This window comes from Thermobia domestica, chromosome 11, assembly GCF_964235325.1.
Source record: "Thermobia domestica chromosome 11, izTheDome1.hap1.1, whole genome shotgun sequence".
NCBI classification, from domain to species: Eukaryota; Metazoa; Arthropoda; class Insecta; order Zygentoma; family Lepismatidae; genus Thermobia; species Thermobia domestica.
Window position 1 is genome coordinate 201,331,471 of NC_137464.1, and position 144,179 is coordinate 201,475,649.

The following is a 144,179-nucleotide window of genomic DNA, read 5'->3' on the forward strand; positions in this document are numbered from 1 at the left end:
TTATAATAGTAGTGAGCTTATCAACATGGGGCAGGTCAGGAGTGGAATCTACAGATAAACTGAAATATTCTGTACTTTTTAATTCATCAAGAATTGATTCTCTTACTTCAACGCTATCATTTGGATTAATCCATTACATATTATTTTAGAAAGATAAGATGGGACACCTGATCCTTTATTTCCAATTTCGGTTCCAAACAGGTGGCCCATTAAAGCAGCACCGGGAAACAGGGTCCCCGTCACAAGCAGAGCTGAAAAATGGGTACCCCATTACAAGCAGGACTAGAAAATATGATCCCCTTATAAGCAGAACTGAGAAATAGGACCCTATTACAAATGAGTCCTCGTTATTTGCTTCATAAGAGCCTAATACATAAAGTACAAAATACCATTGTAGATAGTATATGAGTTTTATTTTTTATGTTCTTGCTCATTATTTGGAAATCACATTATAGCCAGTTTGTTTCTTTAAATTTTCGGGGGGATGGGCGGTGGGAAGAGAGTGGGGTCTTAAGCTATAGCTTATTTGGCTTATACGTAAATCCGACACTGAATGGACAAATTATTCAGATGGCAATAAAAGGGATTGCTTTTGTATAGGAACCTCCTTTGTTGTTCTTTGCAAAATTGTAGGCGTATGTATGTCAGCGAATAGCCTTTTTCCCAGGAAGCTGGCCACAGTGAAAGTAGATTTTTGGTGTAAGATTTTATATGTTTTCTAAATTTTTAATGTAAACAAATTGTTTTTGGTTATATATGGACGCATACACAGCAATGTACCGAATTAACAACAAAATGAGGTATCTCGAAGTGACGGCCTCTCGAAAATTAAAATACTCAATAACTTTTTAAACTACTGTCCGAGTTTTTTAAAACCAAAATTAGAAATCACTTTATTTTTTATCATATGACCCAAAATTAAGGGAATTATGAAGTTTTAAAATTTCCAAACGGTCTCCATTATGAAACAATATGCCGAATCGGATTCAATATTTGTAATATGAATGAAATGATCAAATTTGATTTTAATCTATTCGCTTTTAGGAAAGCTACTGTATCCATTATATACAAGAAATGGATTCTACTATTATAGAAATAGATGGATATCGTGGGATCTCTGCAATAGGTATATTAAAAATCCCATACAACTTAAAAATCCCAAACCAGAAATTAAAAGGGAGTCGGTGGCAAAAGAATGTGATAAAATGAGGGTCGTAATAGGAATTAGGTTTAGAACCACTGGTATAAAGTAATAATTAACAGATTTATCACTTTTGTTTTGTTAATAAGCACGATGTGAAAGTTTGTGAGTTTGCTTCATACATTTTCCAACGATTTCAAGTTCTAATCTAGGGCTATTATATTCCTAATTTCTTTGGTACTTGGTAGGTAAATAAAGTGAAAGGAATCAACTTGGATCGAATAAATTTGGCTACTCATTTATTGAGTATTTCAATCCTTTAAAATGAAAACAAGGTGTAATCATGAGTGAACTTCAGCACAAAAATTCTTGATTATATGACGGACGAATAATGACCTTACATTTTAATCTAAATACTGTAAATAATTAGGGTAGGGCTACTTAAAGCTGATAAAACAGCCATTTATCTTATAGGCTAACAAGAGGAAAAAAGGAGCAAGTTCTTCTTTTTACTATCCAATAGTTTTGGTAGATAATGACATTTTTTTTGGCAGAGGTTGAAGTTCCCAGATAACTTTCGAACCTCTTTGCTCCATCGAAAGGCATAAGAGATGACTTAAGAATTCCGCGCTTGCTCTCAGGAGAACCCGATAAGGAATTCTCTTCCCCTGCCTGCTTAGGGAATTGAATTATGGATGAGATTAGTAACCACCGTTTTGAGGATACCACTTGGTTAAGCAGTGGATCGGCGGGAGTTTCTTTATGGGAGCCCTTCCTCTATAGAGTCCGGTGTTGAGTGCCTGGCAGGGATTTTTGTTCCTCTGGATAAAGTGGTAAATCTCGTCGGCAGGTATACAGCAGCGAAATCCTATTTTCTTCTCTGCGTTAGATTGGAACTATTTTTTCTTCTATTTTCTCTATGTGGCTTTTGTAGTAACTCGACTACTTTCATTCTTCCTTCAGTAGATGATTTTCTTGCATAGGAACAAACTTTAACATAGTGTTTTCTTTTCTATAATACACTCCTAGAAGATTATTCTGAATATCATTATAGAGAACCAAAAAATTCCATAAACTGATTCCTCAGAAGTTACACAAGTTTTAAATAAGGGTGAAACAAAGAGTGATAGATATTTGAGAAACCTTCTCTCCTAAAATTAAAAAAAGACTCCCAAACACTATTTGTTTCTCAATGTTGTTTTATTTCATATTTCAGTATTATTATATCGATGATTTTAGCTTTAGACACATGCTTAGAACTAAAGCTGTGCATTGTACAGTACAACCAGGCAATATATTTCTCACTCTTTTACTTTTTTATTTTTTAATTTCACATTTACCTCATTTTACCATTAACTAATTTCAAATCAACTAATAGCACTAATTTTTAACCTTCTAAGGATACACAAATATTCCATGTATTAAAATGCTAGGTTTATGTGTTTGTGTAGATTGTCCAGTTCTAATTGAATATTTAAAAAATGTGGTCGTTATATTTTTTTTACACTTTTAGAGATACACTGCAAATGTTGAAATTTTTTAAACAAGCATCATATCCTATGTTTTATATATTACAACCCAACATAGATGTAGGTAGGGGTTACATATATTTCAGGGTTTTATTAAATGGTCAAATTATAATGAAACCAATGGATAACTATTTCTCCAGTCTATGATTAATCTTTATTGTTTGGAGTGTTTTGCTCAATGAACACCATACATCACTGACATTACGATTAATTGTGTGTGTAATGTATTTGTTTATTACATACTGCATGCAAGAAGAAAGAAAACACTGATCATACATGAATTAGGAACTCCAACCGGAAGTAGGCTCAAATCTTGCAAACGGTGCGAAATATTGAAAAAATAGTGGGAGAAATCTTCCATTTATGGTACCCTTCCCGATTTTTATCAAGATGTCCTTCACTCGTGTCTGTAAAGGGACATGTACAGATGTTGTGAGGAATGACAAGGAAATTCATCTCATATGTGAATGATGCGCTGTGTAGAGAGCGCAGGTTCAGCTAGTTTTTCATGAAAGTCATACTTTTACGTAAGTCACTAGGGTTTTGTTCGTTTGTTACAGTTTAGCGTGTTCCTTTTGAGCGTCACGTCTGTATGAGACGTCCACCGTAATATATCGTAATGTCACTCCATCTGGAATGAATACGGAACCACATGCACCAAAGGCTCGCGCGCTAACCAATAACCTGCAGAGAGGGAAGTTACTTTGAAACACAATGTTAAGTTATAACTTTGAATGATGGGTGCTCATTCAGAAGTATGAAACAATGCAAACTCAATAACTTATAGAAATCTCGCATATTTGAAACCAATTATCGTTAACAAGCTTTCTTACGATGGAACGAATTCACCCTTTTCCATCTGATTTCAACCCAAACACAAGAAATAAGTACAAAGAAACCACATAGTAGGGCCTACATGTAAAATTTTGATGATTGAAAAAGTAGCAAAACGCATTTTTTAAATCGGAGAAAAGTACATTCACTCTCTTCTCATTGATTCATTTGAACTCCAGGCAGTGGGATTGATTAGAAAGTTTAACATAAACCACATTCCACCAAAGTAACACATTTTTTATTTACAAAAGTTACTTTGAAACATATTTTATGATCATAGGAGACATGAAGTTGGGGCAAAATTAAGGTCTGATTGTTAACTGTTTTATACAGCCAAAAAGCAGTGTGGATTGTGGGAAAGAAAAATGAAACCTTTGAGTTTTACGTCCCACTTTTACGCCGCGAGGCTAAAGGACACGGTGATGATAAGAAATGAATGAAATAGTGGAATGAAGAAAGTGGGAGGAAACGGGAGAACCCCGAAGAACCCACGCACACGGTGTTTATAAACCACAAAGTTCACTTGGCGCGAGCTGGGATTGAAACAGGGACCTCATGCAGCAGAGGTGAACGCTCTACCACTGAGCCACCATGGCTCCACGATTATGGGAAAGACTCAGAGAACACACACACACACAGACGCATATTTATTTTCCTGATGCACAGAAGTGGTGTGATAATAAGCCCTATGATGTTGCGTAGAAGTGGTATGATAATAACCCCTATGATAATAAGAATTGGTGGGATTTTAGATGAAAGTCCGAAAGTTTATGTGACACTGAAATCAGGTTAAACGTATCAAGGGTTAATTAGATATAGGCTCCAAAGCAAATATGTGATTATTTTAGTTGCGGGTTTTCAATGTAAAATCCTAGTATGCTATTCAACTTTTTGAAATATTAATCTTTAACAACGTAAATTGGCCTATTTGCATAACTTTTTATCTGGAACAATATTGTGCCGTGAAGTGCCACTATGTGTCGCGGCGTGGGATCATCATTCCGTAGCTCAGAATAATCTCTAAATATTTATAAAATGAATGTAACAGTTGGGGAGGAAACTGATGCCCAACACGGTAATTTATTGTAATATATATGGTTGAATTTAAATAAAAATGATGTTGAAAATGATGTTATAAAGTGACTAGTTGAAGAAAAGGTGTGTGTGTGAGAGAGATTTAAATTGTAAAACAGGGAAAGAGTACTAGCCTGATAATTCCAATTAGGCTGGTGTCGTCCTAGTCATCTGGGTCGAGAAATTAATCTCCCTGGAGGAAACTGGATACACTGGAGTCAGCCAACAATTGGATCCCAATCCTCTTGAGCTGCTAGGGGCGACGAGTTCTCTTCTCACGATGTATCTTTAATGATGTTCTCCTTCATTTCCATTTCACTAGTCAGGTGTCTAATTCAAGGGGGATCTGTGCCGATGAACCTGCAGAATGGTATTACCAAGGCATGGAATTGGTAAATCTCCAATAGTGCGTTGTGCTTCTTGTGACGAACCTGCACCTATCCAAACTTCATGGCGAATGCCCCGAATGTGTGGTAATGACGAATGTGTGTAACCGTGACCTTTGATCTCTAACAGGTCACCTCTTACTTTTGGTGTAACAGCGCTCAATTTATCAAGTTCACGAAATAAATCAATTCATCCGGACAAAGTGAATTTTAACGCAGAGGCAAAGACTCTAACCAAGATTAGTCTAATCCTAAGGATTAGATCATCAATCCCAAGTGAGGTCAAAGGTCAAGAAGCATTTTTGCCGTATTTTAGATAATGAAAAATATCACATACTTGACTGATGAAGTAAAATTGATTATGTACGAGTATTGAACTAAAATTAACTCTTTCATGAGATTAACTGAAAATTATGACCCTTGATTTCTACAAGGTCACCTGTGACTTTGATTTGAATCATACTAAATTTAAGAGCTTGTCGCATAAAAATAATTTCTTCTTATAACAAGCAAATGCCGTATAAAAAGCAAATCACTTTTCACATCGATCTAAAAGATTTTTCTAAACCTGAAAACAAATCTGGAGTTGTAGTGTTTGGGAAATTACTATCGGCTGTAATACCTCCTTCATTGCTGCTAGAACTTTATTATTATTATTATTATTATTATTATTATTATTATTATTATTATTATTATTATTATTATTATTATTGAACTAGAGAAAATAAAAAAGTCTAAAGGTACCAAATTTGGTGAGAGAACATTTAAGTTCTTCGCATTTTTTTGTTAAACCTATAAATTCATATTATTTTGGTGATCAGAACGACTTTAGACAGCTTCCCACGGCGATCTCACTTTTTTTAAAAAAACTTAATAGTTCTCAATAGTATACTGCAATCACGTATCGTCCTCTGTTAGATTGTTAGAGAGTCTATCATAAAAGTGTCTTCAGAGTTTCATAAAACACAGGATATCACTTTACACCGAACAGTCTTAACTGAATATTTTGGGGGTGAAGATGAAGTAGGATTTCTACTTCTTTTAAAAATGTTTTGTCTCAGATTCAGCGTTGTGGATGTAAGTCATATCCTGAATTACGAATTTTACTCAAGGTGACCAGAATTTTCACTTGCGAAATCGGGACGCATACGAATAGGCTACGGGGGGGGGGGGAGATATCTGACTTCCAGATTGCATTTTGGTACTCAGCAGTGTTCTCAATTTACAAAATACACAAGTAAGAGTGATAACACACCGTTTCTAACTTTACGTGTACCACACAACAAATAATGGTTCCTGATTTCAAATTCTACCCAACAATTCTTTCAACTAGTTGAACATTCAGAATTCCCACTCAATTCCCACTTGAGCCACGAACACTCAATTCCCGTTTGAAAATTCAGAAGTTCTAGACACGGCTGAACCTTGGCAACGAGTATTGGTACAGAAGAGAGTAGAATTTCCATTGACGATTTATATTTTGAATAATAATTACGGGACATCTAGGTCATTTTACTTAAAAACGGGGCATTTAAGCGTCCCGTTCGAGAGCCAGAAAAAAACGGGACAACGGTTGGGAAAAGGGGACTGTCCCGGCTAAAACGGGACGTCTGGTCACCTTGATTTTACTAAAACGTGCTTAGTATCATCTTTATAAAGATAAATCGTCGCATGAGAACCAGAGGAACGTAACTCCAAAAATGCGGTTTTAGCTTTCTACATGTTTGGATATAATTTTGAAAGCCGCACTTGGTGTAAATGGAATGTTACGGCACCTGTTCTCCTTGTCGATCATCTGATGTATTGTAAAACAGATCTTTCTAAGAAAATAATATTTATGTCCTCTTGCCTGTAAACCTACAAAAATGGAGTTATGTTCCTCTAGTTCACATGCGACGAAATGATGTGCTGACAAACGAGTATTCGTTCACGTTTTCCTATAAAAAAAAGCCTGAGAGGAAAATCACAATGAAGTGGGACCATACTCGGACACTATTTGATATATCTTAGCTCTAGAGCAGAGCAATCCTTCACGTCCGAAGAGAGAGGTTAAGAAGTATGTCTTGAAAGTACACTGAACTCGCTATCGAATGTGATCAGCATTCATACATTTGGGAACTTGTACCGCAAATAGTTTTCTCATGCTTTGCCTTAAATTTGTGTGTTCAGGACTTCATCAGAAGGTGTTGTAACTTCTTATACGAAAAACCAATAGTTTCCGTACGGCAACATACCAAAGATATTCGATCCCGGAATACCATGTCATGGATAGCATCAATGTTTTCTGGGTTGAATTTGGATTTAAACGGCATCGGAAATGTGATAGTTCATCTCAGCGACACCAATAACTATGGATTAGACACTAATATCGGCCCTTTTTTGATCATTTTTATATATGTTTATCTATAGGAACCATCCCAGGCCCGAACCTGATCTGTATTGGAAATTTGATCGAGATTGGTCCGGTAGTTCAAGAGTTATTAAGTCACAAACAGACACTTTCAATTAAATCTTATAATACAGATTAAGTAAGTAAAAAGTAAACAAATTTGTAAAACCTGTAAAATATACATCGTTAGATAAAGAACGTGATGAAAATAAAAACGAATATACAAATGTATATAAAACAAAAGTGAGAAATAAATAAGAATGTGTAAATAATGTGGGAGAGATATACAGCTGACTTCAAATTACTTTTCAATGTTTTTTGCTCCTCGTCTCTCTTCTTATTCAAGTTCTTCTTCATCCTCTCTGCAGTGCTAGTATTACGATCCATAAGAAGGAAAACAAAAGAAGGGAGTCAAAATGAAATGAAATAAAAATAAAATAAAAGATGACAAGGGAAGGCAACAGCTAAAGCTACTTCCTTACTCAATACATTTTCTGTTGATATTTCCTTTCTTCATCGCAGCCTATCCTCCGGGTACACTCAACCGAAACTTGTTCATTCCAAAAGAAAACACAGTGAGGGGGAGGGAAAGAAAGAATCTTTTTCTTTATCTCAGAGACGAAGCTGATTTCACTGCTGCTACTATATATTCCAAACGCTGTAGGCCTGATGTCACAGCAACAAGCTTAAGGCTTTGGCATCGCCTATACTAAGCCGACATGGGCCATATCATTTCTTATTTCCGTTTCTTTATTCTCAGCAGAGGGAAGACGTAACACAAGGAACAGTTAAGCTTTAGATTACGAAAAGCTTCAGCCTTTGTTTTGTTTTAGTTTTGTATTTGTTTTTTTTATTTTCCCCCTTTTTCTTAAACAAATCTCCGTTTCCTCCAGAGAGGGTTTTAGATGTTTCTTTCATCTCTAAAAGATTGCTTAGTCTTTGCATTTTGTCACATTGTAATGTGCAGATTTCTCATAAAATGTGACTGTTAAAAATCAAGATTTCCTCTATCGGTTCTTTTCACACAATTGCATATCTAAGGCTTCCAAAACTCGACCAGAATATCCCCCATCGGTTCTATAATTTCAATAGTCTACTAAGATTTTCTTCAATTGGTTTTTCATATTATTTTATTTCTAAGATTTCCTCTTTATGTTTCCATACAATTGTACTCTTAAGATTTCTTCTGTTAGTTTTTCATATAATTGTGTTCCTAGGTGTTCAACACTCAATCAAGATTTTCTCCATTGATTATTCGCACTCTTATAGTAACGTTTTCTGGTTTCGAATACTCAACCAAGATTGACTACGCCAGTTTTACAGACTCATGCACCTCTACACTGCAGCAAATAAACCAGTATTTTGACACTTTTTTAACAAATAATTTTTAATCGTTGTTTAAATGTTGAATAATTTCCTGGAGAGTTACATCAGTGGATAAAAGTTATCTAGAATGCATCCTAGTAATAGTTAATAGGTACTTTGTTTTAAGAGTGCGCAAAACGTACCTTTAATATAAGCAGAGAAACGTCTTTCAAACAGTATTAGAACTCTTTACACATTGACATTAACATTTTTAGAAGGAGCTCCCTCAAGTCTAAGCGGTTAACGTACGTGCCTTTGGCGTGATATATCTGGGTTGGATTCCCGGCGGGAAATGATGTGATTCGGATTAAACGTTAATCAGTAGCTCCACGTCTCATATAGCCTCACTGCTGGAAGGGACGCTAAATTCAAAATCAAATAAAACTAAATCATTTTTAGAAGTCATTTCTACCCCTGTACTCATTGGACGTAATAAAAGTTCAGGTAGATTTTGAACATTCTTAAAGCTGTTCCTTGTACCCACTGTTGGCATTCTATACATATTCTGTTCTTCGATAGAGCACTTCATAACTTTTCTTTAACATACACTTTTGAATATAAATACAGGTGTATTACTTTGTATTTAATTCTATTCCTTGCATTAATTTGTTATGTAAATATATCTTTTCATGCAAAGTATTGAATTTTACCTCTAAATCTTACAAAATGTGGTGCGCCAAAAGTAAACCAGCACCCAACCCTTTTATTTTGATTTTGTAGTTCAATATAAAGTTTTTGTACTTTTCTTGTATTTCATATCATCAGATTACTTTCTATTTTATTCCAATTGCTTTATGTAAACAACTCTTTAATAGTTTAAAATTTGTTTAATAACTATGAACAACATTCTCGTCCAACGGTGGCAGTGAAAACTAAGCACTTTAAACTTCAACAAACAACAATACAGAGACACGAGGCGACCTAGTTCTGTCAAACAAAAGTACATTTGAATTGCCAGAAAAGAATAATTAAGACAATTAAAAACACATATTTAGACTTTAACCAAAAGTGTCGTATGCCTGAGCATATTGGGTAATTAAAAAACGTAACCTTCAGATATAATGTTCAAATTGTATTTTCAATTTTTCATTTCAAATACAAAGAAATCTATTACAAATTGTTCTCAAGACTTTTATATTTTTGAATAAACACATTTCTACTTCCAATACTTTTCTGTTTAATTAGTCTTTAAAATGCGGGGGATCATATTGGGTCACCTTGTACTTGATTAAGAATGAAACAGCATCGCATATATTGCTCAACGATTTCTAGACATTAAATAGTGCATAGGTGAAGCGCCACTATTGATGAATAATGCAAGAGCAGTAATTTCATGCGTAATAGCTATTTCTAATATTTTTATAGTATATGGTAAGCTTCAGTTTCTATTTGCTTACTATTATTTTGTTTGACAACATGCGTCTTGTACTTATCTGAAGAAATATGGCAAGCCTAGATAGGATTCCCAGGTTTTTAGACTAAAATACCGGGACAACGTATGAAAATTTACAATATACTTATGGTTGTGCATTTGGTTTTCTTCTTAAATATCATAATTACCGGAAATTAAATAATAGATCAACACTCACCAATAGTTACTGACATGGAGGGGACAAATTAAGCGTATAGCAATTGAGTATCAAAGACTAATAAAAGCGGATATTTTAACAATATTACCCGAATAATATTAACTTATGTTTTGGAGAAACCTCGTTACATTTGTAGGTTTGGAGACTATTTTCCGGGGATAGTATATAAATCTGGGACTGTTCGTCTGAGAGTGCTGTTACGGTCTGGTCCATTTACATCAGTTATTTTAAAACAGTACCGTACGTGTCTCACTTTGGTTTTAGGTTCTAAATCTAGTCGTTATATAAAAAATCTGGACTGTATTAGAAATGAGGTTGGGAACCGGTCAAAACCCCCACAGCCAAAACACCCACACTCAAGAAATGTCAAAACGCCCACACAAACGGTCATAACCCCCACACAAATCGACAAATCTCCCAAACACACGAACGGTCATAACCCCCACAGCCAAAACCCCCACACTCAAGAAATGTCAAAACGCCCACACGATCGGTCATAACCCCCACACAAATGGACAAATCTCCCAAATACACGAACGGTCATAACCCCCACAGCCAAAACCCTCACACTGGTAATCGGTCATAACCTCCAACATGGACAAAACAGCCACACATAGCAACCGTCACAATCCCCACATAAATGGACAAAACCCCCACACAAATGGACAAAACTCCCACACAATCGGTCAAATCTCCCACACTCTGAAATGATCCTGGTTGTATGTCTTGCCCTTGTACTTTTTAATAACATTTTTTATTCCACTTAAACCGATGTTGCAACTATTCTTCTTGCACTGTTTTGTAATGACAGAAACATTAAAGTGGGCGTCGTAAAGAGCCGCAACAAAGACGTGCAATCACGATATTTTCAGAGTGTGGGGGATTTGTCCGATTGTGTGGGGGTTTTGTCCATTTGTGTGGGGGTTTTGTCCATTTATGTGGAGATTGTGACCGTTGCTATGTGTGGAAGTTTTGACCGATCGTGTGGGCGTTTTGACATTTCTTGAGTGTGGGGGATTTGGCTGTGGGGGTTTTGACCGTACGTGCGTTTGGGGGATTTGTCCATTTGCGTGGGAGTTATGACCGATCGTGTGGGCGTTTTGACATTTCTTGAGTGTGGGGGTTTTGGCTGTGGGGGTTTTGACCTAGACCCATGAGGTTACACATTAGTTTCAATTTTACACAAAAGAATTCAGTGCCACCACAAGTCCGCAGTTGAGGCCTTGCACACCGCCATCGAACACACACACACACACACACACACACACACACACACACATAGGAATTAAAGTCAAGCATCTGGGAAAGTTGCTTATTGCTTTATCGGCTTTAGAAGTAGCATGTCAGCGCTCGGCGATTTTTACTCGTACTCTGGCCCCGGAAGGTCATTTTTGGCACTAGGCCCCGCGCGAAACTAACGCCGCCTCTGGTAAAAACGGTAACGGATCGCGAGAAACTGTTTTCTGCAATCGATTAAGCATTCCAAAAATATGTTTCACCTCACTCTAAGTTCCTTTACTGAACCTGAAAGAGTACAAAATCAACTACTTTCTGTGTAAATGTCGATAGCTATAGAGTAGAAGCAATAATCGATAGAGAGAAGCAATTTACAGCAATCGATTAAGCGTCTCAATAATACATTTCACTTGCAGCCTTAAGTCTCTACTATTAAAACCGAGAATGATACAAATCCACTAAACTTTCAGACTCAATAATGATTCACAATAGAGCAACAGCACTAGTATATAGACAGAAATAGTTTTAGGGAATCAATTTACAGCTATAAGCAAGGGTAAAAGTGAAGGGAACGCGAGGGTTTGCCGTCCCCTCACTTCCAAAAAATATTTACTGCGTCTCCCCAGTTCCTAAAAACTACAAGGTCAAAGATAGGCAGGGGGACGGCGTGAGGTCTTGAGGCAATCTACCATTCCCCTACCTTTTCAGATCTACTTTTACCCCTGGCTATAAGAGAATGGGTACCAGTAAATAGAAGTGCTAGAAATCAAAAGCTTCCGGTTTTAACGTTGATTATTATAGACTGAAAACGATAAGAGATTTTCTATAATCTATTAAGCGTCCTGAGAGTATATTCCATTTCCAGTCTAATATAGCTACTAAAATAAAGAACTGGAATTAAAATGTTACAATTTTTTTACGATGTAAATAATACTTGAGTAAATATAACATAATAACATCCAATCTCCTTCACGTGGTGTATATGGGACAGGATATATATAAAGTATTTATAATAAACGAAATAATCAAAAATTCTAGGTCATATTATTTTATATAAGAAGTTTGATTTTTCTAAGTGATGTCCTCAATTCCTCGCTCCTTCTCCTCCTCGCACCTTAATCAAAGAAATACGATAAAAAGACAAGTTTTGCTTTGATCTAGTCATGTAGTAAAAATATTCAAAATCGGTGCAGAGGTCTAGAAGGAATTGATTGAGAAAAATCGGAATTAATTTGTGTATATCTTTAAATAGAATATAAAAGATGTCTCCCTTAGAACGCCAGTTTTTAAGAACGCTGGTTTTACGGTTCCTATAATTTTAAAGAAGAATTTATATACCAAATTTCATTTCCTAATTTGAGACGATCATGAGATATTCAATTTTCACAAAAGAAAAATATTGACTCCTTCTCTCACTCCCCCTTAGAATACGCATATTTTAACACAGTAACAAGATAGAAATCTAGGTAATGACAAGGTTCTCTCATGCACCAGAAATCTTCAAAATCGATCCTATCGTTTAGGAGAAATTCGCGGATAAACTACTTTAATTCATTTTTCAATGGATATAAGATGCTCTTTGCCCTCCTTGAAACGGGAATTTTAAAAAAATGCTAGGATACGGGTTTACTTATTTTAAATGAAGAACTGATATGCCAACTTTTATCTGAGTTGAGAAAATTGTGACATACTCAATTTTTCGCATAAAGTTCGAACACCCGTTCTCATCTTATGGTACACATTTTAACAAAAGTAATCTGATAAAAAAAAAAAAACTAAGCTAGGCTAGGGTCATATCAGGTGCCAAACGAGAAAGCATAATCGTGGATAAAAAGCTTTAACTGTCCTCTCTTTCTCTCTCTCTCTCTCTCCCTCTCCATATATATATTGCAAGGATCCTCACATCACAACAGACGCACGTGTCAGCCCAACACGTGCTATTATTTAAAACAACATAGCAGACAGCAAGCCAACACGGAAGACCGAGGGACACTGAAAGCAGACGGACCTCGCGGAAGGACCCGAGGAGGACAAATAAAAGGAGGACCACCGAGGGACCCAGCATCAGCCGACCAACTGATCGCCTAACCTTTACCTTCCTATGTCGCTGTGGACTAGGAGCACCTCTTCCTTACCCTATGTCGCACTGGGCTAGGGATCCATCTGGAACTTATAATCCAAGCCTAACTTACAACCTGCCAAAGTGTTCTGGAAACTGCCATGAGTGGAAGGGGCACCCGGTAAAACATTTAGTATTCCTTCACTTGGTCATTGAGGAAGAGACATTGAATTACGGACACTTGCATTTATTATATTATATTTTGTAATAAAACTTGGTGAAGGGGAAAAGACACCCGGTCTATCATTTGACTCTACCAAACATTACATGGTGTAGGCACCGGAGTTTTGTACGGGGCGCTCTTTTTCTCAACTTTGTTATCTAAACATTGACGAGGTTAGTATCAGAATTCAACTAAATTTGACATAATCCCTCCCTCCCTCCCTCTCTTCTTACCTTTCCTTAGTGCGATTTATGCCGGAAATTAGGTCAGGTAAACGGTCAGGAGAGAATAATACAAATATGACAGAGGGTGCATCGAATTTATCCTTTAATATGCCACATTTAACGAAGTATGCGGGACACGTGCACGAGGACCCGGACAGATTTTTTATGCTATTCGACCATATGGCAGAAATGCAGGCATGGTTACCGGCTAAGAAAAAGGAAATTTTACCAATATATTTACAAGACACGCCACTAGATCTCGTATTACAGATTAAAAATCAAAATCAATTTGATACAATGACTTATGACAATCTAAAATCTAAGTTAGTAGCTTTATGTAGACCAAAAGTCCCATCGTGATATTTATGGTGAATTCTTTTTCTATTTTTTTTTTTTTTTTTTTTTGAAGGGAGCTGTAGCCCGATGAAATTCCCTGACCATGCAAGGAGCATTTGAATATTAATCCTGTGACATTTGTGAATAATCTGACGCTCACTGGCATTTCCGAAACAAAATTTGGAATTTTTATAAACATACATCACATACGAAACATTTGATGCTTCGCCCTTGTGCCCCCTAAGGCGATGGTTACCAAAATAAAATTCCAAATGTGAAAAACACATACCCTTTTGCTACAACGACGCCAAATATCACATTAACTGACAAAAAAATACCTACTTTTCTTATGTCCTTACTAACAAGGGACATCACCCAATTGTCCGGCTCCGATTTCAATGAAATTTTTATTGCTGACAGAGGACATGTATTTATTACTTGTGATGACAGAAATGTTTGCCATAGTGCATGTTTTCTATTTTTTAATAATTTTTAAAGGTTGTGATGTGATTAATAGAGATTACTGCAGAAGTCCCTTACTACCCTTTGTAAACGAAGTGTTAATGAAAGAACAACCATGTAGATACATATAAGGCTTAGGGGAAGTCGTATGGTACGTACGATTTTGACGGTAGCCATCTTGACATCCTCCATTTTGAATTAAGATCAAGGTTTTTAAATGGGAATAGGATAATATGATACATAATTTCGGGCTAGAATTTAATCAGAAAGACAATGGTGAAGTTAGTTTTAAGATACGCCCATTTGGGGAACAGTTACAGGCATATTAATTGTTTATACTTACTATTTGCGTAAGTTCCTTACCTCCGCTTCTAACCCGCGTATTATTGATAATAAGTCGATAAATGTTTCGGTAATACATATTATGCCTAGAGGGAACTGATACGATAAGGGTATCATTGACGGCAGCCATCTTGAAATCCGCCATTTTGAATTAAAGTTAAGTTTTGAAAAATGAAAACCATAACATGTGGCACCTAATTTTAATAGTAAATTTTCCCCAAAAGCCAATGGTATGCTTATTTTTGTTCTATAGTTAACCAGTATGAATTTAGGACTCTTCTAATGTGCACCAAACGTTCATTATTCGACCTTTCAAATTGGCAACACTCCTAATTTTCACCGCATGTTTTAAGATTCCAACTGGCACTTTGCAATTGTTGTCATGGCTCATGTTTTCTAAATTTATTACATTTTTTTAAGAGTTGCGATTTGTCAGTTCATGAATAGTGTTTGGACAAGCATCCAGCAATCTTTCTGAATTTTGAAGACTTGTCATGTAATTATTAATTTCCTAGGCAATGTAATTATTTATTTCCTATACCTGCCCTTCAAAAACTCGTTTACTGATATGAATCATCGCACAACAAAACAACTCCAACTTTGCATGCAGATAATACCGAACACGTAGCTTGTAATGCATATTAGATGAGACGAGAAATCCAATGAAAATTCACTTCAAAAAAGAAAACGAAATATGATTGTTGTGTGAATCAATGGTCTTTTGTTTTGGTTTATATTTATTTGTTTATTGTATATTTATTTATTTATTTATTTTCTATGGCAATATTTTAGCTAGTCAGACAAAAAAAGTCATTGGTTTTCTAGCGATTGTTGTCGATGGTTCATGTTTGTAAGATTTATAATCAGTATTGATCGGGAACTCGATTAAGTTACACCTCTTTATAAACAAGTTACCTGTTTTCATATTTTGTTCATGGTACAAACAGTGTGTTAGGAACAGTCATATCATGTCTCTTTGATATTTTCTATCATTGCTGCTGTTCCTTTAAAGCTGTAAAGTTGTATTTATTTTTTACAACAAATACTGTTTGTCGTTTGCGCAACATGTAGGCTATATTTCATGATAATTTTGTGTTCGTATAACACCAATTTGTTATAATTTCATTTGTATTTCTTTACGTCACATAGGTCCATAGGTTTCTCATGTACTCTAGATTAAAATAAATAATTACACTGCTTAGGAAATTAATAATTACATGGCAAGTTTTCAAAATTCAGAAAGATTGCTGGATGCTTATCCCAACACTATTCATGAACTGCCAAATCGCAACTCTTAAAAAATGTAATAAATTTAGAAAACATGAGTCATGACAACAATTGCAAAGTGCTAGTTGAAATCTTAAAACATGCGAAGTGTTGCCAATTTGAAAGGTCGAATAATGGACGTTTGGCGAACATTAGAAGTCCTAAATTCATACTGGTTAACTATAGAACAAAAATAAGCAACCATTGGCTTTTGGGGAAAATTTACTACTAAAATGAGGTGTCACATACTATGGTTTTCATTTTTCAAAACTTCACTTTAATTCAAAATGGCGGATTTCAAGATGGTTGCCGCCAAGGATATCCTTACCGTATCACTTACTCCTAGGCATAATATGTATTATCCACTTATTATTATTTATACGCGGGTTAGAAGCGGAGGTAAGGGACTTACGCAAATAGTAAGTATAAACAATTAATATGCCTGTAACTTTTCCCCAAATGGCCGTATCTTAAAACTAACTTCACCATTGTCTTTCTGATTAAATTCTAGCACGAAATTATGTATCATATTAGCCTATTCCTATTTAAAAAAAACTTGACCTTAATTCAAGATGGCGGATTTCAAGATGGCTGCCGTCATGGTCGTGAGTACCATACGACTTCCCCTAAGCCTTATATGTATCTAAATGGTTGTTCTTTCATTAACACTTCGTTTACAAAGGGTAGTAAGGGACTTCTGCAGTAATCTCTATTAACCACATCACAACTCTTAAAAATTATAGAAAATTAGAAAACATGCACCATGGCAAAAATTTCTGTTATCACAAGTAGTCTAATAAATACATGTCCTCTATCAGCAATAAACATTTCATTGAAATCGGAGCCGGACAATTGGGTGATGTCCCTTGTAAGGATATTTATGGTGACTTTTTTATTTGTGAAAGAGGACTATAGCCTCATGTAAGTCACTGGCACATGCAAGGAGCATTACAATATTAACTCTGTCACAGTTGTGAAAAATTTGACGCTCACTGGCATTTCCGGAACAAAATTTTGAATTTTTATAAAGATCCATCATCTAATGCTTCGCCCTCTGTGCCCCCCTAAGGCGATGGTTACCAAAATAACATTCCAGATTAGAAAAACACATACTCTTTTGCTACAATGACGCCAAATTTCACATTAAGAAAAAATACCTTCTTCTCGTATGTCCCTACTAAAGATATTAATGGTGATTTTCTTATTTTTGAAAGGGGGCTGTAGCCCCATATCTGTCACAGGTACATGCAAGGAGCATTAGAATATTAATTCTCTGACAGTTGTAAAAAATCTGATGGTCACTGGCATTTCAGGAACAAAATTTTTAATTTTTACAAAGATCCATCATCTCATGCTTCGCTCCCTGTGCTCCCAAGGCGGTGCGTTACCAAGATAACATTCCAGATTTGAAAAACGCATACTCTTTTGCTACAATGACGCCAAATTTCACATTAATTGACAAAAAATACCTTCTCGTATCTCCCTACTAATTATATTTATGTTGATTTTTTTAAAATTTTTGAAAGGGGGCTGTATCCCCATTATCAGTCACCCTTACATGTAAGGAGCATTGGAGAATTAATTCTGTGACATTTGAGATTAATCTGACGCTTACTGGCATTCCGAAAATAAATTTTGGGATATTGGTAACACATCCCCTTGCCCCCAAAAGAGGGACGTTCCTAAAATAATGTTTGATACGGCTTTACTAGCTTTATGACTGAGTGTTTTCGAATTTTGTAACAAATACAACTCATTTGCCCCAAAATCTTTACGAACAATTATTGGAGAAAACTGCTTCCAAAATTTAAGATTGAATCTCCCATAAGGAAAATGAACTTTCGTGTTTACTCCCCTAATAGGGGGTCTAGAAAGCAATTTTCTCTTATTTGCTTTAGAAATTCGAAAAATTCAGATATTTCTCAATAAGAGTGGCAAATTTTACATTAATAGTGTGAAAACTTAATCTTCTCCCAGTGCTGTAGAAAATTACACGAATTATTGAACAGTCTATACATATATATATATATATATATAGATAGATAGATAGATAGATAGATAGATAGATAGATAGATAGATAGATATAGATAGATAGATAGATACGGGTGTCCCGAAAGTAATGTTGAAAAATGAAAGCATAGACTCCTGGCAACAAGAGAAGAAAAAAGTTTATGTGACATATAATCGAGAAGTGGACAGCGGCGGAGCTAGAAAGCTTCGAATCTGGGGGGATAGAAACGTCACACTTAGGGAATGGAACTGACCGATTTACAAAACCGCATTGAAGATGCGTGTAAACACTTACGCAACACACCGGGAATAATGGAATGCATTCGAAACTCACGATTAGCACGTTGCATAGATGTGGGAGAACAGTACTTTCAACATCTTCTGTAGGTACGTTTATTGTTAGCACGTATGACCTAGTAGTTTGTAGTGCTACTCTGTGTTAGATACTATGTTACAAACAGAGTACGTCGTTGTTGATTCTGCCTGTTCTTTCATTAGATGGCACAACTAAAGTTTGTTTCGGGCAACCTGATAGGAAACTCCACTACCTCCTACCACTTTCTATTACAGAAGGGGAAAGCAGGTCGTCGACCTTCACAGGGAGGGAAGCGTTTCTAATAAACAGAATCGAGTAAACTAAATTCTTACCTCAATTCGCTCGCAGCTGACGTTGAGAAAGCACTGCTGTTCCTTTTAGCTATCAACCCCGAGTAACAAGCAATTCCTTTTTTTTAAATTTTTGTCTTGAAGAAAAGTATTGCATACTATTTATGTATTAAAGTTTACCCTATTGTTAAACATTTTGTTGTCTTAACAAATATCGAAAACATTAAAAACAATAAGAGCTCAATCCGCTCAGTTTTGTATGAATGTGGAAGTTGATCCCTGTCACGAATACAAGGACGGGAAATGCGGGGTTTCGAAAATAAAATGATAAAATATTTGCATAGAAAGAAGCAAATATTCAAGTGAATTAAAACGCTGTATAAACTTTCATTTCAGAACAACTACAGGTGACCGAGTATTATAGAAATAGTAAAATTAATACGTATAAGACAAGCATGACGCGTTGCTTGTATTCAAAATACGCACAAAGTCACTAAATCTTGTATAAAAAGCCTAGAAAAAAGCTAGTATTAGGTGGGCGAAAGAGAAGGCTTCCTGGCAATGTAAAGCAGTATCTTTGAGGGTTACTTGATAACAAAGACATTACATGGACTTTTCACAGGTGAAAATCTAATGGAAAAGTTTGTTTCTGCTGGGATGAACCTTTGTGCTCTTTAAGTCAAAATGTTCGTTATTTTTGTATAATTGAACTAACTCGTGCTTATCGTTTTTCTTTCTTTCTTATACAATAACTAACTCTTGTTACAACATTAGACTATCCTTCACGCCATAACCGTCACTCTTTCGCAACTTAATTATGCAAATGATTATTATTATTAATGGAGACAGATAATATTTCTAAGACAATAAAAAGTCATTTCCCCCCCCCCTTTTGCAAGAGAGGCTCAGCAAACAAACATTATTATTCTAACACTGTTATCAGTGTGTGTATATATAGTTCTTTTTCGTCTTGTTATTTTTAATGTAAGAATATTTATTTATAAAAGAGGAAACGATAAGTGTTTTTTTATCATTTTAGATTCTATTGTTATCATCTTAACGCTCTGATAATTTACCCATACATATTGTACATGGTTTTCGATTTTATATTATGAAATTATTGTATCAATAAGTAAAAATCCATTCAATTACCAACCCTGCAATCCCTTCGCATTCTAACTTTATGTCACAATCCCGATTGCAAAAAAAAAAAAAAAAAAAAGGAAAATAAACAATACAACTGTTCAATAAAATTTCCGTAATAGTAACATGTATGTTACTTACCTCACTAGTACAGATAAATTTAAATATTTCGAAATTCGTAGAAATTTGCAATTTATTATTTAGACATATTTAGATACACTCTATACGTCCGCGTGCGGGGCCTGATGATGGAAGATCAGAACACCGATATTCACCTGTACTTGGGAGTGGTGGTGGGTAAAACTTCTCTTTCCTATCAGGTTATATGAAACAGATTATAATTACACTTGTTTTTATTTCTACACCCTGTCTGCAAGTTTCCATCTGGTATACCACTTTCCATTCCCCCCTGATATTATGCAACCATGCTAAGTGATCTTTGCTTTGACTCCCATCGTAGATGTGCGTGCAAACGTGCCATAGATAATAACATTTTCTGTATGGTTTCCATGTTTACTGCAAAGTTTCATTATCCCTGCCGTACAGACATTCGGTGCACCCCTAAATGACATACCGGTATGGAGAATCTCTGGCGCAATTATGTAACATGCGTTTAACATGCCACATCAATATAGTTTTTATGTCTTTCTGAATCGCCTTCCTTGCTCCTATCATTATTCCGCTGTCAGGTGTGAAGTTCCTTTCCCCCCATATTCAAAGATGTCTAGCTCAACCCGTACCCATTTCCGGACTATATGTTATATAAACATTTTTTTCTTGTTTAGTGCCAGGAATCTGTGGTTTCATTTTTCGCTACTACTTTTGGGACGCCCTGTGTTTATATAATATTACGAAAGTATTTCTTCTTTTGGTATAAAGAACCAAAGACAATCAATGAAAGAAGAAAAGAAAGAAAAAGCTGCAGATTCTCCTGAATAAGGAATATCTTCGTTTTCCTCCTACGCATGAAAGAGAAAGGGATACTTATTTTTATTAAGGAATGTTTTTATAATTGAGACTTCATAACTTACAGTATTTATTTAAAATTTCATTTACTCTTTGCTTGGTTTTGGTGTTTAAAAATTTTGCTCCTTGTTTCATTTTACTGTATGCCACAACTATTATTTTGTATCATCTAAAATAGTGAATTCTTTAGAACTGCATAATCCATATCAAATATAGATACTCATCAATCTTAATTCGTATTTGTTGCTGCATACATAATGCTTTACACTATTAATTTTTATTCGCCAACTGATGCTGCGTAAACCAGAGATTTAAGAAGTAGCCAAAACTGTAGTATGTTAGACTGATATTTTTTCCTATCCTATTTTTCCTCCAGCTTTGTAACTAATTAGCTTCCGAAAGACAATGTTACGTAAACATTTTTGTTCGATGTGTGGGGAGATTAAACTTGTCTTATCTGATTAACAAATGTTTTATAAAAATGAACCGGGTAACTTTTGTTGATAAAGACGCGTTACTCCAACCGCAGTAAAATGTTCATATCTCCTCTTTTTTTTTTTTTTTTTTTTTTTTGTAAGAAAAAATATATATACCTGAAATACATCCCTGATTTTGTAAAATTGCAGGGGATTCTGCAGAGAAGTCGATTCGTTGAGGAAACATTTATGTTCGTTTCCCTTTTTTTCATGTTAAAATTTGTCACTGTCCTCTGAACGAGTTGTCACAATTTATCTGCTAATCTTTTTCAAACACTTTTTATACACATGTATAAATATACTCACACAAAAATGGCATGGATGTATAAGAGAAACTGATTTTTTTTATCTACGTATATACATATATAACATTGCCAATGTGAGAGTAAACTGATATTAATCCTACCCTGTTTGGAGTTGTCGCATTCTTTTCCCTCTTTCATTTTAATGTCACCCGACGTGAACGAAGTGATTTCGTTTGTCAATCTTAGGATTAGCATTGGAATCCTCTATACATCAATTCACCTCATGTTGATCTATTTTACTTCTCTCTTCTTTTTTTAAGTACCTTTCATCAGACTTTTTTGTATGTATTTTGTTTCGTTAACTAGTGGCAGCCATTGACTATTTAACAAAACGATCTTTTTTTAAAAAAACAACTTTTAAAGATATTTCTTTTTAAATTTTATAGTACTGTGTACAAGCTACTTTAACAGTTTAACGATTTTTTGAAAAAAAAATATTTAATTTAAATGTTATATTTAATAGTATAGTTAATTAATCTGTTTATTCTTTATTGAAAACAAGTTGTGTAAAATTATTAAATTTCATGTACTATCAGCAAACCGAACAAATTTCCGTACAATCTAGTATTTGAAAGACACTACATTGTTTGTCTCATCATAATCCAACAATGAAAGATATTATAGCAGATTATTTCCCCCCAAAAAATCGCATTTCTAGGATATGTATAGCGCTGGTATTAAACAATAAATAATGGGAATAGAGATATACGTGTAAGTTTGTGTTTAAAGTATTCTACTGCATAAATTCAGTCAGAAATAATAAAAAAAGTGATCAAATTTTAGGTCGACTGACAAATTTGCAGTATACGAAGAAGAGTTCATAATACATGTTTGTACATGACCAAAGTGACCAGACGTCCCGTTTTAGCCGGGATAGTCCCTTTTTTCCAACCGTTGTTCCGTGTTTTTCTGATTCTCGAACGGGACGCCTAAATGTCCCGTTTTTAAGTAAAAATGACCTAGGTGTCCCGTAATTATTATTCAAATTATAAATCGTCAATACAAATTCTACTCTCTTCCGTAGCAACACTCGTTGCCAAGGTTCAGCCGTGTCTAGAACTTCTGAATGTTCATATGTGAATTGAGTGTTCGTTGTCCAAGTGGGAATTGAGTGGGAATTCTGAGTGTTCAAGTAGTTAAAAGAATTGTTGGGTAGAACTTGCAATCGGGAACCATTATTTGTTGTGTGGTACACGTAAAGTTAGAAACAGTGTGTTATCACTCTTAGTTGTGTATTTTGTAAATTGAGAACACTGCTGAGTCTCAAAATGCAATGTGGAAGTCAGATATCCCCCCTCCCCCGTAGCCGATTCGTATGCGTCCCGTTTTCGCAAGTGAAAATTCTGGTCACCTTGCACATGATGTTTGTAGTCGTTTGTCAACTTTGGTTTATTGATTCTTTTAACACTCTATATATTAAAATGCTACGTTTATATGTTTGTCTCCGATCTTTTTGACAACGAGATCTCGAAAACCATAAGTTCTAGAAACGTACCGTTTTCACTGCTCGATTCAAAATTTTGTGTAAATCGTCCAGTTCTAATTGAATATTAAAAAAAAAAAAAAAAAAAACATGGCTGATATTTCTTTATTACATCTTTAGGTATACACTGGAATTGTTGATTTTTTTTTTAAAAAAAAAGTAGTATATTCTACGACTTACACATTCCAACACCACACTTTTGTATACAGGAATTGTATATTTCTCAGGCGTTTATTTCATGGCCAAATGATAATGAAAAACGAAGAATAAGCATTTCTCCAGCATTTGCTTATTACACACTGCATGAAAGAGGAAAGAAAACACTGATCATACATAAATTAGAAACTCCAACCGGAAGTAAGCTAAAATCTTGCAAACAGTATGAGATATTGAAACTATAATCTAAAAATCTTCCCTTTATGGTACCCCTTGCCGAATTTATCAAGACGTCCTTCATTTGTGTCTGTAAAGGAACATGTAGGGTCTACATGTATGTTGTGAGGAATGACAAAGAGATTTATGCACATAGGGAGTCTATGTGAATGATGCGCTGTGTAGAGAGCGCAGTTTCAGCTAGTCGATATTTAATTGTGAGTTGTAAGAAAATGAGTTCCGAGTTTACATCTCAATCAATTTTGAAACTATCATAGTTTGAAACAGATTGTGCTTCTTACAGTGTCTTCGAGGACCGCATGAAATCACGTGGTTTCAAGGACCTACGAAAACCATAGTCAGATTAAATAAATACAATATATGAAGGCGAGTAATTAATGGGTAAAGTTAAGGTGTTTATCAATAAGGTTCTTAAGTTTCTCTGGTTCAAAAGTTAGGAAAGCACTGCTAATTTGCTTTTCGAAGAATAATAGAGAATGACACCCAGGATTAAGTGATAAAACAGGAATATTTTTATTTTCGCTCGAAAGATAGTGTTGTCCCATTTACTAGTCACTACATTTTTGTTTACACCATCGAAACTATATAAAGAGTCATAATCAAACTAAGCAAGAAAAAAAAGAAAGAAAGAAAAGAAAAGAAAAAAAGACCCTGAATATCGTCACTATATCAGTGAAACATCATATAGGTCTAATTATCGCGATTTTAGAATACTTTCTTCAGTGAGAAACATATGAAAGTAATTTCGCAACCACTGAGACTGGCGTAAAATGTCCTCCAACGTCAAGTTTAACTAACATTTAATATTTAATATATGCTATCATTTTGATGATAAAAACGCTGCTGAAAATGCTGTAGGAAGTTATAAACAATTATGCAGTTTATATATTTGTATGCTTATCTATTTATATAATTTGGAGCCTGGAGCTGGAAACATATAAGATGTTTCGGTTAGGCGACCACAGCGTCAGTCTGTTTGAGGTGCTATGCAAGGGCAAACTCCGCATTACATGAAGATTTCTAGGACGACAATGTGCTATGAATGAGCAGCAGTTGATATTATAAAACGGGCAATTTGAACAAATTGCTGATGCATGGTTATGATGTGCGAGCAAGATGTAAGTGGCAAGTTTACTAGGCATGTATCGACTGATAATGTCTAAGATGACGATGACTCACACACCTCACGGCAAAACCACGAAGAAGGAAAGTGTCCTGGAGAGAACCTTCATAGACATCTCCTGCTGATCATTGAAGCAGATTTTCACTGAGAACTGTCATATAACTGGAGTGCAAGATAAAGAGCAACTCAAGCAGTATTTGTCACAGCTCATGTCAAGTCAGCTGCGAGTTACTTGCGCATGAGAATATGCGATTGTTTTGCACGGGAGAAGGAACCATCAAGCTTTAGAATGCCGTGAACATGCAACGTGCAAAACTGATGATCAGAAACGTGTGATATAACAAACGAATCGAAGTTCACCGTATTTCAAACCACGGAACTATTTATGTGTGGAGATTTAGAAAAATAAGTGAATGAGCGTCCATGTCTTCGCCCAACCATGAAACATGGCAGTGCCTCTCTGATGCTGTGGTCTGCAATACCCTGGTTTTCAGTGCTTCCGACTGTTACCGGTTTGGCCACTCCCTCTGATTATGTCGCCATCTTAGGAGTTCGTGTGCATCCTAAAGTCCACGCGGTCTTTTCGGGCAATGATAAATCATGCTCATTCTCACAGCTGGAGCTATTGCGGCGTGGTTTGAGGAACATCGGAATGAAGTCGATCAGCTACCTTGGCACGCCCAATCCTGAAACTTGAACATAATTGAATATCTGTGGTCAATTTTTGTAAACATGAACCGAACCCAAATTTCCGCCTCCATCCTCTCTCTCGGAACTGAATGATAAAGTGTGTAATATTCACCACCATTACATGACTTCTATAGCTTAATGACATATATAACTTAATTCTATGTCCCATCGCAGTTCTTCTGAGGGAGAGGTGGTTCAATGCATATTAATCTGGTAAGTTGCACTTTGTTTCAGGTTTCCATTAAATGTCTGACCAAACTACTAATTTTTCAATATTTACCAATGAAACGATATTGTGTCTATATACAAAACACTGTTTATTAGTATTGTTTTGTAAAATAAACAACGGTTGTACATATATGGACACGAAAATTCATTATCCTGTTTGCATTGAGATATTTTTCAAACGAAAACTGTTTGGATACACAAATAAACAACGAACAAACAATATACGTCACACTTTGTCTGATAAATTATTTCAACGACATCCGAAAGTGTTAGTACGAATTCTTATCAGTAGTTGTCTGCTTATTATCACGTTAAGATCTCTGTGTGTGCTATTCAGTCATGTCTTATATGGGTAATTGCGAATTGAGTGCGAATGTGTACCATGTGGTTGTTCCGCCTTCTCTCGCGTGAATTAGAAAATTTACGTAAAGGACGTAAAGGTACTATGAAATGCGAAAGAGAAAATACGAATGAAGTACTGAATCACCTTTCAAATGGTTATTTTGAGAAAAGAGAGTATTCTGTGCGTAAAACCTCTTATTCTTCTAACTCTTGAAAGACAGTCACAAATTGGTATAAGTATTGCTGGGAAACAAACCGGTCGTCCTGAAATAATAACTTCTCGTAAGAACTTGTTCATTATAACTGCAAGCAAACGGGAATAACGTTTAACTGCTCCGGGAGTAGCATCAAAAGAGTCGTTCTCAATCAATATTACATTTATGGTCTTGGGAGTGCGATTACAGTAACGAAAGCACTTTTTTAGTAGGAAACTTTACAAAAATGTATCCTTAGGCAAAACATCAAAACTGGACCAATGAACAATGGAAGAGAGTGCTCTGCACTGACGAATGTAAATTAGAACTTTTCGGTTCCCAAAGCCAGCTGTTTGTGTTTCGCCCTACCGAAAAGTGCTTTCATCTGGACTGATTAATACCCACCGTAAAGCACGGAAAATGTAGTGTCATTGTATGGAAATATTTTACAGCCGCTCAAGTTGGTGATCTAAATCAAATGAACAAAATAATTGACAAAAACTTACAAAACGATATTTAAGAGAAGCATGCAATTTCTTTAGGAACCGGGTGTTGGGCCGTAATTTTGTACTACAACAGGATAATAATACAAAACATTCAGGAGACACACATCACTTATTCCTTTAAATTAGTTGTAGGTCAAGGTCAAAATCAAGGTAAAAGTTACGTCGTAATTATCTGCAAAGCAAAGAACAGGCTCACACCATCACAAAAATGGAACAGCCACCTCAGTCTCACGATTTATTACTCATCGAGCTGTTGTGAGAATTTCACAAAATATTATGTGCAGACAAGCCAGCTAATGCTGAATATCTATGAAAAGCTCTTCAAAGCTGTTCAAAGTCGCCTAAGTTGAATAAATGTATCAAACAAATACTTCGTATTTGTAAAACTAAGGATCAGCGCTTCGATGAACGCAAACTACCTTAATAAATCTCTCTCAATGGAAACAGAACAGTGTATTTACGTTTCATTATAGTATTAACAATGATATTTAGTTTGCAAAATAATCCTATAAACAGAGTTTTTATGGATACAATGTCGTTTGACTTGAAAATTGTGAAAAGTCAGTAATGTGCTCTTTAAAATAAGGATGGATAAATCTGGTTCGGTTTCTCAATGAAATATTTTCACTTTTCCTCAGATTTTTTTCTGAAACCTGTGTGATTTTCGACGAAAACATATTCTTTCTTGTTCTTGTAATATTCATTTCCATACAAGTTAACGAAAAGTAAAAGAAGTAAGTTCTTGTGAGAAAACCGAGACGTGTTTGTTATAAAACCGAACCGGATTTGAAAAACCGTTTTTGAAAGCTTTCAAAATACGGAAACGTTATTTATTAAAAAATCGAGAAATAGTTTTGTTTCCGCTACTACTATAAATTAATGTATGTATCCTGATTTAACCTATCAAAAAGTAATCTAGTTATCCATAGTGACCGTGAAACCTGAGGTCTATACCAATCATATAGCTTCTTTCCCTCACGTGTAATACATCAGAAAAATTCGGTATGATTCTTAGATCTGCCTTCCGAACTCACCCCCCCCCCCCCAAAAAAATATACTAGCAACAGCAGTGCACAAAGAACGTTGCCAAACTTAAAGGACATGGTAAAAGATATACAAGAAACAACACTTAAAGAACTATAACACGAACAGTTGTAGTTATTCGGCTTAAAAGCCACAATTATAATAGCAAAAATATAAAACAACAACAATAACAAAACGAAGCGTAGCGGCAATCCGACAACACTGCAAACTCAGGAGATGTTCCCCGTATAGTGTGAAATATGACACTGGCAAAATTTCATGTGTAGAGGTTGACGACCGGGATATACTCTTTCGTTCTACTGGTTGGTGAAACTGATAAATCTAGGTTAAGCTTCACCAGTCCTCGCGATTACTATAACTTATATACGTTCTGTAAATAAAACTTACGTAGCCTGACGTAACTTAACCTAACGAAATTAAAACAGGCTACTTCCTTGGATACAAAATGAATTCTATTTGTTTATTATTTTGCCTTTACCTCTGAAACAAAAACAGGGACTGAAAGTACTGAAAAATAAACTTGCGAGAGAAACATTTTTTGACAGAAATAGTATATACGTAAAAGGGCAAGTGAAAAAGTTAAAGAATGTTTCGAACTTACTATATTAATATATAAATCGTATTATATCTAATTTTACTCGTTATCGCAGAAGATTTGGATGAAAATTGAGACATGTAAAATAGATGAAATAAGACAGTACGGGGAGTGCATGTAGTCTTTTTTGAAAGGGATTTCAAAAGACTTAAGATGGAGGTGAAACGATTATGAATATCATGCCATTAGTGAGAAAGATAAACAAAAAAGTGTGGCTAGATTGACTTGATACGGAATAGGTTCCAATCAGTAGGCTATTATTTTTGTGGCATTCCACATTTGGTTTCTTAAGTCGCATTGTAAGTTACAAAATGTAAGATATTTAATTACGTGTTACGTTACGTATTTCGAGCCAACTCATTTCAGCAATGAAATCTCGGGAACCACAAGCTCTTCAAACATACTAATTTCGCTCGTCTATTCCAACTTTTGTGTAGATTTGCGAGTTCTCATTTAAATTTTCAGAAAACGTGATGTTACTTTCCCATTCAACGTTTTAGGAGTCGTTTTGAGAACATATACTTATCATTGTCGAGAGGGCGTTGCTAATGTTGATACATTTGTGTCAGACAACCAGCATAAAAGCTCCGAATAGCTGGTTGACCGAATATCTTTACATCGGAAAACATTAGAATAAAACTCAAGTCAAAACCAACTGGAAAACATCAATATGAAATAAAAGTCTATAGTTGACAATTTTTGACTAGAGTATAAGTAAACAGCATAGAAAACCACCCTTAACACGTTCGCTGCGGCAGTGTAAAACTGAGTGATATACGTGTCATCGTGTGCCTCGTCCTGCTTTGGCATCATGTAGCTTCAGAATCTGTCTACAGATGGCTGAAGTGTGAATCGTCATCTGTGGAGAGAAGCTCAAAGTAAGATCGCACAAGCCACCGGTGATTCGTAACCCAGCGAACATGTTAAGGCACGAATTTAACATATTTATCATAAAAGAGAACAATAAACGACCATAATGCATATCTATATATATATCTATATCTATATATATATATATATATATATATATATATATATATATATATATAGGAAAAGATGGCGGAAAGTGTAGTGCCACATTTGGTTAAAGCTGGAGAAGATGTATCTAATAATGAAGAAATAATTTGTGGTAGGTGTAATGGAATATCAAGAAATGGAATTCAGTGTTCAATCTGTAAGAAACATTTTGATTTTGGTAAAAACATCGGTGTAAGTAATGAAAAACAGTCTCAAATTTGGAGTTGCGTTCTGTGTATAAATGAAACAAAAGACAATCAGCGTAACACAGGAATTGTTGATTCGATGTGTTTGGAAATTTCTAAGCTACATGAAGAAATTGAAACACTCCGTGAAATTGTGATGTTATTAAGGGAAGATATGTGTACACTAATGAACAAAGACCAGAAGTGCCTGAAATCAAGTGTGTGAAAAGCAACATCAAACTACTTGGAGTGACGTTGTCAGAAAGTGCACGAACACAAACAGTATTAAAAATAATCCTCCGCCGCTAATCAAATCATCGCCTCAAGATAATCAGGAAAGACAGAGTAAACCAGCTCATGTAGATAAACCGTCCAGGAACCAGAAGGTTAATCCAGTGTGCGACATAAGAAATATTTCTACGCAACAAGAATGTTGTACGGTAGTGCAAGGTTTAAACAATAAGTGGTCTACAGTCAGATCAAAAACCGCAACTAATAAATCTGTTAATACCTCTGAACAGAAAATTGCTTATCAACAGTATCAAGTAAGTACCCAAAACAGATTTAGTGTATTGAATTCTGATGAGTTGAATGCATCAGTTAAGCATTCGGATACTACATTAACCAAATCTCAGTGCAAGGTGCAGAGGAACAGTTTAGGTAGGTACAAGGGAACTCAAAAGAAGAACTTTAGGTTAAAATCCTGTACGCCTGGTAAAACTATTATTGTAGCTGACAGTCATGGTCGTGGTGTGGCTTCATATTTAAATGAAGAGTTAACCAATGTAACTGGGTTTGTGAAACCAAATGCCAAGCTGAATGAGGTAGCAGCCTCCTATATTAAAAGTAGCAAAGAAATGACGTACAAGGATACAATAGTAGTGATTGGTGGTACTAATGATGTGGCAAGAAATGAAGCGGAAGATGTAACTAGAACATTGCGTGAAATCCTCCCGATTTTATTACATACAAATGTTATTGTAGTCACAATACCCTTTCGCCATGATCTGAACAATCTGTCTTGTGTAAATTTAGCAGTACGCGATACTAAAGTAAGATATTTAACTTATGTAAACATTTCCATAATGTAAAAGTTTTGGATATTCAGAATATTCCTAGAAGTTATCATACAAAACATGGGCTACATTTAAATGGTACAGGGAAAGAGTATTTGTGTAGTAAGTTAAAGGAAATGATAACTGCAAATGTAGCTTATAGTATAAATTCCAATGCAATTCCGCTTTCATATAAAATAGATGATCTAACCAATGTGCAAAGTAATGTAGACAATGTAGTGTACAGAGGTGCCGAAGGTAATGTAAACCGTTATGATGAAAGACTCAACTATGTGGACAGAATTTGTTTAATACAGAAAGCAGATCATAAGGTAGATTACAAAGCTGAAGATTCTAATAATGACGTTTTAGTGCAAGGGCAGATTAGCAGTAATGTTAGTAATATGTATTATCCGGTAATAGAACTAACTGAAAAAACGAAGGTTGATACATATAAGAAACGTACTGTAAATAATAGCGAAATACCATGTCCAATACGACAATCAAACAGAATTAGAAATCCTCCTCCTAAACTCAGTAATGGTGATTTTTTATGTGCAACATTGCACAAATAGATGGTAAATATCAGAATCAAGGTACGAATTCGAACAAATTAAAACTTAACTTGAACACTAGAAATCAACAAAACACGTCAATATGTGAAAATATGGATCAACCTCCAAAGAAATACGATAATAAAATTCCTACTAATAAAAATAACCCACTTACACTCTTCCATCAAAATACACAAGGTTTTAATACAGATAAACAACTCCAATTAACAGTACAGTTACATGATTTGCACAGAGATGTTGATATTATATGTATAACAGAACATTGGCATAGAGATGATGAGATTGACTATATTGTAATTCCAAACTTTACCTGTGCAGCAAGATATTGTAGAACTAATTTATCAAGAGGTGGATCATGTATTTTTGTTAAGAATGAAATGAAAGTAAAAAAGTGTATTATGTTTGAAAAACTTAATGAAGAAAAACAGTTTGAATGTTGTATAATAGAGATACCTTTGCAAAAAATATGTATTATTTGTGTGTATAAGACGCCCGACAGTAACATTTAAATATTTATCAATAACATGGATAAAATTTTGGCGTATTTTCATGTTAAAAAATACTTTCCAATTATTGTAGGTGATTTGAATGTAAATTTTTTAAGTGAAAAACTCAATGAAAGCTTTGAATCTTTACTTCAAACATACAACTTAAATCCCACAATTAAATTACCTACAAGAATAACAAAAAAATCAGTATCTAACATTGACCAGATTTTAGTAAATCCATTAGTCATGAATTATGATTCAGAAGTTATAAATACAGGTTTTTCAGATCATGAAGCGCAAATTGTAAAAGTAAACATTTTAAAACAAACACCTGCAACTATAGAGAAATCCAATGAAACACCTATAGTAACGAGATGTTTTAGTTCAAATAATATTAGTTATTTTGTTTATTTGCTTAGATTAGAAACGTGGGATGATATTTGTGAACTAACTGACGTGAATGACGTATATGAGAAAATATATGATACTATAAAACATAGTTTTGAAGTAGCATTTCCAATAAAAAATAATTCTAGTAAAATAAAGAAGAAAAAAATAAAATTGATTACACCTGAAATCTTAAAAGCAAACATGGTAAACATACAACTAAATAAAACTAGGAAGCGTTATCCTACCAGGATGAATGAATTAATTTACAGACAACACAAAACTAGTTATAAAAAATTGTTGAAGATAGCGAAACAAAATTATAACAGTAGGAAAATTCTTCAATCACACAATAAAGCAAAGGCAATGTGGAACATAATTAAAGAAGAGCTCAACATGCAAATATGTAGTACCCATATAAATAGCATAATTTATGAGGGCGTGAACATGACAAATCCAAAGGACATAGCAACGTCTTTTAATAAATATTTCACAAATGTAGGGCAAAGTCTTATTAAAAACAAAGGAACTAGTAAAACTAACTTATCGGAACTTAAAATTAAAAAATGTGATAAATCTATATTCTTGAAACCAATAACAGAGAGTGAAATAATCATCATAATAAAACAAATGAAAAATTCGAATTCGGCTGGGTTGGACGATTTATCTAACAATTTAGTAAAAAGTTGTTACAAATATGTAGTTAAACCATTATGTTATCTCTCAAATATTTCAATCGCCACAGGAACCTTTCCTGATAAACTAAAGATTGCTAAAGTTAAACCTTTGCACAAAAAAGGTAAACTCAATGAACTAGAAAACTATAGACCGATATCATTGCTACCCATTATAGGTAAAATTCTGGAAAAAATAATGTTCAATCGGGTTATGGATTTCATTAATAAATATTCTATTATAACCAACACACAACATGATTTCTTGAAAGGTAAATCTACTGAGACAGCAATTTTTCATTTTCTAGAAAACTGCAGAAAGTTACTGGATGAGAAAAAATTATCTATAGGAATATTTTTAGATCTAACAAAAGCCTTCGATTTAGTAAATCATCATATATTGCTAGAAAAACTTAGATGCAATGGTATTAGAGGCTTAGCAAATAAATGGTTTGAATCATACCTTAAAGATCGGGAACAAGTAACTGAAATCACAGGAATAGTTAAAAATAAAATTCAAAAATGTGTGTCAAGTGAAGAAACTATTAATCGTGGAGTACCACAAGGATCAATTCTAGGACCACTTCTCTTTCTTCTTTATATAAATGATCTTTCTGAAAATATTAATAGTTCATGTGTGACTTTATATGCAGATGATACAAACATAATAGTTAGTGGGAAAGATGAATGCGAATTAGCTTCAAACTGCCAAACGGCAATGAACCAACTTTCAAGTTGGATGAATAAAAATGACCTAATCATTAATGTAAATAAAACATGTGCCTTAAATTTTAACTATGATAATAGTAATCAAGCCAATGCAATAATAAAAATAAATAATAAAACAATTAAATATGTAGAAACTGCTACCTTTCTCGGAGTTAAAATATCTAATAATTTCAACTGGGAACCACATATAGAACAGGTAAGAAGTAAGCTAAGCAAACTATGCTATGCAATTAGATGTGTAAGAGATAAGATTAATGTAAAAACAGCTAAGTGTATATATTACTCAAATTTTCATTCTACAATAAAATATGGCTTGATGTTCTGGGGAAATGCACCTAAAAGTATTGCTATCTTTAGGCTACAGAAGAAAGTAGTAAGAATACTTGCAGGAGTAAAATGGAACTCTTCTTGCAGAAATATTTTTAAGGAACTTGAAATAATGACTCTTCCCTCAATGTATTTGTTCGAAATATTAATGTATTTGAAAAAACATAGTAGTGAATTTATTGTTAACAAAGACATTCACAGTTATAACACAAGAAGTAAAGACGACATTCACTTGCATGCACATAGGACAAATATATACAATAAATCAGTTACGCACAAAGGTACTGTATTATACAATCTACTTCCATCATGTATAAAAAATCAGGTCTCTGTCAATAGCTTTAGATCCAAACTTAAAAGGTACTTGATAGGACATTGCTTTTACTCGGTTGAAGAATATGTAGAAAATAACTCGTATACGTAAATTTAAATGTATAGTAAGTAAATTAGTAAAACCATAAGAATCTATATGTAATAATAGTATGCATGTTTATGTATACTGGTTTATATATAAATGACATGTCCAATTTCGTTGTATGACGATGAACGGATGCAATAAATTATGATTATATATCTATATCTATCTATCTATCTATCTATCTATCTATCTATCTATCTATATAGATATATATATATATATATATATATATATATATATATATATATACGTATTTGAAAGATGAACCAGTATGGTCCTTCCAAAATTTACCAAAATCAATATACCAATATCATATGAAAGACAATTGACCATATAACCATATGTTGTAGTGAAGACTAAGAAGGTAAATTAGATCAATAACCGAGTGGTAGTATAAATATTTTGACAATTTTTTAATCTATAGAAGGGAATAAGCATTACCATAAAGTGATATATTCTAACCGTAGAGACAATTTACTGATTTTTTTTATCCTTTTGAAATTTAAAGGGTTGTCTCATATACCACCTCCCAAATTTTGAAAGAAAAATGTCGGGCCGCGGTGGCTCAGTGGTAGAGCGTTCACCTCTGGTGTTTGGGGTTCCTGGTTCGATCCCCGCCAAGTGAACTTTGTGGTGGACAAACACCGTGTGCGTGGGTTTTCTCAGGGTTGTCCCGTTTCCTCCCACTTTCTTCATTCCACCATTTCATTCATCACTCATCATCACCATCTCATTTAGCCTAACCGGCATAACCGTCGGACGTAAAACAAGGATTTTATTTCATTTCAAGAAAACTGTCATTGTATACATTTTTTTATGAAAGATAATTGATTTTGTACTCATTTATATAAGCGTATAATACGCTAATATCTTATCAAAAATGACAAAATAGCTCAAAAGCCTTCACTTTTTGATTCTTTTGGCATTTTTACCCATAGAAGGTTACAAGCTGGACAATAAGTGACATGAGATCTTTATGCTTTATCAGAAATCTCAGACTATTTGTTCCTTATACTCTTAAAAGTTGTTAAACTATAATGAGGTACTTCAGTCTGATACAAGAATTTCGCGGACCGTAGGTTTCCTCAGGACTTAGTATTGGGTTGCGAACCATACGCTGAAAATCGCCGCAAATATATATTAATTTGTGTAGGTGACCAGCGATTATTTGTTATCCTCAGAACAACTGTCTTCTCTGGATATTCTACAACATCGCTTGTTCATCAATCATTTTCAAGAACCACTTCATTTTCTAAATGAGTCGGCGACAGTCCCCGCTAATTCTTCACTACATCGTTCTGGACCCAAAACTTCTAATACACATACAGGATAGGGGACTTTGATTAGTTTCGGTACTCACCAGTCAACTAATTCACCCGCCATTTTTACCTTGATTTTGACCTTGACCTAATTTAAAGGAATAAGTGATGTGTGTCGCCTGGTCTTCCACATCCAACACTGACAACAAAATCACATTAGGTATAATTCATTTGTGCTAAAGTTGTTCCAATTTGTTACAGAACAACAGAATTTATACTGCTTTTCCTTCAAAGAAAATTGACAACTAAATTAACAATTGGAGAATATATAACGACGTCGGCTCGGTCCTTCCACAATTTTTAATCAGAGATAAATATGCGAAATAACTTAAACGTTTGTGCTTAATTTGTTCAATAGTATCAGAGCTTATCTAACTGTCTCAGAAAGAAAAAGAACCCAATTAATTGTGGGTGGACTGCAAAGACGTCGTTCTGGGGTTAAGTGCTGTGTCGCTGGACCCAATGTAGGGAATTTACCGGGAGAACTGTATTTTTTTTAAGTTTGTGAGAAAGAATGAGTGAAAGTCAAGTTAAGAGGAGAGTAAAAGTTTAGAAAGTGATTGTATTTGTTGGTTGTTTTTGATAATGTGGAGGCGGATGGACTATTTCGTGGAGAGAAAGGCCTACACTTATTTTACTATACGGATTCATAGATTGTAAAATGTACAGAAAAGAAAATGAGCAAGTCTTTAATTTACCCGTTTCATGTCGAGAACAGAACTCATACAACCCCTGCGGGGCTTCTAACCGGTTCCTACTGCTACTGCTACTACTACTACTTATACTATGGATCCATATGTAATACTGCACGGTTAATGTAACGTAATCTAACGTAACTTAATATAATCCAACCAAATATAACCGAATGCAGTACATTTCGTACTTTTTTCGATTTTCAAATTGGTCCGGTGATACAGCACTAGTGCCTCGTTCTACTCCCCTTTCCATACTCCCCTTTTTATAAACTTTTAATCACATATAAATTTATGAAGATAGATTGAATCATTTGTGCAGATTTATTTCTAATTTGTTCTTTAGCCATTTCACGAGAAAGACAATTAATTAAGGTGTTGCTCTTGCCAAATTTTCTAGATTTATAATATAAACGTATTGTCCATAGATGAGATCTTCGTATATATGGTCTTTTCTAAGAAGATGTACTAAAATAAAATCATGCATTTAAAATAAATTACAACAATCACACTTATAAATTTACTTCAGTTTAAGAAGTATCATTAAAATGTTCATATTGTGGTACAGTTTTAAACTAAAAACCGTAAATATGTAGCATTTGCATATATACTTAAAGGGTAATGATATTAAAAAGGATTGAAGATGTCTGACGATGATTTCAAAATATGTCAGCTCATATCGACCGATTCAGTTGACCTCTCTATTTAGTAAACTATTCGAAAGTTTCTAGTAAATCGACTTCATGCACATCTTAAGACATATGATCTATTACCAATACATCAAGCAGGTTTTCTCAGTGATCAACTACTTCGTTTAACTACAGCCATCACAAATCAGTACAATAAGGGTCTCTCATCCTGTCTAGCCCTTATTGACTTAGAAAAAGCATTCGATAAAGTGTGGCATTATGGCTTTCTACGTAAACTACAGTCACTCCGCCTGCCCACTTGTTACCTTCGACTCATATACTCCTTTAGAAGTAACCGTATCACGTATGTTTCAATAGGAGATGTACTATCGAGGTCCATTTTCCCACATACATGTGTACCACAAGGTTCCGCTCTTAGTCCATTATTATATATATTATATGCTTCCGACATCCCGAGCCCACCGCCCAATATGTACATCTTTCAATACGCAGACGATACTGCCTTTTAATCGCTTGGGAAAACAATTCTTCAGGTCAGCAGAAGCTTACAAATAACCTTAAACAACTTTCTTACTTGATGCAGTAAATGGAAATTAACTGTTAACACTGCGAAAACACAAGCCCTTGTTTTCCTCCCTTCAAAACAACGCAGTAAAGTACACAGAAATCCTGGAAATCTTCGTGTGTCAGTAGATGGTCATTTTCTTAGTCCAGCAGTTTTTGCAACATACTTACGAGTGATCTTTGATTTGAAACTCTCGTGAAAACCTCATTTCCAAAAACTTACGTTGCAAGCAAATCGCAGGTTAAATCTCCTTCGTCGTCTCACTGGCACAACTTGGGGGATAAATGGAAAGTTACTACTCAATACTTATAAATCATTCTTACGGCCTACATTAGCATTTGATCACATTGCTTGGTGTCATGCCTCACCTACGCTATACGAAAAGCTTGCAATTCTCGAACGCCATGTTATTCGCTTTGCATATCGTATTAAATTACCATATCCAAATAACCTCAAGTATGAACATATTGATTTTTCCAACATCATTGACCATCTCTCTACTCTTAGGGCACGATATATACGCTCTCGCATCACTACTTCTCATCCCTTATATCTCGATACATTATGAGTTGATGCCCTTGCAGACGCACCGTACAGATTTCTACACTCGCCACTCAACATTTTAAGAACGATATATATTCAAACATCGAATCTGGACGCAGCAGAAACAGATACCTTTGCCACTTACATGATTCACGAACATTTACCCCACATTCTACCATCTTAGCACTTGTTTTTCATTCATAATTAACATTGGGCTTCCATCCTGTCTACATTAGTCTCGAGTCGCCCCGAGACAGAAGACATGATCCTCATGTGTTTAAACTAACTTACCCATTGTGATTGAGGCATGAATGCACTTCATTTCATCTATTCATATCCACATTATATTTATTTACACTTTTAAATATGTATTATTTTTTATATCCAGCACCTTAGTACCTTGACTGTATTTCCTGCACTTATGTTTTCTCATTATTCTATTCTTCTTCTTCTTCTTATTATTATTATTATATATTTTCTCTCATCAAGATTAATGTATTTGTATTTTGTGTTAAATATTAATCTACTCATAGTCGCACGTAGACCATATAACGAAATACTTTAGTTTGTATAATATTTACCTGTACCGTGGGCAAAAAGTGCTCATAAATATGTAATATACTTAGTAGAATGTTCATTTTAAATTAACAGAAAAGAAGAATGTTTTTAATATATGTAAGAGATTATTATGGGATAGTTGTGGCTATGTACATGTTATGTGTTGACTTAGTCAAGTGAATTTATGTATTTCACGGTTTTAAAAAGGAATATTTAAGACATATCAAGCAATAAAGGTGAGGCTAATGATCTTTGAATATCTGAGTTGATTCTTGCATAAAGAAAAGTTATTATCGCTTCGTAACTTATATTTTACCAGACGGACCAGGTTGACGACACTTTTCTATAGAGTCGTTATAAAAATTTTGGTGCCGAAACCCGGGATCTTTTGAAAATTCAGTTCCCGAAGAAGGAAAGTAGGGCTGAATTTACTTGGATATTACCATTTATGAATACGAACTTAACCGTATTACGAAGTGGTAAGGTCATCAAAAGAAAAATGGATAGTGAAATAGTGCAACAGGAATCTAATACCAGTAATACAGGTGAAATTAGTGCAACACCAAGTTTGTCATCTGAGGATCGACTTTTGTTAGCTGTGCAGCGACAAATTATGCAAATGACGACTGAGATAAAACAAACCATGGAACAGAAGCTCAATGAATCTAACACAAACATGGAACAGAAGTTCTATGAAGCTAACCAGACCATGGAAGAGAAGATAGAATTGAAATTCAACGAAGCTAACAAGACCATGGAACAGAAGTTCTATGAAGCTAACCAGACCATGGAACAGAAGATAGAATTGAAATTCAACGAAGCTAACAAGACCATAGAACAGAAGTTCTATGAAGCTAACCAGACCATGGAACAGAAGATAGAATTGAAATTCAACGAAGCTAACAAGACCATGGAACAGAAGTTCTATGAAGCTAACCAGACCATGGAACAGAAGATAGAATTGAAATTCAACGAAGCTAACAAGACCATGGAACAGAAGTTCTATGAAGCTAACCAGACCATGGAACAGAAGATAGAACTGAAGTTCTATGAAGCTAACCAGACCATGGAAAAGAAGATAGAACTGAAATTTAATGAAGCTAGCAAGCAGTATGAAGAATTAAGTAAACGAATAGAACGGATAGAACTGAAATCTGACGATACGAAACAAACAATCGTCCAGGTGATGAACGACATATCCTCGCAGTTTGAAGAGAAGTTAAAAAGGTTAGCCGATGAGTGTCAAGAAAAGCACGATCATCAAAATCATGAAATCTGTGCTATAAAAAAGGATTTAACGTTAATAGAATCTTCCGTTAAACATCAAAAGATCCAGTTGGCTACTATGCAGGAAGAAATTAAAACGTTACAGGCTAGAGACACCATTCATCGCAATAATCTGGGCAGTGATCGCTTCGAGTTTCCCCAATCACCGGATATAAATACGCCTTCGCCGGAATCTGAGGAAGATATCATATTAGAGGAAAATTGTCCGAAGATCACTGATGAACGAAATATAAATGGTATCATGACACAGCACGCTACGGACCGGAACAATCACACCACAAGAACAAGGAGTGAGAAAAGAAAGGTAAAGCTAAGTGTCAAGATGAGCGAAATCAAAGCCATGAGTAAATTTAGTGGTAAGTGCAATGAAAATGCTAGTTCTTTCTTAGAGAAGTTCCAAGACGAATGCAGTATAATGTCTATCGACCGATCACAATACATGAAATTAATACCCCATGTATTACTCCCACCTTGTCCCTTATGGTTTAAGGCAATACGTGATCACATTAGTACATATGAGGAATTTAAAGCGGCATTGATCGCGAATTACGAAAATGACTTTTTGCTGGCAAACAGAGATGCCACTCTTAGAAATCAACATTTCAATCCTCGATTACACAAATCTATTGTAGAGTTTGTTATAAATGTCTATAATGAATTAAAGGTTGTTAATCCCTTGCAATCGGAATCAAGAATAATTGCATCGATTCGCAATTTGCTTCCATTTAAATTACAGCAGATCTTATTTTCCACACAGTGTATGAGTTTCAGTCATTTATTAATGCTTGTACAATGCTACGAAACTCAATACCATGCTATGAATCTAACACAATCAGGAATGGGTAAAAATAAGAATAATTCAGATCATTTGGTCCCTGTTCGGAATTTGAATATCCGAAGTGTGAATAATAATGAACCGAACCTAAGACGAGTATACTCTAGCAATCAAAATGAACAAAATAGACAAGGCTATGTAAGGAATCCGCCTAACCTAATCAACCGAAGTAGACACAAAAATAATAGAAATACATGTCGAAATCCTAGAGATGCTATCAATCCTATGTATAGACATAATCATTGTTCACGAGATGGTACTTCGTATCCAAATTCAAATCACGATGAAAGACAGGTACAACCTAATGTAGAACCTAACCCCGATTGTGCGGTACAATGCACTTTATTAGATTCATATGCCAGTGCGAATGTAACATGATTACTGTTAACGAAATTAGGTTAAACCCATGTTGGTTATAGATTCTTGTGAATTTTCGTTTTAAAGTTTGTGTTAATATTAATAATGAAAACGATGATCATAAATATTTGAGATGCATCTAGTTAAAGAGTTAGTAGCACCCAACATTCTTGATCAAATAAATAAGAATGAAAAATAACAATAATAATGAAAAATGTGTTTATTTAATAACAAAAAGGTGTCTTTTGTTTCTGTAAAATAAATTTATTTACTTCCATTTGATTATTCAAACGTAGGTTATGTTTAATTTTTATTCTTTCTTATTAATGTGAAGAATCATAATTCAATTTATAATTAGTTAAAGGCAAAAAAAAAAAAAAAATTACTTTATATCAGATTGATTTGTGTTTAATTGTCAAAGATTATGTTAAGAATAAGATCCATTCTATAAAATCCGTTATTCAATGACTACCTTGAATGAAATTCTTCTTTATTTATGACATCTTAGTACTACTATGTATACATTACAATTGCAACATCTAACTTATTTGTTATACAATGCGCCCGAAAAGAATAAATATTATTTGTCACATCATCGTTTGTAATAATGATCGAAACTAGTAATCTTGATAATTTGTGTTTCACCCTCGTTAATTATATTTCTAAGCGACGATGTTTTTAATGATAAAGAATAAATAATAATGTAATAAAAGAGAAATATTAATGAAATCAAAGATTTATTGTAAATGTATTTATGTGAATGATAATAACTAATATTTTATATATATATGAGGGTTAAACAAAAAAAAATAATGAAGATATATACGAGGTGTGATCAAAATATAAAGAACATATGTAATGTACGAACATTAATCTAATCAGACCAGTGGTTCTTGAATATAAAAGCCAAGCCTACTCATGACTTTTATATTCAGTCCCTTTGTCAGGCGACATTTTCTATAACGAAATACTTTAGTTTGTATAATATTTACCTGTACCGTGGGCAAAAAGTGCTCATAAATATGTAATATACTTAGTAGAATGTTCATTTTAAATTAACAAAAAAGAAGAATGTTTTTAATATATGTAAGAGATTATTATGGGATAGTTGTGGCTATGTACATGTTATGTGTTGACTTAGTCAAGTGAATTTATGTATTTCACGGTTTTAAAAAGGAATATTTAAGACATATCAAGCAATAAAGGTGAGGCTAATGATCTTTGAATATCTGAGTTGATTCTTGCATAAAGAAAAGTTATTATCGCTTCGTAACTTATATTTTACCAGACGGACCAGGTTGACGACACTTTTCTATAGAGTCGTTATAACCAACTACAATAGTTTAAATTCAATTAACTTGTCTTAACATCTGTGCCAAAGAGAGGGCGTAACCCTCTAGTGGATGGGAGTGAAACATTTCTTCCTTAAAATGGATGCTCTAAAAATGATGAATAAGATACCTATTTTATACCTAAAAAAAAAATCTGACCATGATATTGTCATTAATTTCTAACTATATTTTCCTGTGAATAATGTAACTTATATTTTCCTTTAATCATCTTCAAGTAAAGTGTCAGTTCTTCGCACGGGGAGAATAGGATTATGGGAAGTTGGGAGGATCGTGAAATACTAAAATTTTCGCATAATGTATGAATCTTGCTTCCCCTTTATGATACGCAATTTGATCAAAGTAACACCATGCAAACCTAAAATGGTTCACTCTGTACCATGGTTCACTCATGTGCGAAGATTGACCAAAATGGGTGCAGCAGTCTAAGAAGAGTATACTAGCTTTAATGTTCGTTTCTCGCACTTCGAGAATTAAAGTATTTGGGCACATTCCTCCCCTTAGAAAACACATAGGGGATAACTTTAAATTTAAAGGACTTCAGCAGTGTCATTATTCATCTCATTTATTTGATACTAATATCTGCCGTTTCTATATATTCCGAATTGTATCCTTGTTTGCACCTCACTCCATACTGATGGAGGCTGAACTTGGACTCGAACGGCGTCGAGATTGTTACTATTAATCTCAGCGACCCTGAAATCAATAAATTCAGCACTAATATCGGATGTTTTCAATTATGCTGTATTTAATGTAATTTCTTCTAGAGTATCAACATTCTTTTCTTAATACACTGTAAACAATTATGGTCGCATTTACTGACCGATTATCGTCAATTCTGGCTGCCAACCGATTACTCTAACATTTACAGTATTAATGTTAAAGTTATGGTTATAGGGCATCATAAATTCTACAGTAATGCCGTAAATTTTTAGAGTAACCAGTCGGCAGCCAGAATTGATGGTAATCGGACAGCTAATGTGATCGTAATTGTTTCCAGTGTAGTTTCAGAACAAACAATTAATCGTGTGGGACAAGAAAGATGTCATGTTGGCCCTCCCACAACCTTTAAACATTAGATATAATTGTACAGAGATAGCATGAATTGTTTGTGCTGAATTTGTCCTAATTTGTACTAGAGTTACTGAGATTTTTTCTTCAAGTGTTTCCAAGAAGAAGAAGAAAAAGGAACAATAATTAATTTTGGGATCAATAACAATGTTATCATGGCCCCCAACAACACAGAAATTGAATATAAATGTTGAACATGGTATATATTGTTTGTTGTAAATGTATTCTAAACTCTTGTAGCATATTAGAGATTTTCTTTCAATTATTTTATAAAGTATAGACAAATAACTGTAAACGCCTGTAACGTCATATTCGAGCCCCACACCCTTTAAATTATAAATAAACGTACAAAAGTAGCTCGAATTTATTGTGCTGTTTGTTGTAATTTGTTCTAGACTTCCAGAGTATTGTTTTTAACTATCTCAGAAAACAAAAATGAAAATCAATTGTGGGAGCGCTAGATATACGTACTATAACCTCTAAATTGCGAGATAAATGTACGAAAACAAATCAAGTAGTTTGTGCTGATTTATTTTTAATTTGTTCTGGAGTGTCAAAGTTTTTCCTTTAACTCGAGACAGGCAATTAAACGTCTTTTTGACCTCCTACAACTTTTAAAGTAGTGATAAGTCTACGAAAATAGCTCAAGTATTCGTGCTGAAGTTATCTTTATTTGTTCTAACATATTAAAGTTCCTTCTATAATTGTTTCAGAGAAAAATACACAATTAATTCTGGGGATTATAATCACGTTGTCCTCTCCGTCGCACAACCTTTTAAACCGGAAATGAATTTACGAAAGCAGCTCAGATCTTTTGCGCTGAATTTGTTCTAGAGTATCAGTTCTTTCCTCTAACCGCTTCAGAAAAACAAAAGACAAATAGACAATCAATGATGGGGTGTTAGAAGAACGTCACCCTGGCTCCCTTACAACCTTCAAATTAGAGACAAATGTACATATACAAAGGTAGTTCAAATCGTTTATGGTAAATTTGTTTTCATTTGTCCTAGAATTTGACATATTCATCTTGTACCGTTTTGTAAAACAGAAAATGTGAGAGGTATTACAATATTTGGCCATACTTAGATAACGTATGAATGTACGAAAGTAGCTAAAAATCTTTTGTGATAAATTTGTTTTCATTTGTTCTTGCATGTCAGAAATTTTTCTTTAACTGTTTTTGAAACCAGAGAATTAATCGTGGGAGCCATGATGACATCGATCTAGCCCCAATAATTAATTGTATTATGTTTCTGAAATGATTCAAGAATACATTTTTATGCTCTAGAAGCAATTTAAGCAATTTTCGTACTTTTATCTTTCATTTAAAGATTGTGGAGAGGAAAGGACCATCTCGTTTGCATCTGCCCCACTACAATTAGATGCCTATTTGAAACGGTTACGAAAGAAATTTCAATATGCTAGGAAATTTCAATATACATTCGTCGTTAAATTTCATTACCACTGATCTAACCTATTTTCGTATATTAATCCCTGAATATAGGTTGGTGCTAAGGAAACAGAAGGTCATCCTACCCCTTCAGCAATTAGTTGTCTGTTCTTCCTCGTATGATCAAAGAAGAACTAAGAATATATATATATATATATATATATATATATATATATATATATATATATATATATATATATATATATATATATATATGTGTGTGTGTGTGTGTGTGTGTGTGTCCCATTTAAAGGTCGTGGGGCAGGGCGACGTCGATCTAGCAGCCCGCAATTGATTGTCTGTTCTTCTAAATGATTAAAGAATTCTGACGAACAGAACAAATTCAACACAAATTTGAACATATTTGAGCTATTTTCGAACATTCATCACTAATATAAGAATTGGGGGGGGTCAGGAGGAAGTCGTGACAAATCCTCCACAAATAATTGTCTGTTTTTTTCGGAAGCAGTTAAAGAAATAGCTCAGATACTTTACAGCAAACAAGAATAAATCCTACATAATCCATTTGAGCTATATCCGTACATTTATCTCAGTTTTAAATGGTGTGGTACGTTGTACGATAAGTGCTCCCACAACAAAATTATTTGTTTTTCTCAAACGGTTGAAGGAAAAATTCGGAAAATTTAGAACAAATTCAGTACAAACAATTTGAGTTATTTTTGTACATTTATCTCTAATTTCAAAGTTGTGTAGGGGGCGGAAAGACGTCGTTTTAGACCTCCAAGATTAAATCAATTTCGGAAATTGTTTGTCATTTTCCGAAAGAGTTTAAGGAGAAGCTCTGATATTCTAGAACGAATTACCAGAAATTGAGAACAAACGACTTGAAATATTATTATACATTCGTCACTAATTTGAAAGTTGGGAGGGCCATAACGGCATTGTTTTAGACCCCCTCATAATTAATTATCTCTTTCCTGAAACAGTTGAAGGAAAAGGCCTGATACTCTATAACAGATTTGAACAAATCCAGCAGAAATTATTTGATTGATTTTTTTTTTTTTTTTTTTTTTTTTTTGCAGATTTATCTTTAATTTCGATACGTGGTTTTAGCGCTTGTAAAAATTATTGTTTTTTTTTTCTTTTTCTAAACGGTTAAAGGGAAAACTCTGAAAGTTTTCAACGAATAGGAAGAATTTAATCACAAACGTTATGAGTTATTGTTTTACACTTATCACTAATTTGAAGGTAAGGAGGGGGCCAAGACATGTCATACATTTAATTATATGTTTTTTTCCTTTGTGAAGTGGTTAAAGGAAAAACATCTTTAATATCTGAAGCAAAAGGAACAAGTTCTGCACAGGATGTGAGATATTTTCGTACATTTATCTCTAAGTGAAAGGTTGTGAGGCGTCCTTCTACCGCTCACTAAGTTAATTCTTTTTTCTGGCTTATGTTTAGGAGAAGGGGTCTAGCAATTGTTTCTAAAAATGTTAAAATTTCGGTAATTTCTGTTTACATTACATTAGTTTAGGTGAGTTTACGTTAGTTTAGGTTAGGTTAGATTATGTTAGTGTAGGGTCCAGCATGATTTTCCAAAAAGGTTATAGAATTTCACTTATTTCTACTAATATTAGGTTAGTTCAGGTTAGCTTAGATTAGGTTAGGTTAAACTTGGTTACGTTACATTCAGGGCCGGATTTAGTGGGATGCACTGGTGCACGTGCACTCCCCTTCGCTATCTAAAATGATAAGCTAGAAATGAAAATAGCAACATTTTCCGAAACTTTCTGTCATTACTTTTCCATTTGGGACTTAAGAGAAAGCAGAGTTTTGCAAAAGCAATAGTTTATGTAAATTTTCTTAACGTAGAAGGAAAAGGATTCACCAAGGAAAACAATTTATCATTTGTCAAATAGGGGAATAGAACAGAAGCCAGGAGGAGAGAAGAACACTTTTCCTGCATATCACTTGGGAAAATTTTTAAAATACTACCTCTTCTCCTCCCCCCCCCCAGTTCTATGTGTCAGCGTTGTCAGGGATAAATAATATCGTCGCATGTCACTTTGCACAGTTTCAGTGTGATTGATTATTTTAGTAGTTATTGGTACACCCCCCTCAGAAAATCATGGATCGGACCCTAGTTATATTAGGTCTATGTACTTGCATCATCCATATTTCCTGTAAAGTTTGCTTTCCATGTGCTTCTGGACACTTTCTGCTGAACATAACCCCTTTTTCTTCTGAAACACGTAAAGGGAAAACTCTCAAAATCTGTAACAAATTCAATGAATACTATTTGAGCTATCTCCGTGTAATTATCACTATTTAAATGTAATTTTGTGGGGCCACGACGATGTTCTTTTAGCTCTCCAAAATTATTCTTGGTTTCCTGAAATGCTTTTTAAAAAAGTAGAAAAGTAAAGAACAAATTCAACAAAATCGATTTCGGCTATTTTCGAACATTTATCATTAACCCATTTCGTCCCATAATTTTTCTACTGCATATATTTGATTTCGTGTTAGATATTTTCTTATACCTGAAACACATATTCGAAAAAAGAAAAGAGTTCGGTTGTATGTACCGGAGTACGTCCGCTATAGTATGTTTTATATAAAGGACATTGGCCGTTTAGGTTAATTAAAAAAAAATTACTCGTGATTTCGACCAACGGTCAGTTTTATTAAACTACTATTTTTGGAAAACTCCATATTGGTGCATTATGTTATAAAATCAATACACAGCATTTTTACATTAGCGAGATAATCATCAAAGCAAGTCACTGCGCAGAAAACAACATTACATTGATGGCACGATGTTATCAATTTTTTTCGGCCATACTTTGCATCTTCTATGCTTTCCTTTGTGATTTCGTATTAACGTATGTTCGCTTACTTTTCGCTTCTCTGGACACTTTCTACTGAGTCCCTGGCTGAATTCTTGATGTAGACGGTTAGAGTAATGCCATAGTAATATTTCTGTGAAGTTTCAGGAGATTCAAATTGTCTAAACTCAAAATCTGATAAAGTTTCCAACTGGCAAATACAGCAGTTTCAGTTACGTTCTTGATTTTATGCGGGCAAGATGGCTCAGTGGTAGAGCGCTTACCTCTGATGCGTGGGGTTGGTGCGATCCCTGGCCAAGTAAGTTTGTTGTGGATAACATCGTGTCTTGAGGTACTCCTTTTTCCTTCCACAATGTCATTCCACCAATAATTCCATCATAATTCACTTACCTTAGTCAGTTTTCTCTCTTAGCTAAAGGGCATAACCGTGGACTATTAAACTAAAATAGTTCGTTTTATTTTGATTGAATATAAGCTCATCAGTTTATCAAACAAATCTACGCAATTCTTGAATATGTTGTATGATTGAAAAACGAAATGAAATTTTTGTTTTACGTCCCACGTTTATGCCGGTTAGGCTAAAGGAGACGGTGATTATGAGAGATGAGTGAAATGGTGGAATGAAGAAAGTGGGAGGAAACGGGAGAACACCGAGAAAACCCACGAGCACGGTGTTTGTCCACCACAAATTCCACACAGCGTGTGCTGGGATCGAACCTGGGACCCCAAGCACCGGAGGTGAACGCTCTACCAGTGAGCCACCGCGCCCCCTGTTGTATGATTGAATGCACGATGGCACTTTGATGTTTTTTTTATGTCCTTTGTTTCTTTATCTTTTCTTTTTTGTTTGTTTTTGATTCGCTTTTATAAATCAATGCACTCAGTTTTTTATTGTAGTCTACTCGGAATTATATTTTACTGTTAACATTAAGGATTTTCCATAATTCGTTTATACATGCTGATGGCCCGCCTGTTTTTAATTCATGTTGTAAATTTATCCATACTCTGTTTTAGATTAAAAACAAATAAGTATTTTAAAATTATTGTATACATAAAGTTTACTCCCTAAACCTATATTTAGTTAGAATTGAAATATCTTACAAAACCGGCAGGTCAACAATGTCCAATATCCTGTACATAAGACATTAGAAAAGCAAGACCTTGATATCAAACTATTTTACTTTGTGGATTTAAACAATAATTCAATCTAAAAACTCTATGGCCTATGGAACCCGGAGGTTCAGTGCCGCGTTCACAAAAGCTCTCCACTGACTTCTATCCTTAGCTAATTGGATCCAGTTTCTACTTTGTATTCCTATCTCTGCGAGATCCATCTTAATATTATCCTCCCATCTGCGCCTAGGTCTTCCTAATGGTCGTTTTCCTATGGGTCTACCAGTCAAGACTTTGAAAGCGTTTCTACTTTCTTCCATTCTAGCTACATGACCTGCCCACCTAAGCCTCCTAGACTTGACGACCCTAACAATGTTGGGTAAACCGTATAAACTATGTAGTTCCTCGTTATGAAGCTTCCGCCATTCCCCATTCTCGTTCCTCTTGGGTCCGAATATTCTTCTCAGGATCAATAATTCAATCAAAAACAACAATATTTGAAGAGTATAAAATAAATGCTCAATTTAGATTTCTTTGTTCTTTCCATGTCTGAGACTTTGAAATTCGAGGAAGATATAAACTAACGCAACACTATTAACGTCTATTTACAACACTAATTCTACAATTATACATTTTTCTAGCTATTGCTTTCATCGTTTCTCTATGTGATGCTTTCTTACAGAATTTTTAGCTAAAATTCTAATTGGTCCAACGATCAAGTCATTCTTGTCGGGCTTTATAGGAAAATCAATCATTGATCAGTAGTAAAAATTAAAGCTATTTCAGGTTACAATAGTTCCCTTAAAATTGCATCAATTTTCTACAAACCACGCTGGAAGAAAGCATGTTCCTTTCTGATCTTGTGCGTGCAAACAGTAACAAATTTTAGTTGATTAATCAGTGTTGCATACTGACATATTTTGTCAGTGTCCTATATGTAGCACATTAGTGTTAAATGGGTTAAATGAAATGTTGTAGGTGACGCTAACTTTAGTTCTCCAAAATTAATCTTCTCTTTTTCTAAAACGGTTAAAGAAAATAAGTCTGAACGTCTATAAAAAATTAAAGCAAATTCACCATAAGCAATTTGAGACTTTTGCTTATATTTGTTTACAATTTAAACTTTGTGTGTCATCGTTTTTACGCTCCCACAGTTATTTTCCGTGATACAATTAAGAAGTCAACTCACTACAAATCAGTACAAGTTCTGTACGAACTCAGCTCTTTTCATGCAATTTTCGTTAATATAAAAGTGTAACTTTTATAAAACGGTTAAAGAAAATAAGTTTGAACGTCTATAAAAAATTAAAATAAATTCACCATAAGCAATTTGAGATTTTTGCTTATATTTGTTTACAACATAAACTTTGTGTTACATCTTTTTTACGCTTCCACAGTTATTTTCCGTGATATAATTAAGAAGTCAACTCACTACAAATCAGTACAAGTTCTGTACAAACTCAGCTCTTTTCATGCAATTTTGTTTAATATAAAAGTGTAACTTTTCTGAAATGGTTAAAGGAAAAACGTCATTATTCCGAACAAATTTAGCAGAAACAATTTGAGCTACTTCCATAGATTTGTCTCAGATTTAAAGGTTTACATACCAGAACATCGTCATTCTAGCCCATACATCTAATTATCTGTTTGTTTCTTTATTTGAAACAATGAAATATGATTCTCCGAAACTGTGAAACAAATTCATCACAAACAATTTATGCTACTTTCATATATTTATATTAAATTTATTGTTTGCCGTGGATGCTCAGGACAACGTCGTTCCACCCCTCTAGAATTAATCAATTGCTTTGTTCTCTTGAAACAATGGAAGATGAAAGTATAATTCCTCTAGTAGAGCAACCACCAAACAGTAGATTGAGGGGACATTTTCGGTAGATCGCGATAACGCTTAGGTTAGCTAACTTTGATTTCTCAAGTTTATAGGCAATAAACAAATTTAAGAGTTTTAAAAGAAAAAGTTGGTAGTTTTTTTGGTTGGTAGCTCAGCTCACAGTATTATTTAATACGGTACGTAGCTCAGAAGCTTCAAACGTTTGTCGATCACTGGTCTAGAATAGAACATACTCAGCACAAATGGTTTATGCTAGATTCATACATTTATTTCTAATTCAAGTGTTGTGGGTGGGACAGAACAATGTGGTTCTAGCCCCATACAATTCATTCTATTTCTGAACGTTTTGAAGGAAGAAGCGTGATGTTGTAGAACAATATTGAACAAATTCAGCATACTGGAAAAAGACCGATATTAGCGCTCAGCCCATTGTTTTCGAGGTCGCAAATAAAAATAAAAGTAATACTCCCGACGCCGCTCCGTTCAAGTTCAACTTCAGCTCCCATCGGTATAGGGTTGGGTGCGAGAAGGTCTGCATTGTCGAAGTATCCGAAAGTGGCCGATATTAGAGTTAAATCCATGAGATGACTAGCAGCGACGCAAATACGTTAGTTGCCACACTACTCATGCCGATTAGTGAAAATATATCCCTCATGCATAGTCTAAGGATGGACCGTGCCCCTTTTCTCCCGATGAAAAAACGGACATTTTAGTTTCTCTCTCCATTATATCTATATCTATATCTATATCTATATCTATATCTATATCTATATCTATCTATCTATCTATCTATCTATCTATCTATCTATCTATCTATCTATCTATCTATATATGTAATGTTTGTTAACGAAATCTTCCAAGACTGCTGAATTGACTTTGGTTAATTTTGCCGTATGAGTCAACTATTACCTAATTTAAACTTTTGATTTAAATTAGGTAATAGTTACATTGATGTTACATTGATTTAAAGACGTATCATATTGAGAAGAAAGGCTAATACGTAATGCAAAGAGGTGAGTATCTCACGATTCTTTCACGAGGAATGGACAGTTAATGAGTTTGTTTGAATGTAGAATGAAAAACACATTTTGTGCACAGTAGCCTTCAGTCTTCTTTTCAGGCCGCTATTCTTGGAGTGGATATGCGTATAGTTTATATTTATCCTTTCTAGTCTAAAAGTGCAGTACAATATGAACATTCCAATAATACCTCTTAAACTACAGTAAATTTGTAATTGTGTTTGTTGTATTTTATTCTAAATACGTGACTTTACTTTAGTACCTGTTCTTAGAAAAGACAATGCGGGAAATAGTTCCATCTAAGAACAATATGTTTACAGTATAAATCTAAAGGATTTTTTTTGGCAAAGGTATTACTACAATAAGTTGTCCTTTATCCTGAAAGGGGTCAAAAAGGAACAAACTATAAAACAAATTATAGAACAAATTAAGTACAAATGATTTAAAAGACTTTAGTACATTATCTCTGGTTTAAATGTTGTTTGAGGCCATAACGATGTCATTCTAACTGTAATTCTGTAACTCTGGAACAAGTTAGAACAACTTGAGCACAAACAAATTAATGCGGTATCATTGTTTGTCAGGGCCGTAACTTGTGGTGGGCAGAAGATAACTTCCCCCCAGGGAAGTTCACCACCGTTCGAGAGGGGCCTGTTTTAAGACAAAATTTCCTTACTCCATATACGATACGAACGTGAAATTATAAATGAAGCTTCAAATAGGTTCACTATATTATATCAACAAAACAGCACACAAAAGGTCAATAAAACAAAAGTGATTCGCGGACAGGGGGTTAAAGTGAGGGGAAACGCGGGGAGACGGCGTCTCCCCGCTTCCAGAAAATATGTGTGGCGTCCCCCACTTTCTAAATGTATTCAATGGGCAAAGATGGGCATGAGGGACGGCATTACGTCATGCATTCCCCTACCTTTTCAGATCCACTTTTACCTCTACTCGTGGATCAATTTCAGTTTAAAAAAGGTTACTATTAGGGGCTCTAGAAATAATAGTTATTCGTATGGTTTCGAGATTTGTCAACATTGTAACCTTAATTAATTTGCTATGTATGGAACAGGCCCAGGGACGAACTAACCGCCCCGTAGACCTTGCCGTGCAGGCGGGCCCATAAAGAGAAGAGAAAAATGGAAAGTGGGGTACAAGAATTAGAAGAACAACTTTCCCAGGGGACCCAAATACGCATATTAATGCTTGTTCCCCCAGAAAAAAAAATCTAAGTTACGGCGCTGATGTTTCTCCTGGATGTGTGGAATAAGCGCCTGACAAAGAAGTTCGTATAACAAATTCGTATAACTCATCTATTGCGTTAAGTTTGGAAAAGTTTTGTCTCTATTAATGGAACATATTGATATCTTATTTAGACTACCGTTAATTTGGACAACTAAGAGATGCAATTGGATTATTAAAGGTGATGATCAGTGAAAGGCTTATAGGAAAAGGGAAAAAGGTGTATGATTATATTTATAGATCTAGAAAAAAACTTTTTGTCGTATGAATATGAAACTGTTGTTGAGAGGTTTAAAGAAGGTTGGGTTTGAATGGAAAGATCGAAGACTTACAAGAAACTAGATACTTACATACGAAACTACAAGTAAGTGTTAGAATCGGGGAGAAAGTGACATGGAAGAGTGCAATTGGAAAGGGAGTTCGACAGCGGTGCTGTGTCTCCCCAACAACGGTGCTGTGTCTCGATCTATCTAGAAAAGATAGTGAAAATGTGCCTACATAATAGAGACAGCATTTCGGTAGGAGGTAGTATGATTACATGTATACGGTTTGTAGAAAATATAGTGCTTGTTACGGAATCCTGAAAGAAATTTAAAGAGATGTTAGAAAACTTCAGAGAGGGCTGTGAAGAATATGTAATGAAACTAAATGTTACAAAGAGAAAAGCCATGGTGATTGGAACGAAGCGGTCGTCAAGTATAGAAAGAAGAGGGGAGAAAATAAAACAGATGACTAGTTTTCGATCCCTGGGCAGTATTGTTAGTGATGATATGAAGTGGGAACGTGAAATAAAAGCAAGGATATGAGTGACGAAAGAAGTTCAGAATATTTCATTATGATATACGTATATCTACGTCTTTTCTCTGGAAAAGTTCAGAACGACTAGTTTATTCGTTAGAATGACATTTATTGAACGATTTTCTTCGTGTTTGAAAGATAAATGTTTCATTAATAGTCTGACAAAATAGGATCATATCTCGTTACTTTTGAACAAAACAACAAGGGATAGTTTACTTGTAGAGTCGGTTTCTTTTAGGAGTATTTTCATGAAAACGACTGGAGATTTTATTCGTATTTCTAAATTAAATATGCCATTAGTAAGCTGACAATGTAATTAAATATTTTTTTCTGAAACAATTCATATAGTTTATTTTTGGGGGGTGAAAATTTTCCGGATGATTTTCTCGAAAATATCAAATGTGAATTTGTTCGTATTTCATGAATAAATGTTTCATTAACAACCTGAATAATATGATAATATAACATTACGCATTTAATCTGGAAAATTCACAACATGGAGTTTACTCTTGGGGTGAGCACGTTTTCGAACATTCCTTTAACAGAACGACCAAGGTGAAGTTGTTAGTATTTCATAAAGTAACATTTCATTAATAACCGCAATGGCATAAGTCATTTTTTTAGGAAAAATATCTAAGTTTTCATATGAGGATGAGATGTCATCTGAGGAAGCTTCTCGAAATCGCCCTATAATTTTGTTCGTTTTTCGCCAATAAATATTTCAGTAATAACTGCAGCAACACATTATTTAGTTTTAAAACTCGAAGTTAGAAATTAGAACATTGGCGGTACGTATTCATTATTGGAATATACACTAGTACGATAATAATAATAATAATAATAATAATAATAATAATAATAATAATAATAATAATAATAATAATAATAATAATAATAATAATAATTAATAATAATAATCTGTTCATAGTTCCGTCCGTAATAGTTTGAATATTCAGAAACTAAAAATATCATTAACATGAATAGAATAATTATTGTCATTGCAGAAATTTATGTTTTCAAGGTAATTCAACCTAATTATATTTTTACGCGCAATAAATGAAACACTTTTCTTAATATTACCTTTTTGTATTCACACTAAAATGGTAAGCAGAAGACAATTTATGAAGCATTGTAAGAAAATTTTGTTTATTTTCAACGAACTTAAAATAAGTTCGTTACTGAATTCTCACTCTGTCCCTCTCCCTCCCTCCAACCCTCTCTCTCTCTCCCTCTCTCTCTGTGTGTGTGTCTTTTAATTATGAATTTTTTTTCAATTTTGAGCTCTCCATTCGGTAGATCAAAAACTGTCAGAGAAAGTGATGGAATTTTTATTGTCACTCTTACCGTTTTCGATATATCAGCCAAACTATTTCCGATTCCTGGGAAAAAATATCTCTGGAATCATAACTCATAGAGAGAACATATTAATGTTGTTCAATACCTAAGAGGAAAGTGAACAGTTTGGTACCAAATAATAACCGGTGGCCACTAGCCAACGGGCGACTGTTCCAAAGATATTGACCAAAAAGTTCTGGATTTTGGGGAGATGGATCACTAGGTGTTCTCGGTGCTATCCTAAACGCTACTTGAATAGTGCTGTATTACCAAGTAGTGTCGAGTGCTTACTGGTGCCAGATAATGAAAGAAATAATTATGGAATTCTGCTTGGATACTTACTGGAGAAATTGGTTTTCGACCCTTACCGCAATTCACAGCTAAGTTCCGCTTCTCGAACTGCAACACTGGAATCCAAGAATTAAAAGTACAAATTTGACAACAATGCATTATGGCGTTCTGTGTAAGTTTCCGCTCAAAATCTATTTCCTTGAATGCAAATTAATATTTAAGTAAAATGTGAAACATAACACGAAAAACGATCAAACGATATATCTATTTCGTAATAAGACCCTTATTTGAAAATACTTTACACAAACAGATAAATATTTCATAAAACTGAGCACTTCTAGTAAGATCTAACAGCAAGTGCCATCTTGTGTGCTCATTGCAAAACGAATAAAATATTTTATTTTATTTGCTCCCTTTTTCAATATCAAAATACACCACCAAATGAATCAGTATCTTGTGTTGTAGCTGAAACATAACTTTATATTATAATACAATATTTCTAATATGTAACGTTTCATTGCGCAGTAGTTAAGAGAATGAGCTAAAATATGTATTGACTTCCGGGTGGTGATCCACCTTAAGGAGTGATACCTCGGGAACCGTAAGTCGTAGAGAGATGATATTTTGAGAATTTTTCAATTTAGAGCCCTCCATTGTGAGTGTCTTCGTAAAATGACATATCATAGACGTTTTAACAGGTTCGTATAAACTAAACACTTTCTCATCATTCCCGATTGCATGGTTCCAGAAGTCTTGAAGCTTGATGATGTGCGTCCTTGCAAACCCTAAATGAGCATGCGTATGCATATGTTAGTTTTACATGCAAAGCAGAACAAATAATACGAGTACAGTTACGTGTCTCTGCACTGCATTCCATACTTAAAGTTGTTTTCAGGTTTGTTGCAGTAGCGAACGAGTTTGCTGCGTTAGCTTCAATAATCGAAACATTTTCGTCTTTCGTTGTCACTTGTGAAATGAAATGAAATTTTTGAGTTTTACGTCCCACGGTTATGCCGGTTAGGCTATAGGAGACGGTGACGATGAGAGATGAATGAAATGGTGGAATGAAGAAAGTGGGAGGAAACGGGAGAACCCCGAGAAAACCCACGCACACACCACAAGTTTCACTTGGCGGGAGCAGGGTTTGAACCCGGGACCCCAAGTACCAGAGGTGAACGCTCTACCACTGAGCCAGTTGTCACTTGGGTCTACTCAGTTTCGCTTTACTTTGTAATCTCCAGTGGCGTATTTAGGGGGTGGCTTCCGGGGTTAAGCCCCCCCGAAATCTTACTTGCAGAATTTTCATATTTCCAGGCAAAGCCCCCCCGAAAGTTAGCAAAGCCCCTCCCGAAACAAAACCGTAAATACGCCACTGGTAATCCCTGTTTCCCTTCTGCTTCGAATCGTTCAATTCAATATTTTACTGATTTAATATCCAGGCTTATGGCTCGAACAACTTGCTTATTAAATATTTCAGCTTCCCATATGCAGTTGTTCTTCCTCTTTTATAACGATTAAGTAGCCTATCATATTTTTTTAAAATATAAAAGCAATTTGGCGTAGACAAAAAACAGTATTTTTTAAAGTTAGTTCTATGGAAATTCTCTTGGAGCATTATGAACTGGTTTAACTATGTTTATCATTTTTATTGTTACTAACATTTTTCATCTTTGTTTATTAAATTTATCGTCCAACGAGAGGCCCTAGACACAGACCTAGTGTTAAGTCGATCTTGTATCCGATCTTGTATGCGATCTTAATCCGATCCCGTACAAAACTAGAAAATGTTTATTAAAGTAGAAAACTATGATTTTTCTGTATTCTGCGGGTACCAACAGAGGACACGCACGACTGTCGTATACAACTCAGATGCAGATAATGAAACGAGTAATAGTCTAGAAAAATTCTACAATATTTATTGTGTTTAAGGGAAGAACATTTTTTCCGTCGCATATACCTAGGTACATACACGACGGATAGAAAAATCGAACACATTTAGAACATTTTGATAACAGGTGCCTTCCTAGCTCTGCTCCTGTCGCGGACTGTAAGGACTGCAATATTAGAAACTCTGTGTTGTTGTTGCAGATTTGCTATACTGTGTAGTACCCGTACAAAACTAGAAAATGTTTATTAAAGTAGAAAACTATGATTTTTCTGTATTCTGCGGGTACCAACAGAGGACACGCATGATTGTCGTATAATCGCGGCTGTACAGATTGATGCTCGCTAAAGAAGAAACCAATACGTAGCTTGGGTACAGAATACCTTGAGCAAATCGCTTAAAATTTTGAATTTTATTATTTTTATAATCATTGTACTTCCTTCTCTCCTATCATGAAACTAACCATTCGAAGTGACTATACTATTTTTTAAATAAAAAAGCAAACATAAATTTGTAAAATGTGAAATATTCGAAATCGAAAATTAAAAAAAAAGTTCCTGAAGTTTGATGGAAAAAAAGAATGAAATATAGGTATGCATAATATTTTTTAAGTTTACTTGTTGATTTCTGTTGTGTTGTTGTTTTTTTATGTCCGGCGGCACGTGCCTTTTAAACCAGTGACGTCAAAATATTAAATCTAGCGGTACGTGTCAGCAGGAAACCCGAATTTGAATCCCAACGGGACGTTATTTGGTTTGGTTTCAACATTAAGCTGCAGGTCTACATCTCATAAAACTTCGCTGTTTGAACGGATGTTAAACTCTAAAGCAATCAACGATATCGTGCAAATGCCATGGTATTGGCTAAACCTGATACCAATAACTATAAAATAAAGTTTATTTTTCAGCTAGAATTATGGACTATGATAACCTAGTGGTAAATCCACATACCTTTGATACTAGGATTTCCTGGTTCGATCCCTGGTCATGTAGTAGACAATATTGGATGTTTGGTTTTTCTCTCCTGGTTCATACCCTATTCTCAATCTGAACAAATATTTTCATAATCATTCACTAGCATTAATCGTCTATCTGCTTTTGCCGAAAGGACATAAGAGTAGCACGTAAATCCGAGAGGTTTCACTTCAATCGACAACACCAATAGTAGCTAGAAAACAATTATTACAAAAGGAACACTAATTAACATCTTGTACCACATTGGAAGTTCGGGACGTAGGCCCTACATCAAAGCGGTAAGTAAAATAAAGCGAAAGACGAGCATGAGGTCAGAGATGTAAGCATTGGGTGGGTCTGAACTACCCAGGGAATTTCAAATTTTATGTAAATTTAGTCTATGTTTAAGAGTAATTTTACAAATGTTAATACAGGGTGGTTACAATTAAAGTGCCGCTATTCATGGAGGTCCAGCGTGGGCTGTAATCAACGTATTACATTGAAATTTGGTAAATATGCTAGTGAGACCATGCGGAAGCGAGGTATGCCAAAAAATATTAATTCTGCTTTCCTTCACCACGGGAAATTTGGCACTATTGTAATGAGTTACATTAATTTAGGACTCGGAAAAAGGAAACTTTTGTCAGCTGTATTTACTAGTGTATTTACTAGTGGCGCCTTAAGCGGCGACTGGTAGAATTATTTTGTACATATTAGAGACCTACACGGACCGAATTTTTCGGCCCGAGCCCAATCCAGCCCGAACGTACCTAGGGCCAGCCCAGCCCGGGCCCGAAAAGTTTTGGAGATTTTCGGTCCGAGCCCGGCCCGGCCCGATTAGTTTTTTAAAATTCTTGGCCCAAGCCTGGCCCGGGCCCGATAATTTTTTTAAAAAATTAGCTCGAGCCCCAATCTTTCTCAAAATTTAGTACTAAATTTCACCTAACCATCAGAAACATTTTCTAAACTCTGGTTCACAACCTGTTGTTTGCTTCCCGAGTGGTACCATTGCCCCCTAGAACTTTGTCTGTCATCGAGAGAACAAAAACTCCATTTCCTGTAACAAAAATCTAACTTAATTGATTTTTACTTTAAAGTGAAGATGATAATATTGTTTAGCGACAGGCAAAACTTTCCCACACCTTCTTGTCATATTTTGGGTTTACTGAAGATCAAGGTCAGACTTCAATTTACCGCACAATGCCTGCAATCCTCTATAGTGAAAGTGGAGCCGCTAAGCCACACAAACTGTAAATAGCTATTTTATTCTTTGTAACATTTTCACGGACACACTTCTTCAACGTTTGGCTTTATTCCAATTATCGTTTAACGAAAGTCAATAATTATTAAAGAATTGCAATTGATCGGCCCCAGCCCGGCCAGACCTGAAGAGAAATCAGTGTCGGCCAGCCCAAGCCCGGCCGGCCCAAAGAAATAGCGGAGTCGGCCCGCGGGCCGGGCCCGGCCAGTCCAGGTCTCTAGTCTATACATATAGCGCTTTACAAGGCTGAAGCGTCATAATCGTCTTGAAATCTACATTGGGGAAAAGTCAACTGGAAGCTACTGGAAAAGTTCTTCTAATACGTCAATTTATAAGTTACTTACTGAATGTACGTCGCTATAATTCCGATAGATACCAATGGTTTAGTCTGGAATATTAAAAATTAACGGAGGTTGGAAAAGATAAGTGTATTTTTCAAATAGTTTTGTTTTAAAAAGTGATGTGGTTTAATTATTCCAAGATATATAGTTAAAGTTTTTCTGAAAAGTCAAATTGATAGTGGCATATATATATATATATATATATATATATATATATATATATATATATGCTATCAACATATTTGTGTGATATATGTTGTTGTATCCTGCTATATTTGATGTCTATGGTAGGGAATATTCAAACTGGTGAGTTGGAATTAATTATTTGGTTCATTATTGGACTATTTGTTTATGATTAATGAATGTAGTCTAAAGCACTTAAGCCAGTTTGTATGGTCCAATGCAAATATTCAGGTGGTTAATAGTTTCTTGTTCATAATTTTGATGCAGATAAGATTTTTCATAAATTGTTATTTCATTATAACAATTGAGTTTCACTTTTGTAACTCCTATATTTTACGGAAAGATGAATGCGAAGGTAAGAGCCATCATATTTGCTTATTGTAGAAAATTTGAAAAAAAGAAATGAAATCCTTGAGTTTTACGTCCCACAGTTATGGCGGTTAGGCTAAAGGAGACGGTGATAATGAGTAATGAATAAAATGGTGGAATGAAGAAAGTGGGAAGAAACGGGAGAACCCCAAGAAAACCCACGCACACGGTGTTCGTCCACCACAAAGTTCACTTGGCGGGGGCTGGGATCGAACCCGGGGACCCAAGCACCAGAGGTGAACGCTCTACCACTGAGCCACCGCGGCCCCGGATAGAAAATTTGGTTCGATCCTATTATTAAGGTAATATCAGAATTTTAATGCGCTACTATTCCAATATACCTGCCTTTATTATTCTTAATAAAATGGAGGGAGATTTTTATAACCCCTCTCCCAGTGACGATACTGAAGGCTAAGTAGTTAGGTAGTAGGTACGTTACACTATGCAGGTAATAAGCACGTGGAAATTATCCTGAACTTATAGATAAGACGATTATGTAGGTCGAAGAGGTCAAAGATGTGAAATAAATGTAATGCAAACAAGGCGAAGGTCAGATGATTGTAATAAATGGTGCAAAGGGATAACTTTAGGGATAATGTGAGAGTAACAGCAGGTGAAACTTTATTTCCCTTTAATGGTAACAAACGGTGTAATGGGATTAACTTTTTTTTTTTTTTTTTTTTTTACATATGTGGTTACAGTAACCAATTTACATAACATACTCCATATGACCACCAAACGCATCGACGACATGTTCCATCTCCAAAATGGTGTGCAAAACAGTTTCTCGCAGCACCCAGTCCTTATACAGGGTGTTAATGAAATGTACCGACAAACTGTAAGAGGTGATTCCTCACATCAAAATAAGAGAAAAAGTTGATATGGACCTGTGGAGAAAAGTGCCTATTTACGGAGTTAGGGCTGTCCAAAATCGCGAAAAAAGAAACACATTTCCAGAGACCCTTTTTCGAATTTGAGAAACTGTGGATGGTGACCCTTACCAGCGTAAATGAAGTCACGCATACACAATCCAAATATGTAAATTTCCTTAATGTTCAATGGGTGTACAGAGTATTTCATCCAATGTGAAATCCCGGACATGTCATCAACCGAATTTTGAGATATGTGCTGATTTTATGATTGGTCCAAATTAGGCAAATGATAAGCCTTGATAGTTGTGGACATGAAATCTTTTGGTGCGATATCGGAAGTGTTATGGATCGTCAGCAACACGGGCTCTCGTACCCAAGAAAACGTATGCTACAATGTTTTCTTCACGTTTATAAGTGAAGAAAACGTGAAATACACCGTGACAAACTACACGTGAATCTACCCCCCTCAAAAAAAAAAAAAAAAAAAAAAAGCATGTAGCTGCAAGTTATCCGAGGCACTACATGACAATTTTTGTCAAGGATTGCCTCCTGCCTACTTTGAAACCTCCTTGAAATCAGGGTATATCTGAAAACTCCATTGACAGTATATGTGAGAATTACACCCTGTGGGGAATACCCTGTACACCTATTGAATATTTATGAAATATGCACTTTTGGATTCTGTATGCGTGGCTTTCTTCACGCTGACAAGGACCACTATCAACGGTTTCTGGAATTCGAAATAGGACCTATTGAAATTTAGGTTTTTCGTGATTTTGGACAACCCTAGCTCCGAAACTATGTACTTTTCGCTATAGATCCATATGAACTTTTTCTCTTATTTTGGTGTGAGGAATCGCCTCCTGCAAATTTGTCGGTATAGTTTATTAACACCCTGTAGTGACCTCGAAATCCGCCAGCGACTGGACATTTCCCTGGTAGACCCGAGCTTTCAAATATCCCTATAGCCAGAAATCACGCAATTCACCTTGTTTGCATTACGCTTATTTCGCATGTTTGACTTCTTCGATCTAGATAATTCTTATCCATACATTGAGGACGAAGGGCGCCGGCTTTGCAAACTTTGTGTGGTGCATATCAATGGCGGACGTATTATATGTTTTCAGGGAAGTCTCAATGTTTGATCGATATTTCATTTTTAGTTAAAATATTTTATGAACACTTTCATAAATTGTTGTGCTGTGATAAAGTAAAATATATCGGTACTATAATGATAATTTGGGGCTGCTGTAGCTTAGTTGATAACACGGCTGATTTAAACGCAAGAGAAACGGGTTCAATCCCGGATCCAAAATAAAAATCTTGTGGGTGCACCGCATGAGAACATCTGGTATTTTAAATGGACACCAGATGACGCTGTCAATAGAATACCTAAATTAGTGGTATCCCTTTTATCTCCTGAAATTAAAATAATCTAATAATTAAAAGTAAAGTCAGATTGGAAAGGGTTAAGATAAGTTGAATAATTATGGTAGTCAACAGATGAGGTGAGGTTAAATTTAAATAAATGTAAAGGATAATGTATTAGTCGTTGCGAGTGTTCAGATTTAGGAGTACTATTAAGATAACATATTAAAATAAAATGTTAAGTTAACCAGATGAAATAACCGGATTAGACCATATGAACTTGTTTCCAATGTTGTATTACTATTTATTTGTTATTATTTTAATCTACCTGATCAATAACTACTCGTCTCTCATTTCTGGCTTCACTGCTATCTGATAATCATAAATATTTATTTTCGTGCTTTCTTTCTCCACTAGATATATAGTCATGTGTATAGTATTACTGCACAAAATTAGTATTTTACAACTGTTAAATGTTGCATGCTACTGTCTACTCAGAAATAAAAAAATCCTTACCTTCTCACGTTTCCAACCAGCACTATAAACAACACCCTACTACAATATTCTGTAACAAAGTTTTCGAAGGGAGCTTGGGGCAGTTTTGAAGTCAGGTATGTTAAAGGTGGTCTGAGTCCTCCTAGAGTATATATGTGCCCCCCTGAAATATCTATACTCATGCATTGAAATATTTGCTTTTTTCTGTTTATTTTTTTTTTCAGAAAAGAGTCTTTAAAAGCAAATATTGTTTTTTTTAAAAAAAAGAAAATAAGCTTCTTTTGCCCAACCTAATTGCTCTAATTACCAAACCAACGTCTCGTATAAAGTCGAAGCTAAATAAAAGGTCGGAAATTAGATACAGACCCAAACAGACGCTTTACAATGTTAGTTAGGAAAAATGGCAATATGTTGGTTATTGCAACCGACTAGACAAAGACAATTCGCGAGCTTTTTTTATGCGATAGATTCCTGCTCCTCTATTGCAATCTAGAACAGAGTAGGTTAGCCAATCGCAGCAAATATTGGTTTAATACACAGTGACATATCTAACCCCCTGGAATACCCCTTCGTCTATCTCTCCAGGAAATTCTTTGGAAAAATTTGAGTTAGAATGGCCTTGCCGGACCAAATACTGAAGTGTTTTCTCAATGTACCCTTTAAATTTTTATTGCCTCCCTTGTACAAAAGTCTGAATTTAACACTGGCTTGGAGGCAAAGTTTCCTACTAAATACATATCTCTGAGACATCAAAAATTTCAAAACGCATACTTCTTTCCTGTACTGGGTTGCCACACAAAGGGGTACTTTTATTCATGAAATATCAAGTTCTCTTAGCAGAAGGTGTTTCTTAAGAGAGGATTTACATTAATAGGTTCCTAGGAAGTGACTTTAGAATTGACTTTAAGAAGATTGAGTATAAATACAGAGTGCGCAGATATGGCTTAAGAAGTGCAGTGCATGAGATACTGATTAGTTTAAAACACAAACCAACTTGTGCTAGGTAAGAACTAGAAAAGTACGAATGCCATGTAACGAAGTCAGGGAAGAAGCAGCAGGGAAATCTGAGGGTAGTGGAGAGGTGTGTACCTATAGAGCTCGCACTTCGGCGACGGTGGGTATACGCACAAACTAGGATAGTGGAAAACGATTTACACGGTATAAAACCTGTGTGTGTATGGGACAGCTTTGCGACATTTCTATGATCAATTTGTATGCTGCCATCAAATAACATTTCCTTTCATCCTTCTTTTTTATTGAGCACTTTGTTGTATAAAGCACACGTTCCATTTCGTATTTCTACCTTATTGTACATGTTAGAGATTTAGATCCCGATGAACAATTTGATTACTTGCACAATCCTATTGTAAAATCAAGTAACATATTTCTTCTGTGAATTTCACAAATTTATATCTCCATGAAACGCGATAGTACCCAAAATTGTGGCCCATTTCACCACATTAAGTTCAGATACAATAACCTTCTTATTATTTTCCACTCTACATTTCTGAATTTACCTCCATTACTGCAGCATACACGTCCTAACTTAGTGAACACTTTAAGCGCCAAGGGTCAAAATCAGAATTTTCCTCTTGGGACCAACTACATATTTTCTATTTTCCCTTATTTGGCCATGTGCATAAACTGTATGCACAAAAAGTTTTTACCTGTGAGCCATGTGCATATATTTTCTGCATGATTCAGTGTACTGATTATAGGCTTGTGTAGAGATTTTCTATACATTTATCGTTGAAACAGATGTACAAATATTTAGTACTGGCCCCTGGGAACAGCATATAGAGATAGGCCGTTAATTACTCAAAAGTTGGTACCACAGTAGGCAGTCAAAGTTCATTGTTAGAAGCTAAATTGTAGTGCATTTCAGTTAACATTACGCTGTTGTGAGAAGCATCTGTTCCGTGTAACAATTCTTTTTCACCTCAATATGGCAAACGAGGACGCAATAAGATATAATTTGCAAGGAATGGAAAGTGATATGAGTGACTTGAGTGAAGATTTATTTAGTAACATTACTATTGTGCTTCCAACATGTCTTGAGCCGTGGCAAAAATGCGAACTAAAGCTCACACCCTCCATACCCACGCGTTGAGCCAATAAGGGTTCAGCTGTTGCTAAGCGAGAGAAAGGGATTGGAATTCCTTCAGCCGATAGCAGCGCTTGCATCGGAAGATTAGGGATCAAGTCAATGTGGTATATCTTTAATTCTCATGATCCTCCTTTTTCACCACCCACGAATGTCAGTGATTCTTCTAGCAGTGAAGAATACGAAGATATCCTTAAGCAATGCCGGAAAAGAAGACGTAGATCAGAGAATGGTGAATCAATATTTAGTGGCCATCAAGTGAGTGATTCCGAAACGGACCCAAAGGAAACCGAATCTGGGACTAGTTCCACAAAAGAAAGAAAAGATGTGGTATCCAGTGTCTGGGAACTTGCACGAGTTCGAATGTGATTTCGATAGTGATGTGACGGGCGAGGTTATTGACATTTTGCAAGGTACAAAAGACGTTCTAAAATACTATGAGCTATTTGTTGATGACTCAGTATTGGACTTAATTGTAACTGAAACGAACAGATGTGCAGAGCAATGTATTATTTCTCATATTGAAAACGAAAATTCAACTGATCATGCACGATTGTCCATGTGGTATGATACAGATAAGAGTGAAATACTCCAGTTCCTAGATTTGATTTTATGGATGGGGTTGAAAAAAAAAAAAAAACAAATATCAGGAAATATTGGTCTAAAAGTCCACTATATGAAAACAATATTAGTACGTGTATGCCTCGAAACCGGTTTGAGCTAGTTCTTAGTATGTTTCATTTCTCTGATAACGAATCAGTGGAAAACACTTTTTCGGTCTCTGCATGATGTGTATTATTCTTTTCGTTTCCTTTGCATTAATTCCTATCTCTTTGATCTTAAAGTGAATGGATTTTCTGCAGATTTATCTCGTGGTTGTTTCTCTAAGTGATGCTCTCAGATAGTAATACTTTTTCCTCCAAATGGAGGAATATCCTGGCATGTTATGTTTTCGGGCACGTGTTTGCTGTCATGTTGGTTGTCCAACTATCAGACATCGAGTGAAACTATTCTGCTACTGGAAAAAGCTATCATTTCTTATGTATCCAACCTCCAGTTTCTACTGTCGCTGACTGTACCATAACTCTCTCATTCCAAGGGGTAAAAACGAGGAATTAATATTATGCCAAATTTGCGCCCAAGAACAATTGGGATGGCGAGTAACACATTTAGGGGGGGTATAGAGATAATTTGCATAATGAGTATACAATATCTTCACAGTCAGATCTTCAATAGCTGTGTGACTGATATGAGCATACGAAATGTCTAGAATGACGGTGCGCAGGTAATGGTAAGGTTGGGACCAGTTCAGAATAGAAACAGGTGAACTGAGAGTCACGTGCCGAAGGCAACGCATGATATGACACGCGGAGAAAGACTCAGAAAAGGCAGTTAACAGCTGACATGTGCGGTGAAGTAGTAGACAACGGCCTTGAAGAGCCACGTCTTTAATACCTAACCCTAATACTTGCTTGGTCGTACACACAGTTCGACGATGCGCAGTGTTGATTGATACCACAAAAAGGCAAACAGATGTTTGTTAAGTGTGTTGGCGTCTGAGACAGAAAGCGGAAAAATCTGCATTATATAGTACAATAGACTGAAGGCAAAAATATTTCAGAAGGTCGCTCGCTCATGTAATGTAAGATTGCGAGCTTTGTGTTTATAAAGCAAGTTAATGACCTTAGGAACAGCCACTCTATATGTTGCCTGAATAGATGCTTTGATATTGGTATGCCAAGTAATGCCGAGAATTTTATGAGTGTTAACAACAGGGAAGGGGAAGACAAAAGGGCAAGAAGATTTATCATTCAAAACAAGTAATTTGGTTTTCGTGGGATGTAATTCCGCACCAGACAGTTGACTAAATATCTGGAGATTAGTAAGGATAGTATCTAAATCGCGCTGGGAGCGAAAGAAAAAGCAAATATCATCTATGAAACTCTGAACTTTAATAGTAGCCGGAGGAACACACAATCCCGTCATTTCATTCCGGATCTTATTCAGAATCGGCATAACGTCAATGCTGTAAAGCATGAGGGACAAGGGACAGCCCTGAATTAGCCCCCGGTTAATTGGAAAGACCCGCGATAAGGCTCCGTTCAGTTTGATTTGGGCAGTACGCTTGGAGTATAGCGTCTTAAGCATATTTAAATATACTGGCCCGAAATGAAGTCTCTCAAGAACTGTGAATAAGTACTGATGGCTTAGTTTATCGAAGGCCTGAGAAAAATCAGTACTCAAAAGCGCTGCATTGAATTTCGGACGACTTTCAAAATAAGCAATCGTGTCCCTAATATTCGATAAAGCCAGATATGTAGGATGTTGCTGATCGTGACCAATTGTTCCGGTAACAGAATGGAACTTAAAGTATTACGTAATCGAGCTGCGAGAACTTTTGCGAGAAGTTTATAATCACAACATGCGAGACTGATAGGTCTAAATTGATTTGATGCGTGTACTCTTGGGCTGCTTATTAATGATCACTATAATACTGTGCGTAAATGTTTTGCCGACTTGTAAATTAGAACGAAAGGCATTAAAAAGTTCAGAAAAAAAAGGAACGAAAAGATCTGGGAATGTCTGGTAAAATTCGTAAGGTAGGGAGTCAATGCCACTAGATTTATTCTTTTTTGCCTGGTGGAGGGCATGCTGAATTTCTGCTTCAGTAAAGGGAGCATCAAGCTCTGCTTGGAGTACAACTGGGAGAGGGTTCAAGGTATCGAAAACACCGTCATTACTAGCTGGAACATCATGGTTGCGATATAAATCAGCAAAATAGCGCACAAAGGATGGAATAATATTAGTTCCTTCATATAAAACACCTTTATCATCCAGTATATTATGAATAATCTGTTGCTTGCCTCTGCGACGTTCAGCACTGATATGTACAAGAGTCGGAGGCTCAGTGGGTGACATTGATGAGATTTTGCTGCGAACAGTAATACCGTGGAGTCTTTTGCGGTGTAATGTTAACAAGAAAGCCTTTACCTGTTTAATTTGTGGAAGTACAGGTTCACCCTTAAGGAATGCCATATGATAGTCGCGTAGAAGCTGAGAGTAGTAATTATATTGTTCATGGAATTGCTGTGACCGATCTCTGCTGTATTCTTTACAGATTTGTTTCAAAGCTGATTTGCCCCGTTGTTCCCACCATTGGATAATATTGTTCCGTCGCAAAAGTTGCTGATTAATTTCTCTCCAGCGTTGGCGTAGCAACTGCTGGAATTCTGGCTCAGAAAGGATGTCGGTATTGAGGTGCCATAAGCTATTGTGGTTTAGAAGCTTTCGAAGCGGTAGCTGGATAGTCATAACTAGGGCCATGTGATCCGAAAAACAAACAGGAATCCTTTCCACAGATTGCACATGTGGAAGTAATGACCGTGAGATATAAAAAAAATCGAGGCGTGAAGATCCAGTGGCGTAGAAAAAAGTGTGTCCAGGATTGTGGGGATGAAAATGACGCCAGACATCACATAAATTAAATTGGTTAATCACCTGTAATAAAGTAGGGCAGAAGTTCGAAGTAGAAGTGGAATCTTGAGCGGAAACTATACTGTTATGATCTCCACCCCATATAATCAAACGAGAACTGTCATGTAAGGCGGAGGCTACCTCGGAATTAAAGAAATTATGACGTTCACGCCGTCTGTGTGAACCTGCAGGGGCATACGAGGTACAAAACCGGACATTGGCCACATTTCCAGTAATAATCCGACCGGTGGGATGTTTGTATAACTGTTCAAATTCTAAATCATTACGAAATATAAGTGCAGTACCCGTGCCGTTAACAGTTTCGTTAGAAAAAAAGTGTGCTGATAAAGGCCTTGAAGGTCGGTCAAGGTCACTTCCTGAGCAAACAGTATATCAAGAGAATAACATTTAATGAAATCCAAAACAGCACTTTGCTTGGTAGGAGATGTTAGACCATTAAAATTGACCGTTCCTATTTTAAAAGAGTACATTAAGAGCTGCAAGGAAAGGCTCGGTGTGGAGGAAAAGGCACACACACAAAAAAAAAACGGCAGGCCCAAGGAAAACAGCAAAAAGATGCAATATTAACAAAAACAAAAGTCCCAAACAGACCACTAGCATATTCTCACTGCGTAGCGGGTCTGTCCAAATCTCGGGGACACCCTCCCCATCATTACATGTAGTAGCATCTAATTGAGACATCTGTCGTAATCTAGTGCGGGTTAATCTACTGGTCGAATCATAGGTCTTCCCGGTCACTTTCAGAACTTTCCCAGTATTCACCTCGTGACTGGAACGTTTCTTCTTTTTCAGTTGTTCACTAATAGGGGGTTCAGGAATATCATCAACACTGGATGTAGGCGTAACTGGGGAACCATTACCAGTCGAGTCGAGCACATCGGAGAGAGGAGGCACCGTGTCAAGGGAATCACTAACAACAGGTTTCGACCGAGCAGTTGCTGAAGTATCGAAAGACATTGGCTGGGGTCCGGGACACTCAGTCTTATCAGATAAGTCACCTACCTTATTTGCGTCGGGGTTAACCCCAGGAAGAATTTGGCTGGCCATACCTTCGTCATGAACCGGGACCTGTGAGGATGTATCACTTGGGCGGGACACAGAAGCTGCCTCGCAGGGGACTGGCGGGGTAGAGTAATCCAGAGTGGTCTGCATGGTAGTAGTAGCGGGCCCGCTTTTTGTCGGCAAAACCGGAAACACACTATAGTTGTGAATAGCAGGCGCATCCTTCAGTTGTAGGATAGGTCGAGCAATTCGGCTACCCAAAGTAGAAATTCCAGAAGGATCACTGGACCGATGATCGAAACGGGCGCTAGATGTTCGGCGATCACACTGGGACACCAAATGCGTTTCACTGTCACACCTCGCACAAGTTTTTGTCTGTCCGGGATACGTCACCCAACAACGAAGAGAACTCAGAGTAATATAGGAAGGGATATTCTTTTTTAAAATCATTTTCACAACTTTGCGGCCAGTACGTACTTTATAATAATGACCATCAGTATAAAGTTCGTCACTAACGCTAAGAATTTCACCATAAACTTGAAGCACATGTTTCACTTGGTTATCAGAAATTTGCATAGGCACCGCGTGGATACGTACCAATTTAATTGTATGAGAACCACTGAGCCACTGCGGTCCTTAGTTAAAATTGCCCCTGGTGTTCCAGATATGTTGCAACATACACATACACATCTATATGTTCCTATATTGGTTGAGAGAATATAAGGAAAATTTAACTAGCCTTTACGAAGTCGTAAAACTACAGCAATAATAGTTCTGGTTCATTTCAAAATTTCAAGAAAATAATTTCCCATATAAATGAATGGGCTCAAGAAACAAAGATGGGTAAGTACACAACATCATTAAAAAAATATGAAAAATGTCGAGAAATAATACCTTAGCCTGATTGGGTTGTGTTTAGTTGAGTTGATTTTGAGTTTAACGTCCTTTTTAGCACCAAGACTATATGAGACCAGACCTACTGATTAACGTGGAATCCGAACCACATGAGCTCCCGCCGGGAATCGAATCCGGGTCTCCAACACCAAAAGCGCGTACAAGGTTGTGTTTATTTTAGGTTAACGTTCTTTTGTTACACGACATTATGTAAGAAGTAGACCTACAGCTTTATATATGTTTCAAAACAAACGAGTTCCCACTAAGAATCAAACTCGACCCACTCGCACTGAAGGCTCGATAACTAATCATTTAGCCCAAAGAGCCTGTCTTTAATTTTAATTCTAGCATTGCATTTTCTCTTATCTAAACACATAGAAAAAAGGATAAAAAAATAATAAAAAGGAATACTTCACTCTACTCCTAACGTAACTTCCTATCCTGCATTTTCTTAATCTATTTCATGAGAACCGTTTTGTGGCTTTCGCTTAGTACCCAGTCTTCTTTTAACAACCATCCGACTGAAGGCTTGCGTTTACGAAATGGTTCATAAACAACGCGCTGAGGTAGCAATTTCTTTCGACGCATATTTCTCCGTTTTTGCCTGAAGAGTTGAATTGGAAACGATGTACTTAACATAGATTGAAGCAAAGCTTCCAGATATTTCAATAAGAAGCAGCAGGAGTTTCAGTATGGGCGGAAATATAAAGAAAGAAAAAAGAGAAATTAATAATCGAGAGAAAAGAAAAGCTAGAAAGTTTAAAGATATTTTATTAAAATAATTTGTGGTCTCTTATTAAAGCAAGGAAAATTCGGTATAAAGTTGCATAATTGAAATAATACATCTCCGTAAAGTTAATTAGAAAATACGTTGTTCGTTATTAAAGGTTTTCTTTACTTTTATGCTGCACACACTATTTTCTTTAAGAGTATGTGAGAAGTATCGTAAAGCGGGGATAAGTCATTATTATAAATCAGACAAAAATATGTTTTTATTTTTATCTTTTTGAGATTAGTGGCTCTACCTGCTTGTTCAGTGATTTGCAATTGCCCTATTGGTTCAGATAGGCTCGGGCTCAATTCCCGAAAGGGAGAACACCAAAATTAATTTCACATTCATCATCCGTCTCCTGTTGTCTAAAGGGCATAAGCGTTAGACCTTAATTAAAAGAAAACCATCTTAATAAACTGTGATCTACACATTCATTTGCTGGAGTTTAACTTATCTATTCAACATTGACGTTCTGCGAGACTTGCACCTTCATATTTATTTTGAATGCGAATCACTAAGCTCGTATCTGGAATCGAACATATGTCTCCTTTTCCAAAGACATAAACTGTGAAATGATCAGGGGAAAGAACTCATACGTCACTTTTTTTTGTTTAAGTAGTTATTAAACATATTAAAGTAGTTATTAAACGTGGAAGTTCCTTTTCCTATCACACACCATGTGAGTTTTACGTGGAAAATTACCCTTTTGCGAGACTTTCGTCGGCTTTTCGTCCTTTGCTCTCATTATCATTATTCCATTTAAAAACTGTCATTAATTTCAACATTTAAGATATAATCCGTCAAATTAATTTTGGTTGTTTACTTTGCTTTACTTAATAATGAGTATGACGACTCCGAACTTCTTGTAGGTTCCTCAAGGGCGAACCTTTACAGCATACAATATCATACACTCCTTGAATCTGAAACTTCCACACTGAAGGCGAAAAACCAATCATATCTTTACAGTTCGGCAAAATGAGAAAGAGAGAGGGAGAGAGAGAGAGATAAACTTTCGAAAAATTTCAAACAAGATCCTAGTTTTGATGTCCTCAGCATATTCTGAAAAAAACAATCTAGTATTTGTTCTTTATGGAGGAAAGGGATGGAATTCTAGTTTCTTGGCAACTACGAGTAACTAAATAATATATTTTTTCGAAGAAAATATTTATACACGTATTTATTCTACACAAAAGGTCTTTAAACTCATTTTCAGTATTTTATTCCAGAGTGTCAGTATATGGCCACTTGTTTCCAAGAATGAGTTTAGAAACTGAGTTTGGTCTTCTTGAGCTGAGGAGTTTATGTATTTAGATCATTGGCGATGCTGTGGCTATTTACATCCCATTCATCCTCAACTTTTACCATTATATTATGAAGTTTTTCCGTGATTGGTCGCCTATTGCGAGAAGCACTTTGGATATAGAAATATCCAGAAATTTGTTTTCACATATCGTACGTTTCATCCAAGGCCATGAGAGTTTCTGACGGCACTAAGAGACAAAGAGAGAGAGAGAGAGAGAGAGATTAAAATATGGGAGCAGAGAAAAATATATTAAAGTTTACAAGCTTAGAATTGGAAAAAAACAAATGATCGGCATATTCTGAGGAAAATTGTTATTCTTTCAAGTATAATAAGAATGATAGATTCTCAGTCAAACCTGCGAGAATCACACTCACAGTTGTCGAGTGAATGTAGAGTACTTCTTTCAAGCACCAGATGCTTGCGCAAGGAGTTTTAAAACATTTGCAGAATGAGGAAAAATTTGTAATATTTGCAGATAGTTTTTGAACCTCTAACCTATGAATCCACAACTTTAACCACAAACCCATTTGGAATGCTACTTGACCAACAATGTTCTTCTCGCATACATCAAGAATTTCAATTCTTTCAAGGCATGAAAATCGTAAATACACACTATTCGGAACGGTTATTATTTCTATTAGGAACGGTTATTTATTACAAATACTTAAACAGACGTTACAATATACGTAAAAAACTGAATGGTAGGCGAGAAAGTTCATCGTCTGAAATACTGTAATGTTTCACGAATTAAGGTTGTCACCCACAATCGCAGATCTAGACATGATATACATACGAGTGTTTGTAAAGTACTAAGTTAGGTAAGTAAAAATACAAAATCTGATAAATGGGTATACGAGTTAGTAGGATCTAATGTAAGATTGTAATCTATGTAAAATCATTTTTGCACGTTACTCCCGATGCTCTACATACTCTTCTCGCTGGTCTAGTGATCAATGCCTGTGTCTTTGGTGCACGTGGCCCCGGGTACGGTTCCCGGTGGGAGAGTACGAAACTTTAATTTGATAATCATACACTTTTATTATTAACCATCTTTCCCCTCTAACATATAAAGAATAAACGTTGGAAGTAAAATTAAAAAACACTACTATAATTTATAAAAAGTTTTTGAAATCTTGTCAAGCTAAACATATTCATGATTCATAAATATACCATCGAAATAATTTTATATTACACAACAGTTTGGTCAGCTCGGCAAGGCTTCCAGAACTTTTTATAGAAAATATAATTATAAATTGTTTTCTGTTTTCAAACGTGTCATTAATATCTATTATTATCAATTGCTTTTTAGTGCTTTTATTATTTGTTGCTTGGTTAATATTTTTACACGCATATTGAAGTCGCTTAATACTTTTAGATAAGATTTTTAACTTCAGGATTTAGTGCGTTTTTGAAGTCGGTTGTTTTCTTTTATGTTTCTTTTTAGATATAACAATTTAGGTGTATTTCCCATGGATGTAGAAAATCCATTTTTTCAACTTTTATTATTTACTAATATTTTTCCTTAAAAGTCGGTGTTTTTACTATTTAAATTACTTTGAAAATTTGAATTCGTGGACTAAAGGAATAAATTAGACAAATTTGTATTATTTTAAAAGGAAAATTACCTTGAAACTCAAACAGTTTTCTGGGACGGATTACCTCGTTACACAACATATCTCTTTAATCATGAATAACTATTTTAAAGAAGTTTAGCTTCTCAAAATGGATGAGCCTAGAGGACTTGCAAATATTCTCTACTATTGGCTCCAATTTATTTATAACCTGAATTGTCCTTTTTATGAATCATTTTATTTAATGAATGTATATTTGATTGTCAGATGTCATATAATAGAAATTAATGAGAATTTAAAACAAATAAGAGAGGTGAAGTCAATTTGGAAATTCCCGGCCTCCTCATTCTGTAGGGTCGGAGTCTGTACTCTCAACAAAATGTGACTTCTTAATAGTAAATGATTTTATAAGGGGATTACACATTTGAGATCAACGTTTTATAACGGAACGAGCACACGTCTCTCACTCTCAACACGATGGGTAGAAACAAGAAGATGCCCACGAGGCACCCCTATTGTTTCTACAAACACATTCCTTTAACGGCTACGTCTCCAGATGCTCCTGTTCGTGTTCAATCACCTGACATGCTTACCTTGGCGATGCTTGACGAATTTACTCTGTTTCTTAAAAGCCTTCCAGAATCTAGATTTCAATATCAATGCCGTCTAAAGAAGAAACCGTTGTTTATTTATATTATCAAGGGCATAGCTCCGTCTATCAGTCTTCAAGATCTCGAGTAAGAACTCGACTCTCATCAAGTAAATTGATCAAATCTACTTCGTATTCAATCGGACAAGGGCTCCACTCGACCCATTAGGCTGTTCACTCGATTCCAATCAGTGCGTTCTGTACTCCAAATAGGGATCACCTACAAGAACAAGCACTATCCTGTGGAAGATTCTAAAGGTGCTCCCAGAACACCATCGTGCTGCCAATACGAAAATTTCGCCCATGCATATGAAGTGGATACAATATGCTACCGCTGTGAATTTTCATCAGAGGACCTGTGAACTGTCACTAGAAAAGAGCTTGTGTTGAACTTGTTTCAAAATGGGACATCAAACTGGGTCTAGCTAATATTTTTATGATCACTCCAACCCAAGAATCTCGCTTAAAATTTGCCTAACAACTAATTCATGCTCATTTTCACCTGTTACTTCTTATTGTTTTGACCCTTTCAAGTATGCGTTGCCAACACTACTTCCTCAACAGAACGCCAATTAAGTAACACATTTCAAGTTATGTATCAACTGTTTCCCAGCGAGTGAAGTACCAGCACCGTCGAACAACGTAACAGAAAGGCTGATCAACCTGCACATATCACAAGTGATGTGGCAACTCTTGAAGATCTCGCTAACGTAGAAGTACTCACCAAATTCAAGACACCACTCGAACACTTGCCTGGGTCACCTTGTCTCGCAACCTGGCTCCCAGCGTAGTGAATAATCTAAAATGTAAAAGCTGGGCATCCAGCCAGAACCCAAACTATGATTGGCATATCATGAGTTTACTACAAGCTTTCAAAAATATATAAATAAAAGTTTAATTTACTTTGTCATTCAAAAAACTTGGGGAACAAGGTGTCTCCGGCACCGGATCGTATTCGCCATTGTTCCACCGCCTCAAACAGGAACTTAGCATCACGGCTAAGAAGCTTCTCAAAACACAAATTTGCCTCTTCACCGATTCTTTCTGGATATATTTTCATCTCAGTAGCCCAACGTCTACCATCATTTGTAGCATCACCTGTTTCCTACACGTAAATCGCAATCTTTACATCGAGGTCCATTCTACACACCAACGAACATCACCTCTAGGATCATGTAGAGAACGAATTCCATTACTGCATATTAGGCCACTGACTTCGATTTGAAGTGAACAATGAACTTGCGCCTCGGTTTTACAACATATCAAAGGATCATACTAGTATTGAAATTTTGACTTCTTCGGAATTGATGCATTACTAACTTTCTATTGCCCGGACAAAATAGGCACAAAACTAGACATTTTACTTTGCCTCTGGAGAAAGAAATCGTATTTATTTCTTTCGTTTGCAAGATCAATCTAACTACCATGGAGGTTGTTTCCTACAGGAAGGTCTTTAGAATGTTATTCGATTTTTAGACCAACCAATCTAAATATTTAGATTAGTTAAGATAAACCAGGGAGATTGGCTACTATTTCCGTAAATGGAATTGTTCAGAGACCTCGTAAACCCAAGTAGGAATCAGGACAAATGAAAATATTTAAGACATGCGTATGGTATTTTGTTTTATGTAGCTATGTATTTGCTGGAATTCCTAAGTTTCCTTTCACTTATCACTGCGTGCAGGTTAGAATTTTTATACTCTTATGCATTTATATTTATGTACATTTTAGTAGTTTTAATTCTCTTTTATTTCTGTATTTTTGTGGAGTGCATGTGTGGTGAGATCTTCATAAATGACTATTTAGAATGCAACTTTTCAGTTAGCAATAGAATGCCTGAATATAGCTACCCTCTTCTGAGCTCAATAGAGTCATTTTCACTTATTGTGGAACAAACGAAATTTAATCTATTTTCGCTTTAATGTAACAGCCTCTTCAGAGACATATATTATGAAAAGGTAACTGCGTTTTCTGACAGAATACGTATATTACCTGCAAACCATACAGAATAATGAATATTATAATTTTAAACTACTATTAATCTTATCAAGTTACAATTCAAACTCTAAACACAATAACAATTACAACATATATTACAATAATTACTCAAAACAGTTTACAGGAGTGTGCTGTATTCTGTACGCTGCATGTTCAACAAACTGATTTTCTACACTTGTTGGTAGTCCCGAAGGTACAATTCTCTTACATTTTTGCAGCAGAGTAGTCAAACGCAGTGTCAAAATGTCCTCGGCTGAGCCCCATTTTGAAGAGCCCTTATTGGTTGAAATACATGTTGAGTAAGTGCAAATACATCGAAAAACAGATGTGAAGAGATAGAATAATGTACATTCTATCAGAAAAAAGTTTACGCTTACAAAACTGTTTCATAAAATATTACAGAAATATATAATATTTTGTTGGTTACTTGTTATACTGTGGATGTCAAATATGCCCCGGAAAATTTTGTTCATAGCATAAAATAAAAGCTAATTTTGATTCTCAATACCAGACACTTAGAGATTTTTGACATCCTTTAAAACAATGTGCACGCTACAAATTACAGTTTAGCTATGCCTATCTGAATCTGTTATGATTTTTTTTGAAAAGTCGCAAAATCTAGGGGATTCAACTTCCAAAATCTTCTTCTTTCTCACCTCAATTATGGGCTAGTGAGGAACATGAAAATTTTAAAACTTTTCTCTTCCTTGGAATAGCTGGTTTATATTTTGATAATAACTTTTCTTCATAACTGTACCTAGATATTCTATCCTTGGTCTTCCTCTTCTGGTTTTCATTCTGCCTTTCCCTCTATCAACACAGTGATCCAATCGGAGTTCCGAATAAGGTTGCCGAGAATGGTGTTTCTTTCTTTTTCCTATTATCTTCAAGACCTGCGTTCATTCATTAATTTCCCTTAGTACTTCTTCATTCCTTTTCCTTTCGGTCCATGATATGCGTAGCATTCTGCGCCAACCCACATTTCAAATGCGTCCAGCTCACGCTCAATACCAAAGTCTTGATATATCGTTTTCGAACATCCCACAACACACCTCTTGATGTTAGTAGTCCTCTTTCCTATTAAATGCTTGTTCAGCCTGCGCTATTCTTGAACTTACGTCTTCTTCGTTTCTTCCGTCCGAGGATATTAGACTTCCTAAATAGAGGAACGTCTTAACGTCTTCGATTTTTTCTCCCTCTAGCTTTACGTTTGCCTCTTTCTGTCCTGCTTCCAAAATAGTGACCGAAAATCATTTTCCCGATTGGCGACCATTTCGACGACTAGTAAGCTGTTGTAAGGAGTGCAAGTGAAGTGAAGTAGAAGCTAGTGTAATAATGTAGTAACGAGAAATGTGAAACTGTACTTATAATGGTGAGGTCTGCCACACTCCCACTTTCCCTTCCAAAAAATACTCCAATACTGCTTCAAAATGCGAACTAACATATAGAACTAATGGAGAATTAACCCCGAATTCAAAGATTAGTTGCGTTCTGTTCCGTCATATTGTGTGTAGTATTAGCAGAAATAGATTTTGACCACGTTGAAAACATGATAAGCCATATAAATTATATCTGAAAGTGGAAAACAGTGCATATGTGCAATGGATTTCAGGAATACTTTTTAGCGACTTTTCACCCCAAATTGGAGTCTTTTCATCTCTCGTTTAGCTACGATTTTGTATCAACGTTTTTGCAACACTGTATGCGACCCCTAAGATTTTGACGCAGCGGTTATACTTTTGTCAAGTTATTGTTCTCACTTGTCAGCAAATTAATGGTTTGGTTGATTACTAACGAATATTACAGCTAATACTCGTATTAGTATCAATTTTAATACCCCAGTGGCTTCTATTGAGTATACGGGGTACGGTGTTACACTATACGAACACCATAATGCAGTTTCTCCTTACGTCTTCTTGTATTATTTGTCTTAGATCTTTAGCGCCGCCGCGGTATTATTTTATCATTGCTTAACATCGTTTTTGTGTCAATCCGGTAACACTTGGTCTGTGTTGACCGCAGCATAGGACTTGGTGTTCAAATAACACACTGAAGTAGAAGTTATGCTGGGAGCACTGGTCTGTTTTAAAGGTGAGATGTATTAAAATCATAATTTTTGCTTTGTATATTACTGTAAAGCACGATATGTCAACTTAGAAACTGGTATCCCCTAATATTTCTATGGTCTGCTGCATCACTTCGTTTAACATAGTTTGATAAAAAAAAGGTTTTGTTATGAAAAACAGAAGAATGAGTTGTTGTTTGTTGGATCGGAAACTATCCCCACTGGAATTTCTTTGTGTTGATACTAAAGCTGAAACAAGGTTGTATTTACATTATGAAGGTACAGGCTTCCTTCTAAATGAAGAGTGTTCTTACCTTTGTTTCTCCCATAATATCAACGAAGCAACATAAACGTTTATATTCAAAAGTGAAAAACAGAAAACTGCTCAAATTATATTGTGAATTGGAGGTTAAATTCAAAAACAAAACAAAGCAAAATATTGGTTCTTCCAGGCTTAACAGGGTATTTGGTTTATCAGACTACGGTAAATGAGTCCTCCTAAAGAGGATTATATCTGATTAAGTTTCATATTCTCAATAAGTTTGATCCAGGAAGGAACTAAGGAAGATGTCACTTTCTCAAGTCCTTTCATGTCCAAACGCAGTGGCGAACAACAGCGATAGGTTAATCTCAAAAAACTGGTCCCTTTGGTAGCACAACTGGAAGAGGATGAGCAAAACAAAAGAAAAAGCAATTACACGATTTGTGGTACACATACAATAAATATATCTATGTGCATCTATCAATTTATCTATCTACCTACCTATATAGTATATCTGAGGAAAGCACTTCAATGCACAATTAATACATATATTTATGAGCATCATCACGGAGAACAATGGATATCTTGGCACAATGAGTGTGATGGACTCTTTACTCACATTAATCATTTCGCTTTTACTTGCTTTCCACCAAATATCTACATTTGGCTTTGGATTCAATATGGCAGCTCTGTGTAAGTCGGTGGGAGACAAGCTCGCTTTCGTCTGTAGCGAGAAGAATGGAAAATCGTCTCATTCCATCCATGAAGAATAAATGACAGAGAGAAGTTCCTGGAATTCTTTGAAATTTAAAACGTGTGTAAATGAACTATTTGAAATATATTAAAAAATAAATTCCACAATTACGTAAATTAATATAGAAATAAATGAATTGTTCCGTAGTTCAGAATGATCTAAGAAGTGTAAAGCTATAACCTGTTGCACAATTTGTTGCATATTACGTATTTTATAGTGAAACCAAGAAGCCAGGAGACATGTAGCTTTCCGAAACAGAAAATATAATTCAATTTTTATTTTGGTGGTGACAACGAAAAAAAAGTATGAAGTGACCGTAGTATCAACAGATGGCTCGAAGGTCCATAACAGTAGACACTTATTGATGACATGGCCTTGCCTTCTCTCTCACTATTTAGTTTTATGCGTGAGTAAATTACAACCATAAATGGGTTAGATTTTTTTCATTATTCTCTAGACTGAATTGGTTTTCAGCGCTAGCATTTAATATACCTGGTGGTTATCATGGTTAAATACATTCCATTTGAAATCATAAATTACTATTTGGAATAGCTTTGAGGTTAATAACTTAATTAGCAGTGCCTTTTATTTTATATCTATTGTCATCTTTATTGCACTGGTAGACTATAGCTCCGATTTGTAGCTACAGTATTCACTTTTTCATTTATTGCTTCTTATTAGAAATTTTGTGATGTTCTTAGGCAGAAAGAGTTACTTCCGTTTCCACATTTCATTTTCTTTCCAAGGTAACATCGTAGGAAATCTATGTATTATTGTACTTGTAAAGTACCGACAAATCTCACTCTATTACACATATCGTCTATCATAAAGTAATTCTTCTCTGAAATATTGTGGAAATATATCCCCTTCTTTATACTTGACATATCACCATGCACAGTGGATTAGTGATAGTGCTCAGATGGACAAAATTTATGCATTATTTGCATTTGCTTAAAGGGTTCACGTGCAGGCAACTGAATTAACGCTAACTTCAGGAACAACTTTGAACTTTATATAAAATACCCATCAACAATAGAACGATCAAATGTGTTTATATACTACCCAGTGGCGTATTTACGATTTTGTTTCGGGGGGCTTTTCCTGAAAATGTGAAAATTTTGCAAGATATTTCATTTACTTTACTATAGTAAGCAAGATTTCGGGGAGGATTAAGCCCGGAAGCCCCCGTAAATACGCCACTGATACTACCCATCTACAACGGAATGAACAATTGTGTTTATATGTAACGCCAATTGTGTTTATATATAAAAAGGTTTTTTGTTAGTGACGGTTACCAATCATTCTTCAATAACGAAGGAAAATAGGTATCCAACGGAACGATTGACTGTGTATTTATAAACGGCATATGTCTCATAAGGATTAATGGTAAATTTATGTTACTTGTACTATGTGCAATTGAAACTATATACGTATCACGAACAAAGTTTATTACATTCATCCCGTAGCTTCAATTTTGTACACAATATTCGAATATATGGAAGTGTATAAGGGCCGGTAATCTTCGGGTGATAATTGTGATTGTCTCTAACTTAATATATTTAGAATAAACTTCTTTATCACTAAAAAATGTACCAAGTGTTTTAGGAAAATTAAGTGAAAGTATTTTCAGAAATTATCAAATTAATTACATTAATACATATGTATTAGACACCTGCACTTTACATATAATTAATTGTGAATTAGTGGCGGGCACATTTTTGTGCATTATACAGCACACTCAATAACACTATACCAGTATTCCAAATTCCGCACAGTTTACTAGTTCTAGATGTTCAAATATACAAGTATCATCGAAGCATTGAAATTGGAAAAGTTATTTTTTATTCTTCTCCTGCATTCTCCAATTTGACTAAGATGATTTCGTACCCTCATGTATATATATTCAAAATAAGAAAGAAGCATATATATATATATATATATATATATATATATATATATATGCTTATTTCTTATTTTGAATGTATGGGAAGCTTTCTATATTTCTTTGTTAAGCAATCTCGATTTAGATATACTTGTAATTTGCATATTTAAATTCATTAAAGTTACAAACAGACCTGACAGCCTGTTTAGAAACTATTTTAAATTTACAAATACTGAGGTATGACTTTTTATTTTTGTAGCTTTTAGTTTTCCAGAACATGTTATTTTAAAACTACTATTACTATCATGTAAATTCCTTAGTACTGTAACAATGGAAACAAAAATAATTTACGAGAATAGTATATTTTCTTATTTGTTCAGTAACACCATTAAGTACATAAATATTTGTAGATATGATGTTAGTCTAGTGAGGTAATACGCTCGAATTTTGTAGTCAGGATTGTAAGCAGGAATTTATTTCGGAGAATCCGGATTCAATATGAGTATAAATTGTATTGACATTTGTAAAAATACACCTAAATGTCCTACATTTACAGAAAAGTTGCAATTTTGTGGATCCGTACCCTCAGGATCCACTATTTGCATACGTCCTTGTCTGTAATCGCCATTTATTTTAGTTAATCCAGCGATTAAGTTCCGAGGCGGTAAGGATACTAAAAGAAATGATGGAATGAAGAAAATGGGAAGAATTAAGAGAGCCCAGGAAAGGGCGCCGATTTCTCTATAAATTTGGGGAGGCCCATTCATAAAAAAATACATATAGCAATACATATAACAAGGGAAATACATATACAAATACATATTCATAAAAATACAGGGGGCCCACATAAGCTTTGGGGGGCCCGGGGCCCCGACCCCCAGGATCAGCGCCCTTGAGCCCAGGGAAACTTATGCACACAGTGTTTGTCCTCCACAAATCTCACGAGCTGTTTGGTTCAGGATTTTGTTCGGAAATATTGGTTTTCAGATGGCGATATTTTGAACCGTTTAATGCTTTTCATACACGTCTAATGATACTGTACTTCCATAGTACAATTCGTTTTCCGGACACGAGTCGTTGATGCATTGACATCTTGATCTGCCATATTTTGGTTCATGACGTCAATGTTGGCGAAATTTCATACCAATAGATGTGTAGTGTCCATACATATATCAATCTGCAAAACATTAAGTCAATTTGACCATGGAAAGTGGATGAGTGGTTACTTGCAAAAGTTACTTGATTGGCATGACCTTCCGGCGGCCATATTGGATTTATCCTTTGCTGTCGGCCCGGCATATTTCACCAGTATTCCTTCGTTGGCCTCCTCTATCTAAATATATGCGCAGTTTCCGGATCCCCGATTCTTGGGAGAGAATCTATACTTGTCAGTCTCTTGAAACCCTCGAAGGAAAACTTACCGTCAACTTTCTGCTTAGGTGGAAGAAACTCTTTATGCATAATTTCTCGAATGTCGAAAAAAAATATGTTCAGCATGTACTTGATGTTACTACAAACTTGTCGAGCTTTTTTGGCCTTAGAGAGGACGGCATCTTCAATTGTGATTATTGCTGCTTCGTTTCAGGTCATAACCATAGATCCAAGATTCATCACCTACAATGACTCTGGATACGAAGTGTGGACACTGTAGAAGCTCAGTGCAGGTCTGTATTTTGAGTTTTTTAGTCGATGGTGAGAAAGGGAGGGACAAACTTCCCCACAATTCGTCTCATGTTGAGTTCATCGGACAGAATTCCTTGATATGTACCGTACTGCAATTGAAGTCTGTTACAAACATCGTGAATTGTCTGCCTTCTGTTTTCGCGAATCACATGCCCCACATTTATGATCATTTCCGGTGTTGTGCATGTTAACGGTCAACCAGAATGTTTGTCATCTTCCACAGATTTTCTGCCTCTATTAAAACATTTGAACCACTGAAATGTTCTTGCTTGACTCAGTGCAATCTCGCCAAATGCCTCTTTCAGCGAGCTGTGGATTTCGGCTAAAGTTTTCTTCAACTTGACACAGAACGTGCTGATACAAATCCGATGCTCCTTAACGTCAGCCATTTGACAAATCACAGAAGCACTGAAACAGCCCTGACACGCACAACTGAATGCGCAGGACTGTTTCAATGCTTCAGTGATTTGTCAAATGGTTGACGTTAAGGAGAGCGGAGAGCGACGGCTGACGTACGTCGAGACATCTAGTGGCGGAATGTCGTGCTGTTACTGGTTTGCTCAGTACAAAAGCTGATTTTTGGATAGCACCCGTACTTGAATTTGCGACTGTGCTTGGGAATAATCCTCTGGGCATTCCTGAAAGAAGTAGTGGCGTTAATAATTAACTTTAAAGTAAACCGATAAGTTAGAGTGTACATTATGAAAAAAATGTCGAATAGATATCGGATTTCCATACCTTTAATGCTTGCATTCCGAATATAAATTGAAAGATTTGTGTCACTTGTAAGCAAGCAGAAATGCATTCTAATGAAACTATTGAAATATTATAATTCACCTGTAATTACAAGTTGCGTTTTTGTGCAGTCATTAGTTTACTTACCAAACATATAATGTTTTTCTCAGATTTTTCGTTAACATTTAAAAAATACAAATATTTTATTTAAATCGATGGTTACCATCTAGTAAACAAATGTGCAACTACAGAATAAAGTGAAAAAATAAATAATGCTTGATTTTGGTTTTGCGTCCCTTTCGGCCAGCCTATGTGAGGTACCGGTATGGACTAACAGCTTAACGAGAGATTCGAAACACATGAACTTCCGCCGGGAATTGAGAAAACTTAAATCTTCCGGTTTAACGTCCCACGATTATACTCTTTAGTCTAAAGGAGACGATGATGAAAGCAAGTAAATGATATTGGAATAATTGGTTGAATGAGAAAGTGGGAGGAAACGGGAGTACCCCGAGAAAACCCACGGACACAATGTTGTCCACCACCAACTTACTTTGCAGCGGATCGAAACAGGGACCCCACACATGAGAGATAAGCACTCTACGACTGCTCCGAATCTCTCACACCAAAGGCGAACACGCTTACTGCTTAGCCACAAGGGGACATTTCCATTAAAACACAAGTGACTTTCTATTGACAGTGTTAAACTACGATAGACGTCCATACTATGGGAATTCAATACTCAAACTTGAAGTAGATAGTGAATCTATCACTACTGGTTTCAATAGATCAATAACATCAAAGATTCTACTAATTCCTTGTACAGTTAATTCATATCAGAAAGCCATTTTTCGCTATGCTTTACTCTTCATTTTCTATGGCTATAAAATTCGAAACCGGAAATTGTTAATTTGAATCACTTCCGGCTGTGATAGATAAGGGATGAAAAATTACTTATTCTAGAAAAAACTCAATCGATTGTATAAAACTACTTCTCGATATCTCTGACCGGTTTTGAACTACGGGAATCACTATTGAAACCGAAGGAGTAGTGAACTACAACCAATTCTGGTTTTGGTAGGGGGTTTCAGGTTATAATGATACGCTCTTCCGACAGCTTGAATCGATTGCAAAAAACCGCTTCTTGCTATATATTACCATTTTTGTTCCATGGCGATAAATGTTGAAATTGGAAATACTTAATTTTAACCCCTTCTAAATTCAATAGGGGGAAAAGGGAAGATATAATCTGCACTTGATAAGGTGAATCGATTAGAGAAAGGGGCCGCGAGTAGTATTGGCGACACTCTGCCTAACTTTGGATTATTTTTAATGAGGGGCCCCAAGGCCCGGGGTCAATGACCTAGGGGTACCTAGGACCACCCCCTCTAAATTTTGGCAGGGGTACCTTGGCCCACCCCCTAAATTTTGGCAGGGGTACATAGGACCACCCCCCTTAAATTTCGGAAATTGCCAAATCTAAAAATTTGGTATGGTAGCCTAGGACCATAGTATGTACCTCTATCAGTATTGGGTGTCTATGTCGTTCCATTTCATGGGTAAAAAATTGCCAAAAATTCAAATTTCGGGGGTTTTTGACCTAATTTATCCCCTTTGATGAGGTGTTATTACCCTATATAGTTATATGGGCGTATACAGGGTTCCATTACCTTTTATAAGACATGGGTATATTAATGCACCCCTTTAAATTTTTGGGAGGGGTACCTTGGCCCACCCCTTAAATTTTTAAAATTGACCAATTTCAACATTGGGTATTATAGTACAGGACCCTAATATGTATTATGATAAATTTGGGTGGTCCACCTCATTCCCTTCTAGGGGTACAAAATTGCCAAAACTATAAACGTAAGCAATACGTTGTACCACGTGTTTGGTTTTCGACCTAATTTATCTCCTTGGATGAGGTCCTATTACCTTATATGATTATATGGTCATGTATAGGGGTCCATTACCTATTATAAGACATAGGTACATTTGTGCACCCCGGGAGGGTTACCTTGGCCCACCCCTTTAATTTTGGAAATTGCCCAATTTAAACATTTGGTATTATAGTATAGAACACTAATATAGATCACTATAAATTTGGGTGGTCCACCTCGTTCCCTTTTAGGGGTACAAATTTGCCAAAATTTTAGTACAACCACGTGTTTGGTATTTGGTACATTTTATCCCCCTTTGATGAGGTTCTATTACCTTATATGGTTATATGGTCATGTATAGGGGTTCATTATCTATCATAAGACATAGGTACATTGGTGCACCCCGGGAGGGGTACCTTGGCCCACCCCTTAAATTTTGGAAATTGCCCAATTTAAACATTTGGTATTATAGTACAGGTCCTCAATATGTATCATGATAAATTTGGATGGTCTACATCGTTCCCTTTTAGGGGTACAAAAATTGCCAAAATATAAACGTAAGTAATACGTTGTACCACGTGTTTGTTTTTTTGGTCCATTTTATCCCCTTTGATGAGATCCTATGATTACAAGGGGTCCATATCCTATCATAAGACATGGGTATATTGTTGCACCCTTCTTAAATTTTGGCAATGGGGGTCCACTGAAATTGTCCAATTTAAGCATAGTACAGGACCTCAATATGTTTCGGTGGTCCTATTTTCAAATTTTTAAGTACAACCACGTGTTCGGTTACTGACTCAATTTATCCTATTTGATAAAGTTATAAGGTATGGACAGTATCTCCTTTCAATTTGGTAGTACCCTTCGGGTGTAGTACGGTCACGTGATCAATGATTTGGTTTTGATGCGCGACGAGGTCCCTGGTCAATGTTCTCTAGGAAAGATTCTTGGCATTTAAAACTTTTTTTTCAACTTTTCAAACTAAAAAAATGAAAACAAAAATTGAAACGAAAAAATTTCGAAACAAAAATGTTCAAACAAAAAATTTTAAACAAAAAATTCGAACATTTTTTAAACTTAAATTTCAAACAAAAAGTTTTTTAGTTTGAAACAAAAAAAATTTAAACAAAAAAAATTGGAAACGAAAAATTTCAAATCAAAAATTTCGAACAAAAAAAATTTAAACAAAAAATTTTGCAACAAAAAAATTTGAAACGAAAACATTTGAAACAAAAATTTCAAAACAAAAATTTTCAACAAAAAAAATTGAAACGAAAAATTTTCAAACAAAAAATTTTGAAAGAATAAATTTACAAACAAAAAAATTTCAAACAAAAATTTGAAAAAAAATTGAAACAAAAAATTTTCAACAAAATTTTTGAAACAAAAATTTCAAAACAAATTTGAAACGAAAAATTTTCAAATAGAATTTATATCAAACAGTGATCAGCTTTCACGGTTAACCGTTAAACTTTATCCGGTTTTTAACTATTCGATTAACAAATAAACGGTTTTCAACTATTCGATTAACAAATAAACGGTTTTCAACTATTCGATTAACAAATAAACGGTTTTCAACTACTCGATAAACAGATGAACTGTTTCTTTCCTTTTCACACCAGTGAGTGCAAGGATTGTTGTACTCGCTTTAAATACGCATCATTTTTGAAACAAGGTGTTAGTGTTCATCATGGATACACAGTGGAAACATCCATTTACCTGTATTCTCGCAGGGCCTAGTGGGTGTGGAAAAACGTATTTTGTGAAGCGATTACTGTCACATCTCCCAACCATGATCAATGCAAAATTTCGTAAGATATACTGGTATTATGCAGAATGGCAAGACGTGTATGCAACAATGCCAGTTCCAGTAGAATTTCACGAAGGACTTCCACGAATGAAAGATTTTCAGCCTCAAGATGGACCACATTTGATTATTATTGATGACCATATGCGAGAAGTGAATAGTGATATTGTTGATATGTTCACAAAAGGATCACATCATCGAAATATTAGTGTGATTTTTATAACACAAAATGTATTTCTTCAAAGTAAAGCAAATAGAAATATGAGTTTAAATTGTTCGTATTTGGTGTTGTTTAAAAATCCACGTGACAAGTCACAAATCAAGCATATGAGTTATCAAATCATGCCTGAGCATCCACTGTTTCTACAAGAAAGTTATGCAGACGCAACAAGAAATCCACATGGTTATTTACTGATGGATCTTAAACAAGATACACCCGATGAAATGCGATTTCGTACAAATATTTTTCCCGACGATTTGCATCATTATGTTTACGTACCAACAAAACATGTTTAAATTATTGTGCATGTGAAAAGAATGACTTAGTCTGTCACGATGTCTCCTACAGTGAAACACGCTGATCTGCTACGTGCTCTGCACAAAGCTAAACCAAGATTGCGTAAAGCTATTATTGCCAATGCAGACGCTTCATTAATTCATAGTATTTGTGAATGTTGTTATAATGTCTTAAAAGGCAATGTTCCACTGACAAGTGCGCAGAAGTCAAGATTAAAGCGTTACAAGAACACGCTCCGCTATCTGGTGGACAATACAAAATCATTGGATAAAAAGAAGAAACATTTAGCCGTACAACAAGGAGGATTCTTACCTGCATTACTTGCACCTATTGTAGGAAGTGTGTTATCCAGTATTTTGTTTAAACAATAAACTTCATGGAACATAGCAAGAAGATGGTTTTAGTACCACCAGAAATGCTTCAACGAATGCATGCATCATCATCCCGTGTGAGTGAAAATCGAGAATCTAATCTCGATCGTGAAATGCAATCTATATTGAATACATCGTATCCAAGTGATGAAGAAAAATGGAATCAGTACAATAGAATATTACAGAAATATCTTTATGTGATACGTAAACAAGAAGAACCAATACCACTTACAATTACATCAATGAAACCTGATGGTGACGTCCCGAATGTTGACGATAGCACGAAACAAGAAATTTTAGCCGCAATACCACAAATGTATCGTAAGAAAGCCGAACTACTATTCCGTCGTTTAAAACAAGATGACGCAATTACGTGGGATCATAAAGGAACAGTGTACATCAACGATAATAAACTACATGGATCCAATATTGTAGATTTAATGTGCGATGTGACTCGACCGAGGAAACATTCTAATCCTCAAGGCTGGGAATTGTTTTGCAACTACCTTGCATCGTCAAACACACCTCAAGAATTGATTGGTAATCCACGGAGATTAAACTATATTGTCAAGCATAATAGTACAACAGCATCTGAAGGATCTGCACCACCAAAACCGGCACCTGAATTATTTTCTTCCGGAGAAGAAGAAGAAGAAGATGATGATGATGATGTTTTAGAAGTCCGACCAAAAAGAAAACGTGTCATTCCACAATGGTCAACGTACAAACCATGAACAAAAAGTTGAAATCCATTTATTACAATCCAGCACATCCTGCATCATTTTCTACTGCAAAGAAATTATGGCAAGCCACAGGAAAATCTATACCTCTAGCCAAAATAAAACTTTGGTTAAACAAACAACCTACCTACACGTTACATCGTCCTGTACGTCGTCGTTTCCGTAGAGATTTTTATCTTGTCAACAATATTGATGATCAATGGGAATGTGATTTAAATGATTTACAATCACTTCAAAACTATAATGACAATTACCGCTATATTCTTACAGTGATTGATGTGTTTAGTCGGTACGGGTGGGCTGTACCACTAAAATCAAAAAGTGCCGAGGATATAGTGAATGCATTTGAAATGATTTTCCAGGACGGGAAACCAATTGTACTACGTAGTGATCAAGGAACTGAATTTACCAACAAGACAGTACAAAAGTTTCTCAGGAAACACAACGTGCAACATGTTACAACAAAGGATCCAGATATTAAAGCCAGCATCGCAGAAAGATTTAATCAGACATTGAAACATCGTATGTGGAAATACTTTACCAAATATCAAACATACAATTACATCAAAGTATTGCCTTTACTTGTAAAAGCATACAATGAAAGCCGGCATTCCAGTATTAAAATGGCACCTGCAAACGTTTCTCAGGACAATTTACTGGAGGTGTGGCATAACTTATACGACAAAAAGCTACAACGTTCAAAACAAGATACGGATTTGTCTGTTGGTGATACTGTTCGTATAAGTAAAACAAAACGTATCTTTGACAAGGGTTACCTCGAGAACTGGACTTGGGAAATATTCAGAGTAAAAGCCATTGTACCAAGAAACCCACCAGTGTATCGACTAGAGGATTTAAATCATCAACTTATCGATGGTGTTTTCTACAGAGAAGAATTACAACCAGTGCCGCTCCCTTCGACGTTCCTCATCGATAAAATATTACGTACAAGAACAAAAGGTCGCAGAAAGGAGTATCTCGTCCACTGGAAAGGATATCCTTCCTCATTCAATTCGTGGATCCCTGCAACTTCATTGAAGAAGAAGAAGAATGGAACCTGATCAAGATTTTTACGTTACACTTCCCAGTAATAGTTCCATGGATTATTTTCCAGAAAATACATTGACTTCATATATTACGAAATTACAACGACGTGTAGAGTTTCCCCAGAAATGGGATGTGGCAATTGTAGAGATTCATTATCCACATTCTTTGCTGAACATTAACAGTGAAAACAATAAAATATATTACAAATCATCAAGTAGTAATGATCAAGAACCGTGGAAGGTTGTAACGATCCCTGTTCGCTATTATAACAATATACGGGATCTTATTCATGCAATTAATATACATCATAAAGAAACCAATTTATTTATATCTCATGACGCAACTAATAATATATGCCTCATAAGACATCCCAAAAAGGAAATCCATACTTCTGTACAAATTTCACCAAGTGTTAGTTTAATGCTTGGATTTGAACCGAAAAGTGATTTAAAAGATATGGAAAAGGGACAATATACACCGGATGTACGATTAGGCTTACCATCACAAATGTACGTCTATTGTGACATTATTGAATCTGTCATTGTTGGAGATACAATGGTACCCTTGCTACGAATTGTCAACATGGATCCTGTGAATCATACTTTTGGAAGTCATGCAGTACAAATCTTTAATCCTGCACATTATGTTCCGGTGGAAAAAATGAATTTTGAGCAAATACAAATCGATATAAGGGATAGCACAGGTCATCGGATGCCATTCACCTTTGGAACGGTGTGTACAAAACTACATTTCCGTCGTCGTCGTCATGACTGATCCGTATTTGCAATACTACCAAAAACAAGCGTTGTCCGGTATCGGCAACGTCTATGTGGGAAGTCCCTATCAAGCAGGACATGGCATTGGAAGTTTCCTTGGTGGCTTATTTCGTTCAGTGTTACCACTTGTGAAGCAAGGAGCTAAAACTGTGGGAAAAGAATTATTAAAATCAGGTGCCAATATGATTAATGATGTTGTGATCTCGAATCAACCGCTGGAAGAATCGTTTCATCAACGGATGCAAGAGGCAAAATCAAATTTACAAGAAAAAGCTAAAAATAAGTTGAAAACTATGCTGGGAAGTGGATATCATAAACGAAAATGGGATGACTGCTCTCAGTTTGAGGTTGACCTTCCAACGATCAACAACACCATCAATCCTACAAAGAGACGTAAATTTTCACATAAGAAGAAGAAGAAATCATTGGCATCGTCACCAGATATTTTTGATTAATTCAACGATGGCTTTCTTACATCATCAATCCTGTGAATGTGTAAAAAGTGAATTGGACATTTTCTCAACGTTACCTACGCAAACCAGTGTTCTGGACAATCGTATTAGAGGCTACAAACCAATTAGTTCAATAGCTGAAAATTCACCAATAGAATTTGTAGTGAGTGGTAGCAGTGATGAATATATTGATTTGCCACAAACCTTATTATACATCCAAGCACAAATTGTGAAACCAGATGGTTCCTCCTTCACCAATACGGATAAAGCAATTGCACCTGTCAATGATTTTCTAAATGCTATGTTTAGTGAAGTACAAATCTACTTGAACAATAAACTGATTTCATTTCCGTCACATAATCATCCATATCGTTCGTACATGGAAAAACTGCTCAATTATAGTGATGGAGCTAAAAATACACATTTACAAACAGCAACGTGGTTTCAAGATACGGCTGGTCATATGAACGCAACCACAAGTGAGAAAGGATTTCAACAACGCTATGAACTGACAAAACAAAGTATGAAATTCGATATGATTGGACATCTTCATTGTGACATTTTTAATCAAGATAAATTTTTAATTCATGGAGTGGAATTACGTGTGAAACTTATTCCTGCAAAACCAAACTTTTGTCTCATGGCCGGTGAAAGTGGTGTCAGTGCAAAAATCAATATTCTAGATGCATCGTTGCAGGTAAAAAAAGTCAGCATCAGCCCTAGTGTTAAATTGGCACACAATAAAATTTTACAATCTACACCGGCAAAGTATCCTCTGACAAGGGTTCAAATGAAATCATTTACCATCCCGATGGATATACAATCCAAAACTATTGATAACCTGTTTATGGGAACATTGCCAAATCGTATTATTGTAGGATTTACATCGAATGAAGCATCCAGTGGAACTATTACCACCAATCCATTTGAATTTCTACATCTAAACATTAATTTCTTTACACTGTACGTGGATGGAAAAGCTGTACCTTCAAAACCATTGCAACCCAACTTTGAAGAAAATCTCTACATTTCATCGTACCACACATTGTTCTCAGGCTCTGGCATACATTTTACCAATACTGGAAATACAATTTCAAGAGCCGACTACAAGAATGGATATACACTGTTTGTATTTGATCTAACTCCCGATTCTTCTGCTGGAGATTGTCACTATTGGAATTTACAACGACATGGAGCCATCCGATTGGAAGTTCATTTCCAAGAGAAATTAGCAGCACCTGCAAACTGTATTGTGTATGGGGAGTTTTCCTCACTCGTAGAGATCGACCACCAGCGCAACATTATCCTGGACTTTTAAATTACAAGGTACGTATACGTTATGTATCATTTCCATTCACGATGTTGAATACATTACAATTAGCTAGTGCTTTACACGGTAGTCCATTATTCAGAAATCATTTTACCGGGGTATTTGCAAGCGATGAGTTGCCCTCACGGATTTCTCTTCCTCTGGCAATGATTGTAAATACAGATCCATCCACAAAACTAGGAAGCCATTGGATTGCAATTTATATTGATCATCGCAGTGTTGGAGAATATTTTGACAGCTATGGCCTTCCTCCTTATGTACCACAACATGTTGCATTCTTAAAACTTCATTGTATGTACTATAAATATAATAATAGCCAAATGCAAAGTCTTGGTTCATCCGTATGTGGCTATTATGCTTATTTTTATTTGTGCTGTAAAGCCCAAGGAAAATCTCTGCGTGAAATTCAATACTTGTTCACAACAGTACCCACGGTTAATGATCGTAGACTGCTGCAATATACCTTCCAGGTAATTTTATCATATTTATCATTGTAAGTGTATTTGTTTATCATCATCTATTTCTATACTAATCATCTTTTTCCTCGTTCTTTTTTTTACAGAATTCACAATACGAAGCTTTGCAAACGGGTGCTATGCTGCAAAACATGGAAACAAATCATTACAATCAAGAAGAGGAGGCGGTCTAATGAAGAAACCCAGCTCAATATACAAACATTGTCAATAAGAAAGAAAAAGAAGAAACCAGAAAAATGAATAAAATACAATTTATGCTTATTTATGTGTTTTTATTGTCCATTCCATATACAACGTTATCAGATTCTCCTAAAGAACTGTGCGATATAAGACGAGAACCCTGGACAAAGTTTCCACCTAATTCCTAGAGAACATTGACCAGGGACCTCGTCGCGCATCAAAACCAAATCATCGATCACGTGACTGTACTACACCCGAAGGGTCCTACCAAATTGAAAGGGGATACCCGTCCATACCTTATCAAATAGGATAAATTGAGTCAATAAACGAACACGTGGTTGTACTTAAAAATTTGACAATAGGAACACCGAAACATATTGAGGTCCTGTCCTATGCTTAAATTGGACAATTTCAGTGGACCCCCATTGCCAAAATTTAAGAAGGGTGCAACAATATACCCATGTCTTATGATAGGATATGGACCCCTTGTAATCATAGGATCTCATCAAAGGGGATAAAATGGACCAAAAAAACAAACACGTGGTACAACGTATTACTTACGTTTATATTTGGCAATTTTTGTACCCCTAAAAGGGAACGATGTAGACCATCCAAATTTATCATGATACATATTGAGGACCTGTACTATAATACCAAATGTTTAAATTGGGCAATTTCCAAAATTTAAGGGGTGGGCCAAGGTACCCCTCCCGGGGTGCACCAATGTACCTATGTCTTATGATAGATAATGAACCCCTATACATGACCATATAACCATATAAGGTAATAGAACCTCATCAAAGGAGGATAAAATGTACCAAATACCAAACACGTGGTTGTACTAAAATTTTGGCAATTTTGTACCCCTAAAAGGGAACGATGTAGACCATCCAAATTTATCATGATACATATTGAGGACCTGTACTATAATACCAAATGTTTAAATTGGGCAATTTCCAAAATTTAAGGGGTGGGCCAAGGTACCCCTCCCGGGGTGCACCAATGTACCTATGTCTTATGATAGATAATGAACCCCTATACATGACCATATAACCATATAAGGTAATAGAACCTCATCAAAGGGGGATAAAATGTACCAAATACCAAACACGTGGTTGTACTAAAATTTTGGCAAATTTGTACCCCTAAAAGGGAACGAGGTGGACCACCCAAATTTATAGTGATCTATATTAGTGTTCTATACTATAATACCAAATGTTTAAATTGGGCAATTTCCAAAATTAAAGGGGTGGGCCAAGGTACCCCTCCCGGGGTGCACAAATGTACCTATGTCTTATAATAGGTAATGGACCCCTATACATGACCATATAATCATATAAGGTAATAGGACCTCATCCAAGGAGATAAATTAGGTCGAAAACCAAACACGTGGTACAACGTATTGCTTACGTTTATAGTTTTGGCAATTTTGTACCCCTAGAAAGGAATGAGGTGGACCACCCAAATTTATCATAATACATATTAGGGTCCTGTACTATAATACCCAATGTTGAAATTGGTCAATTTTAAAAATTTAAGGGGTGGGCCAAGGTACCCCTCCCAAAAATTTAAAGGGGTGCATTAATATACCCATGTCTTATAAAAGGTAATGGAAGCCTGTATACGCCCATATAACTATATAGGGTAATAACACCTCATCAAAGCGGATAAATTAGGTCAAAAACCCCCGAAATTTGAATTTTTGGCAATTTTTTACCCATGAAATGGAACGACATAGACACCCAATACTGATAGAGGTACATACTATGGTCCTAGGCTACCATACCAAATTTTTAGATTTGGCAATTTCCGAAATTTAAGGGGGGTGGTCCTATGTACCCCTGCCAAAATTTAGGGGGTGGGCCAAGGTACCCCTGCCAAAATTTAGAGGGGGTGGTCCTAGGTACCCCTAGGTCATTGACCCCGGGCCTTGGGGCCCCTCATTAAAAATAATCCAAAGTTAGGCAGAGTGTCGCCAATACTACTCCGCGGTGGCTCAGTGGTAGAGCGTTTTCCTCTGGTGCTTGCGGTCAAGGGTTCGATCCCAGCCCCCGCCAAGTGAACTTTGTGGTGGACAAACACCGTGTGCGTGGGTTTTCTCGGGGTTCTCCCCCCCGTTTCTTCCCACTTTCTTCATTTCATTCATTACTCCTCATCGCCGTCGGCTTTATCCTAACCGGCATATTCGTGGGACGTAAAACTCAAATATTTCGATTACAGACATCTGTGTCTCGATATTTCTTACAGTCTTTTCTCTTCAAAAAACAGTATTGAAACCAGAAGTAATACTAAATTACAACCACTTCCGGTTTTGGCAGTGTTTCGAATTATATTGGTATGTTATCTTGACACCCACAATCGATTGCAGAAAGCCACAATCGATTGCTGTATATTATCATTTTTGTTGAATTGTTTTTAAAGGTGAAAATACAAATTGTTAGCTTGTTCCACTTCGGGTTTTGAATAGATGGTTAATGAAGAATGTGGAAAATATAGTTTTCAAGATGAATCTATTGTAACAAACACGTCTCAATATTTCTTATCGTTTTAGCTCTATGTAAATCAGTGTTGAAACCGGAAAAAGTAGCAAATTTCAAACAATTCCTGCTCTGGTAGAGTGTTCAAGATAGCCATGATACTTTGCTTATTGACTTTAAATCACTTTAAAAAACTATTCTTACTATCTGTTTTCATTTTTGTTCTGTGGCAGTAGGTGTTGTAACCGGAAATGGCTAATTTCAACCACTTCCTGTTTTAACAGATGGTAAATGCAGAAGACGGACCCTATTCTTTGGACGCTGAATCGATTGCAGTAAATCACATCTCAATATATCTTGTCGTTTTCGCTTTCTGAAAATTGGTATTGAAACCCGAAGTAATATTAAATTTAACCATTTCCGGGTTCTGTAGAGTGCTCATAAGTGTCATGTATGCTTCTTTAATACGGTGAGTCGTTTGCGGAAAACAACTTCTTACTATCTCTTGCTGATTTCTTCTATGGCCATAAGGAGATTTAACGGAAGAAATCAAACGTAACCTTGGGACACTGAATCATTTGTACGAAACGCATCTCGACATCTCTTACGATTTTTGCTGATACCTGTCGACAGATGGACGGACGAACAAAGGCATTCTATAAAGGTAATCAAGAAACTTCTGTCACTTTTACACTCACCACATTAATATGTCACCTAAGATGTACCTCTAAGATAAAAAAGTCCCCATCAGCATCGACGGCCCTCCGATAACGTTCTTGAATGCCATGGGTTCAATCGCGGTAGAATTTGATGGGCCTTGAGGCGGAGAAGATTTCAAATGCATTTTGCACCTCTACTAGGAATTTTAACTGGTGTCCTCTAAGGTCATTGTAGAAGGAATGGAAAAGTTGATAATCGGATGGTGCAATGGCCGGGGAGTATAGCAGATGCAATAGTGTTTCCCATTCAAGGCGTAGAATGGTGTCGCGGGTCGTCCTAGCCACGTGGGGATCAATATTGTCCTGTAACAGGAGGAACCCTTTGCTATTCAAAAGTTCTGGCTACAGGGTTTTGAGATTTTCTTAAACACGGCTCGACTGCTGCCAGTACACAGTTGCATTGATGTTCTGACCAGCTGGTAGGACTTTCCCATGCACGATGCCGCGAGTAGTCCGCCAAACACACAGGAGGACCTTCTTCTGGTGCAGTGCTGGTTTCGGGATGCTAACCAATGACAACGGCGCCGTGGAGCTTCGTACAGGACCCACTTCTCATCACATGTCAACACCCTGTCCAGAAATAGCTTCTTCCTCAGACGAGAAAGCAAAGAAACACAGGTGTCTGCTCGCATTGCCTTCAGGCCCCGAGTCAAATCATCTGTTACCCTTTGACCCAATTTGTAGTTCTTTCAAAGTTGATGGAGGTGCTGCGGAATGGTTTCTCCACTCACGTTGAATTGTGGTCCCAATTCCTCACATATCTGGCCACTGTACGCATCAATTGCTGGCTGAAAATGTTCATTTCGTACTACATGTGTTGGACTTTCGTCTGGAGCGTTTTCGAATATTTTGTCATGTCCTTAAACTTGTTAAGCCACCGCTGGACTGTCCGCGTAGTCACCACACCCTCACCAAAGGCCTGGCACATCTTCCGCCCCGCTGCAATGGCGTTTGACCCCAGATTGAATTCATACAACATACAAGCCCTTATGACACTCTGTGGAGATCCGACGTTCACTCTGTCCTTACGAAAGTACATGGTGTAAATTAACTGCTACAACCAGGTACCGTAGTATGTTTTATATACCTACACAAACAATTGACCTTCGCCATATGTCCATTGGCATTCAACTTACGGTGTGAGGACCAATTGAACCTAGACCTCCACAAACAGCGACATTACTTACATGGTTTCTTTATATATGATTTCCGATACTTATGCGTAACATAGGTAAGCATTTGAGGAGATACTGTGAGGAGAATATATTAATAAAGATTGCATTGTTGCCTCCTAATACATATCAGTGTTTGAATTTCAAAACATGGCGTACAACAGCCTGGTTTTAAACATTAGAAAGTAACACAAAGGGGCATAATTTGGATAGAGAGGGGATAATGATGCCGATGCGGAAGTTGAAAAATACACACACTTAATAAATTGTACCACAACATGGAGGTGTCAAAGAGGAAAGGAGAAAGAAAGAAAGAACAAGTACTACAGTTAAAACTTTTCTTCATCGATGATTTTCATTCTTAATAAATGTAATCGTAACTCAGAAGACGATTACTTAGTGTAAAATGGGGGCCTTAGATATTAGAAGAGAACATATTGGTAGCAATCACTTATCTAGTGCGAGATTGACAAAAGTTACCAGTGTGTAGAATGTGTCGGTGATGAATACCTACAAAACTCACAGCAAAACAATATGGGCAAAGAGGAAAAGTGGTCGAAAGAAAAAAAATCAGCGAAAGATTCTGCCGAGCACGAAAGCCGATTGTCACTCAGAATCGCCGTAAATCAGAAACAATACAGGTTCTTATATGGTCCCATTTTTCTATTCTACCAATTATTACATATCATGAATTTAGACCCATCAAAGTAGTTAATCTGGAAAGCAGAATTAGGAACCTTGGAGGGCCTAGTCGTAGATTAATAAATTTCTAGATTAAAGGAATCTTTCATTTTTAAATGGAAGTATTGTATTCAATTACGTGAAATCGAAAATAGCTCTGTAAATGTTTCGATTTGTTGGAAGTTGGTCAAAAGCTTTAGCAAACCAAGTAGTTACAATAATGTCCTTATTCATACTGGAAGATATGGTCCAATGGATGTTTTTTAATTCATCGACTCTTATAATTCGTTACCCTTCTCAGTGGTGTAGTACCTACCATACGTACACTCATGTCCAAAATTATTGTCACATGTCTATAAATATGTTGTCCTAGTAACATAATTTGATATCGAATTCATCCTTAATTTCTTATAATGTTAGTACGTGTATAATCGACAAAAACATGTATGTGGAAAATTTCATGTCAAAAAAGCAGTTAATAAGAACGACAAAACAAAATAAAACTTTCTTGTCCATTTAGCAACATTGTTTGTTTACTCATTCTGGGTTTTGTATTTATAATTCTTTTGCTATGAAGTTTAATACATTTTCCGATTATACGCATAGTATCAATATTAAAAGTATCCGACAAAATCATTATCAAATTATATTCTTACAAGAAGACAGTTATAAATATGCGACAATCATTTTGGACATGAGTGTACCTTTGATGCACGAGCATCTGGGTTGAGTTCTTAGTGGGAGAACAGTGAACATACCAGTTGTACAAGTACTTAAAACAGTAAAATTTATCTTATATAGCCTAATCATTGTTTGCGAGGGATATAAATAAAAATAGATTCATTTATCAATGTCATTTCGTGCGCCCCCTAAGTCAGTTTCAACGTCTTAAACCCAGTCTCGAAAACAAGTCTCTTAACGGCTTGTATACGATGAATATCAGGGTTATGCCACGACGTATGAATGGTACTGTAATACAGTTTTCTCGGATATATTGGGACAAGGTTCCTTCGGTGCCAGACGATATTGCACGATTCTTCATATAGCCTTACGTTGCACCATATTGAAGATCAGTTGTACTTAGCCCGTCAACACCCAGTATCCCCTACAAGTGACACTACTTTAAAGGCGTCTTCTTCCTTGTACAGTACGTAGACTTCGAAACTTTTTTGTGTGGTGATGCAACATACATAGGTAAGTAGCTGGTGCTACTGTGGTTCACTGGGACAGTCTGGTGGATGATTGGTGAACAAGAGGACACCTTTAAAGTAGTGTCACCTACAGGTGACACTGGGCGTTGAATTCACATATATATGGAATGACCCATAGTTCAGAGCGGAATAGCTTCATATAACGAAGATTGGTTATCAAAAAATACATGAAGAAACGACTTGGGGTCAAACTGGTAAACATTTCTAAAGTAGGATTATAAAAGACGTTAGAATATAGTTCTATTGAGCAAACGAATTCCTATAACAAATCTTCTTTTAACAAAAGAGACACTGACCAAAGCTTAAAACTTTACTTTATTTTAAATTATAATTTGTAACTGTTTCGGATATCTAGCATATCCTTCTTCAGACACGATCGAAATTAATGAAAATACCGACATATATATAAATGTTGTTATAACAGAGTTTAAATTCTTTAACCGTCATATATATATTCATTGTTATAAAAAATTTTTAAATTCTTTATATTAATTTATATAGATATCCGAAACAGTTACAAATTATAATTTAAAATAAAGTTTTAAGCTTTGGTCAGTGTCTCTTTTGTTAAAACAATTAATCCAAAGCCATGAATAGTCTTACTAACAAATCTTCGATATACTTTATCTGTTTATATTTATAAATAGGTCTCTTATGCTATATCCCAAAGTTTATAGATGAAATACATAAACATCTTTCTCTTTTACGTCTCGCGGTTATGACGTGTAAGTTGAATGTGATGGTGATGATAATAAATAAAATGGCAGAATGAAGAAAATGGGAGAAAACGGAATTATGCACAAAAATCCAACATACACGTTGTTTGTCCACCACAATGACCACTTGGTGGGAACTGGTGTCAAACCAGTAACCCCACACAATAGAAGTGAATGCTTTACCAATGAGGAAACGCAGAACCAGATAAAATCAAAATATCATAAAATGCATTCAAATGAAAACAAATAGATTAATTTAATGTTTGCACACCTACAGATTTTTAAGGAGTAACACATTGACTTAATTGATATACATATTTTGGTGTACTAGGTTTTACGTTTCATATTATTTACCCGCAGTACGACTTGGGCCGCACATACGCCGTATGTTGAATTTGAAGCATGTCTTATGACAGGTACGAAATTTATAATCATAGCTAGTTGAATATAGAAGAAGAGGTTTGATTTTTTTCACACTTCAAGATCAGTTACATTGTCAACTATTTGCAGTTGTATACCATTATATGTACTGAAATTCCAAATAAATTGTCTTCCTTGTATATAACATAATATTTTAAGAATTATCTAAACTACGGAAATGAAGTTGAGTTTTCTGTAAGATTAGTTTTAAATACTCTCGATAGATGCTAGGAAAATCTGTATTGTAAAACATTAGGATCTTAAGAGATTTGTTACAAATTTATAAGGCAAAGAGGTAAACATTTTTATAAGCATTTTTACCATTAGTTAGATACTTCTTCTGCAATGAGCAGTGAATGTTCTAATACAGACATTAATGAATTAATCAAGTATCTTCGATGTAGAAAGAATCATTGTAACATTACATTCGAGGGACTACAAAATAGTATTACATTAGCAAATAATGAAAATTGTACAAATAATGTTATTCTAGCCGACAGTGGCGTATTTAAGAGGGACTTCCGGGCTAAAGCTTCCGAAATGTTATTTACGATATTAAAGTAAATGAAATATCTTGCAGAATTTTCACATTTCCAGGACTAAAGTTAGCAAAGCCCCCGGAAATAAAATATTAAGTACCCCTGACCACACCTGATGTTTAATCTACTAACTAAAACTAACGAAGAGGTATTAGTAGTTTCTGACAACGATCACTGCCTCTCCTACTTACAATCATTCCGTCTGACATTGATACAAAAGAACCACATGTTACTAGCGTGAAATATAATTTCACTAAAACTAACTGGAACCGCCTCTACTTCTCCGATCAGCTCCAATCTAATAACAGTACTAGCATATCCTTAAATGACATAGACAGTGTATCTACATCCTTAAGCAATATCGATGCAACTGAATATGCAGTTCCAAAAAAGACTTGCCCTCTACCTGGCCTAGTTTACCACCCTACGCCCTCGCATTTCTTCACTGCTTTCACTATTAGCATCTAAAAAAACTAAAGAAGGACACACAACAGAAATTTCCTAATGCTCATCATCAATTCTAATGCATAATGGAGCATTACATCATCGCACTAAAACGGTTGGATTGAAGAACCTTTTTGCAGCCAGTTAGACAATGAAACAAATTCAGTTACATACTTGAATGTATTCAAACTCCTTACTCACCAGAAGTGAGGCTCACATTATCAATTCATGTTGAAGAAACTGAACCTACGAGCGATATAGAGAAAGAAAGCTATCGCTAATCATTTTGAGTATGTCTTCACCCTTCATTCTACTCTGCTATTTACTCATCCATCTCAAAGACAAATTACGAAAATTCACAATCCTGAACGACCATTATTCACACTATCTACAGATCATCACCTTGATACGACGCAACCAATCACTACACAGCCATCAGTATTATAGGTAGCTAGCTTTAATGCGAGGCTGAGGAATTCAGAGTTGATTGGCAGGTTCCCCACCCCGTCGCCAAGAAACGGTCACTCGACGGTCGTGGGCAAGGTTGCCAGTGCGTTGTCAAAAAATTCAGCTAATACTCATTTAATTCAAAGAGTTTATGCAATTGTGCAATCCCTATCGAAGATCCCTGTATACGTGGACACGCGCAAAATAGGCTGTGATAACAAATGCTTCAGTTTTTTCTCTCTCGCTTCTTCGTCGCACTGCACTATGGCCTTCCTTATTACTTCTCTAGCTTCGCTGTGTATAGTTTGCCCTCTCTTATGCTGTGAAGCCATTGTCAAATGAATAATAAGCAACAAAACCGCAACCACAACAGCACCCAACAAATAACCAACTCACACTAACTCTTCAGAATGACATTCATGTGACAAATTTTTAACCCTGGCAACGCTGACATATAGAAGGAGGGTTTGGGAGTATTGCAAGAGTCAGGCAGAAAAAATGTTGGAATTTTTCCCCCTTTACCTCAGCCCCCGCTGGTAAACAAGCTAGCTCCCTATAATACTGGTATCGTTGAAACTCTCCGTAATAGCCGATATACAGCTCCTGGAGCTGATTCTACGAGGAAGGATCAATAAGGTATCGGCTTAGAGTACAAGGAAAAGAGATACAATCTTCATTTTTTTTATTTCTCAACGCTACTTCTTCTGATCTATGCACAATTCTTGGCACCTATGGAAAAGATAATTTTTTCATGTGCTGAAATATCGACCAATATTGATTGCACTGTATCATATGATACGATTGTGTCCTCTACAATTTTGTGTATAATCACTTCTCCATCAGTCATAGCGATATCGTGGATCTTGTTTATGATATCTTCTTTCGTCACGACGTAGGTGACCAGCAGGTGGTTCGTCTATACATGACTCTCTGCTAAGCTTGAATTCGTGACGCCGTCTCTTTATAGTTCAATATGATGGGAAGAATCATGGAACGTACTCACCAATTCTTAAATTCTTAATGGATTTGCTTTCTCTTTAGTTGTTTTTCCAATAGGAATTCTATCACTGTTCGGTACTCAGAAGGCTCAATTTCTAGGAAAAGGCAGAAAAAAGTTCCAGTCACTTACCAGTAATTAGAAAAGAAAATGAGTTAGATACTTGCAATTTTACGTGTAAGCCTACTAAAGACTACAACACAACATATTAAGCTTCCGAAGTTAAATCATATTTCTAAGGGCATCAAACCGAAGACTTATTGATCCATCCTCGTATTTGTTATAACCAACTTCGCCAGCCACCGACAGCTTTTCATGTTATACTTACTGTATTTTATACGGGTATACTCACTACCGGCTTTATTCCTGATTTCTGGAAACTTGCCAAAAGCGTCGTTTTCTTAAAACGCAGTAAAGATCCTACTAACATAGGCTCCTATCGGCTAATCAACCTTACCAATGTATTCTGCAGAACATTGGAACGAATTTTAGTAAAGGAACTCCATTCTTACCTCCTTGTTAACTTCATTGTACCTTCAACACAAGCATGCTTTAGACCGTTATTCAGCACTACTGACCAACTGTTAGAATTATCGAGCTATCTTGTTAACCATTTCAATAAACGGCTGTCATCTCTCCTTATTTTTTTCGATACTGAACACACATTTGACACAGTCTGGCTCCGAAGACATCTCTTCAAATTTCTCAGGATTCTACCATTATGATACGTTAGGCTTATAGTAAAATTTCTTCATAATCGCTCAGCTTTCATACAAATAAATCAGGCACAGACCCTTCAATTCATCTAAAGGTCCGAGTTCCTCAAGGTTCTGTTTTGTCACCAATTTTATGCATCTTATATGTTGCTGATTTGCAGATAACAGAACCACCAATTTATGCACTTCAGTTTGCTGATGATACGGCATATCTCGCTTTGTATTCTTTAGTTGACCGAATAAATGCAGGATTACAACTAGCAATTGATAAACTCATTGGTTAGTGTCTAAAATGAAAACTCAAATTCAATCCATTGAGAACTCAAGTGACATTATTTGGACATAACGAAACAAGTACTGCCTAACACGGAATACAGACAGTTTACATCTTACATTACTCAAGAGGTCTATCGTCACATCTATACCAACACGCTTACCACATCTGTACAGTCTTCGCTCTCGTTACATTCAAGGGAGCATAGTATACGCTCATCCGATTCTTCATCAACCTTTAGACAAAACTTCAGCTCTACCACGTTACGCATATTCACCGTTATATCACCTTATTCTTATTCATGAACATGATCAGGCCATCGCTAAATATAACCCTGTCATTGTATACATCATCGCTATCCATTCTTCCATTGCACTTAATTTCATAAATGCACTCCTTTGTTTTCAAACTAACAGGACCCTATATGTGTATACCAGCTCTAAATAGTCCCAGACCAGAAGATCAACACCGTCGTCGCAAATAATATTATACATCCATGTGTTCTGTTACCCGCACTTCATTTCATCATACTGTATTTTACATACCATGCTCAAGTTATCTTCTTCTTTATGCCCAACTAAATGAGTTGAGTTGAGTTTAGCGTCCCTTTCAGCAGCAAGGCTATATGAGACGTGGACCTACTGATTAACGTGGAATCCGAACCACATGAGCTCCCGCCGGGAATTGAACCCGGACCTCACACGCGAAAGGCGCGTACGCTAACCGCTTAGCCACGAGGGAGCTTGCACAACTAAATGAATATACGGATAACTAAATAAATCCTGATACCCATCTCTCGATACCGCTACCAATAAAAGAATAGTCAAGGTCTTAGAGAAGGCGTTACCTTCTGAGACCCGCTCAAATTCGGATGGGGATGAAGTTGCACTTAAAAAATACAAAAGTTAGTCATAGTCTATAGAACACTTTAATGTTTTCGGGAAATCCTTCATTCACAAAGTGGAACTTATTTTACTATAGAGTAGACAGCGCTTAAATTCTTCTTGAACTGATAACCGTTATTAATACCCCTAGTATTTCAATTATTCCAACAAATATCCAATCAACATAACCATAACTATCACAGAATCTCCTTAATATTCTGCAGCTAACGAGTAGATTATTTTTTCTAACTAACATATTCTAACTCTAATATATGTATGTAATTCTGCTCAGGGCCTCCAAAATGTTCGTGATGGCCACCAAACCCCTGCGTTAAGATAGCTCTAGGCTATGGACGTGGTGGAGATGAGAATGTTAAGATGGACGTGTGAAGAGGTAGGATAGAATAAGACATATTTATACTAAGAGTCTTGCATAACCTGAATCCTACAGTTATACACGAACGACAATCCGGAAGATCTTACATTAAATAAACAATTTGTTATCAACAAAGCGACTTCCACACTTGTTGATTGATTGGATTATTGGGTATGGTTTAATGGGAATAGCAGTAGCTAGAATATTAGTCCTTCTGATGATAGCCGACACATTGAAAATTCATTACTGAAGTTCTAACATAAATTTGATTCATTTAACTTCTATACATTAAGAGACCAAACAAACAACAAAAGCTTTAAAAATTAAAACTATGGTCGTGAAAGACTGAAAAAAAAACATATAAGAGGAAAATAACGGTGAATAGCAGTAATCCTAAGAGTAACTATGAACATAATACACAAAACCTTAGAGAAAGTTAATTATTCCAACCTCATAAATAAAGGTAAAAATGTGGCTAGTAAAGATTAAATTCTGCAGAAAATTTTACTTCGTATATATAGTTAATTAATCATTTCTATATGGTGAACGAGAGTGTAGGCAACGTTTATTATATCCGCGGATGACAAGCTAGGTGGAAAATAGAAATCGTCAATCTTAGATGACAAGGTTATTTCCTCTGATTGTGTAACATTTCTTCTACTCTTGTTCAATTTGCTGGCTGCATTTTTATTTATTTGTTTAAGGGCCAACGCGGTATTTTTCTTGGTGAAAGTATCTTCTTGAGATTTTTATGTAAATGTCACTATTAATTCCTTCAAATTGAGACTTGATTGTAACGGGTTTTGTTTTGTTCCTTGCATTATTAAATCGTTTTTTAGGTGAATTACAAATATTAATATTTTCAGTTAAGATTGTGTGGAAGTTCATGCCCAAAACCTGAACATAGAGAATTGTGAGGATATGAAACCCTGTCCATAAATTATGATGTGGGGGAGTATTCTTTCCTCTAACCCAGTTATTTTAATTTGAAGAATGTCAGTATTTATTCATACAGGGTAGAAAGAATCATGCCATGTAATAGCATACACTTTCTACACCATTCGAAAAATATTCTAATGTTATTTCGCTCTTCTTAATAATTTAGCACATAGCATTCTTCTGTAACATTTGAGAAGTGACACAAATGAAAAAGAAGGAAGACGTAAGATAAATCGTATTACATAAAATGTAGATGTTCCTTGTGGATGTGTGGATGCAATTACGGACAAAATGTTAATCTTTTTTAACAGCTAATAACATTGTATTTCCAGCGAATTATCTCTAAATGTAAGGTTATGTTGATAAATTGTATCGGAATAAGCCTGATATCTATCGAAGATGTAGGGTGTAAAAACCATTCAAAAATGCATAGCACCAGCACGGCACTAAACTTTGTTGCAGCCATTTGTTAAATGAAGTTGAGTCAAGTTGTAATTATTACCTTCTTACACTTTTATGTATGAAATGCGATTAAGTTGAAGAGGCATTTTCGGAAATCTTCAACCTCAAAATAAACTACTTCGTTTAGATTCTTTTTCAGGAGAAATGAATATACCACATTAAATGGATATAATGGTATATCAACAAAATTGTCCCTCGTAATATTGAGATAATTAATTTAATATATATTTATGCAGTGCAATAAAAACAACATCAGTCGTATGTGAAAAAAAACTTGCTCTCAGAACTGATCCCTAAAAACAATCTACTCGTGGATTTTTAAATAAAAATAACCTAACCGAGAGAGTAGTGCTCACTCCCAAGACTAAACTAACTCATATATTTTTTCAGGATATGTGGTTTACTTCATATGTTAAGGTTGATGAAAAAATAATCCTCTATTTGCAACAAAATCGCCAGAGCCCTTTTAGATTAAGTCATTCGGAGAGAACCAGTCATTATGAGCAAACTACCTTTTCTGGGTTTTTCCTTCAACAAATGACGTATACTAGAGTTTAGGGGTGGTAATGAAATATTGATTTATGAGGTGAGAATAAAGGTGTTAGAGGCCTATCCAGAGAAATTTCGATTTGCATTTAAATTAACTTTATTTTAAGGGTATGAAAAATTAGGAAAAACCGTCTTTAGCATCTCATTACAAAAGTCTTAAATTTACCGTTTGTCTGGATATATTGACTATTAACGTGTAACGGATATTTCTGATTCATATTTTATTTCACTTTTGCTTGCTTCCTACCAAATTAATGTGAAATAATTCAAGCATGGCTCCATTCCGAAGCCTGATGGCAGTCTAGGTCGCTGTAGTATGTGACGACACAAGCAGGGAGTTTCATGCTAATAACGAATAATTAACATTATGAATATGTTACGTGCTTTGAGTGATTAGTAAGTACATAATAGCAACGGAAAACTATGCAAAAATAAGAAGAAAGTTAAATCCTTTGAATGCTTTAGTCAAATCATGCCAGACAACCTGTTACTATTCTTGGCGCGAAGGATATCATGCACCGCACTTTTGGTATAAAATGGAATGTCGAACACGACAACATTGAGGTTTTGGCTCAGAAGATAAAGAAAGTAAAAACTTTTAAGAAGTGTAGAAAAAATCCAAATATAGTTATTTCAAGTTTACAGAAACATGGGGATGGTGTCAGGACTAATTACCATATAATTCAAAAATTTATTGAAATTTTCGAAAGTACTATTCAATCCAATGTATTTTCATATATCTCCCATATTAAGGACGTGAAAACACTTTTATGCAGTTGCATCATTCTAGAATGTTTTTACATCACAATCCAGGTCACAATTTTCTAATTATCCTTATGCCGTAAATAAATGCCCAAACTACTAAACATTTCTGATGGACTGTTCCATTGAGGAGGCCCGAAACCAGTCACTGAGGTTTGGGGGAAGTCATGAATATAATGGGGAAAGTAAATTACAAATTCTCTTAGGACATCTAAATTGTTTTTTTGTCAATTAATAAAAGCATTCTGTATTGACGTCTGAAGGGGCCACGAAGGATTTAAGGGCAGGCCTGCTTGCCCCGTGTGGTTATGGGCCTGCTATTGAGCATATGGAGGTTTTAGTACGCAGTAACTATTGTTTACGTCGATCATGGCAAACATTAGATTGTTTAGGAATATAACATGCAGTTTAGAATTGCCGTTAATATATATGAATATAATTATTATTTTCTGGAAAATGTTTTCACCTTTCTGAATTGACAATTAATTCTTCTCTTCTTCAGTGCAGTGGAGTTATTCAAATATCAGTTAAAAGCAAAATAATGTTTCATGCCAAACAGTGGAAATAATATACAATTAAGAGACAATACCAAGAAATCGTAGTACAGCCACTCGCAAAAGTATCTACCCCTAAAGCGCAATAATTTCATTACTTGGGGTCCAGATATTTGCCGTTGTGAGAACGCAACCCAACTTACAAGTAACTTTTCTCGGCACTGAGAGCAGTTGGTAGACCTGATCCAGGTGTTTATGCAGGTAAAATTGTAAAGTAGGTGATTAACGAAACAGTTCTCCATTCTAAGATGAATCTGTGTGGTTCGGATCGTGTTTTCAAAAAACACCATATATTAATCTCAATATTGCTGTGTATGTAATGTATTATTTCTTTATATACTTTATGTTTACAGAAATATAAATACTGACCATGCATTTATTGGGAAATGCTTGAAAGTAGCTGAAAATATCAAATCTAGAAAAACTGCTGGAAATAAGTTTGTAAATAATTGCCTTCATTGAGAGACCTTCTCCAATTCTCCTCATTCGAACATCATTTTCTTTCTGGAGAAGAGAAGATCGTTCTTGTCATACTGAGTATGTATTGAAATTGTAATTGAAACATTTAAAAAAGCATAAACCTGCCGGGAATTCAAACCCTGGGCCGCCAAACAGAAGTACAATACTCTAACTACTCACCTATCGCGCCACATGATCTTTTGTCTAAACTTTTGGTTAGTTAAAATCGTTGCATGGAAGGCTATACAAATACTAATTCTCGTATGAGAAGACGTTCCTTATGAGTGTCACAATGACCTAGTCAAAAACAAGTTATATAGACCTTCGTCAATGAGGAAAATATCACGAAACGTTCTTCAAGTTGAGACTACCTCATTGTTTTTAACTGCTCCCGATTTACATTACTACTATTCTTCCTCATCGTAACTTCTAATTTACAAAGAGGAAAAGTCTTCAGCATTTACGCCGATCCCAAGAGTTTCAGTATTCGAGCGCTATCCTAGCCAGATGTTTGAAGTTGGTCATGTAAAATGTACAGAAAAATTTGAGTAAGAGAACAACCTAACAAGCCCCCCCGGGGCTTCTAACCCGTTCCTACTACTACTACTATTATTATTATTATTATTATTATTATTATTATTATTATTATTATTATTATTATTATTATTATTACTTATACTATGGATCCGTATAGTAAAACTGCAAGCTTATGTTAATGAAAAAAGTGTTATGAAAATTTAAAAAATCCTTGGGCAGGTTTCGAACCCACGCCAAAAACTATTTCATTACTACAGTGTTGCCCTAGAACACGTGGCCACGAAGGCTGATAGCTGTTGGTCTTAATTTCCACTATATGTAGGTCATGAATGTTATGTCCTATCTGTATCGGCCATATAAGATCAGAGGGTATCTGAAATTCTTGGACTCCGCGAAAATGCAAGCCGGCAGATAGGCACGTAGCCAGGATTTCGTAATAACCAGGGTCCGTAACGAAATATTGAGGTTATCACACCAGGGGCTTGGTCATTCTAAACTATTTTACTGGTAAAATATTTTGGTTCGTTTAGCCAGGATTTTGTAATGAGGGGGCGTGATATGAAATATTATAGTTACCCATAAAAGGCTCGATCAATCTAAACTATTTTACTGACAATGTATCCATATTTGTTTCTTAGGACAATAACATGAGGATATCTTAGTAAATATTTTAATAATAATGAAGAAATCTTGAATAAAAGGATATACAAAAATTGAGAAAGATATAGTCTTCCGAGGTCTTTCGAACTCGGTTCTTGTATTTTCATCCTCTTTTTCTTCTCTTCTTTTAATGCCTTAAAGGATTAGTGATGAGCGCAAGAGTCTTGGTCTTGCAGTGTTTGCAAGAGTCTTGCATGCAAGACCAAGACCAAAACTAGGAATCTCGATGCAAGACCAATACCAAGACCATCCCTGCAAGACCAAGACCAAGACCAAGAGTCTTGCGCAAGAGTCTTGCACAAGTACCGGGTCTGTGGTAGAGCGTTCACCTGTTGTGCTGGGGTCCCTGGTTCGATCCCAGCTTGCACCACAGTCCACCATATTACCTTTTTTGGTGGATAGAGACCGTGCACCTAGGTTTTCTCGGGGTTTTCCCGTTTCCTCCTACTTTCTTCATACCACCATTTCCCTCATCATCACCATCTCCCTTTAGCGTCGGTGCATAATCGAGGCACGTTGAACTAGATATTACATCATTTCAAAACATATTAGTGGTATTCTTCTTCTAAAACTAAAGAGAAATGTAGTATTGAACATTGATAATTCCGTACACCATAGGTGCCAATTACATGGGTATGGCCTTGGCTCCAAGGATGATCCGTTAGAAATTTTTAATGTGTGCTCAAAAATTATTATCGAATTAACATTTTCATGACATTAACAACAACTTAGTGTATGTGACCGCAAGTTTGATCTCATGGACGGGGGCTTATACGTTGAATAATTGTTTATCAATATAACTTTTAGCCTCCTCAGGTGTATATAGGGTTGAAATAATTTTTAATCCAAAATACGGACAAGCCTAAAAATGACGACCCATCAAAGATAAGATGCCCGAACAAAGAATAAATATTTTCAAATTTCTTACATAAAATTCACCCTATTATATTATCACACAATTGTTTACTGTAATTCTTTGCTGTACCACTAATTGTTTACTATACCACTATGTTTTATATTTTTTTCATTAACACGAATATAATCAATCATGCCATTAGATTATGTAGGCCTATATCAAATCTAACCAAAAGAACCCTGGAATGGAAAAATGGGACACTTTTTAAAAACATAACCTACTTTATTAATAGCAACTAAAATATAAGTTATATGATGAAAACAATTATTTTTACCTGAGATTTTAGTGATTTCCGACTCGGAAAATTTCGGGCAGCACCAAAAGCTGTCAAATACGGGCATTTTCCTATGTCATGCTTTGTACTATACGGACAAGGACCCGGACCCATAAATACAAACATGCCGTGCAAAATACGGGGATTTGGCAACCCTAGGTATATGGCCGACGAGGATTGAGCGATTTAACAGTATACAACAATAAATAATCGATTTTCACAAGTGAGGGTGATTTAGTAGTTATTTCAAATAACTTGGAGTTTGATGCTGTGTTTTTGTATTTCTAATATAGGTTAAAAGTTTTTCTATAAATCGAGTCTATACAAAAGACATGGACAGTTGAGTCGTTTTCAGTTTTTACTCAAATTATACTAAAATATTAAGAGGTTTGGTTATAATCCTTATTATTTTAATTTTCCAATCTTTTTTGGCCAATGTTGCTAATACATCATCATAGCTAATCTGCCATTATTTACAGGTCACTTGTAGCAACTGAGAAACTTCAATATATGGTAGTCCTCAGCTAGTCTCTTCGTCTTGACGTAGCAATTTTCTGTTTTAATACCTTCCTCCAACTACAGTCTCCTTTGTCCCTTCCCTCCCTTTCCTTCCACTATATCCTCTAGCATGACCCTCATAATAAAGTTCCTTCTCAGCCAATATCCCAATCAGTTCCTTTTCGTCCTCTTAGTTACATGTAAAATTTTTTCTTTATCCCCTACTGCCACAATTCTAATAACTTTTCATTCGTTTTCCGTTCAACCCACCTAATTCTCTCCTTTTTACGAAAGCCTCCAACATTTTTTAAATCGGTTTTGCGTAATGTCAATGTTTCTGTCTCATAAAGTACATATTGGAATCAGTAAAATAAAATTCCTATATTTAATTGGAAGTTTGTTCGATACAAAGATTAGCCAATCATGGTTGAAAATAAAAAAAATATATATATCTGAAGCCTTTGGAGTGTAAAAATAATATAGCAATTCATGATATTTCAGTAATCTGTTCCGTCATTATTGTCTTTCATGCGTCTCCCCAATTTGGGAACCAGGGAGTCTTGAATCTGTTAAAAAATATTCTATAAAAAGATTACGAAACGGTCTAATTTATGTTATAAGTAGTGAATTGTGGGGACCCATTTAAAAAAAATAAAGGTTATCGCCTATGTTGTACACTATCATCATACTTACTCGAAGGTAAACTATATTACATTTAAGAACATACATTGTATTTCTGTTACTATTGGCGCATTGTAGAATTTATCCAGAGTAAAAATTTACCTATAAAAAGCATAAGATTTCTTAAAAGCAAGACTGGCAAGACCAAGACCAAGACCAAGACTAGATATGCAAGACCAAGACCAAGACCAAAGGTTCCAGTGCGAGACCAAGACCAAGACTGGTTGTGGAAGACTAAGACCACCCGGGTCTTGGTCTTGGTATTGCATTTGTTCATCACTATAAAGGATAGCAACGAGATTTATTTCGGCAGTAAAAACATCCTGCCGCGAAATTGAAAATTTCTTTAACAAGTGTCACTGGAATCTATATTGCCAGGCTCATATTATTGAGGATTATTGGCATTTCTTAACTTCGACCTCAGAGTCTATCTGATCGTCATTTGTAGTCCATAAGATTAGCATGGAGCTAGATGGAATTCAGGATGCTCCGTTACAATAATATCCATTTTTAACTTGACTGCCCGCTCTTTCCCCAATACATAGCTCCTCATAAGAAAGAGTAACCAAACGCTTGCTATAGCTTTATATTTTTAACGTTGGTTATTCTTTTTCTCGTCTTTTTGTTTAATCTTTCCTTTTTTTTCATTTCTGGTCACGAAGAGGGTGGGCGAGGACATTATTTTCGCATTCTTTGAAATGAATCAACACATGTAAAAGAAAAAAAAAAACAAAACAAAACAAGAAAGTTCTATTTTTATCTTCCGTAACTACTAGGCCTAGTTTATTGTTTTATCTTTGTATGAGAAACTTGTGGTAGATTGCCAAATTATCAAACTCGTATGACAGAGACACGGGTTCGAATCCCGTCGTGGCAGCACCTTAACTTAGAATTTTTCTGGGAGGGGGCAAGCATTAATACGTGTATTTGTTCCCCCCGTAGATAAAGATGTTTTCCTAATTCTTGGGCCCCCTCTTTCCACCCTTCTCTTAGTCTCTATGGGCCCTTGTAGCCAGTGGACTCTCCCCCTCGTAGCCATTAAGGTCTGCGGGATCGTTAGTTAGGCCTCTTGGACCCATTCCATACACAACAAATTAATTAAGGGGCAATATTGACCAATCTGACAATAATATACGAATATATATTAATTCTAGGGCCCCTAATAGTAGACATTTTTTACTGAAATGTGCCCACGACTCATTTTTGTTTTATTTACCTTTTGTGTGCTGTTCTGTTTATGTAATGTAGTGAACCTGTTTGATGCTTCACCTATAATTTCATGTTCGTACCGTATTGGAGTAAGATAATTTTGTCTTAAAATGCGAATCCCTCGAACGGCGGGGAGCGTCCCTGGGGGACAGTGACCCTCTGCCCTACAAGTTACGGCCCTGCGTAGGGGCAATAATTTTTTAAATTGCAAGGTATTATTATTATTATTATTATTATTATTATTATTATTATTATTATTATTATTATTATTATTATTATTATTATTATTATTATTATTGGAAACTCGAGACTTGGCTACATATTTTATATTTTATGAATTTCCTGATTGGATTTCAAGTCTTTTTGTTGAATAATCAACACACTTCACTTTAGGGGGTTTGGGGGAGGAAAATATTATCCTGTTGCTTTACATTTGTTTACTTACACTCAACACGAAGCCTGGATACTACATTTCACTTTTCTGTATCTACGGGAAGTACCCTAAAGGTTTTGATGATCATAAGAGAGTAAGTGAATAAGTGATGAGATCAATGAACTTTGCGTATTAGCAACATTTAAAATATCAGGTTGTCGGAAAAGTCATTACGTATTTCGGTAAAGTATGACACATTATGATTTGTGGATATACTAGAGTTATTCGGATCATTCAATAGTTTGTCCTGAATTGCTTGTCTTGAGCGTTTTGTGTATTATTGCTCTTTGTTTGGTTTCGTTTTACAGATTTGATCAGAGATGGTGTGGGTCAATGAAAATTTGACCCATGACCCACTATCTACTTTGACCCACTCTGACACATGATCCGCCACCCACCGTGAATCACTCTGACCCACTACCCACACCATGACCCACCACCCACCATGAACCACTGACCCACCAAACCACATCGTCATCAACTCTGACACATGATCCATGGCCTCTTGTCTACCGACTAAAAGTTTATACTTGTTATAAAACCAGGTTGTCAAATACTAACTAATCGGAGTTTGAATATCTACGGACAATCGCTCAAGAACCGCTCTGTTACAATAACGATGAATCTGACTTTTACGATGTAGAATGGTAAAGTGTTTGTCATGGGCAAAAGTACGATGAATTTCAATTAAGTTATAATAGTCTAATTATTTCCTTGTTGAATTATCGATACTTTTCAGTGGAAATACGAATGAGATTTGAAAGTCCCAAATCAAGGTAAGTAGACCAACATACAGAAGCCTACACGGAGAAAAATGCATAATCCAGTCGGCATGTAAATACTGTTTTTACCAGGTTACGCGCGTCACCACATTAAGTAATGTTGTTTCATCAGTAGCACGATCTACACCACTGTCCAGCGAAAATTTTGTATTGTGGGACCACCATTTCAAATCTAGAATTAACGCCATACCCATTCCGACGGTGGTAACTTAGGTATATAATGTTGTTACTACCTTCCTATGAGTGTCCCCTCTTGGTTCTTTCTAAATCTGTGACTCCCTACCTTACGAGAGTAATAGTTTTTAACACGAAATCAATCATGTGAATAAAATTATCCAATCACAGCGAGTCTAGTTCGACGCCGAACTCCAGACTTGGCATGGTGTTCCCACCTGCTGTACTTTTATACATGAAATTACATTACTTACGGAGCGCACACGCATAAATACGATGTATCCACACGGAAATCCTAGTCCTTTTCCTTCTCAGTGTAAATTACAAATTTTGTGTCCATTTTTCTCACAACTTTATAGGTTCATTGTCCTGTGCTCTAAGCGCTCCATATAATAAATAAGCTTCAGCAATTATTATAAAGGCCATGCTAAGCATATATGGATATATGATGCGACGCACTGTATTTTTTGTTGAGTTAACTTGATTTCGAGTTGAACGCCCCGTTTCAGCAGACAGGCTATATGAGATGTGACTTACCCCATGCCGTAAACGTCGCCAACATTTAGTGGACCACTTGCTGGTAAATATCGACCGTGAATATAGCGACGAGTCGAAGGATTGCCGCTAATGTCTCACTAGCGGCAGGGTTCCGTTGTTTTTTAGACTCACCTTAATATAAACAAATCACACATATAGGCGATTTAACATATTTTGGGGGCCTAATTTTGTGGTTCATTGGTGTTTTGTCGAGTCTCTGCCACTGGTGGTATAATTATCAAACCGGAAGAGGGACCACCGCTGATCGTCGCTGCCATTTTATCGAGATGTCGCTAGTTGCCCATTGTTGGTCCACCTACGCATACGGTACGGATTAATGTGAACCCAAAAAACATGAGCTCCCGCCGGGAATCGAACCCGGCTGTATTTCTTAATTTGTTCTCAAATAATATCGATCGTTTTCGATAATTTTTACAAAATAACCCAGTATCTATTTACCATATGTAGAAAGTGCACCCCTCACCATAAGGGAGAATGTTAAAAAAAATGCTAGGAGAGTTTTTGTTCATTTTCAATAAAGTGTAAATATTGTGAATTTCAGCTCCGTAAGATTAACGGCGTGTGGGATAGTCAACTTTTTCTCAAATATTCGGATCCCCACTATCCCTTAGGATATTATTATAGTACACGCAACATGATAAAATCACAGTGTGGATTAATGCCTAACTATATACCTAAAGCCATTTTATTTGAGTGCAATTTGGCCGTGATGATTAGGGGCACATAGTTACATTTAATTTTCTTAATATAATAAATTATATATTACAGTGATTCAAAAATGTATTGTTTCCAGTTGTTAGATCCTCAAAAACTCACAGGCTGTGTCTCAAAATCCAAGTAGTAGTATACGTCCTATTGCTTTTATTACAATTATCAATATCCAAAAATGCCTCAAGTACTTTTTTCACTTAGAAATAGTCAATTCAGGTAAGTAAACAGAAACAAATGAAAAAGGGAAATGGATGCCTTGAGAGTAAAACGTAGGCGAATTCACCAGTGTTGAGAAGCATATTTTTAAATCACGCTCGACAGTACTCATAGGAGCTAAATACGCGGTTCTGGTGAGTTGGAATTATCCATTTCTCGGCAAGTAGCAGAAATATAGGAAAAATGAAGTGTCTGTTACTGGCAGTCTTCGTGGCCTGGCGTACTAGCACAATGGGCTAGTAATTATAATTGCTTTTCTTGTGGGTTCAAACCCGGGCCAAGGAAAGTTTTCTATTTTTATATTTTATTTTTAAAATGTTCAAAATACTTTTATCATTAACATAAGATGAAAATAATACTCAAAAAATGATTACGTTACGTACGCAGTTTTGCTATACTAATCCACAGTATAAGTAGTAGTAGTAGTAGTAGGTAGAAGAGGAGGAGCGGGTTAGAAGCCCCGCAGGGCTCGTTTTATTCCACACTGACTGCCATGATGTAAATTTAAACTCAATTGCTTCTTCAATTTTCTTCTTCTTCAATTCCAACAAAGTGACGATGTTCTTTTATGACTACTATAATACACAAAACATACACCAGAAGGTTTGGACAATCGCAAGCTGCAACCAATCAGAAACGTGTTTTTAGTTTCTATGGCTAGCGTCGAGGATAAAAAAATATGCTGTTCAAAAGATGCTGTCTACAATGCAGTGAGCAGAGTGGGCCGGTGGGTCAGAGCGGGTAACGCTGGGTGTTGGCTCGCAGTGGGTCACTTGCTGTTGATTCACTACCTCTGACCCACTCAAAAAACTCAATCCATTTGACCCATTGACCCACTCCAACTCTGGATTTGACACTACATAGAAGATGGAAGCCCAAAAATTATCCTTATCAACTTCATTCGTAACTGTCTGGAAAGTAACCTGTTTGGACAAGCATTGATGAATACATAAGGGTTAAACACGTCCTTACTGGTGTAGCATGGGCCAAAAATAAGTTCCAAGGAATTGTTCCTAGCTTTGAACAACTTGCAAATAGTGATCGAACTTACAACGCTAGTCACGGGAATGATCCTATTTAAGATGTCACCTCACCTTTCTATCTAGAAGAAGGGCGAAACAAAATGCATTAGTGTTATAAACTAACAAATATTTCTATTCCGTTTCATGTTATAAAATGATAATTCTATCTGTAAATCCATAATTGTAATAATATTATTGCGTTCATGTCTAAACCTAAGAAATATCTGACATTCTGTATATCTTTTCTGTTCCCATGAATACCTTCAACTATGTTGCTTTTTCTTTCCTTCTGTGGTAATAATAATAATAATAATCCTTATTTTATTGCCGCGAACAGATTTGGCAAAAATACAGCACTTGGTATCAGAGTATGCGATGGAATAATAATACTACTAAAAATAAATAATAAGAAAGAAAACAATAAAAAGAAGGATACTAATATAAAACACAATGTAGATAAAAGTCATATAATAATAATAATAATAATAATAATAATAATAATAATAATAATAATAATAATAATAATAATAATAATAATAATAATAATAATAAAGAAATAACATTACAATACCAATTGCATAAACATTATCTTTCCATTAAAATTAAAAATTAAAAATTGCCACTTTAGAAAAATTAAAAATTGCCACGACGGGATTGGATTTCACTTAGCTGAAATGGGATTTTCCTGCTTTCACATTAAAAAAAAAAATCGCCCCAACCGGAGTATTGTTCACAACTGGCACTTCATTTGCTTTCGACGTATTCTACACACTACAGCTACACGAATACAGAAATACTGAGAACAGTTAAAATTCTGACATTGCTCTTCAGAGGAATTCGAAACCCTACTGGATTGAGCCTCATGATCAGAAGCGTAACGCCCGATATCACTCGGCTAGTGCCACCGGCTCAATTTGCCACAAACTCCTCAATGAATATGAGAAAATAAACTAGTAGTTATGGAACATAAACATAGAACTGTCTATTTCTACACGTGTTGATACAGTTCAAAAAATGTGAAAATAATTTCTGTCGTCTTTTCTTCTTTGGAAATTAGTAGTTATGGTAAAGACGAAATGTAATGTAAATCGGGAGCATCCCTGCAACCGATTACCAGCATTAATAAGCTTATTTGGGCACTCTAGAAAAAGTTGTTTTTTTAATCGTTGGGCCCCCTCTCTCCAACTTTCTGTTAATCTTTATGGACCCCCCGTAGCCTGTTAGTCCTCCCGCACGGCAAGGTCAGCGGTTCCGTTAGTTACTCCCTGGGCCCATTGCACACATGACAAAATTATTAAGGGGACAGTATTGATAAATCTCAAAGCCATACGAAGAAATATTACTCAAATGGGTCCACTACTAATTTTTGTTCTATTTACCTTTTGTGTGCTGTTTTGTTTATGTAATATAGCGACCGTATTTGATGCTTCATTTCTAATTTCATGTTCGTATCGTATATGGAGTAAGAAACTTTTGTCTCAAAATGGGCCCCCTTGCACGATGGGGAGTGTCTCTGGGCGGCAGTTGCCCTTCTGCCCCCCAAGTTACGGCTCTGCCGATGACGTATCCTCAAGTTGAAGAACTATAGAACTTGAAGGACTATATAACTTGTTTTTGAGTTAAACAAGGAAATCTCTAGTAAGTCATTAAGACACACACAGGTTGCTTATATTTTCTTGTTTATATTTTTATTTATATTTTGTTTATATTTTTTGTTTTTGTTATATTTGAATATCTTGTTTATATTTTCCCATGAAACGATTTTAACTAGATATTAGTTTGGGTGGATGTTTAAATGGCGCGGTAGGTGAGTGGTTAGTGCATTGAACTTTTATTTGGTGGATCTGGCTTCGAATCCCAGCCAGGCTGAAACTTTTTTCAAGTGTTTTTGTTTCAATTTCAATTTCAATGCATATTCGGTGTGACAAGCAAAATCTTCTCCTCCAGAAATGAAAAGATGTCGGAATGAGAGAATTGGAGAAGGTCTCTCAATGGAGGCAATCATTTACAGTTATTTCCAGCAGTTGTTCTAGATTTGATATTTTCAGCTACGTTCAGGCATTTTCTTATTCATATGTGATCAGTGGTTTTATTTCTTTGAATATACAATATATAATGAAAAATACATTACATGCACAGCAATATTGAGATTAACAAATTATGTTCATTGGACAACACGCTCTGAGCCAGATAGATTGATCTCAGAATGGAGAAATGTTTCGTGCGTCATCTACTCACAATTTTACTTACATAAAGACTTGATTCAGTGCTACGAACTGTTGTCATTGCCGAGATAAGTTACTTGTAAGTTGGATTGGATCTGTCTAGGCGTTCTCACAAATGCAAATGACCTGGACCCCAAGTAATGGAATTAGAGCCCTTAGGGGGGGGGGTGACACTTTTGAGAGTGGCTGTACAGTAATTATTTTGCTTATGCACGTTTGTTTACAGGTCCGAAATATGAATCTGATCATGTTGCAGTAAGTTCTTCACTCTCTTTTCAGGTACACTTCATTACAGGAACAATATAATTCTGTGCCACACACTCATACTTCGATATTTACCTACTATATACTGTATACTTATTTCATACTACTTTTATACTATAACCATGCATAAATTTTATGACAATAAATTTAACAGTTCGTACATCTGAGGTAATATTTGGTTTATATGCACACAGTTAAAGAATGGCTCCACTCCAACATTATCTTGTCTATATCACTTTCTCTTGTATTTGTTGTTATGCTTGCTTTCATTTGCAATAGTAATTTCGAATTTATATATACAATGTTGATTTGGTATTCTGATTTACTTTATAACATTATACATACACATTGCTACCATTAGTATTTATTACATACGAGATTTCGTATATAAAGTAAAGCATATCTTGTAGTGCAAGATCAGTAAGTAGCTGAACTAAATATGAGGTTTTTTTTAAATCAGTAGTAATAGCCATTTTATACTTGTATATAAGAATTTTAATCGGTAGTTTGTTATAATCTAGTACAAGTTCTTCAGTTTGATCTCATCATTGGGTATTACAGTTCACTGTGGAATGACTTGGCGTATTGGAGATGTTCAGTATATTTTATATTGTCAAATCACATTGTGCTTCTTATTATTTACGTAACGCTGCCATGTATTTATATTTTGTTGTTTGAAGCATATAAAGTAGAAGTTCTTTGTTATACGCTTTCCCATGAGAGTGTGAAGTATTATTTTCAGTTAGAGGAAACATTTAGAAATACATTTTTGTTACTCCCAGCTGTGTATTGTATTTTTGTCATATTTATGATGTTTGGAGATTGTATCTCTACTTTTGTACCGGGAGTATTCATTCTTTGAAATTGTTTTGTCTTTTTTCATTGTTATTAGTTAGCGAAGTAGGAAAGGATTATGTCCGGTCTTACGTCTGTTTTGGTTCCCAGAGTGGCATTGTTTCCAAGATCCGTTCTAACAACCTTTAAGTACGGACAACCTTCATTCTGGTTGCTTTCACTTAGTCAATTGCAAACAGTGCCGCATTTAGGTTTCAGTATTAAAAGTAATGGGGCCTTTATATATCTTTCTTTTTTAGCGACAAAATGTCGCCATTTTTGGTGTTTGAATATGTGTTATATGGTAATTTATGGACCAAATAGATGTCTAAATACGTTTACACATCAAATATGTATTTTATTAGCTTACATATTGATGAACTTACAACACATTGTAAAATTCTTTATAAACAAAATACAGACTCATAATCTAGTCTCTGGAAGCTTGCTCAAACATGAAATAATAAGAGGTGTCAATATATTACATAAACTGCTAATAATTATACAGGGCAAGTAAAAATGATGGACACGATTTCAGAAAGTATTCTGTGAAATCCAATAAACATATGTTATTGTGAGACATGCGCCTCGAAAGGCTAACTTCCAAAATTTAATTTCCATCCCATGTTGACACTTTCTACTGCTACTAGTCAGCAGCGAGCTGCCCTGGATCCGCCTATGATACCGGAGACTTCGGCTATCTTCCGAAATATTCAACTATGTTGTGCCCTTCGTTCCGGGAGATTAGACAAACTATTCCCTTAGCATTTATGAAAGAGGGGTATGCCCAGGGGTTGGATCAAACACTCTACTGAGAGGATAGTAAAGGTACATCACTCAAAGAGCGTTTTGCGATTGCTCTTGCGTCCGGGATATGATAAATATATCCTAATATATATTCGTACTTCAGAAAGAGTAAGGTAGTGAAATTAATCCTTCGTCTCAATTTTCCTAGTTACTAATAGGTATAGGATCCACGACCGTAACATGGGAGCCACTGTTTCTAAATAGGTTCTATTTTTAAAGAGAGACAGAGAGAAGTGAGCAAGTAGTGACAACGGCCGCCCCGCATCAGTGAGGCTATCTCAGAAATGAGCAAATAAATCGTGCCTTTGGGTCTACATATGTCGTAGGGTCTGATAATGTACGGTATATATTTTTCGTAAATAGAAGGAGTTCCGTATTGTTTGAACGGCCCTATCAAAGCAAAATCCCTTCCGATGGTGACCCACACGGACGATTGGATTCGGAAGGTAGATTAGTCACGATGTGTACGTGGAATTATACACGTTAAAGATAGGCTGCCCCGTATTACTTGGGCAAGCCTATCGTGGGATGGTATGTGACTTCCAAACGAATATGTCTTCTTGCAGACGGTCTACAATAATAATTGGCTCTGGTAATATAGAGTGCAATTCTTCGCAATTAGAGGAAGCTCCACATTGCTTGGACGATCTTACAGGGGGGATGTCAGTTTACTTCCTTTAGGGAGACTGTATGGTGACTGGGGAAAAGTGTCTATCACTTATATCTGGGTAACAATTTCTGATTCCAATAGAAAGGAGAAAGGCCTGCAGGACAAGGGACTGACAATGATCACAAATTGTAACTAAGCACATACCATTGAATCCGGTATGAGAAACGAGAGTATATTGATGTGTGTTAGGTACTCTACGAGAACAGCGGTACCCAGTGAACGTATAGAGGTAGGCAGGTATGGGATTGAACAAACATTCTCGGACATTCTTTTTGGCTGCAGATTGGGTCCGACTCTGCCGCTCTGTGGTTAAACGTTAAATTCGGTATCTTGCGTGAGCTTATCCCAGGATAGGAGCGAGCATGAGCTAGAGGTGAGCTTGTCCTATAACCTCGGGTTCAACATGTGCAGAGCATGGGGAAACCTGACTGGCTAGCAGGACCGCCTCGACTAGTATATTAACTGGTAGGCACTCAAGACTTCGGTAGGGATGTGCAATATGCATATCCCGCTCTCTTAGAGAATAGGGGTAACATCGGGACAAACGAATCAAGGTAGAGAGACAATACTTGACGGAGCACTATGTGCGTGAGGACTAACTGTGCACAATTGAAGAATTACGGACGGGAAACGTCTAGTGGTAGTCTAGGAACCATATTACTCACGACTGTTGCACGGAGGTGTATAGAGAATGTTTCTTCAAAACTTGTTTCCTATATGCCTAAGGATAGTTTTTAGATTGGGTACGCGTTTCTGGTATGGGGAGGTTACTCCCAAGATGGCCGCCAATATGGCGGCCAGCTAATGTTTAACGTTGGTGAAAAGTATCTCCGTAAATATTGCTTTTAGCTCCATAGATGCCAAAGAATCAAAATTAATTAGTACACATATTTTTGGATAATGCTCAAATAGTTTTAAAAGAAAAGATAGTTTTAAAGATTATAAAAAGCTTTATTAATGAAAACACTGCATTTTTTGCAACATGACTAAGATTAAACATATATTTTGATAACTTACACAATCTTAAATGTAGGAATGGTTATAATTAGGCCTATTAAAAGCTAAAGGCAGTAAATGGTTATTAATGAGGTCTAATCTCTTTACATAATATAGCAGAGGCTAATTCCAATGATTGTGGTAATTTGAAAGTTCACAAGTGCAGAACCTGGAACACGCTATTACATGTACATTCTTCTGACAAGTAGAAATGTGAGGGAAGTCAGGAGGAAGGTGTTGTGCGGTAATTTGAGAAATACATCCTGTTTCAAATTCCACATATCCATATTCAATAAGATTATGTATACCGCGTAGATCTATTAACAGACTATACCATCGCATCGGTTAGCTTGTAAATATGTCCTCTCGATATGTAATGCCGTACTAGATGATGTTGGTCGAAACTTTGTGAAGTCTAACGTTTACAATCGATGGTATTTCATGACTCTTAAGTCATTTCCCTAAAATCTTTAGATGACATCCTTGTTAAAAACCTTTCACCATTTTCAGTTATTGATCTTGATAGTTCATCTTTTCCGAAGTCTTTATTCAAGGGTATGAGTAGTTTTATCCCAGCTTTAAAGCTGCTGGTTTTGTACCAAATTTCCTGGTAGTATTTATTTATTTAAATCCTCTGACTCCAACAGGAGAATCCCAATTACAGGAGTCTTACTTAAAATATTACATCTATGTTATCAATTTAAAACAAACATTAGAATCATAAAAAAATACAAAAAATAGAAAGAAACACAAAAATAAGAATACAAACACGCACAAGAATGCCGACAAACATAAGTAATCATGTTTCGCGACCTATCACAGTTACCTCCCAAGTGGAGTATCACATCCACTCAGAGAACGAATCTGGCCCGTATCCACTGGGGTCTAGGGGGCCTCCCCCCTAAATTCTTGCTTGCCCCCTAAACGTTTCACGGTAGGCTTACAAATGAACTATAATATAGTGATGAACTATAATATGGTTGGGTCGGGCAGGCTTACAAATGAACTATAATATAGTGATGAACTATAATATGGTTGGGTCGGGCTCCCGTAACTTCTACCAAGCCCCTCCTACAAGCATAACATAAATCGTATACTGGGATATACCTTGTAGATTGTCCTTTCCCAGAAAAGGTCAGAAATGAGTTTACGCATTCGGTTGAAACTTTTTATGAAAGTAATAAACAGCACAAACAAACACATCTGTGTCTAATAATGCTATTAACACAATCTTAACGGTACTTCAACATGATTTATGTAAAGAAATATTCTTTCATCGACTTCTTGAATGGTACTACATTGAAATGGTCTTCTATTGCATTGTTTTCTTCTACTTTGTGAGCTTCTTCTCCATCTATACCACTGAAATAAGCAATTTTATTTTAAGATCTGTACTTTTATTGAATATAATATTCTACCGAACTGTTGAAATTGTGTTTTGGTTTGAATTGAATCACAAAATGCATCCGTCTTTAGGTGAAGGTGTAACACTGCTTGAAATTGTTATGTTAGTTGGGTCCTTTTTAATTGGTCTCAATAATTCTACAGCTTTTATACTATCATCTTTGTAAATATAAAAGACAATATAATCCCTTTCGGATGATTTGAGAGATAAATTATCCTCTTTAGCATACTCTCAGTGAAATTGCCAAAGCTTTTTGTAGAATTTACAGCAGTAGCACCTATGCAGCGAGCATGAACCATAAAATCAAATACTATGCAGGATGTATTTGGATGACATTGGAGTGTGGTTTTATCTTTATTTCAAGCTCTTTTACTAATTCCGATTTGTTTGATTTTATCAGATTACACTGTTCAACAACGAAAATGTAAATTGAACAAAATCAGCTAATTCTTATTGATTTTGTGGTGCTGATCACGAATTTGAAAGTTATTTTCGAATATTAGCTCTACTTTTCGTTTTACAGGCATGTCTATTAATAATAACGCTTTAAAAACAAATATATTCGCTTCGTTTGGGGTAAAATGTTACACTGATCCGGCAACACTGGAGAAACTATATGAACGCTTGGTTTCATTGTGTTCCTTATCTCAGTAGTGTTCTGCTATTGTTAGAAAAGACAGGTTTAGTGCAGTTACCAGCGTTTTGGGTGTGACGTTTGTGTAGTGCAGGACATAAAAAAACTACAAGTACGCAAAAATACTGGTATTTCGAATGTATATTTTTAAATAGTTGTCGGAACTATTTCAAGTGACATTTTGAGGATTTCAATAAACAAAAATGCCGCGAAGTTGTGTAAACAGTGCGGATAGCTTCTGCTACGTGTGTGGGGAAGTGACATTTTCCTCACAAAAGCAGACTATAACACCACTAATAAGAAAAGCCTATCAATATTACTTTGGTTGTAAAATTGGAGACCAAGATAAATCTTGGGCACCCCACATTGTGTGTAACCCTTGTGCCAGCAATGTAAGAAATTGGATTAATGGGAAGGGGCGCTCAATGCCTTTTGCAGTGCCCATGATTTGGAGGGAGCCAAGCGACCACATCAGAGACTGTTATTTTTGTATGGTTCCTTCCGTCAAGAAGGGAATTTCCACGAAGGAGAAGCGGGCCTTGATCTATCCTAACATTCCTTGTGCAATGTGCCCTGTTCCACATGGAGAAGGACTACCTGTTCCTGACCCACCTAAAGAATACGATCTTTTTTCTGATGATGATCAACAAGTTGAAGCTCCTGAATCAAGTACTTCGAAGGACCCTATGTTTGTTGTAGAAGAACCTCCATGCGAATCACATAGACTTACTCAAGAGGAACTAAGTGATCTAATCAGAGACTTGGACCTCTCGAAAAGCAAAGCCGAAATTTTAGCATCACGCTTAAAGCAATGGAATTTATTGCAGGAAAAAGTAAATATTTCAGGGTATCAGAATAGGGAGAAGATGTTCACTTCATTTTTTACTATGGAAGACACACATGTGGCATGTACAGATGTAAATGGTCTCATGAGGGCACTTAAAATTAATTACGAACCTACGGAGTGCAGGCTCTTTATAGATTCGCCCAAGGTGAGTTTAAAGGCAGTGCTTTTACATATTGGAAATGAACTTCCTTCAATTCCTGTAGGTTACGCAGTTCATATGAAGGAATCTTATAAAAACTTGAAACGTTTACTTCAAGCCATTAAATATTACGATTTTCAGTGGCTCATTTGTGGTGCCCTTAAAGTAATAGCACTGTTGCTAGGTATGCAGTTAGGGTATACAAAGTATTGTTGCTTTATATGTGAATAGAACAGTAGAGATCGTGGATCTCATTACCGCAAAAGTGATTGGAGTACCAGAGAAACTCTTCAGCCGGGAGCGAAAAATGTGCAGCATGAACCACTGGTAGATCGTAACCGAATTTTGCTTCCCCCTCTACATATTAAATTAGGTCTTTAAGTGATGCCAAAGTTAAAGAGGGTGTTTCCATAGGGCCACAGATTAGGCAACTATTCAAAGATCACAAGTTCGACGAAATTCTCCAAGGTGAGGAGAAAGCTGCGTGGAAAAGCTTGAAGAGTGTTTGTTCACAGTTCTTGGGAAGACACCGAGCAACAAATTAAAAACAACTGGTAGCAAAGTTGTTATTGTACTACAAAAATCTTGGTTGCAATATGTCTCTGAAACTCCACTTTCTTCATTCACATCTAGACTTCTTTCCCGAAGATTGTGGAGCAGTAAATGACGAACACGGTGAGCGTTTCCATCAAGATATTGCAGCCATGGAGAAGAGATATGAGGGAAAGTGGAGTTCTAACATATTGGCCGACTACTGTTGGACTATTGCAAGGGATGCTCCAGATATAACCTACAAAAGGCAAGCCAAGCGAAGACGCTCAAAATAAAATAAACATAATCCTGTACAAGGGATCACTTGAAACTTTTGTCTACATTGCAGTGTAGTTCTTGTACAAAAAGATATGCACGAAAAGTGTTCTCCATCTTATTTCGCAGGTCTGAAGAAGGTGTTTACAATCACGGAATTCAAGGAAACACAATAGAGCAGTGCCAGAACATTCACCTTTGTTGCAAACTTTCTCTAGTTTGAAACTAGTTCATGCGAATTTGTGGTGGATAACATCGTTTCCCTTTGGTTTTTCTTGAGGGTTTCCCCTAGCTTCTTACATTATCATTTCAATAACTCTTTTCAAGTTAATAACTCTCATTTATTACCTGTCTTCTTTAACGTGAAATGTATAACAATCTTACGGTAAATTAAAGATTTCGTTTGATTTCATTCATTATGTATTTTACATGAAACGAGTATTTTACTGTGACCAAGAATATCTTCATACAAGGGGAGTCTGCGAAGGATTTTTTATACAATAGTACCAACTCTTGAGGAGGGTGCTGCGTCACATGGGATAGTGAAGATGTGGTTGTCTGGAGACAGAACACTTCAAAATCGACGTCCACGCAATCCTGTTGGGGTGACTAATTTTGTAAATGTAAAAATTATTTATGGTAACAGTGATATATTTTTAAAATTTTTGGTATGTGTACGCTCGATCGTTATCAGAAAATTATAGAGTATAACAATCACGTACATAACACTTTATTTCAATGTGTGGAGTACAGAGATTTTCAGGGTAGTACAAATATAATATGAAGATAAATTATATTAAAATGTGTAAAATCCTCCCATATGTATACTTTCCCAATGTACTGCAATTCTTCTCTAACATTAAAATGAATAGGGGAGGCTTGCATAAGTGAGGACACATATAGAAATGACATCTATTTTAGAGATACTTGTGCAAAATATGTAAAACAAATATGGTCGTTGGATACATTGGACATTGTATTCGAACGCATATAAATATTTTATACCAAAGAGATAAGAAATGTGCAAAACCATAGTTTGAGACAAAGCCTGCAAATATCCCTTCTTATCAGGTTGTGTAAGTTGGGACAGAATGTATCTTAAGACATGTTGTTTACTCCATTCTTTCGCACTGTGCACAAAGTAAAAGTCTCCAGTTGCATCCGAGCTCATAAGTGTGACCAACGTTCTTGTCGGAAGCAGCGAATCCATCATGCGTTAAAGTATTGTACGGTTTGCAAGACACTAAAGAACACCATTCACCATATGTGTCAAATTTATTAGTTTTTTGGTGTATACGAGGGTTAACTTGATAGCAAATTTCATGAAATGTTACTCTTATTTTGTACTAAGCGCTGTGTTGTTGAAGATGGTGGTTTACGAATAAGTGTAGATAATTATGATGTTTCGGCACAAAGATTAGCTTTGTAAGGCGATGCAGTTATTACTTGTTCTACGATTCTCTTTCTACAATCAGTCTTTATCCCTGTTTCTGTAATTGAGAATAGCTTGGACATGAACTTATCTGCTCAGCGCTCATTTGGTGATTCAGGCATAGGCTAACTTAATTAGATGTCGAGGGTTGGAAAATATTACTGACTTCTATGATGGCGTTACTATCACATCCACGTTACTTGTAAATTCTGCAGCAGAAAAGTGTTATTGATATATTCTCGGCAAACTGCAGGAACAGCAAATGCCATTTTACGTTATTTTATAATTTAACGACATCGATAAATCGACCTCGCAAGTCTTACAGCAAACGTGAGGTGCTCAGCCGTTATCTTGGTCACAAATTTGACAGCCAAAGTACAGTTTTTAAGGTATTTTACCTGTTATTCCAATAGTCTCCTCTCTGATTTAGTTATAAATGACAAACACACATAATAGAAATTATCAGGTGAACAATTACAACGCCTCTCTATTTTCTTCTCAATGCTTCTAAGAAAAATTACTAACGAAAAGAAAACAACTGAGTCTCACAACAGTAACTGTCACTGTTATGGTCACACATAATAATGATAACGTCACCTAGAACTTAGGAAAATAGTGTCCAGCGCTCCTCTATTTTTGTTTTCAAACGAGTTACTGTTCCGTGAAGGAAAGAAAAATAACACAACATATACAAAATACTCTAGGTGTAATGTATTTGCACACAGTACAAAATATTTTCGACCCATGAGTAAGAGGTATGATTTTTCAAACCTGTATCCCGTAATCAAAATAATTCATAATAATAGCATCTAGTATCAATAACACTAGTGAACAAATTTAAACTTTTTGTTTGTTACATGAGAAAAATCACCTGATCTTAAAGGAATGTTTTGCGCTGAATTCGAATATGCACTCGGTTTCTCTCCATCACGTACAGTTTTCCCGTAACAGAGGGATTTTCGGGAAATTCCCTCAAAAATTTCCATTTTTCAGATATTTTATTCCCCTAGCTCCTGTCCCCTTACATATAGTAACATAGAAATTATACCTAAGTATACCTTGATTTATATTTAATAAACCCTAAAAGTTTCGTAAAAATCGCTTTGTTCTTTCTAGAGAAATAAATATATTTGTATGTATACTGTGTGCACTGTTTATTGCACCTAATAGTAATGCTTTCAGATCTCCTGAGTTGGGGTAAAAACGATTTGCTTTATTACTACAAACACAGACATAAAAATGAATATTTACAATAGTCAACAACACACTTGTATTGCTCTCTGTAAATTAGAAACGTGTATAAAAATAGAATGTACTTCCAACGTATATTTTTTTAAACGTACAGTATATGTATATCTTAATACATATATATACAATTCTCCAAGTTTTTTCGTTTTGTTCATGAAATGGTTATCAATATTTGTTATCAAATGTAACAGAATGCAAAAGAATGAAAGAATGGAATACAGACTCATTGTTGACAACAATGAACTAATGCAGTCTGAATTTTCCACTACGGTATCGTTTCCCCCCTCCCCCACGCATTTCTTTCTTTCTTGTGTTCTTGACACCTGGTGAGGGAGTTTTGTACATTTTTATATTGACGTGTGGTTTAACACTACTTCACTTTCAAAGTTGTCTTTGCTGCTAAGAGTGCTTTCATGTTTGATCTTAACGGCATTATACCCAACTAAGACCAGAAGTTTAGTTTGTGATCAGTACAATGGCGTCAAGAGGACGGCGTTCGTGTGTTAACTCACCAAATAGTTTTTGTTATGTGTGTGGCCAGTTTGTAGTTAAAAGGACAGTGTAGATCCATTACGCCATCGGTGAAACTAGCATATTATATATATTTCGGATGTCGCGTGGGAGATCAGGACAAAACTTGGGCACCCAACATAATTTGTGCGTCGTGCTACGTCACTTTACTTGCATGGGCCAGAGGGAAACGGAGGTTCATGAAATTTGCTGTACCAATGGTGTGGAGAGAACCCACCAACCATCTGGATGATTGTTATTTTTGTCTCACAGTAGTTAAGGGACATTCTAAAAAAAGCAGATACACAATAAGTTATCCCAACGTTAAATCCGCAATTAGACCTATTCCGCACGGGGATGAACTTCCACTTCCCGAGCCCCCTACCAACTGGGAAGAGATATGGCCAAAAGACTCTGATGATGATCATGACCTTGATGAACCATCGACATCAACATGTACATCCAAGGATCCAACGTTCATCCCTGACTGTGTTCGCGAGCCACATTTCATCCGGCAATGTGAACTTAATGACCTAGTCCGTGATTTGCACCTGACAAAACAAGAGGCGGAACTTCTGGGATCAAGGCTCCAGCAGTGGAACTTATTGGATGCAGAAACGAACATATCAGTGTACAGGAAAAGGCATGTTCAATTTTCAAGCTATTTCTCAATGCAAGATAATGTGTGCGTATGTACGGATATAAATGGGTTGATGGCGGAGCTAGGAATTCCTTACGTTCCAGAAGAATGGAGGTTATTTATCGACGCGTCAAAGGTCAGCCTTAAAGCTGTCCTTTTACATAATGGAAATAGAAAACCTTCTATACCACTTGCGCACTCAGTGAAGATTAAGGAATCCTATGACACCATGTCAACTTTGCTAAATCTTATAAATTACAAGGACCATTGTTGGCAAATATGTTGTGACATCAAGGTAGTTGGTATTTTATTAGGACTGCAGTGCGGTTACACGAAGTACCAATGTTTTTTATGTTTATGGGATAGCCGAGCTGATGACAAACATTATGAAGTGAAGGAATGGGAACCTAGAGTGAATTACGTACCTGGAGAATGCAACGTCAAATACGCTCCTTTGGTAGATCCTAATAAGATATTACTACCGCCACTTCATATCAAGTTAGGACTTATGAAAAACTTTGTCAAAGCCATGGACACATCTGGTGAAGGTTTCAAGTATTTGCGAGATAAGTTCCCTAACCTGAGTGATGCTAAGATTTCAGCGGGAGTGTTTATTGGTCCCCAAATTAGGAAATTAATGCTTGATGATAGCTTTGACAGCAAGTTAAACAATGCTGAGCTAGCTGCCTGGACAGCATTTAAGTGTGTTGTGCGCAACTTTCTGGGCAATAACAAAGCTGAGAGTTACACAGAAATCGTACAGGACATGATACAGAAATACAAAGAGTTGGGTTGTAGGATGTCTTTAAAAATCCACTTTTTGCACTCCCACCTCAGCTTCTTTCCTGCTAGCCTAGGTACTCTCAGCGACGAACAGGGGGAAAGATTCCACCAAGATATAATGGCAATGGAGAAAAGGTACCTGAGACGATGGGATCATTCAATGATGGGGGACTATTGTTGGGATCTTGTTAGAGAATGCAACATTTCTTACAAAAGAAGGAAGTAGTGTACGTTTTTGCAACCCAATGGAAGTTTCATATATTGTGATAGTTTTGATTGTCTTTTCATGACCTTTTGGTACATTTGTATTATTGTTTATTGTAAATTGTCACACTTGTAAATTATATTGTATTATATTTTATATATGTGTTTGTGGTAATAAAGCAAAACGTTTTACCTCAACTTAAGAGATCTGAAAGCATTACTATAAGGTGCAATAAACAGTACACACAGTATACATACATACAAACATATTTATTTCTCTAGAAAGAAAAAACGATTATTACGAAACTTGGAGGGTTTGTTAAATATGAATCAAAGTATACTTAGGTATAATTTCTATGTTAGTATATGCAAGGGGACAGGAGCTAGGGGAATAAAATATCTGAAAAAGGGTAATTTTTGAGGGAATTTCCCGAAAATCCCTCTGTTACGGGAAAATCGTACGTGATGGAGAAAAACCGAGTGCATATTCGAATTCAGCGCAAAAAGTTCCTTTAAGAACAGGTATTTCCTTTTATGTAACAAAACCTTTGTTAACTAGTGTAATAGACATGAAATATCCTAACAGGTGATATAATTTTCCTTGAAATATTTCTCGTATGGGCCAAAATTACGTTTTTTGTTTGGCTACGTACATTTTTACACTACATATATGTTGGATTTTCACTTTATTGACATTTGTCTTCGTCTTTTACAAATAGGGCACAATATTAAGACGTATTACACCAATAAAATCTGTATTAACAAACTTTTCAAATAATTAATGGCTCATGACAATTAGAATGGAAATAAGCTTGTAGTAAAGAAACGGCAGATTGTGGCGTGAGATTCCGAAATTTCAACATACATCGAGGCTCTTGAATATTGTGCTTTTCCTATAAAGTCTATCTGTCTAATTTCTAAGTAAGGTAGGCATTAACGTATAGCGCATTTGTGGATTATGTACCGTTATCTGCAGAGTTCCTACCTTCGGTCATTCAAAATTTACAAATTTTGACATTGTTTTTAGTTTCTTGTTTCTCTTTTTCTTTCAATAGAGAATAATTGATAGAAATATTACACCGTTGAAGTCTGTATTCCATCCCCTTTCCGACAATTTAACAATCGTGGCCTTCGGACAAATAGAATGGCGCACAACATAAAGTAAATGGCCGTTTTCTAAAACTTACATTTCATAGAAGAAAAATGGTGGGTGCTAGAAAATATCTACACGGTTTCCAGATATGGGGGAAGAGAAGACAATCCGAAACAGCAATTCCCCAAACTTATACCAAATGTGTGTTTTTTAGTGTAACCCATGCTTCGGTACGATTCCATTTTGATCGTACTCGGCTAATTATGTTGTGGTAATGTTCTCATATAGGCACTAATCGGCCGAAATGATAATCAATCGTATGTAAACCATGCTGTACGAAATCCTGAGAGTTTAGACGTATTCGTGACACTCCTTATTGGTGTTATTTTTACTAGTGTGATAGTTATATTCTTCTTTATACCACTATTAATGCACAGTCTACTATCTGTCCTTGTCAATGACTTCCTTGTGAATAATGATAGTGCTTGTGTATAATGATTCTTCTGAAATAATATGTTTTCCTTTCATGAGTTTTATCAATGGCCTAATCTGAGGATGGATTGCTCTGATGGTAATGTGTACCAGTTGAAGGTAATCACATCATTATACAGAGATCAGCTTATAATTTGGGATATACAGTAGGTGTTCCCCAGCATAACTCACAATTTAAGATAAAGGTTCGCTCTTTCCTTTTTTTTCGGTTTGTCTATGTTGCTCATGCTGGATTGTTCATATTTGTATTATTTTGTACCCTTAGACATGTGACACATACAATATTATTAATTATTCGCTTTGAAAATTAATTTTTGATTTATTGTTTAATCTTCGACATCATTATTCTATACGTATAATAATAAATATAAGATCATAGTAGGTGCGTCATTTAGAAGTAAAAGTATAGAAATATAGTAACGAAAAGCAAAGGTTTTAACAATCCTATCCTGAGAAGCAAAGGTTTTAACAATACAGTTTCACAACTTGCCAACATTTTGCCCCACCCCCCTGATAATTTAACGTAATGCGTGCAAGTTGTTTCGGAGGCATCCGTTTGGTTACTAAGGATTACAACTTAGATTACCGCTGAAATTTATTCGGAATGTAACTGTGGATAACACTTCAGTGAAGCTCACATTCTATCACACGCAAGAAGACATAGAAGGAAAAGAAGCGAATCAACATCATGCAGGCCCCAAGTTCAATCCCTGCGAAACTCCTTAAATCATGTATATTTCTTTAGGAAGAAATTCTTTATAACGGACTGTTTACGGTTATGCAAATAAGAGGAAAAGAAATTGACCATAGCAGGACTAAATTTAAATAAAGCTAATTTATGTAGTAAAACATCATGTTGTACGGTGTCAAAAGCCTTACTGAAATCAGTGTATATAACATCTACTTGACCATTGTTGTCCAAAGAAGAAGCTATAAAGTCTGTAATAATACCTAAATGTGTAACTGTCGATATACTTTGTAAGAATCCATGTTGATATACCGAGATTGCAGGGCGTACGTGATTTAGTATTCGAACATATAGAACGCTTTCAAATATCTTGGCAAATACGGGTAAAATTGCAACAGGCCGAAAGGTTTCAATATTGTTTTTCTTTCCCGATTTCGAATTGGGCAAACTGTTGAGTGTCAGGAAAAACATGGTTTTTTATTGCAAAATTAAATATTATTCTTAGAGGATATTTGAAAATATCAATACCTGCTTAAACAATATATGGAGGAATGTTGTCATTTTCCATTGATTTATTAGATTTTAATTTCCTGATTGCCCTTTCAACCTCTTGTATGGTTATCTCCGATATAAAAAAGAGCCTAACATAGTATTATTATCAATATTATCACCAAATGAATGACTACTACCGGTATCATCAGTTGACGACGCTAGTCGATATACAGACTGAAAATGGTGAGCGAAAGCATTTGCAATCTCATCATTTTTGCTCCGGCTACGTCCCTGGTAAAACAATGGTCCAGAAGCGAGATGTCGCGTTTTACTCTTAATATAGTTCCAAAATTGTTTTGGGTCTTCCTGTATGTTAATTTCCGTTTTTAAAATAAATAATATATACTCCCTTGCTATTTCCTGTTTCACTTCCTTCCGCAATTTACAAAATTCATTGTAATAATATTAACAATTCCCCTTTCCCCACAGCCAAAAAGCACGGTGGTACGATTTATTTTTTCTATTATACTACCTTTAAACCAACATGGAAAAAATTTTGTGGACTTTTATTTTCAAGGGAATACTTTTGCGAAAAGCGTCATAAATTATTTCGTAAAATTGGTCCACCATTCTATTTATATCCCAGTAAGTTCCCAGGCTTAACCAGTTGATTTTATGTAGATCTTTGTAAAGTCGCAAAAACTTCCCTTTCGAAAGTTGAAACCTAAAATATTTTTATGGGATTTCGATTTTATTGCTTGCTTACACAATATATTTATGAGAAGACACGGATGGTGCATGTCCTCTTTTACGAGAGGATGCAGCTCTCTTTCTACAGTAACATTCTCAAGGTTAGAGAGTACGAGGCAAAACGTTCTTCCTAAGCTGTTGCACACATTATTCAGGGATGTTAGGTCATAATACAATAGAAAATTATATAAATATTGATATTTGCCTGTCAAGTTAAGAAAAGAAAATTCCGTTTCATTAATTTGAGAATAGTTCATATCCCGCACTATAAGAATAGTGCTGCCTACTTCACAATTGCCTTCAATAAATTGAATGAACTAATCAGTTCAATTTGTAGTATCATAGTATAAACAATACAGGAACATGTAACAGTATTTGCTATTAACTTTGTTAATTGAGCATTACTACAAATTGCACTGGTCGTATGAACACGCCAGTTTACGGTTTCGGCCTCCGTGATCTAATGGAAATGTACCAAATTTACTTAGTAGGTCAAGTATTTAACTTTATCATACGTTCCTTAGGTAACTACGGCTCAGGCCGTATCGATGATGATGGGATGAATTCGCGGAATGAAAACAGTGGGAAGAAATGGAACCACCCCGAAAACTCCCACGCACACGGTGTTTGTCCACCACAAAGCTCACATAGCACGAGCAGAAATTGATCCGACTACCTCTAGCACCAGATGTGAGTGCTTTATCTACTGAGCCACCGTTGTAGATCAAGCATCGGTTCACATTCTATGCAGACCGGCCATAATAACTAGCATTTCTCCGTTTTTTCTGTACTTAGAAGGTAAATTCGGTTTCACCAGACATGTCAACTCTGACGCGAAGTTGTAGCAGTTGTAGTAGTATTAGCAGCCGTCGTAGTAGTAATAGTAGAAGTGGTAGTAGTAGTAGTATTACAGTACTTTGCAGTCTTGAATAAAGAGTCAGTTTCCCAAACACATTACGATTAACGTAGGCTGACTACATTAGTTTCCGATCCGTCTTTCAGTGTGTCCGGGCCGGCCCGGTTGGTGACCTATAACATTTGTGTCCGACCCGGAATGTGTCCGGCCTGTGCAGGGCTCTGATAACTTGAAAACAAAATTGAGACTTGTTTACAAACCTTAAAGAACAGCAGAAGGAAAAACATTTATTCATACCTTATCATAGGAACCTGTTATAATTTATAAGCTACTAAAAGTTAAGAGTCAACGAAATATAATATATTTAATGCTCAAGAGACCGTAGCACTTAATCGGTCTACACATAAAGGAAATTATGGAGAAATGTCTGAATTGTTTTAAATACATGAAGAATATGTTGAAAATAATAAACGTGTGAGACGACACAATGTTGTTAAAGAAATTAGCAAGTGGAACAAGACATCTGTACACGGAATTTTTATATATTTATTTCTTGTTTATTGCAAGATACATACAGAAAAATCCGTTTTCTGGACAGCGGTATATTGTACAAATATACGGAATCCTCTTGCTTGCTACAGAGATCAGTACGGAGATACGTTATTCGTATGCTACTTAGGCACTGCCCTTACATGTTACATCATGCCGTTGCAAGATATCTAATATCTAACAGTCTTCTTTATATTACATACATATATGTATGTATGTTACCTTCGTCAACTGTATGTTATTTACGTACTTTTGTATGTGCTATCCTGAAGGCTTATATTGTTTCATACGGAAAGTACGTAGAGATGGAATACTTATACAGAAAGTATTATAAAATTTGCGTTGTCAGTTATACGTTTGCTGTACGTTAAGTCCAAAAACTATAGGATTTACAAATGTTACATACATTTTACGCACGCCACTTACATTTTCTTACTCAGTGTAATGTACTAAAGAACCTAATTTCAATATCCGTCATATACACAGTACTTAAGTTTTTACATAGTATTTAAGTGCTTAGTTTATTATATGAAAAGAAATCCCAATAATACTTCTTTACAGTTTATTAAAGTATGTCTAAAAATAAGTAGCTTGAAGTTCTCATGCGTTTAGCTGGTTCTAGTTCGTATATCACAATACATTCATTCTTTGTAAATTTTTAAATTCTAATAATATTGAGAGTTAGAGGAGTTTTAATTTCGTTAACCTTTTCTAAGTTGTCATTATTCCTTTTTCAATTCTGATGAATTTCTTATAGCAAGTGCGATGCTTTACACACAAAAGTTTTATTTTCAGTCCGTGTTATATTTGTTGGAAGAAAACTTTTAATTCATAACATAAGTTCATAACATAGGTTTTTATGATACAGCTTATAGAAAGATTAAGGAAAGACCAACAAACATATGTTTTAATCATAAGAAAATCATGATACTATTTTATAAAGTGCCAGATACCAATACTACTTCCTAGAGCGTAGAGTTTTGTTCTAATACGAGCAAAATGTGTTCCGATATCTTGATCTGGACCATTTATGTTGTAATACTGTTTGCTCTTAACGTATCCACTTCTGTACAATGAAATCAAATTGACTTTTCTTTCATGTGTTGTTTATTTCCACTTAAAACAATTGGCACAATTTTTCTTTTTTTAAAAAAAATGCAGGTAAAAGTAACTGATTTTATAGCGATGATGTAGTAAGTTTAAAGTAAACTATTTGCGAAACAAATGGTTTAATTTAAATTTATGGTATTTCACCCTTATATAATAACTGGGAAAAATATGTTTAATATGTTGTGATATTGCTACCAGATTTGTTTCAAGCCATTGAAATTTTTACTTGTTCCAACGCACGTCCACGCCCGTAGGCAGCCGAAAATTTAGGGAGGGCCTGCTCGAAGTTTGGGGGGGGGCGATCCAAATAATTCATCACCATATTATAGTTCACTTGTAAGCCTACCGTGAAAATTGAAAGAAAACGTAAAAAAAAATATATATATATATATATGTAAACAAAGAGATAAATAAATGCAAAGTGCAATGTACTGGAGTCGCTAAAAATTAACTTTCTTTGAACGAGAACGATTTACGAAACATCATCTACTAATTGAAGTCATGATTATTTTCCAATACAGTAAATTTCAATAAACTTTCTTGTTATCGTTAATTACTCCATATCGGACTCCCGAAGAAAACTCATCGAAACAACTTATTGACCATGCAAATAGCGATTACTCTGTCATGACTCCGTTTTCTTTCATTTAGAAATAGAAAAGAAAGAGAAGAAAGTAGAAGGGTAAAAGAAGGAGGTAGGAAAAGAAGAAAGAAAAGAAATAGGGTATTTTAATAAGAAGCAGATTACTGAATAATTCCGGAAATATAGTAAAAGGTCGGGAAAGTCGTTGAAAGATGAATCATTCTAAATGTTATTAACAACTAATCAATTTTGGAATGCTTCGGAATAGACACATGTTCCCTCATACCACCCAGACCTAGCTCCAGGCACCACGATCGTGGGGTTGCCCAGACCTAGACCTGGAAATGAGAAAAGTGAAATCATTCTTTGTACTGTTATTCCAACCGGTGATTGATAACCATCCAGCATCTGAACTCTGTTCTCTAGGATCGACCACACATATGAATTAGCCAAGAGAAAAAAAAACCAAACTTATTAACTCAATATAAATTTATGTATCGTATCAATAAAAGGTTCGACTTCCTAGAAGAAAGATGTCGGATTTAGGCTCACCCTGCTATTTTTGTTTCACTCCTAGAGCCGATTTAAACCATTAGTAGCGGTCCTTCATGACCTAGGTTATTTACCTTAACACATATATTAAAACATGACACATATATTACAGATGTTAATATGACAAATGATATCACTAAAATTACTTAAATTAAATTTATCATGCATTCACACGCTCACTCACTCAGGACAGTGTATATATATTTAAAGGAAACCAACTAACTACAAAGATACAAATAGTTTATTACATTCATAGTGAAAAAAAAGAAAAAATAATTACAAGGAAAATCTTAAAAGCACAAGTTCTTGGTTATATATTAATAGAGTACATAGTGTTATATTTTAGTAAATTTTTATATATTCAATCATCTTGACAAATAAAAATAATTACATATATCTTAGACATGCTAAAGCAAAATTATGATTTGCGACATACGCAAAGGAGACACTTATTTCACTTTAAAAAAATATGAACAAAGAGGAAAGAAAAGAAAAAAAAACTTTTAGGTGTATTAGATCTTATATGAGTCTCTACCTCACATTGGGTAATAAGATATTAATGATTTTGAGCGTTCAAATCACAAATTACGCACTACTCGTAGTGTCCAGAACATTTCGCTCCATTTAACTTCGTTCGTGTTTATATATATCTCTATATGTATATATATATCTATTGGTTTACAAAACCATTCGTCGTCTATACTTGGTTTATAACTTTTAACAGTTTATATCTGCAATCGCACACTGCGACGCTTTATACCCATCCAGGGATTTCGACAAATCACTATCGCTAGAGGATGTTTCTCCTCTTAGACGGTCCATTTCCAAACTTATTAATTGAATAGTTTTAAGTTATTTATGCAACACTGGGACATGTCATGAGGCCTTTCCTTAGGATCACTTTCGTATATATGTGTATATAATTCGGATTTTTAAATCGATCTCCCGCAGGTATACGGAGTATAAAGGTTCAAATTGAGGATAAGAAAAACTGGTCAAGTCACAGGATACATATGCAGGTGAGAAGGATTCAAGGTACACTTTCCACAATGGTTTTTGGTTGGTAGTTCAGGGATAATATTCGTTATGATGTGGGTTACGTTTAGACCTGCCGTTACTTTCCAATACATGCCATTACAGAATTACATAAGGTATCAGTTACATTTATTCAAAAGAAAAGGAAAATTACTTAAGTGCACGGCGGTATTCATGACAAAATCTACATTCTCAAATTCGTCGGACAACTCACTGGCAAACTATAGCAACCAATACACGTTTAGGGGGGACAGACACGAGCGCTCTTCCATATATTCATAATACATTTAATATCATACTTTTACTTTAAAATCATATTCACATATTAAGTACATATACATTTCGACGTATTCATTTCTCTCTCTCTCTCTATATATATATATATTTATATTCAATAAATGCGCACACATTTAAATTAATCACCCCAATAATAAAATTTTTTACAAGGTTGCAAACATTGTCCCAAAACAAATGACTTCCGACATTACATATGAAAAAAGAAAATTGACTTTTTACTTGATACCGCGCATCTATAAATTTTTCACTTTTATATATTCAATTCGTGCTTAAATAATGAAAAAAAAAACTTTGTGAGGCAGGCACGTAACACAGAGCATTTCTAAAGATATAACTAGATAAACCAAAGTACAATTTCTGGGCCCAGGTTAACTACAAGGTAATTGAAAACCAAAACAGAAAGGAAAGTGACCAATGGATCAAAAAAAAAAAAAAAAAAAAAAAAACTTAAGAGGAACAACGGTGAAAGAACGTAATCGAAGTGTCGTCAAATACTAAGTCTTTGTTCATTTCAGCGATAGGTCAAAATGTGATGGAGGACCCAATCATTATCTACTCCATTCATGAATCGTGTCTTGCAACGTCTCAGCTGGTAATTTCAGATCAGAGTTGTACGTTAAATAAATCGTAAGTGACAAGTTCAAAATCGGGGGGGGGGAAGGTTGAAATTAAAAAAAACTTGAAGAAATGAAGACAGAGAGAGAGATAGAGAAGAAGGAAGACGAAGAATAGGGGCGCCAAAGACTTAAGTGAGAAATAACTAACGCTACAAAGATAGAAGGCGAATTTCGCTCTCAACAAAATCCATAGCCAAAATATTCTTAACATGCCAAAAGGGTGGTCTACTCAAATACGTAGACTCAAGGGGCGCCCTGCTGCCAAGGATGCAAGTTCTGTGTCCATCAGATCCCAATCTCACAAGAGTTTGCTTGTAAGATTGAAATCCGATCTCCGTATCCGGCCCAGACCAGCAGGATAAAAGGAGAGGGGAAAAGGGACCAGGTAACTGCGTCCCCAATTTTGAAATCTCTAAGTAAAAAAAAAATATTCGACCCCTTAGAAAAACTAAGAAGGTTCGAGGACAGTAATGAAACTAGAATAGAAGTATTATCTAAGATATCCCTAACTAATGATTTGCCGAAATAATAAAAAAAATTAAATAAACTGAATTTTGGATCGGTGATTTCTATTGCCAAACCTCACCGATAGCTACCCTGCGCAGACACGCCACGGTCTGGGATGTCGTTAATTTCCCTCGTCTAATTAAACTAAGAGAAGAAATGAAAATACTTAAAGGGACTAGGGGTCGACATCCGGGTACGCGAAAATAAATTTCAATAACTAATTGTTTTGATTCTGTAACCCTATCAGAGCTGTCGCCTCCATGAACATTGTAAGCTAGCCTGAGTAGGTAACGTGAAGGAAAAAAAAATCTCACGGAGCAGGATATTCTATTTTAAAAACCGACCAGAAAATATAATTCACTACAGCCCTGTTGTATAACTGCTACTGTCTTTTCATAATTTATTATTCAATATGTCTAGTCAGCGATTATATGATGCTACCTATTCTATCAGATGGTGTTATTATGGTTGATTATTACTATAACACATTAAACTACAAAGTATTACCATAGTCCGACTATATATTGCCCTCCGGTCCGCGTGATATCATGGTGCAGGGGTCAGAACTTGAGATGTTTGTAGCTACACGTATCTATTCAATATCTATATATCAACACACGGCGAAGTATTCACTGGGCTACTATATATTTAACTATATGGGCGTTCTATCTTCTATATTCATTTACTACAATATTCATACACTTTATATTCATATTCACATTAATATTCATTTGCCACGACGCTATATTCTACAAACACCCTGTTTCCTCTATCTACGCCCAGCCTATTTACACATTTCATCATAATACTTTAAAATCTATAGTCACTACAAACATTTCCCATTCCGATCACCGCACGACAACCTCACTCGAACTCAAGACTCTTTCATCCCACACACAATACTATGTAATACTCGGTAGCTTTATTAAGAAGAAAGAAAAAAAATCCTACGTATGTTCACTGAAAATAGAATTATCCGCGATAATATTTAATGTTTATAAAATTCTGCAGCAACAATGAGCTTCTGCAGCCACGAAGAAAAAATGGACATTTATTATAATTCCAAAGCGAAGAACTAGCATCATATCGCCCGACTTCTGTTAAAAATTTACGTATTGTTTATTTATTTAAGTATTTCGATTTCTAGACTAGGCAGAGTGTTGAAATTTTCAGAATATATTAATTTTGGGTCACTTGACCTAACTGTACATTCATATGGGCTGTGAATTATACCTTCTAGGTTTTATTTCGGAAAGAAAGGTCAATTTCATGAAATCTAAATCACTAAGCATCTCGACAGAAGAATGGCGGTTAGTACTGACTTTTGACACTAGGGCTAGCGACGATATAATCAACCCTTGAACAACTGAATGTGACCTTGTACACGGAATTATTATACTATATTACGTTCACTTTTGAATATTGTGTATGAGTTCACTTAATGACGGAATAATAAAGAATTTATCGCATAGTAAATACTACACTGTCCATATTTAATTATCTCACACACTCTTTCATCACTTAACTACCACAATTACTACTACTAGAACATGTTTCTACATTACGAACACATACATGCCACATTCATACTACACACTACATTAATACATGTTATACT